The sequence below is a fragment of the Juglans microcarpa x Juglans regia genome, chromosome 6D (assembly GCF_004785595.1).
Source record: "Juglans microcarpa x Juglans regia isolate MS1-56 chromosome 6D, Jm3101_v1.0, whole genome shotgun sequence".
Classification (NCBI taxonomy): domain Eukaryota; kingdom Viridiplantae; phylum Streptophyta; class Magnoliopsida; order Fagales; family Juglandaceae; genus Juglans; species Juglans microcarpa x Juglans regia.
In genome coordinates this window covers 8,005,870-8,148,064 of record NC_054604.1, presented here as the reverse complement: position 1 = coordinate 8,148,064, position 142,195 = coordinate 8,005,870, and the positions used below count along the sequence as shown (strand labels likewise).

The 142,195-nt window shown below is 34.7% G+C and overlaps 9 protein-coding genes and 2 long non-coding RNA genes across 18 annotated transcripts in view; 6 read left to right on the top strand and 5 right to left on the bottom strand.

Annotated features, from left to right (window-relative positions):
- The first annotated feature begins 7,069 nt into the window (after positions 1-7,069).
- Positions 7,070-8,445, top strand: LOC121234256. The gene is made up of 2 exons (XR_005934348.1): positions 7,070-7,200; positions 8,260-8,445. It is a non-coding gene; the product is annotated as an uncharacterized LOC121234256 (long non-coding RNA).
- Positions 8,446-13,899: 5,454 nt separating this feature from the next.
- Positions 13,900-14,516, bottom strand: LOC121235355 (SNAP25 homologous protein SNAP33-like). The gene has a single exon (XM_041131704.1). The coding sequence runs from the start codon at positions 14,434-14,436 to the stop codon at positions 13,900-13,902; it is 537 nt and encodes a 178-aa protein (XP_040987638.1). The 5' UTR covers positions 14,437-14,516.
- Positions 14,517-37,698: 23,182 nt separating this feature from the next.
- Positions 37,699-50,495, bottom strand: LOC121234259. Its single transcript, XR_005934350.1, has 3 exons — positions 50,485-50,495; positions 46,869-46,871; positions 37,699-37,827 (listed from the first exon to the last, which is right to left on the bottom strand). It is a non-coding gene; the product is annotated as an uncharacterized LOC121234259 (long non-coding RNA).
- Positions 38,629-43,077, bottom strand: LOC121234232 (centrosomal protein of 63 kDa-like). The gene is given in 8 exon segments (XM_041130100.1): positions 38,629-38,743; positions 38,834-39,001; positions 39,147-39,282; positions 39,830-40,224; positions 40,226-40,431; positions 41,126-41,228; positions 42,033-42,092; positions 42,940-43,077. Coding segments are annotated over 8 exon segments (1,206 nt in total). The 5' UTR covers positions 43,021-43,077; the 3' UTR covers positions 38,629-38,686.
- LOC121234251 (LYR motif-containing protein 4) lies at positions 45,098-45,746 on the top strand. The gene has a single exon (XM_041130128.1). It carries the CDS (start codon positions 45,252-45,254, stop codon positions 45,537-45,539), a length of 288 nt encoding a protein of 95 aa, XP_040986062.1. The 5' UTR covers positions 45,098-45,251; the 3' UTR covers positions 45,540-45,746.
- Positions 50,496-51,172: 677 nt separating the features above from the next.
- On the bottom strand, positions 51,173-56,480 carry LOC121234225 (heparanase-like protein 1). 7 transcript variants are annotated; one of them, XM_041130089.1, is made up of 11 exons: positions 56,442-56,460; positions 56,055-56,167; positions 55,041-55,292; positions 54,872-54,908; positions 54,533-54,716; positions 54,257-54,405; positions 53,941-54,174; positions 52,950-53,139; positions 52,680-52,805; positions 52,459-52,558; positions 51,173-51,744 (listed from the first exon to the last, which is right to left on the bottom strand). In XM_041130089.1, exons 3-11 carry the CDS (start codon positions 55,248-55,250, stop codon positions 51,352-51,354), a joined length of 1,623 nt encoding a protein of 540 aa, XP_040986023.1. In that variant the 5' UTR covers positions 55,251-55,292; positions 56,055-56,167; positions 56,442-56,460; the 3' UTR covers positions 51,173-51,351. The 7 variants fall into 7 exon arrangements, with proteins under 7 accessions (XP_040986023.1, XP_040986024.1, XP_040986019.1 ...); XM_041130090.1 differs by having other exon boundaries at positions 56,036-56,167; positions 56,442-56,459; XM_041130085.1 differs by having other exon boundaries at positions 56,055-56,480.
- Positions 56,481-62,255: 5,775 nt separating this feature from the next.
- Positions 62,256-69,048, top strand: LOC121234212 (S phase cyclin A-associated protein in the endoplasmic reticulum-like). 2 transcript variants are annotated; one of them, XM_041130065.1, is made up of 5 exons: positions 62,256-62,830; positions 63,742-64,171; positions 64,301-65,046; positions 65,675-67,477; positions 68,673-69,048. In XM_041130065.1, exons 1-5 carry the CDS (start codon positions 62,771-62,773, stop codon positions 68,910-68,912), a joined length of 3,279 nt encoding a protein of 1,092 aa, XP_040985999.1. In that variant the 5' UTR covers positions 62,256-62,770; the 3' UTR covers positions 68,913-69,048. The 2 variants fall into 2 exon arrangements, with proteins under 2 accessions (XP_040985999.1, XP_040985998.1); XM_041130064.1 differs by having other exon boundaries at positions 63,742-65,046.
- A 4,029-nt stretch (positions 69,049-73,077) lies between these two features.
- Positions 73,078-104,351, bottom strand: LOC121234211 (DNA annealing helicase and endonuclease ZRANB3). Its single transcript, XM_041130063.1, is given in 25 exon segments — positions 73,078-73,263; positions 73,594-73,769; positions 75,283-75,362; positions 75,618-75,763; positions 75,933-76,035; positions 76,102-76,289; positions 76,380-76,694; positions 77,571-77,672; positions 77,753-77,905; positions 78,031-78,279; positions 79,572-79,670; positions 79,749-79,814; positions 81,880-81,990; positions 85,467-85,568; positions 87,708-87,904; positions 91,589-91,772; positions 92,988-93,047; positions 93,396-93,486; positions 93,586-93,621; positions 93,768-93,841; positions 97,865-98,040; positions 102,515-102,647; positions 102,936-103,255; positions 103,258-103,294; positions 103,958-104,351. Coding segments are annotated over 25 exon segments (3,669 nt in total). The 5' UTR covers positions 104,300-104,351; the 3' UTR covers positions 73,078-73,134.
- A 1,224-nt stretch (positions 104,352-105,575) lies between these two features.
- LOC121234237 lies at positions 105,576-108,172 on the top strand. The gene is made up of 6 exons (XM_041130111.1): positions 105,576-105,937; positions 106,196-106,269; positions 106,598-106,846; positions 106,917-107,124; positions 107,581-107,662; positions 107,756-108,172. The coding sequence occupies exons 1-6, from the start codon at positions 105,768-105,770 to the stop codon at positions 107,954-107,956; spliced, it is 984 nt and encodes a 327-aa protein (XP_040986045.1). The 5' UTR covers positions 105,576-105,767; the 3' UTR covers positions 107,957-108,172.
- Positions 108,173-113,140: 4,968 nt separating this feature from the next.
- On the top strand, positions 113,141-118,486 carry LOC121234231 (transcription factor PIF7). Its single transcript, XM_041130099.1, is given in 8 exon segments — positions 113,141-113,421; positions 115,433-115,916; positions 116,306-116,404; positions 116,635-116,700; positions 116,824-117,007; positions 117,010-117,257; positions 117,859-117,964; positions 118,248-118,486. Coding segments are annotated over 8 exon segments (1,203 nt in total). The 5' UTR covers positions 113,141-113,419; the 3' UTR covers positions 118,262-118,486.
- Positions 118,487-140,887: 22,401 nt separating this feature from the next.
- LOC121234228 (flavin-containing monooxygenase FMO GS-OX-like 9) overlaps positions 140,888-142,195 on the top strand; it is an 8,324-nt gene continuing 7,016 nt past the window's right edge. Inside the window, exons 1-3 of the mRNA XM_041130096.1 lie at positions 140,888-141,552; positions 141,830-141,900; positions 142,016-142,174. Coding sequence (XP_040986030.1) covers positions 140,994-141,552; positions 141,830-141,900; positions 142,016-142,174 — 789 coding nt within the window. The 5' untranslated portion in view covers positions 140,888-140,993. The remainder of the gene's footprint in view (positions 141,553-141,829; positions 141,901-142,015; positions 142,175-142,195) is intronic.

Genomic DNA, 142,195 nt, shown 5'->3' with positions numbered 1-142,195 from the left:
AATAAATAGAAGGCCTTGTTTGGATTCAGAAAACAATTCAACTCATCTCATCTCATTTCATCTAATTATTACAAATTTTCTGAATTTTCAAACAAAATATAATAAATAATTCAAATTTTTTAAATCTCAAAATAAAAATAATATTAAAAACTAATATTCTAATAATATTTTATTCAATTTTTAACTTTTATCTCGTTTCATCTTATATAACTCACTATCTAAATCTCAGGAAAAAAAATTCCATCCAAAAACTGAACTATCCTTTGTACTAACAAATAATAAAAATGCACATAAATAATAAAACTCTCCAACTTTTATTCTCTATCAGCCATAAAACATAAACAAAAAAACATTGTTGTTTTTTTTTTTTTTTTCATCCATTCCTCACCAACTAAACAAAGGGTCACCAAAAGACAGAAAAACAAAAAAAAAAAAAAAAGTTGCGACCTATGTAAAACATAACAAAAAGTCTATAAATCTTAGAACTGAAATAAATAAATAAATAAATAAAATCAAGGACAAACCCAGAAAAGCATAACCAGGAAAAAGGGAACATGCATGGTTTTTTATTTTATAACCTGAGAGACTTGCAATAGGCGAGCAAATGGAAGTTGGTATTGAGCGTATGATAAAGAAAACAAGAAACGCCAAGACAGAAATGGAAATTATAGAAAAACCCATCAAAACCCAGAAATGAAATCCATCATTTTAACAGCAAATGAATCATTAAAATTAGTAGTAGGCAACACAATCTCAATCTGGGTACCTCAGAGGTTCCACCAAATGAAGGATGCAAGAATGGAGAGTTGCACAAAACAGAGCAACATCTATTCTATATATAAAAGAGGCACTTGATTGACTTCCAACTATTTCCATTTGTATAATTAATTATGTTTCTTTCTTTTAATTAATTCATCATTAAAAATATAATTAAATTTCTGTTATTCTAATATTAATTAGAATAAAATATTAATAAGAATAAAATATTAATATCATACAAATAATCTCAATTGAAGATTTTGATTTATTAGATTTTTATGAAATAAATTAACAACTTAAGAGTATTTTTATATGAGAATTCAAAACTCACCTCAACTCATCTCATTTTATCTCATTTCATTATTACAATTTTATCAAATTCTTACACAAAATATAATAAACAATTCAACTTTTTCAAATCTCAAAACAACTTTTTTAAATTTTCATACAAAATATAATAAACAATTTAACTTTTATTCTACTATTTATAAATTTTTGTTTATTTTTTATTTTTTTTCTTAAAAGACCAGTTCATTATGGTTGATATGTTTTATTTTATTTTTAAAATTTTTAAAGACCAGTTCATAGTCTCGACCGCACCCACCTACTCTTCTCAATAATTTTATTTTTAAAATTTATTCACAATTTATTGTTTTATTCGAAGTTTTTGGGGAAGAATAGAATGAAGGAATATCCATAAAGTCTCTTCCAAGCAAGGAAAACCAACACTTACGCGCTTGGAAATGTAACTAACAACATACTACTTACTGAACTCAGACTTAATACAAAACAGACTCAATACGTAATCAACCCAAAACAAGCAAATGGCCCAAATCCAACAACTGCCCTAGGCCCATCTTGAGTCACTTCTCTCTTAGTTGCATCCTTATCCTCTTCCTTCTCTCATTCTTAACTTCACTAACCCTAACCCTCCCACTGTCATGACCCCTTGGTAGTCTCGACCGACGAGTAGCTCAGGTATACAACAATACCCCGATCTATTAAAGCATCTTGTCCACAATGTTTAAGAAACAAGCTTTTAGCTTGTGGTAGTTTTAGATTGTGACCCCGCCATGAACTGCTATGTAGGGATTGTAACAATTTAGCTTTGATGGTATTTTGATCTGATATTCAGCTTAGAAAATAGTCTTGAACATTCATTCAGTCGTTCCTCCAACACTGGAATGGGGAACTTATCCTTCACAATAACCTTGTTAAGAGCCCTGTAATTAACACACATCCTTCATGTTCCGTTTGTCTTCCTGACTAACAACACTGGAGAGAAATAGGGGTTTTGTTTGGGCTAAATTACCCCCAAGCTCAAGAGTTCTTGGACAATCCTCTCTATCTCATCCTTTTGAAACAAGAAAGGTATACTTATAAGGCCTAATAGAAACTAGTTTAGCCCCTAGTTGTAGATTAATCAAGTGATCATGAGTCCTAAAAGGAGGGAGACCTTCTAGCTCCTTGAAAACTTCAGTGCACAGTTGCAACATTATCTTTATAGGGCTCAAAGTGGTTCTGCCCCAAGGCTAGTTCATCTTCTTTTATCTACTGTAATATTACCCCTTTACTCTCTAACTTGTTGCAAGAACTTTCTTCCAACAACTGCGTAAACTTCATTCCCTGGAAGGTTATGGACTGGTCCTCTATAGAAAACTACAAGGTAAGCTGTTTAAAGTTCCATGATATTGTGCCCAAGGTTTGTAGCCACTGCACACCCAAGATGTGAGATCCCTATATTTCATGTGTTTTAATTCCTTATATTTTATTTAAATGTGTTATTTTATTTCATTTTAGTGTGTTTTTGGTTTGGGTTTTATTTTGATTAGTAGTATTTTATTTTTTGGGTTGTGTTTGTGTGTTGTTTGGGCCGCGTGTGTGTTTTTAAATTTGATCCAGCCCGTGCGTAGTTTTATGGCCCAACCCGTGTGCAAAGGGCTCAGCCCGCGCGTTTTAAATGAACCCAGCCCCCTATTTGTCAAAATAGCGTCTTTTTGGAGTGACCACTTAGGGTTCCAACACATTTCTCCTTTGCGTCGTGCAGCTTCTTCTTCTTTTCTTCTTCTTTCTACTACCTTCTTCCAACCTCTTCTTGTTCCAGCAATTCCCGTGAGTCACCACCTCCTTCCTCCATCTCATGGCAGCTCCGTGTCATTTGGCAGTGGCTCCGAAGACTTGTTGTCAAGCTGTCGCTCCAGACGGCCACCACTACCTTCCACCTTGAGCTTCCATGGCTGCCCCATGTCTATCAGTTGTGCTTCCTTCATCTGTTGTCAACCCACCACTTCACCACACAACCCACACTGCCACGCGTTCCCTCCATGGCTTGCACTTCGGTTTCCTCTTCTGCATGTTGTCCCCGTGAGCCTCAAACCGCCATACTTGGCCTATAAATAGGCCAAGGGGTCCCTCATTAAAACCTCTCCTTGATTTTTCCTCCCTCTCTTGTTAAAGCTTTTCCATCTCGCTTGTGTTTAATTTTTGTTCTATAAATTTTTGGTTGTGAATCCGAGAATTTTAGAGTAGTTTTGCCGTGCACCATCGTGAGTTTCACCCTGCGCCGCCGTGTACACCATCATGACCCACCACAATAGAACCCTTTCTTCCATTTAGCTAACCCTAGACTGAATTTTCCTTGTGAAAAATTCCCCAAAAACTATCATTGTTTTACACTTGAACCACTGTGCATCACCACTGTTCCGCTACCTTTGGTAGACCCCCTCTCGCGCGATCTTCCAAAAATTTCTCATTTTCGTGTATGTAATTCTCCAATGAAACCCATGAGTTTTAAATGGTGTTATTATAATTTTCATTTATTTGTAAACTGTTGGTTTGTTGGAATTGGGCCTTGGGCCGTTGAAGTGTTGGGATTAAATTGTAGTAGTTGTTGGACTTGGGCCTTGGGCCGGATTGGAGGACAGGATTACGCATGTAGTTGTTTGTGAAACTGTATATTGGTAATTATTGAGATTTTATGTAAATGAGCTATTTACCATGTCATCCAATATATGTTGTCATACATATTTATCGTCTTTAATAAATTATGTTATGAAGTCACGTTGTCTGGTTAAAAATTGAGACTGAAGGTAATTATAGGTGCGTGTGTATCACGACCCCAAGCTGAGATGGGGCATTATCTTAGTGGAGCTCCTCTGGTCACTCGGGAGCGTAACAAACTGACGTGACGTTCCCTAAGTTGTCGCAGGGCGACGACGGGAAAGGACGAGACGGTAACGCTCTCGTACCGATTCCGTGACCTTTTGCTGGCGAAATTAGAGGATGTTTAGCCATGTACGCACCAGAAGCGGAATTGGACATCGCTCGTTACGAAGTCTCATGCATGGATATTACCCGTGGTGTGACGATGAGAGCCAAGGTATGCAGATGGTCCATAGGGGAGACCATGGTACATGCATAATAAAATAACGGATATGATTGGGCCAAATGGGATTTTTGGCGTGAGTAATTAAAAGTGTATTTTTGGGAAAAAATAAATGTGGTTTTGTTTCCTTCATATTTGACAGTATGTGGACATGTGTTTTAAATCTCTTGGATGTTTTGCTATGGTTAATTACTTGCTGAGATGTCATAATCTTATTGTGGTGTTTTATCCTACGTTTCCGTCTTATGGTACGGTAGAATCTGACGCAGAGCACGAGTATGAACCCGAGGGACCGGCTCCGCCAGAGGCATGACTTGTTGATATGTCGATCAACGTTATGGGATTTGTTTCCCTTATGTTATTTCTTTTCTTTAAATTATCTGTCAGATGACTGTATAATTCTTGTAAAAATAGTTTAATGTTTTTGAACATTCTAGTACATAATAAAGAATGACTTTTTTATTTCTCCGCTGTGAATATTATATTGTATACTTATTGCATGATGTACACACTCTGAGCACTGGTCGTTGGGGTGCGTGATCCATGTGATCATCATCTCGATGTCACGAACTCTACAAAAATAACACATGGGGGTCAAGGGCTCCACACAAGACCAAATCACAATTAACCAGTTCTAACACAAATAAGTCCAAGGTGAATGGGACCCCCTGAATCACCACCTTAACTCCTGACCCCCTTCCCTACACTAAGCAATTAATCTCCACTAGCTACTCTTACTTTCACTTTCTCTTACAAACAGGTTACTAATTTGGACCTCTTAGCCATAGTGGGTCTATGAAGTTGTGGGTGCAATCTGAGTTTGTAAAAATTACTACCCAGTGCCCTGCAACCTTCCCCTTAACTCTCATAGTCCAAGGGTTAGATGATCCTACCAAAGCATGAATGGAGATCTCGGGTTTATTGGTTACCTCTGGTAGATCCACAGTCTCATTACCCAAATTAACTTGTGAAAGCTAAGTAGGTAATTTTCATTCTCCATCCCCATCATCCTCTACTTCCTCAATCAAGAAAAACTTTAGATTTTTACATTTGTGCCCTGGATTTCAATTGAAATCACAATAATAACATAGACCCCTCTCCCTTCTTTCCTTCATCTGGTTGGAATTAATTTTCTGCACAGGCACTATGGCCTTGCTGGCTGTTCTACTAGGGTTAGGTGCTTGGGAGTTAAATCTCTTCACATTCCCAGCCTCCAAATGATTAGGGTTATTACTCATAAGTCCCCTTTTACTAATCCTCACATGTTCTTCTTGGATCTTAACTAAACTAAAGGTTGTTAGAAAGTCTAGAGGGTTGAGCATTCAGACAGGCAATCAAATTTCATTTTTCAACCCACTAAAAAAAAACTCAATTTGTGTAAGTCAGACAACCTTCTCAACCTATTAGATATAGCCTCAAACTCCACCTTGTACTCCTCCACAGACCATAGTTTGCCTCAATCTATTAAAGGTCTCTATAAGGTCATTGTAAGAACTGGGGTCAAACCTAATTATAAAAGCCCCCATGCTGATTGCCTGAGTTCTTTTTATGTAGCTCAAGAGTTAATGTTGCCAGCTGCTTAACCACTTAGTCAAATTGCCTCTTCAGTGCCATCACCTCTGCCTCCAATGTCTACATATGACATTTTGTTGCTCCTTTAAATCCATTGAACTCATCTTACAGTTGGTAAATGTGTGTACCTTCTTCCATTGCAGTAGGATCAGCTGTTGAGGATAACTTGGCTCTCATACCAACTTATTATACTTAAGATATGTAACCACCGATAAACTCACTTCGAGGGTGAGCTTTTTTTTTTTAAGTAAAAAAATGTTCAGAAAAAGTTAAATAGTTGTATTATTCAAAATTATAAATATTGTGGGCTTTTTTTTTATACTAATGGGTTGAAAATACACATTACAGACTTTTTTGTATACTTCAAGAATGATGGGATTTTTTGTATGATTGGGCCCCCATTTGAAATTGGCCTAGACCGATATGGGCTGACCAGACCGATAGCTAACGGTCTGGTCCGGTCCATAAGGGGTGATTGATCCGATCCGATCTGGAAAAATGATTGATCGAAAGTTTCGGTCCATCATCCCACCCAGGCCGAAAGTTTGCCAATTTTAATGTATTTTAAACTTGCATATTTCTTTATGTATTACATTGGAGCATTTTCGATATAAATTGTTAAGGAAGAATTTTGCACATTTCTTCTACTCCGCTTAACCTGAAACCAAAGAGAGAATTGGCTTAGGTTTAGGCATGTGATCTCTGATGCCTAAGTCAATAGAGTTTTATTGTGCTCCAATGGTGTATTAGCTCTCGTATTTTTTGTGCATACCTTGATCAGTATTTATACAGGATTTGTTGTCTTAACTTGGTAATTCTTTCTTTTAGGTTTGATTCTCCCCTCATTTCCTGATGTGTGGGCTATCAACATTTAAGCTTCCCTTGAATTAACATTGTTCATCCGGGCAGGGTTTTTTCCCGGCCCCGTCCAAAACTCGAAAAATCGGATTCCGATTCTGGGTTCCAGTCCGGATCAAAACGTTGTTCCGGTACTCTCTCTCTCTCTTTCTCTCTCACTCAATCCGAAGAAATCCTAGCCTCCCTCCCTCTGTGTCGACGAAGAAACACTAGCCTCCCTCCCTCAATGCCGATGAAGAAACCCTAGCCTACCTCCCTCAATGCCGACGAAGAAACCCTATCCTTCTCCCTCATTGTCAATTGAAGAAACCCCGTCATCCTCGTGACCCCATCATCTTCGTTGCCGACTTGCCTCATCCTCATGACCCAAGGTTTGTTCTCTGCAATTTGGGTTTTTTGTTATTTTGTTAAACATAGGTATAAAGAATATGCTATTAGTTTAATAGATCTAGGTTTTTTTTTGTTATTTTGCTAGTAAAAATAGCCTAGAGATTAGAACATATTTCCGTTTGGTGGAAGTGTTGCTCTATCTCATATGCTCTATCTCTCTCTCTGCTATCTGCGATGCCAAACGGTGGAAGTGCTTGAGCTTGAGATCCAAGAGATTAGAACGTATTTCCGTTTGGGTATGTTTTCTTTCTTCCCTCTGTTTTGTTCCCTCTTTGTTGATTTTGAGTTTTTTTTTTTTATGAGAATGTTTGAATATTTGAGTAGTATTTTTATGGGTTAGATCTGTTTGAATGTTTAAGGAGTATCTGTTTAGATCTATCTAGCTGCAAAATGCTTGAGCCGTGGATTTTGTATCTTGGATTTTTCAAGATTTTTTTTTAAAAATTAGTTGTGTTTCTAGGTGGAGTTTGGAAAAAAAAATTGGGGCCTTTGGATTCCAAATTATTTTTAGGAAAAGCAAAGACTTTAGAGAGTTAAGCCAAGTTCAATCTAGTTTCAGACTTTAGAAGTTGTAGCCTTCTGCTTGTGGTCCATTCCCATTGCATGTTTTGGTTCATTGACTTGGTAGTTCTGTTTAGGTGGGAAGATCTACATTGACTTACATTTTTTAAAGCTTCATGTTTCTATCAAGCTGATTCATTATCTTTGGTGAAGCAACTAGTCCTCTAATCACGTTTCTATATTTAATTGTGAATATTTATTACAAGTTTCAACCTCATGCATTTATTTTTCTTGTTAAATATCCACTTTGAGGCCAACTTTGGGGATCAGCAACAATTTCTTCAGAGTCATGGTACTGCACCAACTATTTGAACTATAGTTTGTATAAAAATACTTGAAAAAAAAAAAAGGTTTGAAATTGCATGCTTCAATGAAACAAAGAGGGTGTGCATTAGTCAGGTTTTGTTACATGCTTCAATGAAACAAAGTTGAGTACGTACTAGCACAAGTACTACTGTATTAAGCATTTTGATATTCATATTGTTAAGCGAGTGAGGACAAAGAGATTGTGTAGCTTTTTTATACTTGAGTACTACTATGTTTTATGTACTTGTTTATTAATTTTCCTAAGAGAAGTGGATGTGGATATGTATTTGAATGAAAACTCTACAAAATATTTGTTAGTGTGGGTGTATTTGGAAAAAAAAATCCATTCTCATCTTAATCTTTAATTTTTTAAGTGGAATTTGTCTTAATCCTTGTATATAATCAATGTTCAAAACTGTGTTATGCAGGATCCTCAGTCAAATTACTTGAAGTTGCTATTTGGTGTGGAGATTAAATCATTGATGGACATGTTACTGATTTTGCAATTCATATATTGTAATTTTGTATATTGTAATGTAATGTATAAATATCAAATAATGTAATATGTAATGGATTGTATCGTGATGCATGCATGGATGAATTTATGCATTTAGTATTTAGAACACATTATGCGTTCCAACTTGACTTCTTTAAAAAAAATAAAGGCTTTTGAATAAAAAATAATTATGGTTTGAAATTTTGTGTTTTGCTAATTGAGCTTTTAGAACACAAATATTTTTAATAAAATAAAGGTTTTTACATAAAAATAATATTAATAAATCCAGGTACAACCCGGAACCCAGATTTCCAGGCTTCAAAAAATCCGAATCCACCCAGGTTTCAACCCGGGTCTGACCCGGACCAATCCGGTCCGGGTATACCCTGGTTCCCGAGTCGGAACTCAAATGAACACCCCTACCTTGAATGGTTCCCTACAAGGTGAATACCTCTTGACATACATTACCATCCCGCAATATCTATTTTATTGTCAAGGCGATATTGGTTTGGAAAGGTTTTAGTAATGTCTATATGTGTCATGCCCTAGGTCTCCTCAAATGGCGAGTCCCTTTTATCTTCAGCTCCTATTATTCGAATTGGCCCATGGGCTTAGCCGAAGCCACTTCTTACTATGTAGGACTCATTTGCAAGGTTAGAAAGGGAAAGGGCTCAATATAAATCGTGTCAATTTTAAAATATTCTAAGTTTCTAGATTAGACATCTTGTTTTGATATTTTCTTCACTTATTTATATTTTATTAAACAAAATAAATATTCATATGAAATAAGCTACCCCATTCAAACCAAGACAAAGACCAAATGGCCCAAAAACTCATAAACAACATTTTTGTTATATCTTTCACAATATCATGAAGTAAGTAGATGTCATCATGTTTTTTATGTGCATTCCCTGAACAAAAGACTTGTTAAACAACTATATCACTTAATAACTCTCGAGTGCTTGAAAAAGAGAATGAGCTTCGGTTTCCACCCCTCCCCTCATCTTGTCCTTCTCCCCCATTCTTCTTTCTTCTCTTTTCTTATGACATTACACCTAGAACTATTACTTTTATCCTCTGCTACCACATATGTCAAACTCATATAGACTCAAAGGGGTTCAACAATACAATCAATTTGATCCAATCCATTCTTGGGATCTAATAGAGATAATGATACATAAGTGACTTAGCACGACAAAACATTCTCCAAGGACTTGAAATGTCTAATTTTTCATCTTATTAAAAGCCCTTTTGAGCTCCACATTCCCCTCACCCAATATTTAGCACCGTTTTTTCACGTATGCATATAGTAATGCTAGGTACAAATCTTAGTTGTATAAACTTTATAGAGACTCTTTGTAAAAAAGTGAGACCCATTAAAAAAGTAATTTTTATATTTTTTTCATGGTGGGGTCCACTATTTTATAAAGGGACTGCACGAAATTTATATATTTGAGACTTGCACGAATCATTACTCTATGCATATTGCTCATGTGTCACCACAAATAATTAAGTTTGGGTCTCAAATCTACCTATGTACTTGAGCTTTCCCCCATTGTTTTACCAAGGGGGCTCCATGCTCCTTTAACTAACTAGACGAGAGCGTACACTTTCAAGTTTTAACTTTCAATCAAGTTAGCGCACCATTTGTTGCAATCTCCAAGCTCCATTATGGCTATAAAACTCAATAATCCAATTTTTGAATTGTGGTAGAAATTGCCTTTACAACAATAAACATTTGTTTAAGAAATCATGAGATTAAATAAGCTTGTGCGTTTTCCTTAAATCTTTTTTAGTAGTATAGAGATGCATGAGATTTAAAAAAACAAAGAGCGGTGCTATTCTGCCACTTCAAGTAGCGCACTGCAAGTTACCACTAGGCCAAATTCACATTTTCATTTTTTTTCAATTTTTTTTATTATTTTAAAATATTTTTGAAATATATATAAAAAAATATATCAATACACTAATAATTATTTATATCTTATTATTTTGCGGATGTGATTGCCCAAGCTTACCTTGTTCACACCCTCTTTCTCCCATTGTATCATCGTCGCCTCATGTGACCATTTTCAGCATCAATCACCATGGCTATTATAACTTATATCACTACCACAAAACAATTAAATTAATGTGACAATCCATGCAGTTTACTCAAATGCCACGGTAGCATTAAATATATATTAGTAAGAATATATCTAAAAGTTATTAAAAAAAAATGCTAGAAACTATATCACTATCTCCTTGTTACTCCCATTCTATTAAGGTGGTAGTGCTTACCCTTAGAGCAATCATTGCCATAAAAGATTAGAACTTAAGAGTTATTAAACGCTATCATGCTTGTAGAGTCGGAGTAATGGTAGTAGAATAATGGTCTACTTTTTAATAGTACTCATTTAAAAAATTAATATGATAAATCTAAATAATTAGAAAAAACCTTAGCAAAGCAGATAATTAGGGGATAATGGTTTTGTTTTTAGCATCACTCATTTAAAATCCTGCATAACTAAATCCATCCTTGGTGTGGCCAACACTCACCTACTAGTCATCATCAGTCAATTGCCTAATTAATATTTTTAAAAAAATTATTTAAAATCCCCTAAATTCACTTTTAATTATTTTTTTACTTTTCATTCTTATTTGACATAGAGAGACATGGATTTTCATGTCACTATAGTGACTAACGTTATAATTTTATGAGTCACAATTTGCTTGCTTGCAAGGCCTTCTGTGGTAACAGTGTCTGTACCCTAAATATATTTTTTCTTACAAGTTTTATTTTCTTAAAAGAAAAAGAAAGTAATTGCAATGAGTTATAGAGCATAATATTCTATCCTATTTTCATTCTACTATATTGATATCAATGCAATACAATCTATTTTTACTTTTACTTTTACTTTTTTAAGAAAAAATAAAATTTGGACTTTGGACCTTGTTAGAAATACTAGATCAGAATGCACAGCGGAAACGATATTACCTCACAGGAAATATCTCGGATCTAGTGCGGTTGTTCCATGTTTTCTCTAGTATCGTTGTTCATCCACGATCTTCACATCGATGGTGGAGTGTGCTACGTGGAAATACTAGAGCAACGCTCACACGTTCCACAGCTTAGATGCCGTTACAAGAGAGAACCATTTGAGAGAGAAATCGTTCTTAATACAAGTATTTCTTTCAAAGAGGGGAGAGACTATGTGAATTGTGGCGCCCTCAATCCCCTTATATAAAGACACGGGGATCGAGACGCCAGGATGGTGACAACAAGGTCACACATCCCAACGAAGTGCCAGTGTGTGTACATGCAACAGTGTACAAATAAAATAACGCAGCGGATAGTCAACTAAGTACCAGAAGTTATTTACAATCAAACATCAGTAAAAATTTAAATAGCAGTTATACAGTCATCCATGAAAATATAATACAATAGTTTTCAAATAAACAAACGAGTGATCCCAGATCACTCCTCAGGCGGAGCTGTCTCCTCAGGCTCGCCCTCATCCTCCTCATCTGCATCAAAATCTGCGTTACCACAAAATGGTATCGCAGGTAAGTATAACCCAAATAATCCTCAAGAATAAAATGCATTTAATGCAACTAACATGTATGCATATGATGAAATATGTATTTTTCCTCAAAACATCATTTTTCCCGAAAATGATAATTTTCCAACACATGCCAAAATCCCATTTGACCCGAAAATAATCCGTAAAACATTTTCCCAGAAAATGATTTACACAAAATCCAACGCACACTATTTTCCCAGAAAATAGCCAATTAATCCGTTATTACCCTATGCACCATGGCCTCCCCTATGGACCATCCGCACGTCCTGGCTTCGAAGCGGTGCTCAGTTCCGCGTCCGGCGCGTACATGGCCAAGCACCCACACTACGCAATGAGCGATGCCCAGTTCCGCGCCCAGCGCGTACGTGGCCAGACATCCTCTAGTCCCCGCCAGCAGAAGGACCACGGAGTCGGCACGAATCTCTCGTCCGATCCCATTGTCGCCCGGCGACAATCCAGGGGACATTACTCAGTATATTCCGCTCCCGAGTAACCAGAGAAGCTCCACCGAGATAATGCCCCATCTCGGCTTGGGGTCGTGATACACATGCACCCAAATTCCATACTCACTTGAAAACCCAGTTTTCATAAACACATGAACATGAATGCAATACACGAAAACTCAGTTTTCCTTTACAAACATGATCATGCGTGCCAAATGCAATGTACATGAACCAACACAATATCCAAACCAATAATTACCAATCCAATCAAATCCAACCAAACAACTCCAATCATCAATCCATCCGACCCCCGTACTCCTCGGACTCAGTCCTGCAAAACCAATCAACAGTTCAAATACAGTGAAATGTGTTAGTGCAAAAATACATTAAATTCACAAGAATTCTTTGAAGAAATACTTACAGCGCTATATAGCAATTTCCGATGGATCACGAAGCTGCAAGAAATGACGTCTGAGCAACGTAACAGTGCAAAATACACTGTGGTCGTGGGTCACAAATACCCACTTTCAAACGGGGACAAACGAAGACCCAAAAATGATAGGGTAGGGCCTAAGGAGGTCGATGAAACTAGTGGTAGTGAAGGTTGGCCGTGGGTGGCGGCGCAATGGGCAGTAGAAGACCAAAATACCCAAATCGGAAATGTAGATGGTGGAGCTTCACCGGTGGCGGATCGGAGCTGGGGTTGGGGCCAATGGGTTGCCAAGAGGTCGAGGATGATGTGGTGAGAAGATGGTGGCCAATGGTGGTGCGACGGCGGCGCAGCGGCGGAAAGAGTGCCGCGGCTTCAATGGGCTCGTGGTGGCTAACGGCGACGCGAATGGAGATGAGGTTGGTGGGGTAAGGTCGCCGGCGGCTGAGGAACCAAATGGTGGGGTGGGCGGTGACAGTCACGGCGGCGCGACGGCAGTGGGCTGGGCGGACGAAAAAAATGCACGGGGGAGAGGGGGCTGGGTCGCGCGGGAGGGGAAGGAAGAAGAAGAAAGAAAAAGGAAAGAAGAAGAAAAAAAAAAGAAAAGGAAAAGAAAAATGCAGAGAAAGAAATGAGGTCTAATCCTCATAACTTGGGTCACAAAAATGATCCAACGGAAAAGATTTTAAAACAACAAGTTAAATAAAATAATTTAAACATAATGGTAAAGTCAAATTGAAATAATTAAATCTCACAGTAATTAATTTAATATGAAAAGCAATTTAAATGTACAGCAATAAATAAATAATAAGAAAGCACATAAAAATTAATTTTCACCAAATTAAAATCATAAAAAATAAACTCACTAAAAATCCAACCAATTTTAAAATACGAGAATAAATTTTTAAATAAATAAAAATAATCTTTTAGTAAAAATACACTAAAATGCGAAGTATTACATAAATAGCCTCTCTAGTGTAACCTCCTGGCTGGCCATTAAGGGCCAGCCATCAAGCCTCATGAAATGGCTTAAAAGCCACTTCATAACCCCTAAGAGGAGGTGAAGGGGTGCCCACTATGGGTGCCCCTTTCTTACAGACCTAAACCCATTTATATCAAACTCAAATTTGTTAATTTCATCTCATATTCGTGTTAGATTCACTGATTATATCACATATTACTCCCAAATTCTGATCAATGTCAGTAGCAACCATGGGGGTCCGGGTAATTTGCTCACCCTGGTGGTGCAAGGTGACCAAAGTTTTGGTAGCATCCTCGGTTTTTTCCTCAGCTATCTTCAGGCTCCTATTGACACTCTCTGTATTCCCCTCAGTCATGTAAGCAGCATAGTTCATGTACTTGCCTTCCGCTAGACTCAATAATGCAGTAAGTCTAGATGCATTGATTACATCAATTGATGAAGATGAACAAAGTCTAGAAAAAGCTCCCAATGAGGAGGTTGTTTTCCATGAATCATCATCAGAAGGGTTGGCACCAAAATTTGGTGTCATTAGGGAAGGGTCAGAAGAAGACCTCCTTGAAGAATTTTGTTTTTGCTTATCTTCCAACTCATCAACATGGTCAATAGGGTTTGAGCTCGAATGAACAACATAATTAGGATCAACTGAGTTATGTTCCGCAATCTTCACGGGAGATTTATTTGAACCAGACATTTTGCAGTGATAAATATGCAGACTTCAATCAGAAAAATTTTTTGGCGTACACGATCTTGCAAATGAAACCAGTATGATACTACTGATATGGACAAAGATCAACAATGATTCTGCAGAAGAAAAAAAAAAGAAACAATGTCAAATATGAGTGATTGCAACGAGCAACAACTGAAAGCCAACAAGTTGAATAGAAAGAGCATTTAGTATCAAAATAGGCAGCACTCGAGAATGAAAAATAGCTAATGATACGAGTCTAGGGGTGACAATTCATGTTTTCGGATTGTATTCGTGTCGTGTCAAGTCATGAATATTCGATTATATAGGTCAATACGAACCTGACCCATTAAGCTAAACGTATCAAATTTTCAAATCATAACCCGACCCATTTAAATAACTGGTCGTGTTGTGTCGTGTCACCCGTTTCAACTTATTTAATAATTAATTAGAAAAAAGTCAATACGATACAACTCATTTAAAGTCATTTTATATAAATCGGTTGAACTGATCTAATTAACATAATTTCACATAAAAAAATAAAATTTATATTTATTAATAGCCACAATATCCTAAAAAAATAAGACTATCTACTAATAAAAAAAATCAATATTTTCTAAATTTTAATATATAATAAAACTAATATTACCAACCCTAGAATAACAAATGAGGATAGGTCTAGAATTACAATCACAACAATAAAAATATAAGAATACTGAGAGATACCAATATTACAATTCAACAATAATAACATTGTGATTTTAAAATAAAATCTAAATAAGTCAAAACGGATTGATTTGGGTTAAGCGGGTTGACTCGTTATTGATCTATATATAAATTATGTCTTAACAGATCAACTCGTTTTAACCCGAATGCATTAATATCAAATCTGCTAATTTCGTGTTATATTCGTGTTGGATTCACGGATCGTGTCACATATTGCAACTCCTAAAAATTATAATGATTAGATAAGATGATGTGAGATGAGTTGAGAAGTTTTGTGAAAACAAAAACATTGTATTCTTTTTTATTTTCATCCATTCCTCACCAGCTAAACAAAGGATCGTCAAAAGACAAAAAACAAAAAAAAAAAGTGCGACCTATGTAAAACATAACAAAAAGTCTATAAATCTTAGAAATGAAATGGAAAAAAAAAAAAAAAATCAAGGACAAACACAGAAAAGCATTACGAGAAAAGGGAACATGGTTTTTTATTTTATAACCTGAGAGACTTGCAATAGACGAGCAAATGGAAGTTAGTATTGAGCGTATGATAAGGAAAACAAGAAACGCCAAGACAAAAATGGAAATTATAGAAAAACCCATCAAAACCCAGAAATGAAATCCATCATTTTAACAACAAATGAATCATTAAAATTAGTAGTAGGCAACACAATCTCAATCTGGGTACCTCAGAGGTTCCACCAAATGAAGGATGCAAGAATGGAGAGTTGCACAAAACAGAGCAACATCTATTCTATATATAAAAGAGGCATTTGATTGACTTCCAACTATGTCCAGTCGTATAATTAATTATGTTTCTTTCTTTTAATTAATTCATCTTTAAAAATATAATTAAATTTCTATTATTCTAATATTAATTAGAATAAAATAATAATAAGAATGAAATATCAATATCATACAAATAATCTCAATTGAAGATTTTGATTTATTAAATTTTTATGAAATAAATTAACAACTTAAAGAGTATTTTTATATGAGAGAGAGGACGGCTTCAAAGGAAGACTTCACAAAGGATGGGGGCAGAAACACGTAAATGGCATTAAAAAGAAAAAGTCTTGGGGGTAGGAAACTGGCACTTTCAAATGGAGTAAGGCCTTATTTGAATTCAAAACTCATATCAACTCATCTCATTTTATCTCATTTCATTATTACAATTTTATCAAATTCTCATATAAAATATAATAAACAATTCAACTTTTTCAAATCTCAAAACAATTTTTTCAAATTTCTATACAAAATATAATAAACAATTTAACTTTTATTCTACTATTTATAAATCTTTGTTTATTTTTTATTTTTTTTCTTAAAGACCAGTTCATTATGGTTGATATGTTTTATTTTATTTTATTTTATTTTTAAAATTTTTAAAGACCAGTTCATAGTCTCGACCGCACCCACCTACTCTTCTCAATAATTTTATTTTTAAAATTTATTCACAATTTATTGTTTTATTCGAAGTTTTTGGGGAAGAATAGAATGAAGGAATATCCATAATGTCTCTTCCAAGCAAGGAAAACCAACACTTACGCGCTTGGAAATGTAACTAACAACATACTACTTACTGAACTCAGACTTAATACAAAACAGACTCAATACGTAATCAACCCAAAACAAGCAAATGGCCCAAATCCAACAACGGCCCTAGGCCCATCGTGAGTCACTTCTCTCTTGGTTGCATCCTTATCCTCTTCTTTTATCAACTGTAATATTACCCCCTCACTCTCTAACTTGTTGCAACAACTTTCTTCCAACCACCGTGTAAATGTCATTCCCTGGAAGGTTATGGACTGGTCCTCTATAGAAAACTACATGGTAAACTGTTTAAAGTTCCATGATATTGTGCCCAAGGTTTGTAGCTACTGCACATCCAAGATGTGAGATCCCTATATTTCATGTGTTTTAATTCCTTATATTTTATTTAAATGTGTTATTTTATTTCATTTTGGTGTGTTTTTGGTTTGGGTTTTTTTTTTAGTTAGTAGTGTTTTATTTTTTGGGTTGTGTGTTGTTTGGGCCTTGTGTGTGTTTTTAAATTTGATCCAACCCGTGTGTAGTTCTATGGCCCAACCCGTGTGCAAAGGGCGCAGCCCATGCATTTTAAATGAACCTAGCCCCTTGTTTGTCAAAACGGTGCCGTTTTGGAGTGACCCCTTAGGGTTCCATCACATTTCTCCTTTGCGTCGTGCAGCTTCTTCTTCTTCCTTCTTCTTTCTTCTACCTTCTTCCAGCCTCTTCTTGTTCCAGCAACTGCCGTGAGTCACCACCTCCTTGCTCCACCTCATGGCAGCTTCATGTCATTCGGCAGTGGCTACGAAGACTTGCTGTCAAGCTGCCGCTCCAGACGGACACCACCACTTCCTCAATCAAGAAAAACTTTAGATTTTTACATTTGTGCCCTATATTTCATTTGGAATCACAATAATAACATAGACCCATCTCCCTTATTTCCTTCATCTGGCTGGAATTAATTTTTTGCACAAGCACTATGGCCTTGCTGGCTGTTCTACTAGGGTTAGGTGCTTAGGAATTAAATCCATTCACATTCCCAGCCTCCAAATGATTAGGGTTATTACTCTTAAGTCCCCTTTTACTAATCCTTACATGTTCTTCTTGGATCTTAACTAAACTAAAGGTTGTTAGAAAGTCTAGAGGGTTGAGCATTCAGACAGGCAATCTACTTTCATTTTTCAACCCACTCAAAAACAACTCAATTTGTGTAAGTCAAACAACATTCTCAACCTATTAGAGATAGCCTCAAACTCCACCTTATACTGCTCCATAGACCAAAGTTTGCCTCAATCTATTAAAGGTCTCTATAAGGTCATTGTAAGAAATGGGGTCAAAGCTAATTATAAAAGCCCCCATGCTGATTGCCTGAGTTCTTTTTATGTAGCTCAAGAGTTAATGTCGCCAGCTGCTTAACCACCGAGTCAAATTGCCTCTTCAATGCCATCACCTCTGCCTCCAATGTCTACATATGAGATTCTATTGCTCCTTTAAATCCATTGAACTCATCTTACAGTTAGTTAATGCGTGTACCATCTTCCATTGTAGTAGGAGCAGCTGTTGAGGATAACTTGGCCCTCATACCAACCTATTAGACTCTAGATCTGTAACCACCGATAAGCTCACTTCGAGGGTGAGCTTTTTTTTAAGTAAAAAAATGTTCAAAAAAAGTTAAATAGTTGTATTATTCAAAATTATAAACATTGTGGGCTTTTTTTATATTAATGGCCTGAAAATACACATTGCAGACTTTTTTGTATACTTCAAGAATGATGGACTTTTTTGTATGATTGGGCCCTCATTTGTAATTGGCCTAGACTGATATGGGCTGACCAGACCTATAGCTAACGGTCTGGTCCGATCCATAAGGGGTGATTGATCCGGTCTGATCTGGAAAAATGATTGATCGAAAGTTTCGGTCCATCATCCCACCCAAGTCGAAAGTTTGCCAATTTTAATATATTTTAAATTTGCATATTTCATTATGTATAACATTTGAGCATTTTCGTTATAAATTGTTGAGGACGAATTTTGCACATTTCTTCTACTCCGCTTAACCTGAAACCAGAGAGAAAATTGGCTTAGGTTTAGGCATGTGATGTCTATTATGCCTAAGTCAATAGAGTTTTATTGTGCTCCAATGGTGTATTAGCTCTCGTATTTTTTGTGTGTACCTTGATCATTATTTATACAAGATTTGTTGTCTTAACTTGGTAGTTCTTTCTTTTAGGTTCGATTCTTCCCTCATTTCCTTATGTGTGGGCTATCAACATTTAAGCTTCCCTTGAATGGTTCCCTATGAGGTGAATAGCTCTTGACATACATTACCATCCCGCAATATCTGTTTTATTGTTAAGGCGGTATCGGTTTGGAAAGGCCTTAGTAATGTCTATATGTGTCATGCCCTAGGTCTCCTCAATTGGTGAGTCTCTTTTATCTTCAGCTCCCGTTATTCGACTGGGCCCATGGGCTTAGCCGAAGCCACTTCTTACTATGTAGGACTCATTTGCAAGGTTAGAAAGGGAAAGGGCCCAACATAAATCGTGTCAATTTTAAAATATTCTAAGTTTCTAGATTAAACATCTTGTTTTGATATTTTCTTCACTTATTTATATCTTATTAAAAAAATAAATATTCATATGAAATAAGTTACCCCATTCAAACCAAGCCGAAGACCAAAAGGCCCAAAAACTCATAAACAACATTTTTGTTAAATCTTTCACAATATCATGAAGTAAGTAGATGTCATCATGTTTTTTTATGTGCATTCCCTGAACAAAAGACTTGTTAAAAAATTGTGTCACTTAATAACTCTCTTGAGTGCTTGAAAAAAAGGAGCTTCGGTTTCCACCCCCTCCCCTCATCTTGTCATTCTCCCCCATTCTTCTTTCTTCTCTTTTCTTATGACATTACACCTAGAACTATTACTTTTATCCTCTGCTGCCACATATGTCAAACTCATATAGACTCAAAGGGGTTCAACAATACAATCAATTTGATCCAATCCATTCTTGGGATTTAATAGAGATAATGATACATCAGTGACTTAGCACGACAAAACATTCTCCAAGGGATTGAAATGTCTAATTTTTCATCTTATTAAAAGCCCTTTTGAGCTCCACATTCCCCTCACCCAATATTTAGCACCGTTTTTCCACGTATACATATAAATAATGCTAGGTACAAATCTTAGTTGTATAAACTTTATAGAAACTCTTTGTAAAAAAGTGAGACCATTAAAAAAGTAATTTTTATATTTTTTTTTATGGTGGGGTCCACTATTTTACAAAGGGACTGCACGAAATTTATATATTTGGAACTTGCACAAATCATTACTCTATGCATATTGCTCATGTGTCACCACAAATAACTAAGTTTGGGTCTCAAATCTACCTATGTACTTGAGCTTTCCCCCATTGTTTTACCAAGGGGGCTCCATGCTCCTTTAACTAAGTAGACAAGAGCGTACACTTTCAAGTTTTAACTTTCAATTTAGTTAGCGCACCACTTGTTGCAATCTCCACGCTCCATTATGGCTATAAAACTCAATAATCCAATTTTTGAATTGTGGTAGAAATTATCTTTACAACAATAAACATTTGTTTAAGAAATCATGAGATTAAATAAGCTTGCGCTTTTTCCTTAAATCTTTTTTAGCAGTATAAAGATGCATGAGATTTAAAAAAACAAAGAGTGGTGCTACTCTGCCACTCAGAGTAGCCCGCTGCAAATTACCACTAGGCCAAATTCACCTTTTCATTTTTTTCAATTTTTTTATCATTTTAAAATATTTTTAAAAAATATATAAAAAAAATATCTATATACTAATAATCACTTCTTTAACTATTAAATAAAGAAAAAAATTAAAATATATGAGGTGTCAAAATGAGTGGATAAAGTAACATTTTTCAAAAACAAAACAAAAGCAAAAAGAAACAAAGGTGGGGGACTAAAGTTATCATATAGAGGTATTTCTTCACCGTCCTCTTTTTGAGGTCTTTGCTCCCTACTATTGTCATGGATGAACCACCACCCTATCCTTTCCCCCTCTTTTCCCCTTCTCCCCATTTTCTCTCATTCTTCTACTCCTCTTGTAATGAGTTTTGGTTTTTAATGCATGTATCTTTAGCTTAGGTACATACATTCATGCACACTCTCGGCTTTATTTTGCGGATGTGATTGCCCACGCTTACCTTGTTCACACCCTCTTTCTCCCATAGTATCATCGTCTCCTCATGTGACCATTTTCAGCATCAATCACCATGGCTATTATAACTTATATCACTACCACATAACAATTAAATTAATGTGGCAATCCTTGTTACTCAAATGCCACGGTAGCATTAAATATATATTAGTAAGAATATATCTAAAATTTATTAAAAAAAATGATAGAAACTATATCACTATCTCCTTGTTACTCCCATTCTATTGAGGTGGTAGTGCTTACCCTTAGAGCAATCATTGCCATAAAAGATTAGAACTTAAAGAGTTATTAAACGCTATCATGCTTGTAGAGCGGGAGTAATGGTAGTAGATGATGGTCTACGTTTGGCTGCATTTGGATGTTGAACTGAATTGAGTTAAGATGATAAAATATTATTAAAATATTATTTTTAATATTATTATTATTTTGAGATTTGAAAAAGTTGAATTATTTATTATAGTTTGTGTTGAAATTTGAAAAGGTTGTAATGATGAGTTGAAATGAGTTTATCATCCAAACGTACCAATTACTCATTTAAAAAGTAATATGATAAATCTAAATAATTAGAAAAAAAAAACGTTAGCAAAGAAGATAATTAGGGGATAATGGTTTTGTTTTTAGCATCATTCATTAAAAATCCTGCACAACTCAAACACAACTCACCTAATAGTCGTCATCATTCAATTTTCTAATTAATATTTAAAAATATATATATTTAAAATCTCCTAAATTCATTTTTAATTATTTTATTATTTTTCATTCTGATTTGACATAGAGAGACATGGATTTTCATATCACATTAGTGACTAACGTTATAATAATTTGATGAGTCACAATTTGCTTGCTTCAAGGCCCTTTGTAGTAATAGTGTGTGTACCCTAAATATATCTTTTATTGCAAATTTTATTTTCTTAAAAGAAAGAAAAGGAAAAGAAAGTAATTGCAATACAATCTATTTTTATTTTTACTTTTACTTTTACTTTTTTAAGAAAAAAAAAACCATAATAGCTTATAGACTTTGGAGATTTTGATCAACTCACTTCTATTATTTAAAAAACAAACATAGAAAAGGGTTAAAAAAAATGACATTTTGAACTGTGAGAATTCATGAACTATGTGCCATTGATACAGTTTTAGTTAAGAAATAGGTATTAAAAACCAAACACCTACTATTCTGGAGCCCATGAACTTTATGAGCACTTAAGATATATGTGGGGGATTACATCTCACGCACAACATGCAAACAAGGGATCGAAATGGATCCTTTTGCGTGAATCATTATATGCAAAAATTGATACATAACTAATAATCTGATATAGAAACAAAGACTACAGGGCTTTTTGATACTTTTGGCCATCAAGTCAACGTGCTTAGGAACATAAATATTTATATCTCTTCCTGAATCTTATGACAGAAAAATGTGAAAAAAAAGGAGCACGTGCAGTGTCTGCAGCTTGCTCCATTGGCATGCTGTGGAGATACTGTAATGTTCAGTAAACTTTGTGTTGAGTTTAGCTTGATTTCCTGTTGAAAATGTCATTTTTTAGGCTTGGCTTGACTGTTGCTTGATCCTAGCTCGACTGTGGCTTGACCCTGGCTCAAGCAACGTTGGCTCGACACTTCGCTTGATAGTCTGCTCGAGCGAAGTTTCAGACAGAGAGTTCGTTCGACACCCTCTCAACAGTCAACTCAAGCGGAAGGCCAACTCGTGAGTTCACTCGACACTCCGCTCGAGCGGGGTGGCAACCCTAACGTTCACTCAAGCGAATGTTCTGAAATTAGGGTCCGCACCATTTGCTATAAATACATGTTGTTTTCTATGTATTTTTGAGTTTTTGGATTTGTTTAAGTGGCCAACACTCAGAGCATTGGCATTGACTTCATCAAAAGTTTAACCAATGCAAAATATGATGAATTTTATCAAAATAGAGCTGCATTGGATTAGTCAGAGAGATAAATGTGAAGCTTTGATTTACAATAAATGGATGGGTTTCTTCCAATTTAAAAGATTACTATTCACTCATCAAATCTATTTTTTATTCGCTTTTAATCTCCAAAGTTATTTTTTATTTACGTTTAATCTCCAACCGTCTTGTAATAATAATGTAAGAATCAAATTAAATTATTAATTAACATATGATTAGTGTAATTGTAAAATATGAAAAAATAAATAAAAATATTTTTATTAAAAAAATAATATTATATTATTATTTTGATGAATTCAATGGCTAATTCAATGTGGGGTTATAGCTAAAGAGGTTTTAGATTTATAGAAATAATGTACTTTTTATCAAATTTTAAATATAACTTTGATGAAACCAATAGCAATGCTCTCATAGAGGACGCCAACTAGAGAGAGACCTCCTTGTGAGTTCTATTTGTGAGCTTGAGAGCTCATTTGGGTGTATTGGAACTTTGGGATTAATGAGTGTTTTGTTATACCTCTCTTGTACTCTATCTTTATTAGTGAATTCCTTTGAAAATTGACTTCACTAGTGAACGTAGGCTATGTTCTAAGCCGAATCACTAAATTTTGGTATTCTTTGTGTGATTTTCGTTATTCCTTTTGATAACGGGTCAATTCCCAACACTTTGCACCCCATGCATGTAGGAGACTATTGGACTTCAAACTGCCCAAACATTGATGCTCCGGTAACGACGCATGGATACAAATTGCACTTACAGCACAACAGGTCGCATAACCTCTTATTCGATTCCCTTGTAGATGGGGCAGCTTTATAGCAAGCATCATCATCCGTAGTAAAATTGACAAGTTTTACTTCTAAAGGTTCTTGCATAGAGCAATCTATAAAAAGACTCTTGAGTTTGGTACCCTTGATAGCTTCACAGTGACTGTCCGAAGTATCAGCCCAGCATAGAAAGATTAAGCATGCATCTAAGAAAAGCAAGAACAATATTCACGTTCCCATTGAAGTCAGAGAGTGCTAGGATATGAATTAGAGCTCCTAACATAAATGCAAAGGATAGATCCATGGGCAAGGGACCTGTGCAAATACAATGTCGGTTATGCTTAGAGGTGTAAATTTACACTAGAAAATCGGTCCGAACAAGACCAGTTTTTTTGGTTTTGAACAAGTCTGGTCCGGGACCGGTTCGTGTATTAGGGAAACTGACCAGAACCGGTTCCGTTCCGGTTTTACGATTTCCCAGACCGGACTGGTTGGGAAAAAATATATATAAGTTAATATTTTATATATAAATTTTATGCAAAATTAATATTATACAAAATATTTTTTATATATAAGTTTTATATAGAATATATAATTATATATGAAAGTTGTATATATAATATATATAATTATATATCATATATGAAATAATTTTATATTATAATTTATAAATTATAAGTTATAACACAAAATGTTAATCTTAAATATGAACAATTGTAATTTGTTTGATCATATGTTATTAATATAATTATATATAAGATAATGTTATATAATTTATAAAATAAAAGTTTGATCTTAAAGATGAAAATTTAATTGATTAAATGCTTTAAACATAAAAATATATATTAAATTATATTATATATAGTCTAACATATTATATAGTTATACTAATATATAAGTTTATAACTAATACTAATATATAATATAGACTATAGTTATACTTATACTAATATAGTTATACTAAATTACTATAAGATTATAACAAATACTAATATATAACTATACTAATAGTATAATATTAATACTATTATATAGTCTAATATATTATATAGCTATACTAAATCACTATAAGTTTATAACTAATACTAATATATAATATAGACTATAGTTATACTTATAGTAATATAGTTATATTAAATCACTATAAGTTTATAATTAATACTAATATATAACTATACTAATAGTCTAATATTAATACTATTATATAGTCTAATTTATCATATAACTATACTAAATCACTATAAGTTTATAACTAATACTAGAGTCTAATACTGTATTACTATAGTAATATACTCTAAGTCTATGTATAAATTAGTATATAAATCACTATACTAAATAATCACATATCAAATAATGATATAGTAATACTAATACTATCACTATAATAAATTACTATACTAATACTATCATTATAATACTATCAATAACATAGTTATAATAAATTAAACTCAATATAACAATTAATAAATACTAATATATAGTTATTATAATCACTATAACTAATAGTCTAATACTAATATTTATAATAATATTAGAGTCTAATACTATATTACTATTAGTAATATACTTTAAGTCTATGTATAAATTAGTATATAAATCACTATACTAAATAATAAATTACTATACTAATACTATCACTATAATACTATCAATAATATAGTTATAATAAATTAAATTCACTATAACAATTAACAAATACTAATATATAGTCTAAATCACTATAATTAATACTAATATATAGGTAATTAGCGATGCTAAATTGCTAATTCCTAATATTAATACTATTATATAGTCTAATATATTATTTATTTATAACTAATACTAATACTCTAATATTTACGCTTTTTGTATCAGAGTCATTGGTGATTATATTGTTACATTATTATATTTTATTGTTATCTTGTATGTTTTCATCATATTTATATGCAGTTAATATTTGTGTCCTTTGTTCATGTGAAAGATAGTGATCCCATCAGCTTTTCAATTGGCTAGTAAACCCTGTAACAATAATATGTGCTACTTGATGATCAGTTTTTTTATTACTTTTATAGACGTTAGCAATCATAATCATTTCTTGGAAATGGTTTAATATTTCATACTCAGATAATTCATCTATATTTCATTCATATAATACATCTAGTGCGAAAGCAGATCTTACTGTATTTTCTCTTTTTTCAAATTGCATATACGGTGGAGTAGGTCTCAGATACCAATTATGAGTAATAAAAACATGATGTTTAGAATCTCTAGCTGAAAAATAGAAGAAGAAGAAGAAATATATCAATTAAAGGAATCAAGTTTTTCAGAACAATCTTCTGTTAGTGAATCTGAAGAAGATGAAGTACAGATTTACAATTGTCTAAATAAGGATAATTGTATTTATAACAAAACCATTAATGTACTTTCCAAACAAGAAGATATTATATTAGAATTAATTGACAAAATTAGTGACCCTCAAGAAAGAAAAAATTACTTAGAAAAATTGAAAGATACTTTAGTCAAAACACTTCAATAACATCTTCAGCACCTTACAATTTTTCAAAAATAGTAGGAAGATGTAAAATAAAAAAAAAAAAAAAGCAAAAAATTACAGTATAAGATCTACAGCAAGAAATTAATGAGATAAAACAAGAAATTTGAAATTTGAAAACATCTAATCTTAAACTAGAAGTTTCAAATGAAGAATTATTACAAGAAATTATACAATTAAAAATAGATAAAAACGTAAATAAAAAACATAATAAAGAACAAGGAGATTGTTCAACAATAGTTATAAAAGACGAAACAGATAATTTCATTAATATCCTTGATAAGATAAATTTCTAAAAATGGTATACTGAAGTTACAGTCTCAATTAGTCAAGAATTTTCTTTCATCACAATTGCCCTATTAGATACAGGAGCAGATTTAAATTGTATACAAGAATGATTAATATATTTTAAATATTTTGAAAAAAAAAAACATTATCCTAAGCTAATGGAACAAAATTAAACATAAATTATAAATTATCTAATGCACATGTTTGTAATAATGGAATTTTTTTTAAAACAACATTTATTTTAGTAAAAAATATTAATACTAAAGTAATATTAGGAAATCATTTCTTTTCCTTACTCTACCTTTTCTATGTAATAGAAGAATGAATCTCTATTAAAATCTTTGGACAATAAATTTAATTTAAATTCTTATTTCCCCCAGTATCAAAAGCAATTAACTCTTTAAATGAAGTCTCATTAACAAGAGAAATTAATTTTTAACAAAAAATGGAATTAGAAGAAAAGAAAACCAGATAAGTTTCTTAAAACAAGAATTAAAATATAAAAGATTTCAAGAACAATTAAAAGATCCGTTATTAGCCCAAAAAATTAATAATTTTAAAACTATAATTGAAAATGAAGTATGCTCTAACCTACGTAATGCTTTTTGAAACAGAAAACATATAGTTGAATTACCCTATGAAAAATAATTTTCTGAGAAAAATATTCCAACTAAGACTAGACCTATTCAAATGAATAATGAATTATTAGAATTTTGTAAAAAAAAAAAATTAATTATTTACTAACAAAAGGATTAATAAGGAAAAGTAAATCACCATAGAGTTGTGTTATCTTTTATGTTTCAAAAAATGTAGAATTAGAAAGATGAATTCCTCGTTTAGTCATCAATTATAACTCTTTCAATAAGGTATTACAATAGATTAGATACTCAATTCCTAATAAAAATATTTATTATCCCGACTATATAATTCTACAATATTTTCAAAATTTGACATGAAAAGCAGATTTTGGCAAATCCAAATTGCTGGAAAAGACCGTTATAAAATAGCATTCACAGTTCCTTTTGAACATTATGAATGGAACGTTATGCCCTTTGAATTAAAAAATGCTCTTAGTGAATTTCAAAATATTATGAATAAGATATTTATCCATTTCACTCATTTTTCGATAGTTTACATAGATGATGTATTAATATTTTCTTCATCTATTGAACAATATTGGAAATATTTAAATACTTTTGTTCAAATTATCAAAAAAAATAGATTAGTTATTTCATCACCAAAAATAAAATTATTTCAAGACAAAATTAGATTTCTTGGATATGAAATTTATCAAGGAACTATTACACCAATTATCAGAGCAATAGAATTTGCTAATAAATTTTCAAATGAAATAAAATATAAGCAACAACTACAAAGATTTTTAGGAAGCCTCAATTATGTTGCAGATTTTTCTCAATCTCTCAGGCCATTATGTAAACCATTATTTAAAAGATTAAAAAAGAATCCACCCCATGGACAGAAAAATATATAAATATTATAAAACAAATTAAGACTCATGTTAAGAAATTATCATACTTAGGACTCATTTCTTCATAGGTTAAAAATTGTTAAAACAGATGCCTCTGATCTTGGTTATGGAGGAATTATGAAACAAAAATTATCAACTGATTCGGAACATATTGTTCGATTCCATTCAGGATGTTGGAATCCTGTCCAAAAGAATTATAGTACTATTAAAAAAGAAATTTTAACTATTGTATTATGTATTTCTAAATTTCAAGATGATTTGTTGAACCAAAAGTTTTTATTTAAAATAGATTGTAAATCAGCTAAGGAAGTTTTGATTAAAGATGTAAAAAACCTGATTGCCAAACAAATATTTGTTAGATGACAAACTATATTAAGTATTTTTTATTTTGATATTGAACATATTAAAGGAGAATCTAATTCTCTTCCTGATTTTCTAGCTCGAAAATTCTTACAAGAAAAATCATGTCAACCTCAAAGTCAAAAGTAAAGTCCAAATCTTCATACGCATAGCCACCATCTCCTCATTATCCTTCACCTTGTCCTTCTGCAACTCAAAAACCATATACGGTATTGGGATCATTACCACAAAACATTAGACCGTCTTACAATTCATTTTCACCATTAGCCTCTCCAAAATTACCAACCTACTCTAAAACGGTTTCCCCTTCTTTCTCCTCTCCTTCCCAAATTATTAATTCTCCATTACTATCTCTGTCTTTTTCATCTCCTATTATCATCAAATCTCATTGGCACCCAGTCTTCCCCATCGAATCTAAAATTCAACACCTGTCTGACCCTCAAAAATTACTTGATGCATTTATTTTACCAGACTGGCATTATGTTCTACAAAATATTAAGAAAATTCAGCATTTTTATGGATTCATATTAGTAGACATCGACTCAATTATTCTCTCTAAAATTCCTTGTTCTCTTCAAATTCAACATTCTCCACCTACATCTCCAATTATTACTTTTTATAAAGTTGTCATTAAACAGGTTCTCACTTTGGAACAATGGAAAAAAATCTCTATTTAACAAGAAAATTTTTTCATCCTTATGATCCGTTGTATTATGATTATTATGATTACCAACAGGCATGGATAAAAATGTTCTTAAAACAAAATAAAAATTTGCATCATTCTTGGTTTCTTCATTTTGACAAATTACAAGAGATCAACACACTCTCAAAATGATTTTTACTATGGTGGGAATATTATAGACCCCAACCTCTTCTCCTTCCTCTCCTCCTCCAGGAAAGCCTTCGAATTTTTATTTCGCAAGACGACAGCCCACCAGTATTAAGTCGTTCTTCACAACTTCTTTTCTTTCTCAAAACAAAATTAAATTGGATTATGAAATAGGAATACGTTATCAAACTTCATCATTCTCTCAAAGATTTCATATATACAAAGAGAAATAAATAAATTAAGAACTTATGGGAATACCACCGGGACCACTCTTAAAGCCTTCCAGTATGAATAGGCTGACCATCGATTTTTCATGGCTTACCAACACACCAATATACTTCATTCTCTTTTGTTATAGGTTATCTTTGTAAAAATCTGTATTAGTGATTTCTTACTCTCTTTTTTTTTTTTAACAAAGCAAGGATCCTTAAATAATTTATTACGCTTTTAATTTCGTTTCTTAAGAAATCGCAATCAGCTTCATATAATTCTATTATTGCTTGTCTACTCTGATATACATGATATTTAAACATCATTAATATATAATCTTGTCTCATTAATTGTTGTTTTCTCTTAAGATCCTTTATGTTATCATCAAGTTTTCTAATTCAATCCTTAGATTATAATCTAGACATTTTAACTCATATATATCACAAAAACCAACACTATGAGCATAATAATAATCCATCATAAAATATGTCATTCAAAGTTGAGCAATAAAATAAAATAGCAAGATAACAATAAAATATAATAATATATAGTAATACTAATACTATCACTATAATACTATCAATAATATAGTTATAATAAATTAAACTCACTATAACAATTAATAAATACTAATATATAGTTATTCTAATCACTATAACTAATAGTCTAATACTAATATTTATAATAATATTAAGAGTCAAATACTATATTACTATTAGTAGTATACTTTAAGTCTATGTGTAAATTAGTATATAAATCACAATACTAAATAATAAATTACTATACTAATGCTATCACTATAATACTATCAATAATATAGTTATAATAAATTAAATTCACCATAACAATTAACAAATACTAATATATAGTCTAAATCATTATAACTAATACTAATATATAGGAAATTAGCTATGCTAAATTGCTAATACCTAATATTAATACTATTATATAGTCTAATATATTATATAGCTATAACTAATACTAATATATATATATATATATACTAATACTAATAGTCTAATATAGCCTATAGTTATACTAATATAATTATACTATATTGCTATAACTAATACTAATATATATCTATACTAAAAGTCTAATATTAATACTATTATATAGTCTAATATATTATATAGCTATAACTAATATATAATTAATACTAATATATATACTAATACGATTAGTCTAATATTAATACTATTATATAGTCTAATATATTATATAGCTACACTAATATATAACTAATATTAATATATAGCTATACTAATAGTCTGATATTAATACTATTATATAGTCTAATATATTATATAGCTATAACTAATACTAATAGTTTAATATATATACTAAATTACTAATACTAATAATCTAATATAGACTATAGTTATACAGTATACTTATACTAATCTATATTAAATCACTATAACTATTAACTAATACTATACTAATATAGTTATATTAAATCACTATAAGTCTATAACAATTTCTTTAATAGGTTAAATCACTATAACAAAATATATATATATATATAACTATATATGTAGTTATATTAATCTCGTAACTTCCTATACACTTTATAACTTCACTACAGTTATATATTATAACAAAAATATAATCTCGTAACTTCCTATACATTAATAAGATTAGCCTATAGCTCTCGCTCTCTCTCCTAGAGTTCTTTCTGCCTCTCTCAGTAATGTTTCTTGCCAATCCACTACACACTCTTGCAGTCTCAGTTGTATTTTCCTTATGGATATGGAGCAGTTGATTCATCAAACAGAAACCCTTTCTTGGGAAGATTTAAATCTATCTCTAGAAAATGAGTCTGCTAATGGTGATCCCGAATTAGCCCTCATCGGTAGAATAGTTACGACTAGACCACTGAAAAGAATCTCCCTACATGCTTCCTTCAAAGCTACTTGGAGCTTCTTTAGCAAGTTCCACATTGAAAATCTTGATGTAAACACTTTCCTCTTTACTTTCCAAAATGCCGATGACAAAAAGCGAATTCTAAGCCAAATTTCTTGGAACTTCAAAGGGCATCTCCTCATCCTCAAAAACTGTCCTGCAGAAACCACATGGAAAGAGATTCGTCTCAACACATCACCATTCCACATACAAATCCATGGACTAACCAGAAACCACATGACAGAAAAAAATGCTTACAAGATAGGAAATGCGCTTGGAACTTTCCTAGGAGTGGATGTTGATCCTCTCTTTGGATTAGCTTGTAAGAAATTCATCAGAATAAAGGTGGATTTAGACATCACTAAACTTCTGAAGCAAGGACTATGGGAACCAAGAGAAAACAATTTTAACCCATGGGTTTCATTCAAATACGAATGTCTTTCTGATTTTTGTTATGTTTGTGGAAAGATTGGGCACTCTCAAATTTTCTGCAATTCTCTAAAGTCTAACACAGAACAAATGCCATTTGGGCCTTGGCTACGTGCAGAATCTCCTAGTTTCATGACAGTCAATCCTATTCACCGAGGTCAAGAAAATATTCCTAGAATCTCCATGGATTTCTCTCCAGATGAAGAAAGGATTCAAGAAAGAAGGAACTTCCAAGACATTGAAATGCTGGAAAACAGGGGCTTTGATTCGTCGGCCCTTATCCTACCAATTTTCCCTCCAAACAAACAACCAACAGACGATTCAAAGGGAAAAGGGAAAGCTGTTATCAATGAAGAAGACCTCTCTGTAAGAGGAAATTTGTTTGTTAGAGGGAAACTGGGAAATAATTTGGATCTCCATCAAACTAATAATCGGACATTCCTCAAAGACTACTCATCCAAACCTCCGATTAGAGTTAGTTCTCCCTATGAGCTTATTTCCAGCACAAATCCAATCGAGTATCAAGCAGATGCAAGCGGCAAACACAGTGGAATCTCCAAATGCATTTTAGCGGAAAACCTAATGAAAATACAACTCACCTCCCAGATGTTGCCAAGGAATAGGGAATCTGGGCCAAAACTATCAACCCCAGCCCCTTGCAGCGGCGTATTCAGCGGAGTTCAAAGCAGCATCTTTCACGACACTCACAGTGGCATCCTTAGCAACGCCCTCAACAAAGCCCACAGCAAAGCTCACAGTAGAGCCCTCAGCGAAGCCCACAGCGGAGCACTCAGCGACGCTCATTGCAGCGGCCTCAGTGAAGCTTTTAGGGGCGCCGCAGCAGGTGAAGTCCCCCTGGATTGGATGGTGAGGATGGCCCTGTCGACTGTAGCCTACAGTGACCCTCAATCTGCAATAAATAGCTCTCCAACAATTGGAAATCTCTCATTCACTACGGGTGTTAATTCCCCTCCACCACAGGGCCCACGCAAGAAAACAGAGAGTTTGAAAAGCCCACTTGAAGGTATGGGCCATAATAAAAAATGGAAGTCTGGTCCCCCTTTTAATGCTTCAAGCCCGTTGGATCCAAAACCAAAGCAACTAGATTTTGTTCCTTCTATTACTTATCATCCAGTTGTCCTTAGTCCTCACTCGGCAGACTCGAGGCCCAATATACGTCTGGTAGAGTCTTCGCTACAGGTCCATTCTCAAGCAGGTGCTCAGGATAATTCAACTTCACTAATCCCCAACAAAAGGGCGGCACCTTTAACAGACAAAGGCTCTAATCCTCCAAGAACAAAATTGCAAAAAATACTTGAGGTAGATAACTCACAGACAAATGCTGGAGATGAGGAAAAAGAAGCGGCTGGGTTGTTACTTTCTATCAAGTCAAAAGGACCATCATCTGGTAAGGTTAAAAAAACAAAGAAAGTTGCAAGATCAAAGCCATATACCAGAGCTTCATCCAAGCCATCACTATCAGGAAAATCCAAGAAAGCTAACGAGGCGGGCTCTACCATGCCTCCAACTCTTCCATGAAGTCCCTGATTTGGAATCCCGCCCTAAGGCAATTAGAAGTTTAAGGGTTTTTATAAATAATTTTAATCCGGATATTATCTTTTTGTCGAAAACCATGGTGTCTACTGATAACACCTCTACTATTGTAAATAGTCTGGGTTTCCACCTTTTTGTACACATCCCCGTCTTAGGAAAAAAAAGAGACATTTTGTTATTATGGCGACCGGATGTGGATATTGAACCGGTTCATATTAATGCTAATACTATCTCTATTTTGGTTTATTCTAATCCTCTCAATAATCCTTGGTTAGCAACTTTTGTTTATGCCCCAGCACAATGGCAACAAAAAGCAAAATTCTGGACTCATTTGGATTCAACTCATGGCTCCTTTAAGGGACCATGGCTCTGTATTGGTGATTTCAACGATTTATTAAGCCAACAAGATAAATATGGTGGCAGACTAGTTATGTCCACATACATAGGCGCCTACAAAGTTTAATGGATTCTCATGACCTCACTGATATTGGTTTATTGAGACCTACCTTCACATGGACTAATAATTGCATGGGAAAGGCAATGATTAGAGAACGTTTGGACCGTGGTATAGCCAATGTGAATTGGCGCCAACTTTTTCCAGATGCCATTGTTCAACATATTGTCTCTTCAACTTATGATCACAACCCCCTCCTGCTTAACACTATGAAGATAAGGAAGAATCTATCTCCATTTACATTTGAGGAATTCTTGACTCGAGAGCCATTCAGCAATGTTATAATTCAAGAGGAATGGAACCATCATTTCTATGGGAACTCTGCTTTTATCATGTGCAATAAAATCAAGGAAACAAAAAAGACACTCAAGCATTGGAATAAAATCCATTTCGGGAAGATTCAGATCAACATCCAGCAACTCGAGTCAAAGAGAAGCAATCTCCAAAGTAATCCGCCGAATCAGTGGAGCTTACAAAGGGAAAAGTTTCACCACTACAAGCTTCAAGAACAACTCAAAAATGAAGAAACTCTTTGGCGACAAAAATCAAGAATCAATTAGCTCACAACAACTAACCTAAATACAAAGTTTTATCATCTGTCAACGACTATTCGCCAAAGAAGAAAGGAGATCGACTCAATCAATCTAAGACCAGGTAATTGAACAATGGATCAAGATATCATTAAACCTACTTTCATAGATTATTTTAAATGTATTTATACCTCTACAAATCCTATATTCCCGGAGCATCTGGAAAACTTTTTTGAAAGACAGATTTCAGAGGATGAAAATAAACTCTTAATAGAGATGCCTTCAGAAGGGGAAATTCTTGGTGCACTCAAACAAATTCCAAATCATAAAGTACCAGGACCTAATGGGATGACAGCTCTTTTCTATAAACATTACTGGCATATTATCAAAAAAGATGTGGTCGCGGCGGTTCAAAATTTCTTCAGAAGCGGGAAACTTCTTAAACAAATAAACCACACCCACATAGCCCTCAACCCAAAAATAGTAAACCCAGTTTCCCCTCAGCATTTTCAGCCAATAAGTCTGACAAATGTCATTTATAAAATCATCACAAAAATTTTAGCAAACAGACTGAAAAAATCCCTTCCATCCATAATTTCACATTTCCAAATTACCTTTGTCCCTGGTCGCAATATCAAGGAAAATTCTATAATAGCCCATGAGATGTTCCATCACCTAAAGCATCACAAGGGGAAGAAAGGTCAAACAGCTTTAAAGCTAGATATGGAAAAGGCTTTCGACTTTATTGAATGGGATTTTCTTTATGCTGTTATTAGAGTTCTGGGTTTCAACTCTACTTGGATAAATCTTATTAAAGAATGCATTTCTACAGCTTCATTTTTTATCCTCATTAATAGATCTCCAAAAGGTTTCTTCAAGGCACAAAGGGGTCTTCAGCAAGTGACCCTGTCTCGCCCTTTCTGTTCATCATTTGCACGGAGGTACTTTCAAGGCTATTGGCAAGATCAAAAGAATTGAAAAATTTAGAAGATATTAAAATCAACAAAGATAGTCCCACAATATCTCATTTTCTTTTCGCAGATGATTTAATTATCTTTGCAAAATCAAAAAGAAGATCGATTCAGATGATCAACAATACTCTGGATAAATATCAAGCTTGGTCTGGCCAACGCATCAATCAAAGCAAATCCTCTATCTACATTACTCAAAATACTAGTCAAGCAACAAGAAGAGTAATATCAGAGAATATGCCATACAAAGAGTCTTCCTCAAAAATAAAATATTTGGGTATGCTGACAACTTTTGGCTGATCCAGGAAAAAGGACTACAAAGACTTGATGGGGAAATTAATAAAAGGCTGGATGGTTGGAAATAAAAAATGCTCTCTCAAGCTGGTAGAACGATGCTTATCAGATCAGTAGCAAGCGACATCCCAACATATCAAATGTCAACACATATGCTACCAAAATCAATTTGTAAAAAACTTAACTCTAGTTTCAAAAAATTTTGGTGGGGAAAATCAAATGACCAAAAGCAACAGCTATACCTAAAGTCATGAAAATCTATTTGCCAACCAAAAAATGATGGTGGGCTGGGATTAAGACTGATGGAAAATATGAATGTGACCTTGATGGCGAAGATAGGATGGGAAATGAGCCAACCAAGCAACAATATCTAGCACAAGCTTCTATCCAAGAAATATTTGAAATCAAGCATCTTCGAATTAGCAACCAAAAAGATAACTAATTCGAGTCTTTAGAAATGATTTTTAAAGACAAGACCGTTACTGGAAAAAGGTACATGTTTCAAAATTGCAAATGGTTTGTCTGTGAGAGCTTGACTAGATCCCTAGATCCCAACTATGGAAAACTTTAAACATTTTCCTCTCACCCACCCAGCTGATCTCTCGACTACCCTCAAGGTCTCAAATCTGATTATTCAGAATGACAAATCTTAGAATCTCTCATTGCTAAACTCTCTATTCCAACAAGAAAGCATAAAGGAAATCCTTAAAATTCATTTACCCATCTCCAATCTAGCTGAGGAATGTACTATTTGGACTAAGACTCAAAATGAGATTTTCTCAATTAAAAATGCCCACCATCTTGCATCAAATATCGCAAACTACTTCAGAGAAGCGATTCCAGATATCTCATGGGGGAAATTTTGGAAATTCAGGATCCATGACATGCACAAACTCCTTTTATGGAAAATACTTTGAGATATTTTGCAAACAAGAAAGCGCCTCAAAAGGTTCATTCCGGACATTCCTTCCATAAATTGTCCACTCTGTGATGAAAAAAAAGAGACTCTCCTGCACCTATTCATTGAATGCCTCATAACCAGAATTCTCTGGAGTTGTAGTAGATGGCCCTTTCTATCTTCCCTGGTGGTAAATTCAATGAAGGATTGGTTCCAGATCATACTATATCCCCAGAAAAAACTCGGTCTTTCATCCCAGGAAGATCACCCGTTCAAAGTTTTTGCTGGTCTGACTCTAGATTTCATCTGGAGGCTCTGAAATGACTAAGTCCATAATTGCAAGGAACTCTCACCTCACAATCTTTCACAACAGCTGAATCTCTCTTATCAAAAAAATCTTCATGCATGGAAAGAAAAACTTGAATCCAAAATAGAGAAGGAATGGCAAAAACCTCACACGAATCAGATATGTATTTCTTTTGATGTAGCTATCAGGAATTCTTTCTATTTGGCTTTAGCTGTAAGTAGAAACTCAACAGGAGAAGTCATCAAAATGTAGACTGAGACAAATTTTTCCACAACCCCGGTAATGGCAGAGGCACTTGCGGCAAAGTTAGCTCTCAAAATGGCAAAACACCTCAACCATCCTTTTACCTCTCTAGTAGGAGACTCTCAGTTGGTGATTTCTTATATTTATAAAGAAGAATAGATCTGGCAAATAGCACCTATCTCAGAGGATATCGCAAACTTTTTAAAATCCCACTCAGACTATAACTTTCACAAGATTGATCGATCTCAAAATCGACTTGCGCAATCGGTTGCGCAATAGGCAGCTATAAACTCTTTGTTTGGTAGCATTCCATTAGATATTATTCCTTCTACTATTTTGTATATTAATAGCGAGAAAGACCCTCCTTAATAGTTGCGCAATAGTTTTTACCTATTTATAATATGCAAGCTTGCTTAGAAAGGGAGAAAAAAAAATTATAAATATTATTATATGGCATTAAATCACTCTAAGAAACGGTGCCGTCCCCCCCCTCCCCCAAAACCAAATCCCTCAGATTTCGTTCCCCCCAAACCCACCCCGCTCCCCCCCCTTCCGGGGCGAAAGCTTTGTTTTACTTGCAGTTTCAGTTTCCCACCCCCCCCCCCAAAAAAAAAAACCAAATCCCTCAGATTTCGTTCCCCCCAAAACCACCCCGCTCCCCCCCCCCCCCCCCGGGGTGAAAGCTTTGTTTTACTTTCAGTTTCAGTTTCCCACCCCACCCCCCCCCCCCCCCGGGTAGAAACCCTAGATCCGCCCCTCCCTCTCCAGGAACTGCGCCACACGTAACAGGCTAACAACCTTCGTCGCATCCTCCAATCCCTCCATCGGCACCCCTCTTTTCCTCACTCTCCGCCTCTCTGCGACTCACGGCCTCCATCTCTACCCTCTCACAGCCTCTCTGCATCCAACGTTCCCGGCCTCACCTCTCTTCCTCACTCTCTCAGCGTCTCGCACAGCCCCTGAAGCACTGAAGCTCTATTTGTTTAATCTGCAATGATATGTTTCGGTTGCGGGCTTCCTAATTTTTTTTATTTTTCTAGGACCATGCTAGCCTAAAGCTCTGTTTGTTTTGTTTGATTAAGCATCTGAGATTCTGAGTTGAATGAAAGCTTTCAAGTGGCTTTTTCTCCATTGCATATCATCTGTTTTAAACTGATTTTATCATCTACATTTGCATATCATTATCATCGATTCATCTACTAAGTCAAAAATCCCATTATTCTCTTGTATGTTCCAAAATAATTTTATCATCAGCATAAGGAATAATAACATATAAGAAATTACTTTGAAATTAACACATGCATGTAGATAGGAGACTTTCGTATATGGATCGGGTGAAGAAATTAATTGGAGCTTATAATATTAATATAAATATATATATATTCTAACATATATAAACCCGTACTTTGACACTGAATGAAGCAAAATATAGTAGTTGGACAGGTTGCCTCCATTAAGCTCCCCACCTTTGATTTAGTTATTAATAATTATATAGTTATAGCTGCTTTTATTACTATGTTTCTTTTTGTTACTACATATATAAACCGGAAAACCGGACCGAAAACCAATAAAACCAAAAGTACTGATTTAGGAGGATAATCGGTGCGTAATCAATTTTGAAAGATACAAAACTGGTACATACTGGTTTAATCCTAAATTTTGTCCAAAATCGGACCGGACAGGACCGGTTACACCCCTAGTTACGCTACTTTGACATTGAGAAGAATAGAAAATTTAGTTGGGAACCTTAGAGTGAAAAAACACACCTGAATAACTTCTTCCACACACAGATCCTCAGTCCTTTTGATAACACAATCTCTATGCTTCATGGAGATGCCCGACAGCAGCAAATGATTTCCTCTTTTCTTCTTGGACCTTGATCACAAAACAAGATTGTATCTTTTAAGCCATAAGACTATTCCCTATGAGGCTGACAAGGAAGATTGCAAATATAAACATCAATACCTGTGCCTCTAACTCAAAAACTCTCTGTAAAGCTGCCTGTTCAATGTAAGCACGACGCTTGCACTCTTCTTCAAGCAAACCTGTAATTTGGTACCTTAGCTCGGCCATTTCTTGTGCTAGGTCCTTTGCTTCTTCTTTTGCTTTCAACTTTTCCTCTCTCAATTCTTCCTAGAAACCATTACCGGATACAATCAAGTCATGTAACCTTGAAGTCCAGAAAGGACAAAAGCCTAGTGCACTGATCCCACTTGAAACATACTGCAATTAGTCATTTAGATCATATCAAAGGCAATGCTTCCACATATGGTCATACCTTAAGTTGCTTCACAAGACATTCATATTCTTGAATCTGTCTTGACATATTCTCCATCTTCGTTCTTGAATCGGCATCAACTCTGCACTCCTTTGCCAACGGTGAAAGGAGTGGACCTAAGACTTCTCCACAAGTGCTTCAAGTATTATCCAATTATTAGTAAGGATGTCAAAACATGAATTTTGACAGAAAAAAAAGTGACAGATATAAATGTATGCAATAATTTAATAAGCTGTTAGGACTTTGAAAACAAAACTTACTGCATCAATTTCTTCTCAAGACAACCATAACAACAATCTCTTAAAAGAACTTTTTTCAGCAACCTTATAAGACACTTATCGTATCCAAAAAACTTCAAAAGAGGACCATGTTTAAGGCCTAAATAGTAGTGCAAGGTAGCCAGATGAATCAAAATTGATGATTTATAATCTATTGAAGAAGAAATTTCTTTCATCTTCTAAGATCATCCCTCTTAGATTGTGCCTTTTGCAAGTTAAAAACATATAATTTCAAACATCCATCCCCCACCCACCCAAAAAATCATAATATCATTTTTCGTTGTCATTTCAAATTTCCCCTAAAAAGTGGACTGGAAAAAAGAGGTTTCTTCCCTCTACCACATTACAATGTTTTTGGACATAAATCACACACAAATTAATGCATAATTATACAGTGTAATGTACCCGAATTCTTTTAATATACTAAGCTTATCCTCTGGCTTGCTCAAGCAGGTTTGAGACTTCTGGTGGGATCTGTCCTTGTTTTGCAGCCATTCTTCAATCCCTTGACAAAATAGTCTAGCATTCTTTTCAGACATATCAAGTTTCTCTTTCAGTTCCTTATTTTCCTCACCCAGAGATTCAATAATTTTCTGTGCATCCTGAAACTGAGCCTCAAGCTCTTGAATCATCCCATTCATCCTAGCTCTTTCTTCAGTAGATTCCTCCTGGATTTTATTAGCCTCAAAGCAACTCTGTTCCAAGGCCATGATATCAAGTTTCATGCTTTCTATTTCACATTGAGACTCTAATGCCATGGCTGCGATGGATTCCTCTAATTTCTCTATGCATGCATGAATCTGAATTTTGTAACTCTGCTTCTTTTCTATCTAGTTCCTGCAGCAAGAGCAAGCGCTCTGAATCAGACCTCTTTAGCTCCTCCCTTGACCTGTCAACTTTGTCATGTAAATCTTCAATGTCTGCTAATTTCAGCTCAAGGCTGTGTACATGCTCTATCAGCCAGTTCACCTCCGTGTTCCTCACATTTAGTTGATCCTGCAGGTAATCTGTGATGAAGCTGTGATTGAGTTAAAGAGCACCTTCCATCAATGTGCATATGTTGTTACATTTTCATTGACAAATACCATATGTCTTAAGTAACCCATTGGATGGATGAAAAATATTTAAGGAAAAGTTTTTAACTCTATGAATTATATATTATAAAAATATCCAATGGTTGAACACAACTGATCTTGTTGGTGAAACCAACATATACATGAACTGCTTTCCCCTAAACTATGCACAAATTCTACATGAACTATATAGAGAAGAGAGGGCATTAAGCCCTACCTCTAGATATGATTTTTCAGGATAACTAATCAGGGAATAAAACTCAAGAGTTGAACATAACACCCAAATATTTATCCTTGCATAGGGTTATCCTAAATCACCATGGCCATGTCAAAGTTTCCTCAGGGTTATGTAAGGAGAAAGAACTACAAAACACAAAGACACAATAGATATGTTGCCCAAACAACGATATAAAATTTGAGTTTCCACAACAACAGAACCATAGAGCAAGTGAACGTATTCCAAAACAAAAAAATTCTTTTACACATAAAAAGGTTAGCGCATCTTAATATTCTTTTGATCAGAATGGCATGAAACACATTCCTTAAATAATAAAATGAAAATTGTACAATCAGTTAAAATGATGGACAACCTAAGAAAACATGTATGTATAGATACAAGAATAACTACCTATTTCTTGAGAGCAGTTCAATAGCTCTTTTTCCAACTTTTGAATGTGTTTCTTGTCTTCTGAACGAGCCTCTGACAATGATTTCACATGTTGTTCTAGTCTCTGCATGAAACAAAAGTCTTCATTTGCTATGATGAAATTAAATGCTTGGTGTGTTTTGGGGCAGTGGACAAGATTTATTGCCATGAGCCCATTTTAAAAAAATAAAATAAAATAAAATAAACCTATAAAAAACCTATAAAAAAAAAGTCTTCATTGATATTCTGCCAGAATATATTCTTCTTGTTAAACATAAACTTCTTTATTGAGCGAAGAAGAGGAATGGAACAAATGGTTAAAACCATCTTTTGTTTCTTTTTTTATGTCCTTTTATTCGTTTTACCTTTTTTGCCCTCTTTTTGACCTTCTGCTTCAAATGAGGGGTTTTCATCATGTTATTTTGAAAAGTATCAGAAGACAATTTGTGCACAAATTGGAGTATAGGTATATCTGCCTTGGACACTCTTTGTCCAGCAGCTGACTTGCAAATACACAGTATCAAGTACAACAATATGGTTTATAATATTTACTGGGTAGATTCTTCAATCTACTTTTACATGTCACAACCCGAAAAATGCAATTAGAAGATTGGTATGCAAGAGGCTATGAGAGGTTCAACCATAACCACCCATGCAGTGTTTAATCTTGACTAGTTCCTCTATTACAGGACAATGTGAAAAACAATGAACTGAATATCAATAGAAAAATAAACACATCAAGAGGCCATGGAAATGGGAAAATAAGGATTTCCATGATTCATCCAAAGGAGAAAAATCAATGACTTCAGCTTATAATAAAATAAAATAAAAATTCCTGTTTCATAACCTAATGGAATTGAAAGAAAACCATATCGCATCCAAACATTACCCGAATCAGTTCAAAGCTTTCAGATTGAGAATCTTTCAGCATGTTCTTTTCTTTCTTTAACTGCATGCAAATAGAGAAGTATATAGATAGATCAATAAGAGGATGAACAAAAATCAATTAGAATGAAAATTGAAATTTATACATATTAAAAAATTCAATTACTAACAAATAGCCAACGGCTCGTAAATATTACTAAACCAAAGTCTTCTGAAAAAGGACAAGTGGCCACTTCTTTTTCTTCTCTTTCTTTTTTCAGCTCTCAATCATGAATACTAAACTCAGAAATGATTGTAGGAAAATGGAAATGAATGGCTCATTCGATAATGTTTACAACCTCAAAATGTTCCTTGCAAATTGTTCTTTGCTAGACTGGGGTTAACATGGACAATGCCGAGAAGGGTGGTCGAGTTTCTAGCAAATTGGAGAGGCCTACATGGTAACTCACAAATCCTAGTAATTTGAAAGATGGTTCAGATTTGTCTATGGTGGTGCCTTTAGAGAGAGAGGAATGAAAGAAGTTTTAGAGGTCGCAATCTGTCAAGGGATGAGCTTAGAATGTTTTTCTTTAATATTTTATTTCATTTGATCGATTGTGATAGATTTTAACAGCCTAAATATTCATGACTTTCTTGTATTTCTAGACAATCATGCATAGGTGTTACTCTTGTATATTTCCCATGTACTTAGACTATGCATATTTCTCTCATCAATAAAGTTCTTACTTACTGATAAGAAAAATAGTTGATGGTGATTTTGATATACAAGCAAATATAAATTAATGACAAGAACTCAACTTAAAAACTATATGCTTGCAATACTCTCAGACAATCTTAAAGCCACAAATTGCAACTCCTCTAACATCTTTAGAATTATATTTAAAAGTAGATACAATAGGCACAAAACATACCTCTCTACATCTAGTCTCAATCTGAAAGAGTTCCTCGATGTCAGAAAAGTTTTCAGTGTCCGTCTTTGTCTGATGTGACATATGTGCAAGAAAAATATAGACAGATGTGCAAACAAATAAATACCTGTATCATTTCTTAAAAGATTAAGTCCATCCCTAAAAATTAGAAGAGCAATACATGGCATCATCTGTAATAAACAAATGATGAACTTAGATGATGCAACATAAAGATAATATGCAGCGTAATTGTGTAACCTTTCAATGAAAGCCCAAAAAGTCCAAAGTTGCTTTCTTTCTTTGGAACGCCACCCTTGGAAAGATCTTGACCACGGATAATTTGAGGAAGAAAGGATGTGTTGTGATGGATTGATGCTACATATGCAAAAAGAATGGAGAATAGGTAGATCATCTCTTACTACATTGTGACGTAACAAGGGTGTTGTGGGATGAGATCTTTTGGAGGGTTGGTGTTGCTTAGGTAATGTCTATGAGGGTGGTGGATTTGATGGGCTGTTGGAGAAAATTGCAGGGCTGTCATCAAGTGGCAGCAGTATAGAAGATGATTCCATTGTGTATCATGTGGTGCATTTGGATAGAAAAGAATGCGCGCTATTTTGAAGACAATGAACGCACAGTGATGGAGCTAAAGAATTTCTTTCTAAATACCTTATTACTTTGGTTTCCTGCTATTGTTTTAATTGGGAATAATATTCATAACTTCTTGTCTTTAATTCATCGCTCTTAAAATGTATTTAGGTATTTTGTGGTATACTTCATGTGTGCATGATTTAGGTATATTTCATTCATATTAATAAAATTTAAAAAAAAAAAACCCAAAAAAAATCCAAAAAAAACCCAAAAAAAAACCCAAAAAAAAAAAAAACACAAAAAAAAAAGAAGCTAAAAGAGCAAAAATAAATGTGAGTAAGTTGATTATATTTGTCATCCTAAGTGCAATCACAGTCCATTCACCTTTTCACAAAATGGGGACAGCATTGATAATGAACATTCTTTTAAAAAAAAAAAATTAAGCGAAAGAAAAGAAAATTTACAAATTGAAAAAAAAAAAAAAATTCCCTTCCACGCAATGACATGAGATAAAATCCCCCCTCCCAAAAAAAAAAAAGTGTCGAAATATTTTCCCAATTTTATCTAAATAAGGGGAAAATTGTATGAATCGCAGCCACCTCCCTCAGGCATCACGAGTCGCAGCCTCGCCGTTCAGCCGCCTGCCGCTCAGCCTTCTCACGGCGTCCCACTCCCAGGCCATCTCTGAGTCTTCATCCTCAACCCTGTCGCACGAGTCACGGCCCACGGGTTCGTTCTTCTCTTCTCTTCGCACGAGTAACTGGTTCATTGAATCGTTCTTCTCTTCTTCACTTCTTCTCCTCAACCTGTCGCCGCTCTGCCGTCTCACTGCAGGTTCGTTATTCTCTTCTTAATTTTTCTTTGTAAGATTTTAGATTTATAATTTGTTTGGCACATGTAGACTATTTTTGAACGTGGTACCTGACAATTTACGAGGGACATATCATGAGGAAGAGGAGACATGTCGAACGAAACTATTACCTAATTCCACCTAAGTTTTTAGGACTCGATTGTTTTCAGAGATGAGATGAGATTAAAGTTAAAAAGTTGAATAAAATATTATTAAAATATATTTTTTAATATTATTTTTTTTTTGAATTTAAAAAAATTGAATTGTTTATTTTATTTTGTGTGAAGATTTAAAAAAATTGTAATGATGAAGTGAGATGAGATAAGATGTTTCTTGAAAACAAACGAGGCCTTAGTGATTAATCAAAATCTATTAACAAAACTTTAAGGGCTAGTTTGTTTTTAGAGATGAGATGAGATTAAAGTTAAAAAGTTGAATAAAATATTGTTAGAATATATTTTTTAATATTATTTTAGTTTTGAGATTTGAAAAAGTTGAATTATTTATTTTATTTTATGTAGGAATTTGAAAAAATTGTAATGATGAAATGAGATGAAATGAGATGAGATAAAATATTTCCTAAAAATAAACGAGGCCTAACTTTTGTGATAGTTAATCGAGGATGCTCTTAAAGGCAAAGAGAGTTTCTTAGAACCACGAAGTAAAAATACGGTTGGAAGATAACAAGGCTCACTGAAGAGTTGAAATTTTAAAAATTAGGTCAATTGTTTCTTTTACAATCTTATCTTCTAGGCCGTCCAAGTTTGGGTTGCTTCGGGGTTAGGCCCAGCCCAAAAAGAAGGAAAGCGAGCCTACATTAATCTCTATATGTATCTCTCTCTCTCTCTCTCTCTGTAAAATCAGTGGAGAATTAATGGCGGCGGCGGCAGCAGCAAGAGGGGTCCCGACAAGGTCGGAGGTGCTATGGCTGTTCCGGTCTCTTCTACGCACGGCCCGGCAGTTCAGTGATTACAACATCAGGGAGTACACTAAGCGCCGAACCATTGACGGGTTCCGCCTCAACCGGACCCTGTCCGACCCGGATTCGATCACCTCCGCCTTCTCCGACGGCAAGGCCCAGCTCGAGGTTGCGAAGAGACAGTCCATCATCTACTCCCTCTACGCCCCCAAGGTCAAGAGCATCATGGACCTCGAATCATGAAAACCCCCATAAGTTATGATTCTATCTTGTTGCAGCTCTCGAGGACAGTTGCCTTTTAATTTATTGTTGTATTTATGTATTAATTTATGGGTTCTGACTTGGGATTTATGGAGGTTTAGGAAATAACTGGATTTTGAGTTTCGGTTATTGCCATGCTTTTTTTAGTAAGTAATAATTTCTATGGTTTTTATGGCCTTGATAGCTTAATTCTGTGACCCATTTGAACGAGTTAATTATTGATACTTGGAAATTTGTCTACGATGATAGAATTTGCGGGGTTTTTTTGTGAGTGATAGTTAGATTGTTTATAGTGTTTTTTGGGGTTTAGGATGATGATACATATGTGTGTATGGTAATTGGAAACTCAAATTGTTGAATAAGATGGTTTGTGAGAATTTTAAGCAAAACAATCAAGTTTACATCTCGTTTGCTGATGAAATTATAGGAATGAGATATGTTCAAGTAAATATTACCAAGGCAAAATCATTATTTTTAAGCTATACAAGAAGTTTTAGGCCGACTGTTTACTGAAAAAGGAATACAGGGTTTTTCATTTTAAAGCTTTTTTTCTTTTTCCTTATAATATGGTACTTTTTTGTTTATAATTGTGGATGTTGAACTCTTAGGGTTAAGGATTAGACTCTAAAGCTGGTAGTTTCAATCCTAAGTAGAATGTCCCTAAACATTGGAGTTTCATAGAAGTTAGATGAAATATCCGTGTACTCAGCTTGGGCAAGTGAACTTGATTGTTTTGCTTAAAATTCTCACAAACCATCTTATTCAACAATTTGAGTTTCCAATTACCATGCACACATATGTTGCATGATTACAACTCGACATTATAAATCCTTAAACTATTACAGATAATGAAAATATTACAATAACTTTTGAGCATGTTCTTGAACCAAACATGTTTTTTGCAATGGAAATTCTAGAAACTTTCATACACCGTCGCTACTAATGATAAAATAGAGAATCCAACACAACCTTCTCTTCTATTGTTGGGAATAGAATTGTCATTGATGTTCAATTAAATCTACTTGTAATTGATGATGTGCTAAGCTGTCTTTAATTTTATGGTGGCGTTGAATGAAGTTGATAAACTTGTTTGTTGGATTCCACAACAATTCTGGAATATCATCATCAAGTTGATCATATTCCATGTTCAGACCCTGAATATCATCACGCTCGTCCTCAATGATCATGTTATGTAGAATAACACATATTTTCATTATATTTCTTAGGTCATTATATAGATGCTCCTTGTTGCTACTTGTTCTGATGATCTGATCAGTTTAGCTCCTAAACTATATTCAAATTGCTGTTAACTCCCTGAATGTCTAATTTTAGTACTGACTTGAATAGATCTCCATATATCATATTGAAAGAAATTATCAGAAACTCAGTAGGAAATAGACAGGTTTTTTCCGTGACTATTGAGACATGGGGAGGCCTATGCCTGGCCTTATGATTAGGAAAGTGTTTTAGACATTACAGGAGTGCGTTCTGAGTAGAGTTTTCACAATGTGTAGCTTGAATTTTTTTATCTTTTCTACATGAGATCTAATTGGTTTCCCACCTTCCAAAACCAAGACCATCCGCTGTTTTTCGGGTCAACTTGAACCATCCTGACAGCTGATTAAACCGCTCTTTAATTGGTTCTAGTTGGCTTGAGTTGGGCGGACTGGTCGGATTTTTGGATTTTATGCACAAGCCTATTAGATGCTTCATCTTGTCCTATACTCCCGTTAGGGCTCGTTTGTTTTTACAATTCATCTCAACTCATCTTATCTAATCATTATAATTTTTTCAAATTTCTACACAAAATATAATAAACAATTCAATTTTTTCAAATTTCAATTCAACTTGTTCAAATTTTAAAAAAAAATAATATTAAAAAAATATATTCTAATAATATTTTATTTCAAACTCATCTTATTTCTAAAAAGGGTAGGGGCGAAAACTGGAGGTTGCTTCCCTACCTTGCGTGACCATAGTAGTATCTTACTCGGGAACTAGATAGTAAGGGCGTAGACGGTAAGAAGTTGCAAGCGTTCCCTCAAGTTTGATTTGTCATAGTTTAGATGCCAATAACACTAGAGAATTTAATGAATTCTTAGGCGGCTGATATTGATAGTCTTAAGGTGAATTCATATTTAGATTTGAACCAAAGAGTTAGTACATGCCAAATCACTTGGGAGTAACCCAATGACCATTAAGCCACCATCCTTGGTAGTTATGCTCCAGTTAGATTGATTGCAAGTAGGACGGTAAATACATAAGACTACTTGACAAGTCACTCAAAATTGGTTTAATTAAACTTGAGTTTGGCTCGATTTGCTTATTAAATGTGTTGTTTGTGAACACAAAATTATGGTCAATTATTGAACGATGCAACTCATATCAAGTTCAACTCAACTCGTATAAATTTATATAAACTCAAATAAAGTCATATATATTATTTTTATAGTATTATCTCTATATTTATGATAATATTTTTAATATTTAAAAAGATTAGAGCATGTTCTTAATACTAAACATGTTACTTGAATCATTATAAATATAATCACTTATAAACGTATAAATAAATTTTATAAGGATATTAGTAAAAAGTCAAAATTTGTTTGTTAAAATTTATAGATAAAGTTATAAAATACAAAATAAATAATCTACTTTATCAAAATGAAATAGCACGTGAATAATTTGGAACTCGCTCAAATATCAAATTAGGTATTTATGAACATAGAATTTAACTCCATGAAAAGCTCAAGCGCAACTTGTTAACCACTGGTATTAGCCGGATAGAGGTTGCGTGAAATTAAATGTTGATGGAGGATCCAATGGAAATCCGGAAGAGTAGGGGGAGGTGGAATTATTCAAAATCATAAGGGTGAGGTTTTGGAGGGCTTTGTTCATTCATATGGGCATGCTACTAATACTATTGCTGAATGTCGTGCTCTTTTGGATGGTCTCCGAATGTGCAAGCAAATGGAATTTCGGGATTTAGTGGTGGACTCAGATTCTCAAGTGATAGTGGGGTGGTTGGCTTTGGGGGTGTGTAAGTATTGGTTTTTATGAAATTTTTGGGAGAAAATTACAGACCTTGTTTCTGAGCTTAATGTCAGGTTCCACCATATCTTTAGGGAAGCTAACATGGTCGCCAATTTCCTAGCTAAACAAGGGACTCGAGGACTTAACAAGGATTTTTGTGGCGAGAATTCGGTTCAAGGAAAATTCAGAGGGCCTATTCGTCTCGACAAACTGGGTATGCCATATTTTAGATGTTAATGTTTGTGGGGTCTTTTGGTGTTCGTTTGGTTGGGGTGGGGTTTTATTGGCATTTGAGTTTATTTTTTGATTGATTTTGTAATTACTCAGGTGCTCTTTGAATTTTTTTACACAGTATTCCTCCGCCATAAGTGAGGATTATTGAATAATATATGAGAATGAATCACTCTTAGACATGTGATCTCGGCTCTTTTAAAAAAAAAAAAAAAAGCTTCGTTAAAACATCTAGGAGGCTAAAATATAGCCAATAATTGTTAAAATGGGTGTGCATCGGTTCATCTAAAAGTTGAAATATTACATCTAGTTACAGTACTATGATAAATTTATTTGTTATTGTATTCCAGTTATTTAATAAATTATTAGGACTGTTTATCTAGGTCGGATTTTTTCAGGTCCGGTCCGTCCAGTTCCAAGTTTCAAGCCGGAACTCAATACATCCAGTCTAGATACCAAATTTTAAACCTAGAACCCCTTTTTTTTTTTTTTTTCAGTTTGAATGTTTTGATATTCAAATGCTTTTTAGTTTGAAGCGCTGTCTTTTTTTTGTTTTGATGAAACCAATGCCTATCAATTGCCTTCAAGCTCTCCTTTGTTCCAGCGTCTACACTCACGTATAACTGCACATGTCAAAAAGTTGAGCCAAATATGTTCGCAATTAGTTACAAAACTTGCGAAGGTCTTCGATGCTAGATTTTTTAAAATAACGAATTAAATTGGATGCATTCCTGGGTAACAGGCTTAAGTGCTTCAATCTTTTCAGGAAACTGTTCATTTGTAACTAGAAAAGCAGATATCCGCCGCCGGTGCAGCTTGAAGACAACGCCACCTTGGTTTCCAGATCAAAAAAGACAGGACTTCAAACCAAATCAAAACATTCAAACTAACGAGAGAGAGAGAGAAAAAAAAAAAAAAACGAAGTTCCGAATTGTAAACCCGGGTTCCGTATTTAAAATTCGGATTCATCTGGGTTCCAGTCTGGATTTGACCTGGACTAACCCGGTCTAGGTTTCAGCTCGGGTTTGAAACCTGGGTTCAGTCTAGATATACCTAGGTTCCTGAGCTAAAACCTAGATAAACAGTCCTAAAGATGATTGGTGAAGATCTCTTTAGGCAGACAGCTATACAACATGTATTCTTAAGGATAATGAATATTTTCAATATATAGCTTTAAATAGAGTCAACGTCAATACAATATACAAATCATTGAACTGATTGAAGGCTCCGAAAGAGCTAATATCATGTTACCAAAAGGAACAAAATTTTGAATTGTTGCTTTATATTCTTCAAAATCTAGAAGAAATTTACTCAGTTTGAAATATATTCATCGCATTGGTTATCATATTAAACCTTCAATAAAGACAGTAATGAATATTTACATTACAACAATAAATTTGGACAAGAAGCTCGTATTAAAAAGCTGTCAACTTTCTCTTTCATGTTATACTATACACCATTATAAATAATTAAATCACTTGTTATAATGCACGAGAAGTGTTCTGATCCAAAGATCTTCAATGATTGTTTTGGTCATCCGGGATCAATCATTATGTGTCAAATAATTGACAATTCATATGACATCCATTAAGGAACTAGAAAATTCTTTCACCAAGTAATTATCCATGTGTAGTATGTTCCAAAGGAATGCTAACTATCAGACCATCTCCTTCCAAAGTAATTATTGAATCTCCATCATTTTTACAAAGAATCCATGAAGATATATGTAGACTTATGCATCTATCAAGTGGGTCGGTAAGATATTTTCTAGTTTTAATAGATGCATCAACTGGATGATCATATGTTTATCTACTCTCTATTTGAAATATTGCATTTGCTAGATTTTTTGCACAAATTATTAGTTTACGGACTCAATTTCCTAATTATCCAATTCAAGCTATTTGATTGGATAATGCAATAGGATTTACATCTAAAACGTTTGATAATTATTTCCATAATGCTCTCAACCATGGGGGCGTAGAGGGAGTAGATGACAGACTGTCTCATCGCGACCTCAAGCTAGGCCTTGCCGACAGAGAAGGCGGAGGTGATCGAATCCAGGTCGGACAGGATCTGGTTGAGGCGGAACCCATCAATGGTTCGGCGCTTAGTGGATTTTTTCCACTAAAGTAAGAATACATCACTACTATTCATTATTATTTCATTATTACTTTTATATTCACTACTATTTAATATTTTATCATTACTTTTTTACTACTATTCATAGAATACTTGAGAATACCTCACTATCCAAATGCAAAAATGATCCAGGAACATATGAGAAATATGTTCATTTAAATCATTGTGAAAATTGACGACTTTCATTGAAAAGAGTAGCAATATCAAATAGCAAAAATTACAATGCATCTTCTATCATAAATTTCTTATTTTTATTCTCAGTACAAGATACTTCAACTTGCTGTAAATACATCACAACATACAAATTACAATTGCCATAATCACTATGCCATGCAGTTATACACAACCTAGTGAAGTCAAGCTCCAGAGAGAGAGAGAGTGCAGAGAAGAATTATACACAAGCAGGAGCATCAAAGTTGGGAAATACTATGAAAGCAAGAGACAATGGTGCGATATATAATGGAGAATTCACGCCATTATGAACAGGGTCCAACCTTGGGATTTCTCCTTCATCTGTAAGCTTTAATGGAATCCCATTTAGAAGGGAGATTTCACTGCGAATGTAGCCATCTTTTGGCGTCAAGTGGTACTCCTCTCTGTATAATGGTCCATCTGAAGCTTTCCGTCCAACCCAAGAAACTGTTCTCTTAAGATTATGCATCAGTGATCCTTCACCTTGAGTTGTTTTCTCATTTGCATGAAAATTTACGTTCATACGATTCTCAACCTCGATTATGAAATCAGTCTGATTGCTTAAATTAATCAGCAGTAAAGTAATACCCGCCTGTAAAAATGTGATGACAATAGGCAAAAGTTAGCAGAAAGAAATAGGGGAATTTCAAAAATTAAAATAAATACATAAATCAGGAAATACAAGATATTATAGAGTGACAAGAAGCCATATTGCAGAAACAGCAATCTTCACATGTATATGAAAGTTTTAGGGACTTATGGAAGAGAGACCCTCATTCTAAATAAAATCTTCGTGGAGGGAGAAGTAGGGGGCATAAGGCGAAATTAACTTCTGAACAGAGAGAAGTAGCCAGGTGGAGGGAGAAGTAGGGGGCATAAGGCTAAATTAACTTCTGAAATCAAAACTTTGATCCAAAAAGTTGTGCTGAAAATATACCAAGCCACATGCCTCAATCGAGCGCCACAACCTAGTTGTGACCGTAGACCATAAAGCTAAAGTATTCACAAATCAACTAAGTTGGTACAATAATAAGAAGTGCACTTGCAATAATTGAGACTCGATGCAATCTGGATCTGCCAAGGAGAATATTGATGCCAGAGATTCGGGTTCAGATGGTAACAGGAGTAAGCAGAAATGACTAATGATAGAAAATAATATTGAAAAGGATGGTTATGAAAACCTCACCACAAAAAGATATGACTTACACCTACTAATCCAAAAATTTCCTTGACACTCCTACAATGTTCCCACAATTATTTCCTTCTAAATTAGTCAGTACAAAATCAGCACAAAATTGCGCCTTACCCTTCCTTTTGAACAATGGGCATAAGAGCGTAAATATGATGAAGCATCAGTATCAACAGCAAGAACGCCTTTCCCCATAAGTCGATGCCATAGAAGTGCACTACTCAAATCACGATATCAAACAAAAGGCAACAATATATAATTAGATAAGCCTGGCAAAGAAAAATACTGACCAGCCCCCAAACAAAAACAAAAAACAAAACAATAACTTATGCTCTTGCCTGTAATAGTCAGGTCTGGGAACAAATGTGGATGTGTTGAGGAGACCATAGTTCCCACCAACTAAAGACTGCCTGCAGTATACTGTTGTATTGTATTTTGATGCCATTCCAAGCTGATCTAAGTACCTAGAATTTAAACAGGAAAAAGAGAAATCCTGAAAAATTGATGACGCAAATAATATAGAACAGTAGTAAATCATAAAATGCTTAAACTATATAAAAGTTATGGACAAAAAACAAGAAAATGGTGAAAGAGGCAACCAAAATTACCAGAAGCTGTTTACAAATGTGTCAGACACATGGCGACCACCACTGTTATATGCACCACCAGATTCTCCAACCCATGCAGAAGCCCAAGGACCATACTTTTGAAGAATTTGGTGAAGATTGCTGAATGTCTCTGATATCTTGCTCAAGTGAGAGGGGTCCAATATCTTACTTTCAAGACTGGGGTCAACACCTGAAATGGAGAGAGGAATTGTAAAAGCAGAAGCATGAGGGCACAGATAAAAATAAGTGCGCCTTTGGGTGTGTCAAGGCATGCCAGATCTTAGCCATCATTACGAAACCAGAGGTCTTGAAGTGCAGTCTTTAGGAGTTGAAAGTAATCTACGTATGAAAGAAAAATTTACACTCGCCTATCTGTTTTGTCGGGTCTTAACCTCCATGCCAGTTTTGAAAGTGTGCGTGTTTGTGCACTGTGTGTGCGAGAAAGGGAGATTCGACAGACTCACACAGAAGAGAAGAAGACAAAGAATTATGCCAATATTTTTGTTGTACAGCAGACAAAAATGTAAGTTTCTTTTTATTGGTATTGTGTGTGGAATCACAGGTGGAATAAACTGTTTAATATCTTCTGAGTTGGTTGGTATAACCTTTAGATATACTGGAAGTAAGCAGAAGCCATACTTTGTTTTTTTGTCAATGAGTAGTACCCCCGCAGCTGGGGGGGTGGGGGGGTTGGATGGGTGTAAGAGGAGTTTGAACAATTTCATAAGAAACAAAGAAGAAAGTGTTTTATGCATTTTACTTATCAAGAAAATTACACATTTAACTATTTTTCATGTCCTTGTAACCATTCATTGTGGCTGATACACGACAGAGTTCCACTCCGAGGGGGAAAATGAATGTGCAAAGTAGGCACTAGAATAATTTATCCTGAAATGCTCCCATGTATAAGAATTTCAAATTAAACCACTAGCAAATATTCAAGTCCTGGTTTCCAGGTAGAACAAGCATTTTGTATTGTCAAATAGCCCACCTGCACCTAAATTGTATATATGATGAGTCATGGCATTGATTACGCTTGGACCTGAAACCTTAAGAAGTTTAGTGTACCACTCCTGCTCAAAGAATCCTCCAGGTGCTACAAGTGAAGGTTTCAAGGTGGAATTTTTATACAACTCATTCATTACATCCTTAAGTTTGATCAAGTCCTTCCCGTACTGTTCAGCACCAACACTTGCACCAACGCCACTTCCACTCAACTCATTACCTACGATAGCAGAGGCAAAGATAATCATGAAGCAGAACAAGATAATGGCAAACAGTTAAGAGCTTTGTCTATCGGTCCATACCAAACTCCCATGAATCTATTTGGTATCCTTTAGAAATGGTATACGCAATCAAATCCTTCGTGTTACTAGGGTCCCAATCTCCTCCCCAAACACCCCTCTTGATCTTGTGCCTTCCATAAAGTGCATTTAAGCCAAATGTCACAATTGCCCTACAAATGAAAGATTCAGGTAAGAATACATGCAAAACCTCCGCCCCCCGCGGTGATGAAGTTTCGTTTCCTAAATACTGTAGACACAAATTGGAAGAATAAATTGCTCAAATGTCATAAAGCTTACCCCGTCTTGGTGAAAAAAAGGTTCAGCTCATCCCACCTTCTCATGTATAAACAACCCTTTGAAAATCCAAATAACCCATCTTTCATCTTTTGAAATGGATGGCAAGGAGACTTCAAATTTCCTATATTGTACAATACTTGATCTTGCAAAGATCCTCCAATTCTTATCCTCATATGCTTGAAAGCTATCAACCCACCAATATTGAAAGTGTAACACTATGTTGTTAGTCGAAATTTCCACTAGATACTAATAAAAAAACAATTTTATCACTCCGAAAAGTATTCGCATGTTATGAACATTTATAAAAAGGAGCAAGCTTATTGAAGCAGACAGAGAAACCTTGGATTGCTTTGGCAAGTATCGGATGAGACAAGTCCTGAAAAAAACAAACTACACTGAGCCATGTTCAAATTGCTTCACTGCGTTCCAGCAATTTAATGAAAAGTGTGTGCTATTGTTCCTTCAATGCTAATATACACTTATATGGTGGAAACTTCTAGATCCTCACCAATTTTGTAACAGATGCATTCCCCCATGGACAGTGGTTGTAGTCACACTTTGTTGGAGGCCACCAATCAAGAGTTGCACAGACGAAGTTATCGTCAGTTTCAGCTACTGTTGCAGTCCCATCTACAACAATTTTAGTAACTCTAATTTCTTGAGCCAAAATTGCAGGGATAGAAACCAGGGTGAGAAAAAGATTGAGGTAGAATCCCATGATGTAAATACTCTCAAGACCACCTCAGCCTATACAAGTTAACTGCAACAAGAAGAGTATTTCCTTAACGACAGGCAGATCTTATACAATGTGTAGAGATAGTACAGGTTTCTAGAAAAGAATTACATGACACTTGAGATTTTTCTACTTCATTGGGATGGGAGTTACAGAAGTTACAACTCTTATTTGCCCCAAACTACATTAATCATCTTTCATCTTTTCAGCCAACCAATAATTTGAAAGAATTAAAGCTAAAATTCATTTCAATCTATAAAATACAGAAGAAATGTATAGAAAGAAAAAAAAATCCTAAAAAAAAGTGGGAGGAGAGAGAGGAAGGGAGGGTGAGAGAGAGAGAGAGAGTACAAGGCAAAATTAACACCAAGGAAACAAATATGCTTGTAATCAAGAACACGTATTGTGTTAGAAATTCTTGTTAGATCCACGAACAGACGCAGAAAATGGCTGCTTTCATGCTTTTATTTTATTTTTGTTTTTAAATAAGACTTTTCACCCATACCATAATCGGTTGGTTCGGATATAAACACAAAGCTACCCAGAGAGGATGTAAGATGGTTATGGACAACCCAGATGAGAATTGCCTTCAATAAAATTAAACCAGATATAAAGACCGCCATGGATGGTAATAATGGCGACGCTCAGTTCTAAAAGTAGCTTTCCTCGGCGGCATGCATCAGAAATCAGTTTGTGGTGGATACATAAAGAACAAAACCGAAAGCAACCCAAATAGAATTCAATAAAAAAAGGCCAACCCAGATGAAAACCTCAAATGTCACAACTCACCACTAATGGCAACAGTGAAACTCAACTCGGAAGCAACTTCTTTCGAAGTACTTCAAATAAAGTTGCTCTTTTCCGGTGCGGAACGTGCTCTCTGCCTTCCTATCTTGGCGTTTCTGACACCACAGTAAGCAGATAATGTGAAATTGGTGGGAATCATAGTTGTCGGTTTGGCTAAAAGTTAACAGCTAAAATTTAGCTTAGGTTTTAGTGATAAGCATAATCTAGTCATGGGTTAGGTTAGGTATGTAGAAACAGTTGAGAATCGGAAGGGTTGAGATTATTAGATAGATAATTCAGAATTATTTAAACAAAAGGAGGGGGAGGGTGGGGGGGCATATTTTGGGTGTGTAATTGATATCTGGCAGAGATTCCATGCTCAGCCATTACCTTAGCTTTGACTGCAAGTTATGCCTGCACCAAATCTTTCTCATGTATTTTGTATGTGTCGTGTTTTGTGGCGTTGAAGAATGTTTTCTGGCTTTGGGATTTGATTATTTCTTAATTAAATGGGATTTAAACAGTACAATCTGACTATACAGGATCCACTGTAGCTGTTTTTTATACGTCCACGCATTTCCTTTTAATAATAAAATAATAATAAAAAATAAATAATAAATAATAATAAAATAATAAATAATAGTGAGATATTCTTATAATACTGTATCCAAACTAACACTCACATCAATAATTTTCTCATTAATTTTATTTTAATTATTTTAAAAAAATAGAAATACTTTAACTATAAAAATATTCTATAAAAATAACTTACGAACTGACGTAATTTGATTTGATACGTTAGATTGTAAAATTATTTTTATTATAAAATAGATATAATCTATAACAGTTTATATGTTGTAGATATAAGATATAATTTGGGCAAGATTTTTTTTTTATTTACTCGAAATAGATAATATTTATTTAATAAAATATCTTAGTCTTTTTACTTATGAATCTACTATTTAATAAAACAACCACAATACACATATTTTATATTAAATAATGGTACAACACAATTCTTACATCAATTTATGACCCTTGAATATTAATTAATTTTGGTATCAGTACTGTCGGCAGCTCCAAAATGCTTAATATCTATGAATAAATTCACAGGAGTCAGGAAGTTTCAACCCAACCTGGCCAAGTCCATGTATTTATTTTATTTTATTTTTTTACTGTAAGGATGTGCAAGTTTTGTCTTTTTTACCCAAAAGAAAAGAGTTATGATTTTGATGAGTTATGATTTTGACCAATCACTTGACCAAATGGATAAGAGTTTTTTCTCCATAATAAATTCGAAAAATTTAAAATATTGACACGTGTTTCTTGATATGACAGATATCTGTTTTTTTTAATGAATAGACATAAATATTTTAAGATTTTTTTTTAAATAATATCAAATATAATTATAAATTACGTAAACGTTAAACACTTCTTTTTAAAAATTAAGTTGGACTAATTATTAAAAAATTAATTTTTTTATATATTTTTTTTAAAAAAAATATAACATTTACATATTTTATTATTGTAAATATTATTTATTTTATTAAAAGTATGTTTTGACTCGTACTTAATAGACACTTATCATATTTATAAATAGGTTAGTGAAAGTTTCTCCAAATCCAGTTTCAAAGAAACTCATATTTAATATAAGTATAAAAATAATGTTATGTATAATTTTAAAATATGCAAAACTAATAATTTTTTGAAAAAAAAAAAAAAGCTCAAAATGTGTTCTCTAAATACTTGATTATGAACGAAAAAGGAGTGTATTGGTCGATTAACCAAATCTTTCTCAAATATTAAAATCAATCAAATAAAATAAAAAAAAAATCAAAGAAAGATATAATATATTATATAATCATTTTACTTACATCTCTATATATTAATATAGTATTCATGACCATCAATCATTCAATTTATTTTTATTTTTTAAATAAAATATTGTCTAAGCATTGGTAGACAAGGTCACATTAGCATAAAAGTGATGGAGATGTAATATATGCCTATTTTAATACTAAAATGTCTTGGAAAGCTTGTTAAAAAGATAAGTTTTCGTTCATCCTCTTTTTAACCATCATATTCTAATATGGTATCATTATCGTCATTTATTTAGCTTATAATCATTTGATATCATATGAATGAATAATGAGAAAATAATGATTGAAATGACAATAAATAGCATTTTTCCTATTAAAAAATTATATTTCTTTGTACATCTCACATGTGGGGGAGCATACCCACTAAATGAAGTATAAAGACATGACTATATAATTGGGTCACCAAAGCCTCATGCAATTCCTCTACCCATAAGTTTTGATCTCCAAAAACTTGTCAAGATGTTTGATAATGCCAAAGGCGCCGTTTCGATACAGAAACAGTTTCATCTCATATCATCTAATCATTACAATTTTTTCAAATTTTCACATAAAATATAATAAACAATTCAATTTTTTCAAATCTCAAAATAATATTCTAACAATATTTTATTCAACTTTCAACTTTAATCTAAAACCATCTCATTTCATCTCACTATCTAAACGGGGCCAAAATTTGAGAGTACACATATTTAAAATTGATTGATATAGATCAACCATATGAAATCACCACTTGTCCCAAAAGTTTAAACTGATGGGAAGAGGTAGATTTTATTATTTTATATCTTATCACTCTCCTTCACTTGTAGGCCAGACTTTCTTACAATAAGTAGCTCAACAAGTAAAATATTTAATTAAATGAGACAGAGTGTAGAGTCAGGGTTCGAACTCAGGACCTCTACTCTGATACCATATGAAATTACCACTTATCTCAAAAGTTTGAGTTGATGAAAAGATATAGATTTTATTATTTTATATCTTAACAAATCAATCTTTTAAGGCTGGGTGGGGTTTGTGGTACCTATATATATGTGATGTTAACCCAATTGATGACAAACCTAACCTCATTTCATAACGTCAAAGTACCAAACACATTGCAATTATTGTCCCTTCTCTTGGTCACCGACATCTTGTGAGCAAAATTCAAACTACTTATGTCGACGTGTGTGTGTTTTTTCTTTTTTACATCGAGGTTGTTCAACTATTCTTTTCACAAAAGAAACTAAAAATTGCAAATCTAATCAAGCACGTACTTTACACACATTTTAATGGCCTAAGTAAGGATTAACATCCTCATGAACTCAATTAAATTTTCTTAAGATTTCGTTTATTTTCATAGATAAGATGAGACGAGTTGATATAAAAGTTAAAAATTAAATAAAATATTGTTAAAATATATTTTTAATATATTATTATTGTTATTTTAAGATTTAAAAAAATTAAATTATTTATTTTATTTTATATGAGAATTTGATAAAATTGTTATAATTAAATGGGATGATATGAGATGAAATGTGTTGTGAAAAAAATTAGGCCTTTTTGTTTAGATCGAGTATTATCAGAGAAATATAATTTATTTTGATTTTTATCTTAAAATTTATCATTTATAATAATATTTTTATGCCGACATATTTAAATGATTATCATTCAAGTGGTTGATAAATAAAATTGCATAAAATATATGACATTAACCAGTATGATTGAAAATGATACATGTCGGATGTGGCTTATATGTTCTCTCTAAAAGCTTTCTTTTTCTACCCTTCTCACTATAAAAACCAAAAGAAACCCTTTTTTTTTTTTTTTTTTGTTCTCTCATCTACTAGAGGAGTTGTCCTTCTCTCTCTCTCTTTCCTTACCAACCACTTATCTTTAAAACCCATGTGGAAGTAGGTGAAAATGCTACTTTAGCAATTATAGTCTACATGAATTGGTACAACTGAATTCACTTAATTATAATTGAAATACAATCTTTAATTTAAGAAATATTTTAATCACAAAAAAATTATAAATTAACGTAATTTGATATAATTAATTAGATTATAAAATTATTTTTATTATAAAATATATATAATATATTATATAAAATCATATCAATATGTAAATTTATTTTTATAAAATCTCTTTAAAACTGTAACATTTATATTATAGTTTAGCAATCTTTTGCTTGGCTTAACTAGGAAACGAGGACCCGAATCTAAATTATTGCATATTTTGCCCATCTTTTTTATTTTATTGTTTCCACTGCATTCGTTGTAATGAGATTTATATTGAGATTTTCTACAATTCTCCTTGTAGTTTTAACCATAATTAAATACAATTATGGATTAAAAAGAGAGAAATATTCTAACTATAAATAAATTTTATAAAAATAAATTTATAAACTGTTGATTTTAAGTGATACGTTATATTTATTTTATAATAAAAATAATTTTATAATTTAACGTATTATATCAATTTATATCAATTTATGTATTTATTTTTATATAATTTATTTGTAATTAAAATATATTTTTGTAAAAAATACATATCACATCAATAGATAAAAAATATAAAACTTAGGATAAAAAAGTAATTGAAAAAACCATAATAATTTTTCCACGATTGATACAGATCAACCAATTGCTTTAAAGCTAAGTGTGTGGTTGCAGTACCTACAACCTATGTGGCGATAGGTTAATGTGGTCAAATCTGCAGCACTTTTCAGATTTTTTGAGCAATACTGTATACTACATCGCTAACCTCGTAACACGTTTTTTAAATTTTTTTAAATATTTTTTAATATTTTTTTGAATTTATTCCTTTTAAGTTAATTGTATAGATTTTTTTTTTCATATTATAAACCCTTTTAATATTTTCTTCATAAAAAAAAAAAAAAGTGTTTTCTGTCTCTCTTTGTACCCTCATGTCTCACCTCTACAGTCTACTTGTCTTGTCTGGGGGCCTCCCTCCTTTATCCATTACTCCCACTCTTAATTATTGTTTTTTTATTTAATAATTAAAAAAATAATTATTAGTAAATTAATATTTTTTATTATTTTAAAAATTTTTAAAGATGCATGAAAAATAGTTGAAAAAAGTAGATTTACACGTCATTATAATTTTCACAAATTTTTATATTAATTATAATAAATAATTCAACTTTTTATATTTGATTCAACTTTTAACTTTTATCTCAATTCATGTCATCTCAATTCATTATAAATACGATATCATTGTCCTTTCAATTTTACATAACTACCTTTCATCTTAAATAAAATTATAAAATAATTATAAATTAATTGTAAGTTAGGAATCATTCACCTCTACTTTAATATCATTTTAAATTACTATTTATTTTCAAAGTAATCATTAAAACCTAAGAAAAATTGAAAATATGATACCAATAAATTAGTTGGGTGACTCAGTTCCATGATTTCGTAGCAAAAAGATTAAAAGGATAATTATAATTATAATGTCGATTTTTGCGATAATCTAAAGCATTAGATTGTTGTGAATCTAATGTTCAGTTTAGAAAGATGGAGAATGATTGAAAGATGGAAGAGCACATTATCGCTTAAGAAGTTTCTTTCTTGAAAAATGATAAAGTAATATAACTAAGTGACAACTCTTATACAAATATTAAATAAATTAATAATAAATAAAAAATTATTTTTATTTTTTAAAAAATAATATTTTATTCAGAAGTTGTGCATGCGCTGTAATTGAGTTGAGTTGTTATTATGAACATTTTTATCCTTAAAGTCAGTATGTAGAGTATATTCAGTAAAATACTTACACGACGTAATTTGTTTTGAAATATCAATTTTAAAATTTGAATCTTTCAAATCAAATATTGCCATTCAAATGATGTGGATGTTATACTCTACATATCGACTTGAAAATAAAATAACTTATTTTTATATCTCTGCTCTTTTTTTGAGTGGTTGGCAACATGGGATTTTTTATTTTTAATTCTCTCAATTTTTTTTCACTCTCTATCCAAATATTTCATGCTTTTGTCAAAACATCATATTTTAAGAACTTTTTTTTATTTATCAAAAAAAATCTATCTCCATGAATTTTCTAAAAAAAATAGAAAAAAAAAATAATATTCATGAATTCTCAATGATCATCATCATTTTGTTTTGCTTGATCCGCTTTCTACTCATAATTCCCATTCTTCTTTGTTTGAAGATGGTAAAGATGTCATTTTGAAGTTAAAGTTACCACTTTTGGTACAAAATTTTATACCATTGAATGGAAAAAAAAAAAAAAAGCAACAACAACAAAGGACAGATCTGTAAAATCACTTTAGTACTCACTCTGTCACCAATTCACAAACTTCTTCATTCTTTTCGCATGTATAAATTCCCCTCCCTCTACACTTCACCTCCTTTCCCTCCCATTTCCCCCCAAATCAAAAACCCTAGAAAAACCTTCTCTAACTCAAGATCCTTTTACAGCTTAAATCCCGCTCTCCTACTTAGCATTTCCCGTATTTTGTTTCTGTTCCACTGGAATTCTATTATCTGGGACTTCCTTGTCTTACTCTAGCGGTCATTTCAAAGAAAATTTTCTGCAACCCTTTGTTTCCTCCCGATTCTTTAAATACAAATTCTAATATTGTTCCCCGATTCCCCCACGAGTCTACCACTAATTTTCCGAATACCCATTTCGATCTCACTAATTGTGATCGTCTATCTTTCAAATATTTGCATTTTCTATTTTGTATATTAAACAATTTTTTTTCTCTGTGGATTTTTTTCGAAATAACTGGTACTTTTTTGTAATTGAATTTTTTTGGGGTTGGTTGGGGGGGGGGGGGAGTGAGAAATTTTTTTCATATTTGATCAAGTTGGGATGGAGAACAGTGGGGAAGCAGTAGATGATCAGGGCTCGGGATGGTTCCAAGTGAAAAAGGTGTTCTTTTGTATTCAATTTATTCCATGAATGTCATCAGCATTATTCTGATTTGCTGTGCTTTTTTTTATTTTCTTCCCTTGTAAAAAAGATATATTTAGCTGTTGTTTGGTTTTCTTAGAAAGCTGGGGAAAAGGAAAAGGAAACAGAAAGCTGAGATTTCTTAAGGCGTGCATATGGTTGAATAAATTTATTTTTTAGCTAGTTTTTTTATTCGAAATTATAATTCTAATGTACTTTTTCTTTCAAGCATTGTCCCGGTAACTACCGCAGATTTCATTAACCAAATCAGTGTGAATGATTGCGCTTGATAGTTATGAAATTTAGGAAAACACCTCAAGCGAAATTAGTGAGTGGGACTTGGATACGAAAGTGGCGACTTCCACTCGTAACTACGAATTGCTTCATTGCATCTCATGTTTTTTATTTATCTGTTGGGCTTTTCGTTTTCATTTTTGGTGTAAAATTTTTTTGATAAGTATTTTTGCTGTGAAATTTTTAGTTATGCATTGATTTATTTTAGCTTGAAGTCCTTGACATTGTCTACGTCATAGAGGAACAAAAATGGCCCGGATGTTATTTCTTCCTCCTTTACAAAACAGAGGGTTTTGCAAATGTTACCCTAAATACTCGAAATAGATTGTTGCATGCACGGAACACAATCGAACAATCTTTTTAACCTTGCCGGCAATGCGTTTGACTTGACTTGTATTTCCAAGGTACACGATTGCACTATCATTACCTGCTTTTTGGATGAGAAGTGCCTTTTTTCTTTTTATCAGAAGTGTTTATTTTGTGTTCTATGCGTTTTCTATTACATTTTTCCTTGTTTACATTATTAAAGGTTTCACATTATATATGATTCTCATACTTTAGCTGCATATATATTATTCTAATTTCTTCTTGTACAGAAGCATAGAAGTAGTTCAAAGTTCTCTCTACAGAGTTGGGTTGGGGGATTCTCAGGAAAGAATCCTTCGAATTTTTTGCATTCTCAGCCCTCATTGAATGAAAATAATGGAAATTCAAGAGGTAAGCGCAGATCCCAGCTTCCCAAGGCAGGGGGAAATAATGCTGTAGGAAGCCAAAGTAGTGTTATAAATTCTATTCCTGTCCTGGATGAAGACAAAAAAGGCGTGCTCTTTCTTGACAAATGTGTAGTCCAACAAGATAAGGAGTCTACTAATTTGCTTCCATTGCCTGTTGCAAATTTGAATGGTGGAACTGGAGATATTGAGAAAACTACTCAAAAAGACAAGCCTGATGTTGTTCACAAAATCAAGTGGGGTGATCTAGAGGATGATGCTTTGCTCCTGCATCATGAAAACGCTGATGGAGCAGGTATAAAGTTTGGTGATATTGGAAGTCATAACCTGGATGCCTGTAGGAAGAATGTGAATAATCATTATTTGGTTTCCTCTGTTGCTTCTTGTGCTAACCCCCAACACAACAACTTGGTGGCAACTGCAGATGCAGATATATGTGGAAATGAGGTTTCTGAAAAGAACTGTATATCTGTAGAAGATGCAGAAGTACCGATTGCGAATGATCAAAAGCTTGATCCAGATGATGAAGTTTCGAACTGCAAGGATATACACACTGAACACGTGAAATCTGTAAATGGTGATCTTTCTAGTACTGGATTTTCATGTGCTGAAGTGGTAGGTATAGAGTTCAACCTTCAGGCACCTGACATTATACCTGACGCAGATGACACAGATAGTTCTGAAATACCGGTGACAAGCGGGGGTTCAAGCGCGGCAGCAATTGACCAAAATGCTGAGTTATTTCCACCCAAAAAGAGTGGATCTGAAATATCAGGAGACTCTACTGTCACAGACCCTATTGAAGATCAAGGGGCTCCATCGGAAGATACAATACAGGATGATAGTTCAAGCATGCAGATTGGGAATTCCCTTGGAGAATGTCAAACGGGTGAAAGCAAAGAAAGGTTTAGGCAGCGACTTTGGTGCTTTCTCTTTGAGAATCTTAATAGGGCTGTAGACGAACTTTATCTTCTGTGTGAACTAGAATGTGATGTAGAACAGATGAAAGAGGCCATTCTTGTTCTTGAAGAGGCTGCATCTGATTTTAAAGAACTAAATGCTAGAGTGGAGGAGTTTGAGAATGTGAAGAGGTCCTCTCCTCAGCTAATTGATGGGGCACCAATCACATTGAAGAGTGACCATCGCAGGCCACACGCCCTTTCATGGGAGGTAAGCATGCTCGTGTTTTCATTTCTATTGTTACATAACAGCATTGGATGCTCATGTCACTATGGATTCTGTTAATAAACAACATCGAGGTCTATTATTGGGCATGATATATGCTGATGCTCTCACTCAAGGATTTTAGTGAGAAAAAAACAACTTCTGGAATAGAAAAGAACAAGAGAAACTTATTAGAAGGTAAATCTAAAATTTTGATGCTATGATGGCGTTTACGTTTAACAAATCTCTTTGAGGTCTATTATGCCAAGTCCAAAATCCCAAGAACGATCAGAAGAAAAAATGATTTTTATAATTTTTTATACCAAGAAAATTTTTTTTCTGACCTTATATTCTTGTAATAATTCGGTGTCTAGTTATCTTTTTCCAATAAATTGAATCTATGAACGTGATGGAATGCTCTTTCAATTTCTGATTGAATTGTCTTTGCATTTGCACCTGCTTACTTACTTGAGCTGTAGTTTTGGACTAGAGCAAGTATTGGGTTCAAAGAACATACCATTATTTTGGCATTTTAATTGGAGTAAGGTCCCTAATGCTTCCTAGTAAGCATTAAAAGGTCTCTATCCACCTATTTCTTCAATACAATAAGGCTAGCCACTTGATGTTGAGGCAGGTACGAAGAATGACGACTTCAACACACAAAGCAGAGATACTGTCATCATCTCTTGAGGCTTTTAAGAAAATTCAAAAAGAAAGAGCTAGTATGTGCACATCTAATGATGCAAAAATCCTTGGGTCTGAGTGTTATTTTCAGTCTGGTGATAATCTGAATAAATCATCTGAGAAAACTGATGCAACACCCAATGCTAGAGACTCGCAAATAAAGTCAAGAAGACAGAGTGCAAGTACAGATTTCATTCAGGGAAATATTACTGGGGAAAAGCGGAATATTGAGTCAGGCAGGTCTTGCAAAGTAAACTTAGTACAAAATGGACGTGTCCCTCCCCATAACTCATCCTTTTCTGAATTTAGTTCCTCTAGGCCACCTCCTAGGGATATTTCTGCTGCTTTTACTGCTGGAAAGAGTAAGAGAGAACAACCTGGACCTGATGCAGATAGGTTTCTTTCTAAAAAAGAAAAGAATTTGGCAGAAAGTGTTGTTGAAAAAAATTCCAAATCTACAGATCATTTTAAGAGACAAATTCCTCTTTCAGAGAAAGAAAAGGAGAAGGAAAGGAGGAATGCAGCTCCTTGGAAATCCATGGATGCTTGGAAAGAGAAGAGGAATTGGGAGGAAATACTTTCATCTCCTTTCCGTGTCTCTACACGTGTATCACATTCTCCTGGTATGAGCAGGAAAAGTGCGGAGCGTGCACGCATATTGCGGGATAAACTAATGTCTCCTGAGAAGAAGAAGAAGAAAGCTGCTATTGATCTGAAAAAAGAAGCAGAAGAAAAGCATGCTCGGGCAATGAGAATTAGAAGTGAGCTGGAGAATGAGAGAGTTCAAAAGCTTCAGCGTAACTCAGAAAAATTAAATCGGGTAAATGAATGGCAAGCTGTCCGCAATATGAAGTTAAGAGAGGGAATGTTTGCTCGCCACCAACGTGGTGAATCTCGACATGAAGCTTTTCTAGCTCAAGTTGTGAAGAGAGCTGGTGATGAAAGCAGTAAAGTTAACGAGGTTCGTTTTATTACTTCCTTAAATGAAGAAAACAAAAAGCTTATATTGCGCCAGAAACTTCATGATTCAGAGTTGAGGAGAGCTGAAAAACTTCAAGTTATAAAAACTAAACAAAAAGAGGATATGGCTAGAGAAGAGGCTGTGTTAGAACGCAGGAAACTCATTGAAGCCGAGAAATTACAACGCCTTGCTGAAACACAGCGGAAGAAAGAAGAGGCTCAAATTAGAAGAGAAGAGGAGCGCAAAGCATCCAGTGCAGCACGTGAAGCAAGGGCCATGGAACAACTTCGGAGAAAGGAGGAAAGAGTGAAAGCCCAGCAAGAGGAAGCTGAACTTATGGCACAGAAACTAGCAGAGCGACTTAGTGAAAGTGAACAACGTCGCAAGTTTTACCTGGAGCAAATCCGAGAGAGAGCTTCTATGGATTTCAGGGATCAACCTTCACCTTTGTCGCGCCGATCTGTAATCAAGGATGGGCAGGGTAGAGTTAATGAAGACTATCAAGCAAACATCATTACCGGCTTAGGAGGTTCTGCTCTTGCAATGGGAAATGTTACAATGCAACATTCTTTGAAGCGAAGGATTAAAAGAATTAGACAAAGGCTTATGGCTCTTAAATATGAATTTCCTGAGCCTCCTGTTGGTGCTGAAAATGCTGGTATTGGATATAGAACGGCTGTGGGAACTGCAAGAATGAAAATTGGGAGGTGGCTTCAAGAACTTCAAAGACTTCGGCAAGCTAGAAAAGAAGGGGCTGCAAGTATAGGGTTAATAATTGCAGAAATGATCAAGGTACTAATTGAAATGATTTTGTTAATGTCTAAGAGTAGTGTTTCGCTCTATACAGCCATACACATGATTATTTTGATGTTTCCAAGCTGTGCATGTAAAATTGCTGAGATCAGAGTTTTTTTTAGAGGAAATTCTCTCATTTGCATTCATATAAAAAAATTGACTCTTAGCTGTCTAGTACGTCCTGAATAGCATTTGAAGACAAGGCTGTGTTTGGGAAGTGAGACTACTTCACTTGACAAACAGTTCACTATTTTTTTATTACTGTTCACTATTTTTTCACTACTATTCACAGATCGTCTGAGATCACCTCAGCATCCAAATATAGCTTTAATGGCTTTGTTACTAGGATTTTGGGCTGGAACCCTTATCTGCCATTCCCGACGTAATTGTTTTAATGAGTATTGCTAGGGGTACAACTTATACTTCATATTATTTACAAATTAACATCGTGTTGGCCCATGTGGGATATATGACATGGGGAGAGTCCACATGTCTTAGATGCCATGTGAGCTTTAAAAAAATATAAACAAATTATTTACAGAAATTTTAAAAAATTAAAGCAATAAAAAACCTAAAAGAAAAGGTAGGTGGCAGCCACACTCCTGTTTTAAGGATGGGATGGCAGCACAGCCATCCCCCTGTTTGGTGAGGGAGCAGCTGTGAGGCTTCTTTTTAGTTTGGGTAGGGGTGGCCACTTATACACCCCTCTGTTTTAAGTTTTTTTTTTTTTTTTTACTCGAGTATTTTGTAAATTATTGGTTTAGTGTTTTTAACTTTTAAGAGGTTACATGGTATCCAAGACAAGTGGACTCTCCATGTTAGATCAGTGGCTGACATGGTATTGCCACATGGGCTGCCACGCCAATTTGTAAAGGGATGTAGTAAAACTTCACCGAAACATTTCTCTTGTTATATATCTAATGTGAGGTTGATTGTGCCCTTGAGATACATATCTTCCAAAGGCTCATATATTTGGTCAATGTGAAATTCAAAATGTCCCAAGTTGCTTGTGGCAGCAGCTCCTTCTATTCCCTTCTGTGGTTATGGTTGACAATGCTGTCCTTCCATTGGACCTCGTTGAAAATTTGCAATCTGTTCAATGTATGCATTAATTCTGCGGAAGATAGTGGTGTAATAAATCTACATTACAGTTTTTTCCCTAACTTAACATGGTCACATTCTTTGTGATTAGTATTTGGAGGGAAAGGACCCTGAGCTGCAAGCTTCTCGACAAGCTGGTTTACTTGATTTTATTGCTTCTGCCTTGCCTGCTTCTCATACATCAAAACCTGAAGCTTGCCAGGTGACAATACACCTTTTGAAGCTTCTCAGGGTGGTTCTATCTGTGGCTGCAAACAGGAGCTATTTTCTTGCACAGAACCTTTTACCCCAATCATCCCAATGCTATCAGCTGCACTTGAGAACTATATAAAGATTGCAGCCTCTTTAAATGTGCCGGGTAATATTAACTTTCCATCGAGTAAAACATCAACTGAAAATTTTGAATCAATCTCCGAAGTACTAGATGGTTTTTTATGGACTGTTACGACAATAATTGGTCATATAAGCACTGATGAAAGACAACTCCAAATGCGGGATGGTTTGTTGGAGCTACTGGTTGCCTACCAAGTTATTCACCGGCTGCGGGATCTCTTTGCACTTTATGATCGGCCACAGGTGGAAGGCTCACCTTTTCCTTCTTCTATTCTCCTAAGCATCTATATGTTGGTGGTTTTAACATCCCGACCTCAGACTGATAGTTCCATTGACTGGGAATCTTGTCCTGGTGAAGTGGTTTTAGGAAATAAGAGTGAGGCTACACTTTTAGAGTCTGTTGATTCTGGATATTTTTCCGTAACAAACTTTTGTGGGGATTATAGACCGCCATTATCAGTGCTAAATGGTAGCACGGTTGTATATCTTCCAGATGTACCAGAGGATAGACCATTAGATGAATTGTCTGAGATAACTAAAAAAAATGTGTCATCCATGGGCAAGGACGCTGAGAAGGAGCAGAATGACAGTTCAGTTGGGGTGTGTAAGACCAACACTGACAAGACAGATGCTACAGATGAACCTCAAATTCACGAGATTGTGGAGCCTTTTGCAGGTCATAAGGATGAGAAACACTCGGTCACTGCAGAACAGAAGAGTGAAAACATTTTGAGATTGGATCAACCATTGTCTTTTCTTCTTTCTGCAATATCTGAAACGGGTCTTGTCAGTCTCCCTTCTTTGTTAACAGCTGTGCTACTGCAGGCCAACAATAGATTGTCCAACGAACAGGTAACTTTGCTGACTTTGAAAAGTTGCTAGACTGCACATATTTTGCAGAATTATTTTTGCTCCCCTTTTTGGTGTTAGGTTTGTTTAAAATTTTTGGCCAGTTGATATTTGGTAATTATTATCGACAACTCCAGTAGCTGTCGTTAGGATTAAGCTGTAATATACCATTCTGATATATTTTACCTCAATTTTGCGATAAATGGTGAGAAAATTCCCCAGCATTCATTTGCTGATTTAATGGGTATGACAAGGCTCTCTACAATTCCCAGAGTTTCGTTTTGTGGCCAATAGGGATTTTGAGAACGTTTTCAAGTTAAAATCTTATTGCACAATACAGATCCCCTGGGGGGTTGGGGTGGCAGCTTTGGATACCGTCCTACCCTCCAGCAGTTTTGCATGAAGTAGCTGTCCATTCACTTGCTGGGGACTTTTTCCATTGTACCTTACAATGGTCCCTAGAACTTCTTTCTGAAGTAATCTAAGAAAATTATGTAAAGGCAACTTCTATTCTGTTTCAGGCCTCATATGTCCTTCCGTCTAATTTTGAAGAAGTGGCAACTGGTGTGCTGAAGGTACTGAACAATTTGGCTATTTTGGACCTCAAATTTATGCAAAGAATGCTGGTAAGTTTGTTAATATTACTTAAGACTTATGGACTTGTTTTAACATTGTGGCATTTCAAAGTTACGTTCATTATGATTTGCTAAAAAAATGTGCAATATTCATCCCTAAGAACTCTTTGCACCGAGCTGACTCTTGTTTTCTTCCACTTTGCTCTCAGGCAAGGTCAGACCTGAAGATGGAATTCTTCCATTTGATGAGTTTCCTTCTCTCCTATTGCACCAGCAAGTGGAAAATAGCCAGTGATCAGGTAATTTGATGTTTGGTGCTATATTAAGGACACGGACGTTAATCATGCCCAAGACAGATGTGTCCAGACATTTTTTTTGTCGCACTCACTTTTCACTGGCCACTTAATTGATCCATGAACACGCGTGTCCTAGTTAAATGTTTGTGTGGGACCCCCATGGACGGGTTGGTTGAATCTTTATGCAATAAACTGATGGTACCAAACAAATTTCCGAGGAAATAAGTTCACAAAAAAAAAAAAAAAAATCAGATTTACCATCTGTTTGATGGTTATATTCATGACTGACAAATAGTCGGCCATCAATACATGTATAGAACATTTTAATTACAACTGCTGTGAAGAAGGCTCCATGTATTTTTTGTTTCAAATGGCCTGTATGGACATTTACAATTAATTTGTGGATTACCATGTTTTAGCAATGTATTATTCCATGCAACAACTTAAGAACATGTATTGAACTTGTTTATGGAATTTTGGCTGCATTAGGTATGCTAATTTAGGTTTTGAGCATTTAGGGCAGCCTTAAACTAATATACGTGCACATTTGATTTAATGTGTCTCAGGTTGGTTTGCTTCTACTTGAATCTCTATTGCTTCTTAGTCACTTTGCATTGTTCCACCTGGAGAATCAAGCTGTCTTGCGATGGGGAAAGAGTCCTACTGTCCTTCACAAGGTAAGTGAAACGTTTCTCAGAACTTTTCTAGCATCGTTATATTATATACCGATAAAACCTAATGGTTGAGATGTGGACAGGTGTGCGATCTTCCTTTTGTGTTCTTCAGCGACCCCGATTTAATGCCTGTCTTGGCTGGAACACTTGTTGCTGCCTGTTACGGGTCTGAGCAGAACAAGGGTGTGGTTCAGCAAGAAATCAGTATTGATATGCTACTTTCCTTGTTAAGATCTTGCAGAAATATTTTGCCTTCTGTTCAGTCCAATTCAACTTTAGACAATTCAATGGGGGACGATTCTAGTGAAATTAATCTGCTGGGTCCTGAATGTAAAAAGCCTCAAATGGAGAGTCCCCTAAGATTTAGCCGAAACAATGCCAGGAGTGCTAGACCTTACCTGGGAAAAGCTGGCAGTTTGGTAAACAGCATTAGAAATGGCAAGATGAGGAACCAAAGAGATGGGAAAACAACGAAGACGAGTGAAGAAATGGCTCTAAAGCAAAACCTACCGGCTTCAGAAACTAACACTGTTATGCTGTACAGTAGATTCCCTAGTAGCTTCATTGATAGAGCAGAGCGTTTCTTTTCAGTTGGCTGCCTCAATGTGGGTGATGAAGCATGAGTTCACCTGCAATCGAGCTCTATTTTTCTGCCATACATATTCTTCAGTGCGCACCCAAAGTTTTCTGAGGCGTGTTTAGATATTATTCTAATCTGAATTTCTCACACAGGAGCTTCCACTGAAGCTGGCTTGAGGCAGGTATACACTACCATATTGAGTAATGAGCATATCACTGACGGAGGACCATTTTTGGGACAACTCAATGACACAAGATAATATATATATATATTATATAAAGATGGACCATGATAGAGCTCTGAAATATAGTGAGAATTCAGTGATCTGTATTAAAGCTGGCATTGAATTCTAAAACTAATTTAACTTATTTGAAATACCACAAGGTCTCCAAAAGAACACTTGTTGGGTGGAATGGATGTTGCTCTCGTCTCTTGTTCACGTCTCAATTTTAACGCATGCTTGTATTGTATACGGTCATGAATTCGCGTAAGAGAACTCGAACAAAATTTGATCTTTCCCCAACTTGAGTGAGATGCTGACTTTACATAACCAGCCGCTAATACCATCTACACTGATTTGAATCTGTGGCCATGTCTTAGATGCTACAGAAAATGAAAGCACATTTCACGTTGAGATTTAAAATTTTCCCAACATCCCCGGGGGGGGGGTCATCATACCGAATAAACCATCGCTAGTTGGCATTTTCCTTCAAGTAGTCTTTTTTTTATCTAACTGAGTCATCTCCAGGTTTTCTAAATCTGATATTTACAGCCCTATCTTGAAACAAATAGGATGCAAGATGGCCGAATGTCAAGACAGGACAGGACAACCGGACAACCCTATCTCCTTGAGTAGCAAGGAATGCTCAGTTTACAGATAATTCTATCCAAAAATTAATTACAACTATTTGTACAGCTGAACAACAGGTGGGATTGGTTGGATGACAACTGAACTGGATTCTGCTTGCAGATGCTTCACACTACAGGAAATCTTCAAAGGATCCATCCTCTGGGGATTTATTTTCACTTCCAGTAATCATCCTCCAGAGAAGCCACAAAAGAACTGCTAAAAGATGATAGACTAAAATGGCAAAATTCCTCTAAAAAATTTAGTCAAAACTGTTCAAACATTATACAAAACTCATCTGGCATGAATGGAGCACATTCAAACTACTCATCAAAAAATGGAGCATATTCAAACTAGATGCTGCTAGCAGTTTGCTTGTACAACGTAGGAATCTTCTTACTAAGCTTCGGGCTCTTCTAATATTTCATTTCCAGTACCTGTGGCTGTTCCTACAGAGTAGGCACTACCGGGAACCGTCACTAAAAGCTCACCCTCCAATATGTTCTGTTTCTCTGAATGCCCTTGGTCCTGAAATTGAATAGGCTGATCAGGTTGTAAGTTCAAGCACATTCACTAATATATTTACATCTCAAACCATTTACCAAAAGGTGCGGTCAGAATATATGGTCTTGAATTCTATAATATATGATCATCAGTGATATAACATAAATCTAGCATTAGCCTGTCATCACTACCATTATTAATGGTAGGTTAGAACTTAGCAGCTACCAGATTTATGGTCAGATGTATATAAGACATCCTGGCATACCAAAATGCATTAAGTTGCAAAGAATTTAGCTATATTTTGCCTAAATGGTAAACGTCATGAAAACAGGAATCTGTAGTCTAAGAAAAGACCTCAACATTATTCTCGGTCTCTTTAGTGTTCTGTCCATGTTTAAGGCCATGCATAATGGCTTTGAGTTGTTTCTTAGCTTTGGCCCTTGTCGTGCGTCGTTCTGCACATTGCGCTGTTGTAACATCATAATGACATGCCACACAGAGAGTTCTCATGTTCTCTAGCCTGCATTCGCCTACAGAATTTGAAGAAAAGTTTTTATGAAAGCTTAAATGTAACCAGCCTATACGGTATAAGGGTAATCAAAACCAAAATCAAAAACAAAAAAACAGGCTGTGAAAGAATCGGATTGCTTAGCCAAAAAGAGGCTTTAGGAAAAGATACTAACCCTTTCCAAAATTATGGCAAGAGTAAAAAAGAAAAAAAAGTGATAGCAAGGCCACCACCAGAAACTGTTATTCTCTTCAGAATTCAGTTAAGAGACTTGATGATTATCACTGTCTACTGTATAGGCTGATATTATCCGAGACAAATCAGTATTATTTATGCTCCAATCAGATTGTAGTCCTGTAAACAAATGTAAGGGCTCCAGAACCATTATGAATGGCTTAGGAAAACTGATTTGCTCAGAAATGGACTAATGAGTACGTTGTTGGTTTTGCACGAGTGGCACGAGATTCTGATTGCTGTATATGGAGGTCAGTGCAACACTGTGTGGAGTGTGGCTATGCTACTTCTGGTGACCTCGAACTTGGACGTCCTCAGAAACCCGAAAGAAAGGGAAAAAATGATGAAGTGACCCAAAGGCAAGTATTAGAAGTAAAACCAATTCCACTACATTCAATTAATTAACGAGCAACTCTATACATGGTTTTTAGGGGAACACTTTTCACCTCCCAAACTATATCCTTTCTGCAATTAGACCTAAACTACAACTACTTTGACACATTGCACCTCAGACTACTAAAAATAAATGTGCACGCTTTGTAGAATCTCCTTTTTTATGCAACACCACCTATTTTTCATCCATTTAGTGGCCAGAATTGGATGATAGAGGGTGTTACTGGGGAAAAGTGGAAAGTTTGAAAATGCAATTTGTCAAAAGCGGAAGTTTGGGTACCACATTCAAGAGGAGGGGGGCAAATTTATGTGCAAAGGGAATTTCACCAAGATTTTAGCTTGTATAATTATTCATAACACAGCTTTGGATTAAAGGGGAAATATCACCTTTTATCAAACGTTTTCTCATAATGTTATAGATAGTTACTAAAAACTATCACAGAAGGGATTATAATCATTATGATTCACCTTTTATTTTCTATAATGGTAATATCCACTTCAAAATTAACAGAAAGGGACTTATATTTCCTATAATGTTAACATGCACATCGACATTGGCAGAAAAAAATGAACTTTTGACACTTATCCCCCTTTTTTGTTTGGACCACCTTAGGATGGCTCCATAAATCTTAAACACTGTTTTGCATATTGACAAGATCAACTGTTATAGAATTGTATCTTCATCACAAAGTGATTATGATAATAAGTTATGTTGGAGTCCATTGATACTATGAACAAGATGATATTATCTGTGTTGAGTGATTTACAAATCTACAAATTCAAGGAAGACAATGGTGAGGCAGGAATCCCAACTGCAAACATAAAATGGTACAACAGACATAAAGTAGATGGGCCACCCTTCAGAAGAGAGGAAACCCTAAACAATAATTTCTGGACAAAATATATACCTCCACCTCGGTAGACAGGAACAATGTGATCTGCATGCCATGCATTGCCCTCAGTGGGATCATTAACAAGCTTATCAAGGCTGCAGGATATCAAACAGATATTGTCAGGTTTTGGATGATCACTGCCATTTGGAATGAAGCAATATCAGTCTATCAAAACTTGTTCAATAATGGACAACATTATTTATTCTAAAGATGGGAGTACATAATTTGTCACAATAAAAGAACATAAACTTAGCAAGGATTTCTTGCCCTATCTAAATGCAGCCAAACAAACACAACACTCAACTTGTAATGATAAATAAAATTAACACACTTTCCATCTATCAACTTACAAGTTCCTTCGCCTAGCCACATTTGGTGCAGCTTTCTCAATGTACTCTTGTCGTCTTGATAATGATAAAGGTCTTATGTCCTTCACAAGCTTATGACAGTCTAATTGGCAGATAGTGCAGATACCATGTTCTATTTGAAAAAGTTCCTGAAGATTCAAGGTTACTAGAGATAAATATAATTAAGCAAAAACCGAGTGAGATATATTGAGAAATCACCCAATATATTTAATTGAAAATGCCCCATGTAGGTGAAGATAAGATATCTTAGACGAAATTAAGCTCATTTGAATTGAAATGTATAATTCATCTTCTAACCTGACGCAAGGACCTGTTACTAGTTCTTATACGAAATTCTTCATAGCAGCCTAGATTACAGAAAAGATCCTCAAAATATTCTGGTGTCTTGGCATTGTTGCCCCTGAAAGTAATAAATATCAATCAAGTAATCCATATAGTTATAGCAAGATAATTTATTTGGACTTACTTGCACGGTGCCTGACAGAGTTTACAGAGAGGTTCATCTGTCAGGGTCCAACCCTGCATGTATTCTTTCTCCTTTTTGCCATAGCCTTTGCATAAATTAACCTTTTTCCACTCAGCATTTGATGGTAAAGGCTGACTAATCTCATATAAAGGTGTACTGCGTCTCTTGCTTCCACCTTTCAGCAGTCCCTGGGAAAGAAAAGTATATAATTATTACCAAGTCATATAGATAATAATCTTCAACATAGAGTCAGCCTCCAAATTATCAATTAGACAGACCCCATTGTTGTGGTTACTGCTTTCGCTCAAGCAGCACAACTCAACAGTTAGAGGAAGTTGCAAAGGTTTCCCAAGTAACTTTCTTCGGTCAATGGGCCTTAATCTACTCCACTCATTCACAAACGCCACTAGAATGTGCCTATAAGTTGGGTTGTCCTTCAAAGATTTGACAATTGCCCCTTTGCCATCCTCTTCAACTGGAGAATTTAGTGACTCAAGTTCCTCTGGTCGGAAATTCTCAAAAAGTGGCCTTGGTCTCAAATCAGTCCCAGGAATGCAAGAATACAAGTGGATCCTCTCAGTATATTGGCTTACCTGAAGAGTAAGTAAAGCAGATCACATTTATTAAACATTCAAAATGGACGCTGTGCACTCAACCAACTTGTAGATTGTAACACAAATCAGATATAGCCCAGGGCCAAGATGGCACAGGTGATGTTCTGCTCTGGAGCAAACAACCATCTTAGTAATAAATTCAAATTCTAAGTATCAAGATACAATATAGGCCTGAATACATAGAGCACCAGAGATTGAGCTTAGTTTGAAGCCCAGCTGACAGACCTTTAAGTTTCTTAAGAAGAAAAAGGCTCTAGTTCCTAGGTGTAAACAAACATTTCCTCCAAAGTTCAAGGCCTTGTTTGTTTTCAAAAAACATCTCATCTCATCTAATCATTACAACTTTCCCAACTTCCAATACAAAATAAAATAAACAATTCAAATTTTTCAAATCCCAAAACAAAAATAATATTAAAAAATATATTCTAACAATATTTTATTCAACTTCTTAATTTTAATCTCAACTCATCTCTGAAAACAAAAGAGCCCTAAATCGAACATCAACCAAAGAATGGTGATTAAATCCCGTACAATCATACTGAGTTTACATTTTGATGCCTAATACTAACTATTTCAATTTTAGGACATTCTGAATCTGAGTACATAAATGAGAAACAAGTTACAATCAATCTCTGAATTTGCCTAATTTATCAGTTTATTATTCTACCACAAAGATTTTGTAGACAAAATTGCATTCAGGACAACAGACATCAATTTTTAGCAACTTTATTGTGCGTTCCTTTAGAAAAATGAATACAAACTACCACACCAAATTTGCGACACATAAAGACTACAACTTATCCTCATCATAATTGTTTAGGACAGGAAACAAATAGCTAGGTATCAATGCCTTGCCTCAAATCGCAAAGAATCTACTTGGTCAAAGTAACTTTCATCAGATTCAATTGGCTGAACAGGACCATTCGAATCTATCGTTGGTGGGTGTAAAGTCAGTTCCTGCATTTATAACAATATTCACAATATGAATTAATTGGTTTAGTGAATCAGTCTGCGCACAAGAATTACTCCAGTAGTACCTTTTGAAGTCTATGGTTATCTTCACTGCCCTCATTCAATTTACAGGGTGAAATTTTGCCGGCACTACCAATTTCAGCTTCAGAATCATTCCCTTCCAATATTTGGTTTGAAACAGAAGCCTTAGTGATAACTTCACAAGAAACTGCATGAGCCTATTCTTCCAATAAAAATTGTCTATCAGCAAACTAAAGAAGCAAATTTATAGCAGAAGGGAACAGGAAAAAGACGAGGAAAAAAATGGATTCTTTTAGTAATTTCTTCAATGTTGAAGTTTTACATTGGCATGAAGATCATCTATATGGGTCAGAATGCCACCACTAGAGCTACAAGGTCTTTCAAGTCCCCCATTTTTTTCAGTAGCTACTTCGGCAGATGCATCAAATGGATGCAAATTCTTAGCTAAGCCAGAATCTGGCAATTTATCTGTCCCTCTAGAAAATTTAGCAGATGCTGATTTTTCCATAATCTGATTTTTACAACTTCCATCAGTTTTATCAGATGTTTCCAAATAAGAGACACCATCAACCTGCCAACAAAAAGGAATATGTTGGTATATAGAAGTTAGAAAACATTAGCAACAGCAACATAAATAAAGATTAATGAACCAGCTAAAGAAGTCCAGACCTCTTTCAAAACAAAAACAATGGCTAATACGTTCGGAAAAGAATGAATAAGTCTAAAGAGCATGAGATTACTCATTTTCCATTGTACACTATGATTGTAAATCAAAGACAACTAGAGGACAACAGAGGCTCTCAAGACCCTGGAAATCAGACAGCAAGAGAGAGGGAGGGAGGGATGAATAGTCAATGATATCATTTTTAAAGGGCAAACACTTTGTATCTGGATGTCAGCCCATAATTGTTCTAGCCAATTTTATTCTTATTTAGATTTTTTGTTTGTCTATTTGCCTTATCTCCCTTGCTAGGTGCCCCTCCTGTATAGACCATGTCTACTTGGATAGCACCCCATTGTGTGTTTTAATAAAAATGAATTACTTGTACAAAAAGCAAAATGATAAACCTTCTCCATCCAGCCCCAGTCCAAGAAAAATAAAATGATAGAGTGCTTTGGGAAAGCCCTACAAAAAATAAGTTATATAAAGAAGGCGGCACATTGATTTAAAGTCCAATTTATACAACACATCACTTTCAGGCAAAGTCCAATTTCCAGAATTACACATCACCACGAGCATTTTATCCAACAAACAGACCACCACCATAATTATTAATGCAGGCAATGTTAGTCACTAAAGCTTCCAATTAGCCATATAAAAGCTTACAGTATCACAATATGTACAACAAGGACTGTAACCCAAGGATTCACACAAGTATCTCCTTTAACAATTGAATGCAGAACATTTAATTGAGAGAGGCAAAGACGGAGATCTGTAACCCAATGATCCACCACAAGTATCTCCTTTAATGATCAAATGCAGAACATTTAATTGAGAGAGAGAGAGAGAGAGAGAGAGAGAGACGGAGGTATGTTTCTTTTAATAGATAAAATAAAGCTTTATTGAATCAAGTAAATACGCAAACCCAGGTACAGGAAGTATACAAAGAGAACACCTAGTTACAAGTTAAAAGCTAGATATGGATACAAAGAAAATAATGAACACCTATTACTTCTAGTGAGTCTTGGAACCAGGCAACACATGTTATTTGCTGTCAAGTACATCAGAATAAATGAAATAAGCATATGCTGTACTTTTGAATAATTTCTACGGCGATTATCAAGACTGTAAGATCTGCAGATTCTTTGAAATGGTCATCTATGTAGCTTAAAAATAAAGGCAGGGAAGAGGGGTGGGCATACCTGTATCTCTTGTATGGCATCATATTTTCCATTTGTTGTAGATGAAACGTGGCGTAAACTCCTGTTTAAATAGCTCCAATGTGACTCATCCAAGGTGCCCTGCAAGGTGACCATAGCATCAATTTTTGTGTAAAGGAGAAATTTCAACAAAATCTTATGACCAAAGAAATAAAGAACCTTTGCACAGAAAATGTAAATATTGACTGCACTTGTTTGCCCTCGCCTGTGAGCTCTATCCTCAGCCTTCAAATTAGTTCAAAGGAAGTTTATCAATCAGTCACTGATATACAATTGTGGAAAACATCAAACGATGTCACATCTGAGAACTAAGGAGACGTAGACAGAAGATTAGGAATGAAAAAGAACAAGAACAAAATAGAATAAAGGCACAAACTTGCTTCTTTCCATAAAAAAATCCTGCATCGGTCCTTGAAGTTCGTCCAAATTACCAATTGGTCCTTGTGGTAAAAAATTTTAAAGATGCAGGGATAACCATCGGGTAACATATTGAATTTTGACGGAAAATTATGACTAGACACGTCACGTCAAAAATCCACAGCAAGTGCTTAAAAAATGCATCAGAACACGTCAAAACTATGCGGCAAGTACTTAAAAATGCCACATAATCACAAGAACAATTGAAAAGTAAAATAAAAAAAAATTCTGCCAAGGTTAAAAACTAACGCTAACTAAATTAATCAAAAAATGGGGCCCACAGGATCAAGGTTCCCTCCTGTGCATTGTACCTAAGGTTGAGGGGAAGACTCCCCATCCCAAAGTGGTTGCAGCCAACACACGAGTGGCACTCCCCACCCCATGAAAGAGAGGAGTTCCCGTCCTCCTCATAGGGTGGCTTACGGTCACCCGAAGAGGATATCTTCTTGCCTTAGGGTGGACACGATCAACCCTGCAGCAACCCATGGAGAGTATTACCCTACAACAAAAGTTTTTTATTTTTATTTTTATTTATTTTTATTTAGTGTAAGTTTTTAACCTATTTTGAATTCAATTTGTTTTTCTAGTTTTAGTTGATTCCTTATAATTTAGTTTTTTTCAGATTCTTTTTCATTTAATTTATTTTTGCGAGTTGATTTTTCTTTCAAAAAACACAGGTCCTAAATTTGTTGTTTTGCATCTAGTTTTTCAAACGTGTCTCTTCCTTAAACTATCCAAAATAAGAATCTTCCTTTAACGCCCTATGGGAGGCCAAAGCCACATCTGGGCCCTACTCTAAAAGGACTAGTCAATAGTACAATTGGAGCCCCATTGGAATCATTATAAAGAGCAAGAACTTCTCATTTTTAGTAATATGAGCTCCCATACACCACCTACGCTCATCACTCAATATGAGGTATAACAATCTTGGGCCATTCCAACATAAATGCGGATAGACTAATACCATTTGTAACTCCCTAAGGAAGGCCCAAGATACATTTGGGCCCTACCACAAAATGACCAGTTAGAAGCCCCATTGGAATCATTATCAAGGGCAAGAACTTCTCCTGCAATGTGGGATCCCAAACACCACCGACACTCATCAATCAGTATGGGGTATCACACTTCCCTAAAGCTGTAATCCAAGCAAGAAAGGCCACTCTTAGAGGAGCCTAAATCTGTCACATATTCTTACAAGGAGAATGAGTACTATCTTGGGGGAAATAAAGCGTTATAGAATGGCCTTGCTACAAACATGACTCTTCTGGATGTGGCCAAACATAGTTTGGCCTTTGCCATCCTGTCTCAGCCTGATTGGATACAGCCAATTAAAACATGAACAAATCATGTGCCGCACAGAAAAATTAATGCACTGTAATGAAAGTAATAAAAAACTGTGATTGGTCTGCCATGGACTCGTCCTTGGAATGTGCAACACTGAATATGGTGATGTTGAAATGCGTCTTCTGAATATTCAGCCCATGATGGCGGCATATCTATAGTCAAAAGTTACATTCTATAATGTTGGGCCGACTGAATATGCATTGGATATGTTATAAGGCATATCGGATACTAACATGGCTCCTCTTATGTCCACACTACCCTATATGAAAGCATGGCACTCTCCGAAGTTCCCTCATGCACACTAAACCAAAATATTCTGCATCAAAGCAATTACTTCTGAATATAAAATCAGAGGAATAAACTTTCTGCAAATAACAACTAGAGGAATAATCCAATAAATACTAACTTCTTTTATTGAATAATAAGATTTGAATTCAGATAAAACAGAGGAATAATCTAATAAATACTAACGTCTTCTATTGAATAATGAGTGTTTCAATTCGGAATAATTAATTCATTACTATCAGACCTGAAGCATCAAAGATGGGGACTTAGGCAACTCCAAGAACACAACATTCTGCGCTGATGAGAAATCAAGTCCAACACCTCCAGCAGTTATACCAATTATTGCAACCTTAACCTGATGAAGAAGGACAGGACATGCATGCATTAAGCCAAATATTATTTTCTTCTAAATGTGTACAGCCAAATAATTATACGAGGAAGTGGGCTCAAAATTGTCATGTTTGATACAATATATAGTTCTAAAATGCCCTAAACTCTAGATGAGAATGATGCTCAGATTGGGGTGTTAGCAATTATTACCTTGCGGAAAAGTTTATATGTGCTTAGATATATGTAGGAAAATCAGCAAGTAAAAATAAAGAAAGAATCAAATAATTTTAAGATTGTTCTCTAAAGGTATGAGCTGAAAAACAAGCTCTTGATTTAGTTCTAAATGAGAATGCCCTAAACACTAGATGAGAATGATGCTCAGATTGGGGTGTTAGCAATTATTACTTTGCGGAGAAGTTTATATGTGCTTAGATATATGTAGGAAAATCAGCAAGTAAAAATAAAGAAAGAATCAAATAATTTTAAGATTGTTCTCTAAAGGTATGAGCTGAAAAACAAGCTCTTATTTAAATTGTTGAAATTAAGAAAAACACTTCTGTACCAGCCAAATGCAATAGAGGACAAAAATAGACAAGAGTCACCATAGCAAGACAAGCTCACAGTAAGACAAATCCCAATACCAAGGCAACAGCACCAAGAATGCATGTTAGTCAAGTAGCCCAGAAATAAGGCAACAGCACCAATACTTGATTCACTGGTGATTGCTAATGAATGCTTAGATAGTCGGTTGAGGGAGGATGTCCCAGGAGTTCTTTGCAAGCTTGACATGGAAAAGGCATACGATCATGTGAGTTGGGATTTCCTTTTCTAGATGTGGTTTCAGAGAGAGGTGGTGTGGGTGGATTAGACATTGTGTATTGACTGCTTGGTTTTCAGTGTTAGTTAATAGAAATCCTTGTGGTTTTTTCAAAGCTTGAGGAGTTTGAGACATGAGGATCCGTTATCTCCTTTTCTCTTTGTTATCGTTATGAAGGCGTTGAGCTGCATGGTGGAGGCTGCTGGTGGGGGGGTGGTTCTTTCCCGTGGGAAATGCTAATAATGTAACTATCTCAATTTCTCATCTTCTTTTTGCATATGACACTCTTTATCTTTTGAGATGCTGATTGTGGGCAGATTCAAGCTTTAAGGGCTGTGTTATTATGTTTTGAAGCTGTCTCGGGCCTTAAGATGAATTTGGGAAATTCGGAGATGGTTCCGGTGGGGGATGTGCGGAATATCAACTGCTTAGCTCTTTTGGGCTGTAAAGTTGCTTCTCTTTGTATGAAATATCTTGGTCTTCCATTGGGGGCGTCTTTCAAGGCTAAGAATATTTGGGACGGGATAGTAGAAAAGATTGAGAAAAGATTGATGGGTTGGAATCACTTATCAAAAGGGGGTAGAATCACTCTTATCAAAAGTACCCTTTCCAACCTTCCGACTTATTTCCTTTCTTTATTCCCATTACCTGTAGGTGTGGCTAATCGGGTTGAGAAGTTATTTTGTGCATTTCTGTGGGACGGAGCGGGAGAGGATAACAAATTTCATGTTGTGAGCTGGAATAGAGTTTGCTGTCCTATTGTTAATGGAGGTTTGGGTGATGCCTAAGGAAGTTGTGGATCTTCTTGCATGTTGGCGTGGTTTTGAGGCAAGGAAATGTGTAGCTGCCAGATGGAGAATGATTCCTTTGTGTTTATTGTGGTGTCTATGGCTGGAAAGGAATGAGATGTTTTGAAGACAGAGCGTTCTTTTGAAGATCTTCTGAATTTTTTCTTTTCTACGTTGAGTTTGTGGGCTAAGATTTTTGTAAGGAATGATGATAATCTACTGAATCTGTTTCTGTTTTAGTTTTCCTGTTTTCTAGAGTGTAGTAGGTATTTCCTTTGTAAAGATCTTATGTACTTGGGCTGTGCCTATTCTTGGTAATAACATTTCTCATTAATTATCAAAAAAAAAAAAGTTCGATGTTGGAGAGGGTTCAAGGATTCTTTCTTTATTTGATGTTTGGTGTGGTGAACATGCTCTTTTTAGACTGTTTCCAGCTATTTTTCGTATGGTAGCTAATCAGCAGGTATCCGTTTCAGATTTGTTGATTTGCTCTAATGGAGCTGTGCAGTGGGATGTTTGTTTTATTAGAGCTGTTCAGGATTGGGAACTTGAGGACGTCGCCTATTTTTTCAGTTTTTTGTATTCTCTAGATATTAGAGGAAATGAGAGGGATAGCATGTTATGGAAGCATACAAGGAGTAAAAAGTTTTCGGTTCAGTCATATTATAAGGTGTTGACTGTTCAGCAATCACATTTCTTTTCAGTGGAAGAGCATTTGGAGGGCTCACGTGCTGTCCAAAGTTACATTTTTTATTTGGACAGCATCATTGGGAATATATTGACAATTGATAATTTGAGGAAGCGTGGCTTGATTGTTATGCAGTGGTGCTTCATGTGTAAGAAATATGGTGAATCAGTGGCTCATTTACTTCTACATTGTAAGGTGGCTAAGGCTTTAGGGGATGGTGTGCTTTGTAGAGCTGGGCTGGTTTGGGTAATGCCTAAAAGTGTAGTGGATTTACTTGAGTATTGGAATGGGCTTCATAATTGTCCTCAAGTGGCTGCTGCCTGGAAGATAATTCCTTTGTGTATTTGGTTTGAAAGGAATGAGCAGTGCTTTAACAATAAGGAGCTTACTGTAGAGAAAATCTGGAAATTTTTTGTGTTTTCCTTACTTCAATGGTTTTCTTCTTTTGTACTTAATGGAGTGTCTGTTCATGAGTTTTTGTTTTTGTTTTATGCTTCTAGAATGTAATTAGGTGTTTCTTTTGTATACTTCCTGTGTACATGGGCTTCACCTATTTCATTGAATAAGAAATATTTTTTTGATCAGTAAAAATCTTATTAATATCTACAGGCATAACCCAAGTACACTAGATTTTTTTTTTGATAGGTAATCAAAGATATTATATTTATAGAAATAGGCAAAGCCCAAGTACACAGGAAGTATACATGAAGAAATAACCCAAGTACACTAGATGTATGCATAAGAAGAAAATATTTAGTAGAAGAAAATTAGAAGCCTGGATCCAAAGAAAATGGAAGGTAAAAAAATCCACTAGAGCAATCTTTTTAGCGAGATAAATTTTATTACTGATAGAAAGGGATATTGCCTGGTACACAAGGAGTATACATGGATCCACTAAACAAACAAAAGGGAACTAGAGCAAAAATAAACTAATAAAAAACAAAATAGGATTGAAGAGCTCCAAGAGTTAACTATTTCCTTTTCATTCCTGATGTTCAAAAAAGCCCACACTATCAAATTTTTTATACACTTCAAATGATATAACTTGATGTGCTTAACAGGATCAAACCTTTCAAAGTGTTAGCACTTTATTTAAATATCAATCCTAGACAACATTAAATACCAACAAGCAACCAAAAGGGTGACAAAAGGACGGTAACATTATCAAGTAAGAAAAATGAAGCCGAGAAAGAGAAGAGGATAAGAACCTCAGTTGATGATTTGAAGGATAGTACAGCAGACTGCCTATCTCTGGCAAGTGTGTTTCCATCAATGCGTACAAAACTAATCCCTTTCTCACATACAAACTCCTGATAATTCAGAAATTACAAATTTCAAAATGTTCTAACATCCAAATCTTGATGGAAACTATGGAGTCAAAAGATGCCAAGACGAAGATAAAAATCAAACGATGTGAGCCAAGAGAAAGGAAAATATAATATTACAAAAATCATGCAGCGACCAATAGATGCTAAAGATCATAGTAGTAAAAGTTATTTTCCAAACACAATTCTTTTAATGAGATGTTTAACTTATTTTTTTCACCTATCAAAAGCATGATGCATCCTGTTTTCTTGCTTCTTTTTCAATTCCTTAATTGTTGCTTGTCTTTTGGAGAAATTTTAACAACATAAAAGAACAACATTGGAAAAAATGCTTTTGGGTACTTGGCTGTGGTTATCAAATTAGAGTTGTATTTATTCTATTCCTGCATTTTTTTTTTCTTGCAATGATCCAGAGCCCACTGTGAAATTGTCGCTTTCAATGCGGTTACATGACAATCATGTTGTGTATGTGTTTCATTGTTGTTTTTACATTTTATATTGCTAGTAGAGAAAATGCTCTTATGAATAAAACTTATTAATTACCTATAAAAAAAAAATATTTCTCATAGAGAAAATTGCTATTTTCTAAGGTTCTAATTAAATTTAAGTTTTACTCCCATTGTCTAGTAAGTCAAATGATCCTAAACACATATTTTAATTTTCACTAACTCTCTGCTTGAGAATGACTTATCTCAAAGTAAGAAGTAATCTGGAGATCTGAAAACACTTAACTTGAGAAGATATAGGCTATACATCTCCAAAATATGCACCTCCAGTTCAAATCTAGGAAATCCACTCCATCGCAGATTTGATAATAATAAGACTCAATGAGAGATTGAGTACCTAGCAATGTATCTTCACAGACCAAGAACTACGAGATCACCCCTTTCATTCTAGGGTGACGGAGGGATCGTACTATCCGAGCGCTTTTTTATATGCTTTTCCCGGAGGTTGAGTTTCATTTTTAAGACATCACCAGTCAAATATAGTCTGCCTTGGAGAGAAGATTTCTTTTTAGTTTTTTACCTATATAAAAAAAGATTTCTTTTTAGTTTTTGCATGCAGGTTTGGACCTACACTCTCACCCTCCATTCCCTGTCCTAAGTATGATACACAGCACCATCTTCACCGATGTGGATCCATTTGGAATAAGCATAGTTCAAGGATAGGGTTCCTTTTGTGATTTCTAATGAAGATTTCTTACTTACCAAAAGAAAAAAAAAAAAAGGATAGGGTATTAACAGTCCTCCTTAGTTCTTGTCTAATGTTAAATTAACTTTCCCATGTTAACAGTTGTAGTCAGAAGTCACATCCCAATAAGAAGTCATGTCTGAAGCTAAAATTAGAAAAAAATGTTAGCTAGATTTTTTTTTTTTTTTTTAATCAGTAATGAAGGTATTTTATTCATAAGCTAGATTTTATATTGGTTTGGATAGAGTTTACCTATTTGAGCCTATTTTCATTACTGATAGAGAAAATTTATATTCAGTTCCGAAGGAAATGACAGGAGACCGAACCTGAACTCACTCAATTTATTCTTTGGAAGAGGCGAGTCGACCACTAGAACTACTCTTCCCAAAATTTTTTTTTTTTTTTATCGGTACTCTTCCCAAAAATATAAATATAGGCAGTACATTAAATCCTCAACATGAGAAATAAACATACCGAAAAGGTTAATATGTAGGACATAAGGAACAAGTCAATCTAGATTCATGATGTTATATGTTCAATAAACAGTCTTTGAATTAAAATCAGCCGGAAATAACTAGGAAACTGTATCTGTCTCATCCATCTCTCACCATCCACTCTCTATATTTTATTAGAGTATTGTAATGAAGCCAAAACGAATCATTTATTAGAGTATCCTTCGTTGAATCTCAAACAAGACATTGCAGGACTATGAGCCTTTATTAGTTCTTTAATAAAGTTCCGAGTGAGCATACTCCTACTTTGGGAGTAAATGGTCGAAGAAGTGGTGATGGGGAGAGGATAAAAGCATATGAGATCTGGTAATCTCCAAGCTTAAGCAACATACTCAATTAACTTCCAAAGGGGCGGTTACCAAATGTGGATTCAGACAAATTTCAAAGTTAACAGAACACCCCGACTGAGAAAGAACCTCACCTGTATTCCATCAAGGACCTTATGATGATGTGCAAAAATTATCATCTTACGAGAACTGAAGTGCAAATCCAAAACTTCTGTACTATCTGACTCTGCAACAAGTGGATGAATGGAAAGCCATTCACGAAACCCAGAGAGCTTTGCAATTCCAAGTTCTTGGTAGGAGAGCTTCCCTGATCTGCAGAAATCCCCACAGTCTGAAAGCAGAGGCAAAAAGGAGACATAAATGTCCATGAAAGCACAGTATTTACATTCTAAACTCTCAAATAGCTTCTTCACCCAACAATCAAGAGTTACTTATAAAGCACTTTTACCGAGTAACAATCCATAATTTCTTGCAACATCAGCATCTTTTCACCTTTTTCTATACATGAGGGTAAAATCTATTATAAGGGCTCGTTTGGATACATAAACCATCTCAACTCATCTCATCTCATCTCATTATTACAACTTTCCCAAATTCCCACACAAAATATAATAAACAATCCAACTTTTTCAAATCTCAAAATAATATTCTAACAATATTTTATTCAACTCATCTAAAACTATCTCATCTCATCTTACTATCCAAACAAACCCTAAGTGTACAACTCAAGTTCATCGAGTTGTACAACAGGAATCCTAAAGAGCCAAAACCCAAAATGTTTTAAATCAAGGAAAGAAACAGCTCAAATCACGCATCCAGTGCGATGCATATTTAGAATTTTAGACTATCGATTCAAGTAATAAATCAGTGTTTACTTCTTAAATTGATAATTAGACAGTGGATCATGCTTTACCAAAGAAAAACTGGAGGCACCATGTGACTACAAGTTAAAGGACCTGACTAGAATTGTTAGATACTTTTTTTTTTTATAAATAAAAGTTTTATTCATCAAATGCAATAGGTGAAGCCCATGTACACAGGATGTATACAAAAGAAATGCCTAAAAACATTCTAATATTAGAAAAATGAGGATAAAAACTCATGGACAGCCCCTCCATTAAGTACAATAGCTGAAAACCAACTAAACAAGGAACACAAAAAATTTCTTTAGTACTTCTACATTGCGTTCCCTATTATTAAAACACCTCTCATTCGTTTCCAACCAAATGCACCACATAATGCAGAAAGGAATCATCTTCCACGCAACTGCCACTTGAGAGCAAGAATGAAGTCTAGTCCAACATGCGAGTAAATCTACCATGATTTTGGCATAACCCAGGTCAGTCTGGATCTTCTAAACACATCATCCCATAACACTTTAGCCACATCACAATGTAGAAGTAGATGATCCACTGACTCCGCAGCTTTCTTGCACATGAAGCGCCACTCCATAACAATCATTCCACGCTTTCTCAAATTGTCAATTGTCTGAATATTCCCAATTGCTGCTGTCCATACGAAATAAGCAACCTTTGACGGAACATGAGCCTTCCAAATACTCTTCCAAGGAAAAGAAATGTAATGCTGATTGGCCAACATCTTATAATATGATCTAACAGAAAACTTTTTAGACGCTGTATATCTCCAGTACATTTGATCCCTCTCATGTCGTCTAATATCCACTGAATACAACAATCTGAAAAAAACAGTAACCTCCTCAATTTCCCAATCCTGGACAGGTCTGAAAAATCTAACATCCCAATACACCTCTCCATTAGAGTAACTCATCAACTCTGAGATTGAGGCCTGCCAATTAACAGCCAACCTGAAAACAGCCGGAAAAGCTCTAAACAGTGCATTCTCACTAAACCAAACATCAAACCAGAATCGAACTCTTGAACCATCACCTACCAAAAATTTGACTTGTTTCACAAAATTATCCCATCCTTTTCTAATAAATTTCCATAAACTCACACCATAAGTCCCCCTACTCTCCTTAGTGCACCATCCCCCCAATCACTCCCGTACTTTATACAGCTTGCACACAATCTCAAAAAGTCCTCATCTACGAGAATTATTCCATTTGAGATTGCAACTGGACAATGACCCCCACCTGCCTGTCGGCTTGCAAAAAAAAAAAAAAAGCAAGAGTTATTGCAGGTTGCACAAGACAGCCTAGCAAAGGCCCAACAGAAGGGCCAGGAATATTCAGTAGGGAATACGGTTATGCTTAAACTTATTTCCCAAATATGGAAAATGTTCAGAAAGGGTATCACCTTGGTTTCATTCCAAGCTATGGTGGTCATTTTGAAGTTATGAAGAAAGTTGGGAAGGTAGCTTATAAGCCAAGGCTGCCCCAAAGAGTAAAGATTCACCCAATCCAATAAGTGGAATGATCTGAAACTCATAGTAAGAAGTGGAATAGTAAACTTGAAATTAATATGAAATACCCCAGCCCATTGGGAATATGGATAACCAACAAAGAGTGCATAGGTTATAAAGGTAATTACAAATGGTATCAAGCCACCTAGTAAGGTCAACCGTGTGATATTGGAGCACTACATAGCATAACCCTGATGAAAACGTCATTAATTTAAGAGGGGAAGTATGTACCATGTGTAAGGAAATCCTCTTAGATTCCAAATGTCCTCGTCAGATCCATGTCATTCATTGCTTCAATAGCACGTATCTGGTCTTAATAGGTGGCTTTGATACCATATGTAATGACCCAGGGAAAGCGCTAACCACATCTCTGCTATAACCCCAAAAGGACTAGTCAATTTGACACATCTTCAGAATCACTTATAAAACCTAGTTTCACTTGATATGTATCCAATGTGGGATTTAGCTGTTACAGAATATATAGTCAAATGATGGGATACAGTAAATGGATATGGTACTATCCATAGCCCAATTGTTGTGTCATGAAATAGGACTCCTCGACATATGATGATGTCAAAAAAAGAACCCAAAAATCAAGTTTTATTTGGGATACGGAGACATGATGTTCACAAGTTATCTGCTTCAAACTTCACCCAAAAAAACTTGAAGTGTGAGGTTCTAGAGGTTTGGGAAACTAATATAGGGTTTTTGGCATAGATATATTTGAAAAATACCCAGAGTTGATTTCAATGCCAACCTTAATCCTCCAAATAATGAGTTGAGTTTACGGAGAGATTGATGGCTTTTAAAGTGGTTGAAAGTATAAAGCAATGTGCAGGTCAGATTGCAAGATTTATTCACAGCATGTTTATCATAGGATTTAACATGAGCAGTGGTGGTGGAAAAGTACGGAAGATAATATGAATTTAAGATTTTAGTATGGTGAGAAAAGGAATTAGGTTTAGAGGGCAAATAAAGTGGAAAACTCAAAGTTTTGGCAACTATTTTGTGGTCATGAAAAGTAATCTAGTAATAGAAATTTTAGGATTTTGATGACTAGCTGAGGTTTGAGGTTCTTATGGCCAGGAATTTATGAGAAGTATGGGGGCAAAATCAGATCTAGTCTTGGTTGGGGTTTGGTTTGAATTAGATAGAAAATGATAAGAAAATAACAGGAAGACGATAAGCTTCTAGGCATCACAACAAAACTTCTTATGTACCACACATTGTTTCTTCGGCATCCAAAAAAGGATTGCATCACAAACTTTACAAAAAGCTTCATAGATTTCAAAACTCTATTCAAACATAGTCACCATTGAATAGAAACAATTATATCTGCATAGACACGCATCAAATACCTAAATTTTATAGGACTCAAACTATATGGACCTTAACTACTAAACTGAAACTGGATAACTGCTAGAAACACAGAAATGATCGAATAGCATAATGAAAACCATAATACAACCCAATGGACCAGAACTACATCCCATTCTATAAATCAGGAAGTTCCTGAAATAAAATTGACTTTTAAAATTAAATAAAATCAATAAAAAAAAAGCTCTTCCTAACTACAAGCCACATGAATTTTTACAGAGTATTATCTTAAAATTAAAAACAATGTACAAATTACCATCATATTCATCTAAATTTTGTGAATTCATGTCGTCAGCAACACTCTTTTCAGATGCATCACCATTGACCACCCTTATAGCAGCCTTGGCAGAAACTATATCTGACCTTTTCAATAACAATCTTATAATTTGCCGACGTTTTGGTGGTAACTGTTTTAGCACACGCTCCTTCAAACGTCTAATCTACAACAGTGAAACAAGCATCAAAGAACAATAAATGTCCCCAAAAGAAGGGTGAGATATCTCAATTTTTCACATTATATAATTATATTCAGTCTCAAACAGCGGTGGTGATCCAATAGCATAAAAGAGTATACAATAGATACACCTAAACATTAAAGGAAAATCATGATATAAAAGATTAGCATCACAATTATGAGTGACCACCAAAATGAAAAAAGAGTTTTGATGAAAAAAACTTTGAACCCGTCCACTGATTTCTCAGTCTTCAAAGCACTGATCCTATCATTCTCGCCATAGACAGCACATTAGGTAAGAAGGAATCAATTTCCATAAAATTTCACAATGATGGACCAGAGTGTCCTTTCTAATACGCAAGAAGATCCAACACACTTACTAGGTGTTACCCAAACCACTAGAAGTAGACTGAGTAATTCATTGAAGCATCTGCCACTTCAAAATGAAGCAATAAATGGTCAACAAATTCTCCACTTGTTCAGCGCATACAAACCAATCAACACCGGTACAAACAAGACCATAATGAATGCTTGGTCATAGCAACAGCATTGCCTTGAAACTATCCCTATGGATCACAGTGTCAACACACTTGTAACTCAGATCAATGTATATGAAGTAAAAAAATATTTAAAACCCATATATATGAAAATTTGCTCCTAATAACTTTGTTTTGACAAGTAAACTTGCTCTTAACTAATGGATTTGGAATAACCCATAAAATTAGAGAAAATTAAACTACATACAATGCTCTTTCATGCAGGTAACAAATTGTGGTCCTTCAACAGTCACTGACCTAGATCCATACTCGGACTTCTCGATTGTTACAATGGCCTTATACATGTGAATATCTTTCCAAAAACATATTATTTTGTGGTATTCACTAAAATGAAACATATTCTGCTCCATGATTACATTGATGAAAAAAAAAAATTATATTGAGCTAGTTAATAAGCCTTTACATTGCTGCGCTCAATTGTTGGCGAAAACCTAAAAGATGTCTAAAATGGGTCAGAGTTTATAAATAGTTATTTTCTCCACAAGAATCAGGGCCAAGTGCTACTTAAGTTTCCACTTAGCCATTGCCATTGAGACCCTGACAGTGGCTGGGCTTTTTGAGTAAAAATTATTTGAACAACCCATCATACAATGTATAGATATAACGAGCATCATACTGAGCATATTGAGAGAAAGAACACAGACCATAACAGTTTGCGTAAGTAACACGTTCAACTCTTCTAAGCGAATTCCCTTTGAGAAATCCTGCAGTAACATTATAAAGTGTTTGTAAAACCTTTTTTTATAAGATAAAGGGTTGTAAAACTTTCAATCGCCAGAGCAGAATATGTGAAAAAAGCTGATGTTCGTAACAGGGGTAGATCTTCATCCACAATTTTCTGGATAAGAAGTGTATTGAATCAATAGCCAACCACATGGGTTATCTACTAGAATTGATAAAACAACATTTTCAGAGAACGAATCCACGAAGTGGCTAACTCCATCACCAAGAAAGAGTTTAAGCCTCATGGTATTTTATCTCTTCACGACCCATCACCAAAAAGTAATTTCCGGAATCACATAGTGCCCTTCTAACTGTACTCTCAATAGTACCTGATAAAACTTCCCTTGAGACCTCTGGACAACTTTGACAGCACAATAAGTTTTAGCAAACTCATATTTGTTCTTTCCCAGTAGACCAGGCCTATCAACAGCAGAATATTCACAAGAAAAATAAAATAAATCAACAAGCCACGGGAAGAAAATCAATCATGTAACAAGTAAGGGTGTGCAGAAAACTTGCCATAGAATATGTATCTGATGAAAAATGTCGTATGGCCTATGATCACCTAGGAAATATACGACCAAGATGTTAGAATGCATTAGACACAAATTGAAAATAAACCAACGCAAAACATTAGAAAGTTAAGCAGGATCGAAGCTCAGCAGAAAATGAACGATAATATTTTTCAAATGTGCCACAACCTCGACAAAGATGGTGTCCCAGACAGCAGAACTATGCGCTTGACCTTCATAGCCACGGCAAGGACAGCTTTTATCTGTCACACATACCAAACAATAACGTGGTAATGGGTCACTATAAAGGGCCGCATAATCAACCAACGACAATAAGCACCAGTTTAACCAATGCATATATTATACAGCATCATAGGGTGCTAGTTCTTATTACTCTTTAGGATAAAATCAACCCTCATACTGGCGAATTCTAAAGAAGTCGTTAACAGGTTGCTTAGGAAAACCCAAAATCACTCCTATTAAGTAATTCTCATTCATTTTCTTTCTGCTTTTTTTTTTTTTGATAAGTTCCTTCGTTTTCAAAATTGACATAATTTGATTGAGCAAGAAACTTTTTATGGCAAACAGATCTGTCAAAAATTCCATTTATAAATGCAGACTCTCATGCTTCTGTCATCCTAGATACTTTCCTCTTTAGAAATTGAGGGCCCATAAAATCCCCATATGGCATTAAAGAACAATGGAGGTTGTATTCCTTTTCTGATTCAATAAGTATTGTCTTTGAAAACATTATACTCCTACATCCACTAAAATTATTTTCTCATTTAAATAAGAAGTTCATTTTTTGCCTTCTTACTTGACACAACTGGCTATCATGTATCAGGCAGTAAAGAGCATGGAGGCTGCTTTTGATGGCTACACTAATACTACTTTCCTTTCTACCACTGGTCAGTGATTGGTAAACATATTGGTCAGTCCTTTTTGTCATTGTTATGGATGCCCTCAGTCGTTTGTTGGGTACAGCTGTTAATGGAGGTTTTCTTTCTCGCTTTTCAGTGGGAGGTGTTAATATTTCTCACCTCTTTGCTGATGATACCTTACTTTTTTGTTAGCTGAATCGTGGTCATATTCAATATTTGAGGCTCTATTGCTATGTGTTGAAGCTGCTCAGGACTGAAGGTGAGCCTATCGAAGTTTGAAATGGTTCCTGTGGGTTCAGTGAATAACGTTCAATGCTTGGCAAATATTTTGGGCTGTAAGGTTTCTTCACTTCCCTTGAAATATCTTGGTTTTCCATTGGGGGCTGCTTTCAAGGCAAAATCTATTTGGGAGGATGTGTTAGAAGAAAAAAAAAATTGATAGAAGGTTGGTAGGTTGGAAAAGAATTTACTCGTCAAAGAGTGGAAGAATCACTCTAATCAAAAGTACTTTATCTAACCTCCCTACAGTCTTTCTTTATTTCCGTTACCTGCAAGTGTGGCCTCTTGTATTGAGAAAACCTTCTGCAATTTTCTTTGTGGAGGTATTGGTGTGAGGAAGCCAAGTTTCATCTTGTTGGTTGGGATAAAGTTTGTTCTCCAGTGTCTTGTGGTGGTTTGGGGGTGCATAACTTGAGGATCTTCAATAAAACACTCTTGGGAAAGTGGTTGTGGAGATATCACTGGGAAGGGAGGCTCTGTGAAGAGTAGTTTTAGATTCAAAATACGGGAGTATTTGTGGTGGGGGGGTGTTAGTGTTCTAATGAAGTCAGGGGGGCATATGATGTGGGGTTGTGGAAAAATATTCGTTCGATGGGAGAGATTCTCCAACTTTTTCAGATTTACAGTTAGGAGAGGTCATGGTATTTATTTTTGGCATAATGTTTGGTGTGGTGCAAGGGCTCTTAAGTATGTTTTTCCCACTCTTTACTGGATTTCTAGTGACAAAGAGGCCGTGTTGGCTGACTTGTTGGTGTGTTCCAATGGCTCTATCCATTGGGAGCTTGGAACACTTGTTGATTTCTTTGATTCATTGTTTTCTTTTTTTTTCCTTTTTTTTCTTAAGAAAGAGTTAGGGCCACATGTCCAAGAGTGACCCATTCCAAGATTTATTAAGAACAAATCCTCACTTATGGCGGAGGAATACCTTGGTTATAAATCAAGCATATAAAAAATACATAACAAGCAATATGCCACAAAAAAACCAAACCTCCCCAAGAAAAGACTAAAAACTAGAATAAAACAATAAGACCAACAACTCAAAGACCTCTCAGATAAGGCAATGACAATTTATCCGTGCGAAGCAATCCTTTCAGATGTTTTGGAACTCTCAATAAAGAGCGCCAAACATAGGTCGAACCTTGAGCTCCCATTTTAGCTAAATAATCAGCTGGCGCATTTCCTTCTCGATAAATATGATTTATACCAAAATCTCCACCTTCAAACAAACCCATAGCCTCCTCCCAAAAGTCTTCTAAATACCACACTCCACAACGCTTCTTCTGAACCCAGGATACACAAACCAAAGAATTAGATTCAATGTCCACATGAAGCAAGCCCAAAGAACGGCAATATTTCAGCCCAATTAATAATGCCTTCAACTCAGCAAGATTATGTGATGGAGGGAAGTATGACTAGGATATCTGGTGGGAGGAAATGTTTTCAATGCATTCCTATTATAAGGCCCTTTCGGGATTTTCTAATTATCATTGCTTTCCCTGGAAGAGTATATGGAATTGTAAGGTTCCTCCTAAGATTGCTTTCTTTATATGAACTGCATCCCTTGGGAGAATCCTCACCACTAACAATTTTAGGAAACGTGGTCTCATCGTTATGGATTGGTGCTTCTTGCGTAAGAAAAACGGGGAATCTGTGGATCATCTATTGTTACATTTTGAGGTAGCTCGGTTTTTGTGGCATGGGTTATGCCTAAAAGAGTTATGGATATTTTTTTAAGTGCTGGACAGGTATTAGGGGCAATGTTCGTATTGCCGCTGTGTGGAAAATGATCCCTCATTGTATTATGTCGTGTTTGTGGATGGAGAGAAAGAATATGTGTTTTGAAGACCGGGAGCATTCCCTGGATGAGCTGAAGAGACTCTTTTTTAACACACTATTTTCTTGGGCTTCGGTCATTATTTGTAATGAGGACAATTTCCATAATTTGCTTGTATCCAGCACAAGTGCTTAGAGGTAATTAAGCATATTCTAAGTTTACTCCCTATGTACTTGGGCTATGCCTTTTTCTATTAATAAAGTTTTACTTATAAAAAAACATATTGGTCAGTTAAAAATCATTATGGTGAAACTTAATGTATCAACAATTTTTTTTTTTTTTTAACGTCACTTATAAAATAAATAAATAATAATAATAAATCAATGCCGGCAACTAGAACAGAAAAATCAATTTTGAGAAGAAAAGTTGTACTACTTCAATTTGTCTTAGGGCTCGTTTGGACACTTAGAATAACTCAAAATATTTGTAAATAGTAGTGAAATGGTTTGAATTAAGATGTTTTATTGGATTTTGAGAAAAGAGAGAAAAAGTTGAATAAAAATATTATAAAATTAAAAATTGTTTGAATATAATTTTTGTTTTGAAATTTGAAAAGTAGTATTGTTTTTTGCGTTTTGTTGGGAGTTTGAAAAAGTTTGAAATTGAAAAGTGTTTTGTATTTGAGTGATATTTTGGAAGGAAATATCTAAGAATAGTTTAGAACACTTGTGTTCCCAAACTAGCCCTTACATTCAACTACAATACGAAATGTTCTCCATTTGTCCCAAAAATTATTTTGATCATCTTTGGCTATCATGTCAAGTATGAAAATTAATTGTTTTTAGGAAAAAGAGACTTTGCACCCTACTAAAACTAACACATTACACTCTCCTACTACCAGAACATTACATATTGCACCCTCATATGGTTTTAACTGTTAAGAATAAATATGTGATTTAGCACAATCTTGATAATTGATCTTAATGTGAGTGCAAGTGTCAATTTTTGGTATTTTGAAATTGCAATATGTTAGCTTTGATATTGTGGGATATAAAGGGCAAAATAGCTTGTAGTTTCAGGGTGCAAAGTGTATTTATCCTTTCTTTTTTAAGAAGTGATGTAATCTCATTAAAAAGTGTAGAGGGGCAAAACCCTAGTACACATGAAGAATACAAGAGAACCCCTAACAAAATTAAAGAAAAACAACAATTCAAAAATTTGCAGAGCTAGAAAAAAGACAATTTCATAACCTACTATCCATGTACAAAGGCTTTTATTAAACAGGGATGAAGAAGAGACAAAATCTACCCATAAACATTCCCATATGCCAAGAAATAGGAGACATTTTGTACCTCTTCTGGTTCTGATGCTTTCTTAGAACAACGTACATGGTGAGATTCATCAACTATCAAGAAAGCCCATTCTTGCTCAAGCATGCTCTTTCGCAAACGATGAAGCATTGTATAAGAAATAACCACAACTCTCGGGCATGTCTTTACATAGGCAGGATTATCTCGATGACCAAAAACTGGGGTCAGAAGGAACGTGTCAGCAACTAGGATAACACAATATTCCTGTTTGAAGATCTGACATCTTAGAGAAATGATACCATCTAAACTTTTTTTTCTTTTTTTTATATAGTTAATAAGAGATTTTATTCCAAGTAAATAGGCATAACCCAAATACACAAGATGTAGACAAGTGAGTACACATAAATACAAGCTAAAGCAAAAACAGTACTAAAATAAAACATGACAAATGTTCCCATCCCTTACAAGATTCTTCACCCAAAAACTTAGGTCCCGTTTGGATGTTGAGTTGAGTTGAGTTTTTTATGAATAATAGTGAGTTGAGATGGTGGAATGAGTTTTGTGGGGCCCACCTAAGATGAGTTTAGATGTATCTATGAGAAGTTGAAAAAGGTTGTGGGTCCCGCGTGTAAAGAGGTGTTGAGTTGAAAAAGGTTGTGGGTCCCATGTGTAAAGAGGTTTTGAGTTGAGTGATGTTTAGTGATTTGAGAGTTTAGTGTTTGGATGTTAGACTAAGCTTAAAATTAGACTAAACTGAATTGATCTCAGTACGTTCCAACATCCAAATGGGGCCTTATAGTGCTAAAGAAAAAATCTCTAAACTCCCCCATAGAATGTTCACAATCTTCCAAACACCTCCCATTTCTTTCAAGCCATAAGCACCCAAACAAACATAAGGGAATCATCCTCCACACTGCTGCACTGCCTCTACATCCCACTAAACCTTGCCAGCAAGCCAAAAAATCAACCACATGCATAGGCATCACCCAAGCAATGCCTACCCTTGCTAAAATCTCATTCCACAAAATTGTTGCCACCTCATAGTGAAGAAAAAGATGGTTAACAGATTCACCATCCTTCTTACACATAAAACACCAATCAACCGCAAAAAAACCTCAATTCCTCAAATTATCTGTGGTTAGTATTTTTCCAAGAGACACCAACTAACAAAAAAAGCAACCTTACTAGGCACCTTTGCCCTCCAAATACATTTCCAGGGATAGTCTTTAACTCCCTGACTAATTAATGCCTTACAAAAAAATTTTACAGTAAATCTGGAGTTATTTGTTGCAACCACAACAGGCTGTCCTCTCTATTCTGATCAATTTTCATATCATATAATCTTCCCAAAAAATAAGAAATCTCACCCACATTCCACTGAGGCATGTTATTAGAAATCTTATAAGACTCGGCCATTGCAGCCCCTTTATCTCTAGCAATCCTAAATAAATTAGGATAAATATACTTAAGAGCTGAATCCCTGCACCAAGTATCATGCCAAAAGTAAATATTTGCCCCATCCCCCACTTTAAAATTTAAGTTTTTAACAACATCCCCCCATACTAACCTGATGGACTTCCACAAGCCCACCCCATAAACCCCTTTAATTTCATTTGTGCACCAGTTCCCCCACATTCTTCCATATTTAAAATCCACAATTTGTCTCCATAATGCATTACTCTCAAAATGGTACCTCCAAAGCCATTTTCCCAGTAGAGCTTTATTGAAAAGCTTTAAATTTCTCACACCCAAACCTCCACATGAAACCGGTTGACAAACCTTATTCCAACTCACCAAATTAAATTTTCTTTCCTCCCAATAACCATCCCACAATAAATTCCAAAAAATCTTCTCTATTTTTTTTTTTTTTTTGCAACCCCCATGGATAAAGGAAAGAGAGAAAGGAAATATGTGGGGAGATTAGACAAAGTACTCTTAATCAAAGTAACTCTTCCCCCTTTTGACAAATAGAGTTTTTTCCAACCAGCTAGCCGCCTCCCAATCTTCTCAATAACCCCATCCCATATAGAAAGTGATTTGTGGGGAGCATCCAAAGGTAATCTAAGATATTTCAAAGGTAAAGAAGCTACCTTTCATCCCAAGATATTAGCCAAATCAAAAAATATTGCTGACCGTACCCACCGGAACAATTTCAGACTTAGATAAGTTAATTCTAAGTCCTGAAACAGCTTCAAAGCATAGCAATAAGGATCTCAAAGCACAGGGATGATCTTGACTTGAATCACTAAGTATTAAAGTATTGTCTGCAAAAAGTAAATGTGAAACAGTAATGCTGCCCTGTAAGTCATCTCCCACCATAAATCTGGACAAAAAATTCCTCTTCAAAGCCGCTTCAATCATACGACTCAAAGCATCCATAACTAACACAAAAGATAAAGAGATAAAGGGTTTCCTTGCCTTAGTCCACGGGAGCTATTAAAAAAAACCCACCAGAGTGCCATTCACCAAGAAAGAAAATCTGGCCGTCGAAATACAATGTTTTATCCACGAACACCACTTCTCTCCAAAACCAAATCTCCCAAGTAAATAAAGAAGAAAACCCCAATTGACACGGTCAAAAACCTTTTCCATGTCCAATTTAACTAAGATTCCAGACTTACCCATTCTAATTATGCTTTCCAAACATTCATTAGCAACTAAAACCGAATCTAGGATTTGTCTTCTCTTCACAAATGCATTCTGAGACTTCGAAACAATCTTGTCCATGACCACACTCATGCAACTAGCTACCACCTTAGAAATGATCTTATACATCTCATTCACTAAGCTAATAGGGCGAAAATCCCTCATATCTACAGCGCCTACCTTTTTAGGAATAAGAGCAATGAATGTAGTATTAAAACTCTTAAATTTTAAGAAAAAATAAAATTCCCCAAAAACTTTCATAATGTCTTCCTTCACAATATCCCAACATGCTTGAAAAAATGCCATAGAAAAGCCATCCTACACGGTGCCTTATCTTTAGACATACCTTTAACAACATCAAGAACTTCCTCTTCCTCAAAATTCCTCTCCAACCAATCTGCACTAAGCTGATCAATGGACTCAAAAGACAGCCCATCTAACTTAGGTCTCCAAGAATATTCTTTGAAAAAACTTCTCATAATAATTCACAAAAAGATCTCCAATCTCCCCATTATCGGTAATAACATTATCACTTACATGAAGAACCTCAATAGCATTATGTCTACAGTGTGAATTAGCCATTTTGTAAAAGAATTTCGTACATTTGTCACCTTCCTTCAGCCCAAGAATTCTTGATTTTGGCCTCCACGAAATTTCTTCCATAAGAGTGAGCTTCTCAATTTCTGCCATTACCCCGATCTTCTTCTCCTTTTCCTCATAGGATATTTTGCACTTCATCTCCTTTTCATCCAAAATCTGCAGCTGCTCCAAAAGCTGTTTTCTTTTATTATTATCGTTGCCAAGAACATCCACATTCCATCTTTTAAAATCTTGTTTTAACGCCTTAAGCTTACCAGCCAAAACAAAACTTGGAGTACAAGAAAACTGGGATGAAACCCACCATCTCCTTAACCTTTCAATAAAACCCTCATCCTCCAACCACATAGTTTCAAATTTAAAATATCTCTTTCCACTAACAATACCCCCACAATCCGACAAGATAGGATAATGGTCTGAAACAATTCGCTGCAGTCTTTTCTGTCTTAATTCCGGAAAGAGTGATTCCCAAGAAGCCAAAACCAAGAGTCTGTCCAGCCGGGACTGTGCTCTCCCATTTGACCACATATAGTCCCCTCCCACCATTGGTAAATCAACCAGCTGCAGCTCAGAAATGAAATCAGAAAACTTGGACATAGCTCTAGAAATCATGGAAACCCCTACTCGCTCACAAGGATAATGACTAATATTAAAGTCCCCTCCTATAAACCATGGAAGTTCCCACCAGCTGCAGATTCCTGCGATTTCATCCCACAAAATACTTCTACTAGCATCAGAATTAGGCCCATATACACCAGCAAAAGCCCATTCTACCTCATCATCCACATTCTTAAAGTGCCTTGCAACCAAAAATTCACCCACATAATAGTCTACTAATTCCACAGCCCTCCTATCCCACATTACAATAATACCTCCTGAAGCTCCATTTGAAACTAATTCAACTGATCCCACGCATTGGCAGCTCCATAAACTATTAATCAACGATTTATTACTATCTTCAATTTAGTTTCTTGAAAACAAATAACTTCAGCCTTCCATTGACAAACCGTATTTTCTTTTATAAGTGACATAAGTGATAATAAAGAAATAATCTTCATTTCTATTAAAAATATGTACTTAGTCGGTTTCATAGCTGTATATCTGCAAAATAGGGTGCAGCATAACAGATGCTGAAATAACAACCCCCTTTCATCTTTAGTTACAATTGCCATTACACTAACAGAACTACTGTGTGGGACTAGTTTGATTCAATATGGATTGGGAGTCAACACAGGAAGGAAATAAACAAAGATTTTTGCATTCTCTATTCTCAACGACGTGCCATAAATTTAAGCAATTATAAACCAGATTGACAGAAACACTAGAGTTTGTCACATGATCACAATATATTCTCTGAGCTCAAAATATAGCACTCCCCGACTTCCATGGACCCTGAACTTCAACTTCCTACCATCCACAAAAAAGAAATATATGGTGAGAAAGTATTACCAAGATGGATATCAGCAGGCAAACAAAAGGGTAGCCAACGTTCCAATTCCTCTGCCCATGAATAGCGCAAAACGGCTGGGCAAACAACAAGTATGGAACCTTCATTCATGAAACAGCCTGCAATAGCAATAGCCTGAAAAGAAATCATGCATATAAAGGAGTTAATCGTATCATGTCATTTTCAAAGAAATCTTCACGAAGTAGGCCTTTCAATCTGAATAAACTGTTAGAATAATAAGATTTCTCCGAATCACATGTCATTTCTAAATTATTTGAGCATTGGTTCATTTCTAAATTATTCGAACATTGATAAATCATGTTAAAAAGAAATGAGGTGATTCTATCTCCAAAATCCTTCATATTCATGAAAAGTGACATCATAATGACATATAAATAAAGGTAAATTGCCTATTTGATATACCTGCAGTGTCTTCCCAAGGCCCATTTCATCTGCAATAAGGCAACGACCACCCCTACGCAAACCAAATCTCACCCCTTCAAGTTGAAAGGGCAAGAGTGCGTCCACCATTGTCTTTGGTAGCTTCCCAACCAACTCATCAACCTCCTCATCAGACAAGTGTTCTGGCCTGCAAGGTATCCAACGCCCCGCAATAAATGAATGAGATAGCCTCTCAATAACATTAAGCGTCGCCCAAGGTATCTCTTCAACCTCATTGCTTTTCCAGGTCTTTAAACATCTCAAAACAGAATTATAATCCCTCAGCTTATAAACACATGCCTTCCTGCCCCATGATTTTGTGTGTAGTGTGATGGCATGACCTAAGAGATTCCAGAAAACAGAAACTTAAGAGCACATCACCCCCCACACAGTTAAGGTATGTAAGCTGAGATCACATTCTTAACCATGTCTTCAGCATTAAATGATTAATTTTGTTTATCAATAAACAAAATTTTATTGAGCATGAAATAGACAAAGGCCCGAGTATATGGGGCATATACAAGAGTGTCGCCTATGCATGCTAGATTAAAATTATATACGATGCAAATAAAATCATCTAACATCAGATAATGTGCTACTTTCGAGAATCCAAGAAGGCAAATTTAAACCATAAGGGTAGAGTGTTATTCATCATAAAAGCAAGAATAATTAGAAAATTGCATAGGTAGAAGTATAACTTAAATAAATGAGATTCAGTGCTGAGGACCAGTGTGAAACTTATCTCAACATTGGTTTAAATTACAGTTAATACTGGTTTTCTAAGAAAATTGGGAATTTTTTTTCACTGACCCAAAAAGGTAATTACAGTCCCGAAGCATTTGGTTGCGAAGGAAATGAACTGAAAGAAAACAGGAGTTGAATTCTGCATCATATATTCCGGTCAAACAGAAAAAATTGCAAACTATACAACTTACAACTCCATTTCCTTTCTTTCCCACCATTTTCCCACCATTCAAATGAGAAATGTTCACATCAACACTTACATCGGATAAACAATTGCTCAGCCCCCGCAAGCACTCTTCCTCTCCTGGGTATGCTAACCCCGGCACGGCCTCCGGCGCGACGGAGAAAGAGTCGGGCGAACATATCTCAAGCCTGACCCGGAAATTTTCCGGCGAAGGGATCTTGGAAACCGAGTCTGCGGAGACAATCGGAGGTTGTTCGGAAGAGAGCTTTCGGCACTTGTAGAGCTTCCAGGGGTCTTGTGGCAGCCTCTGTTGCTGCTGTTGTTGAAGGTCGGAGGATTCGAGAATAGCCTTGCGCTTTGCTAAGGCAGCGAGGCGATTCGCCTCCGCTCGCTTTCGTTGCTCTTCCGTGACATCCATTGCTTAGGGTTTCTTTCATACAGAGTGAGAGAGAGACAGAGAGACAGAGAGAGAGACAGATTTTGAACGAATGAAGAGGCTGGGCGGGATTTCTGCTCGTGGAGCTACGCGCCAATCATTTTGGTCTGGGCTATTGAAGCTTGGCAAAGTTTTGGTGGGTCAGGCCCAATATCGGGAGTTCATTTTGGGCCAGCCCCAATCCTGACGAATTTCCATATAGAGTAATGTTATACATCATAATTCAATTTCACTTTCATCTCATCCAGTAAGATTTGACACATTTATTATTATTGAATAATAAATAATCATTTGATAAATAATTATTTAATATTGATAAATGTATCATACCTTACGTAGTGAAATGAAAGTAAGATTATAATGTTGTGTATAGGATTTAATTTCCTCGAACTAGCTCTAATATATATGTGTACTTAAATCAAAAGTAATCTTACAAACTGATGTGGTTTCACGTGGCTCATCATCATCAATTTGTAGGATTATTTTTATATAATCTCTTTTAGCTATAAAGTATTTTGCAAAAAGTATATCAATAATGCTAGTTATCTAGTCTTTTTTATCCCTCAAAAAAACCCATTGAATAAAGGCGGAAATAAATAATTCTAGGTAGACCAACTATTCAAAGGTGCAGCCAAGTTATAAATAAAAAAGTTAAAAAGTAGCCCTATGTCCAAGCAACCCAGGATGCTTCAAATTAAACAATGAGCTCTCCAGTTTTCCCACCTTGATAAGCCAAAGGGACTAGGAGTGAGACTAGGGTTTTTTGGCCATCAGAATCCATCTTTTTGCAAGACAAGGTTTGCAAGATTATACCCAATTCCACTCAATTGGAATAACTGCATGAAATATCATAGAATCCTTTTCTAGGTTTCATTTACATTCGGTGTAAGCTTCAGCAATACTGAACATATAGAATATGGTATATCTAATAGATGCCTTAGGAATTCAAGCCTTTAGATCTCTAGTACTGATATGTGATTTTCTCAGCAAATCATTTAAAAGTAGCATTTATGTAGGTAATTTTAATGGTATGTCATCGTTTGATTGGATTAGAGTACTACGTCTCCATACTCTCAGAGTACCTAATAATTTTTTCTACTGATATGAAAGCCCGTCATATCAGCTAACATAAAAAAGTACAGAAATGCTACATCTACAAAGGATTTTTCGAAAATAAACTTACAAATTAACGTAGTTAGTGTAAAACATCAAATATACTTTACAATCTAAAGAAATTTTGTAAGTTTATTTTGTTAGACTTTCTTTGGACAACAAGCATCTCTCAAAAAAGTATTGTCTTTGTAAGAATAAGAACTCTTGTCCAAAGCCACTTTCAACAAAGAGGGAGCAAGAAAGAGTTTGAAAATGGAAACAACTTGCAATATGGACTAAACTGCATGCTGCATATGCATATGGAGAAAGAAAATTCTTTGCTTCCCTGTGTACTTGAATGCAAAGCATATTTTGCCTTGCTTTTCCCCCTTCTCCTGTTCAAGCATTGACACCAATCCATGTTTCTGGTCTTCTTCACAAACATATACTACTCTCTCCCCCATTGAATAATCGAGGAAATCAGCAACAGAGCTTTTGGACAATGGACATTTTGGTTAAGCAAAAGAGGTACCTCTAACCCAACTAAAAATCAGTAATTTCTTGGAAAGTCTTGATTCAAGTTTAGTTTTATACTTACAAAAATTTTTCAGAACCAACAAATCAATATATTTGTCTTGCAAACGAGTACAGAATCATACCAGAAAGAAGACATCAAAGTTAGAATTCATTGATAAATACTTGGGATAACTTGGAATCTGTTGCCTACTGATCTCCCATATTTCCAATCTTTGTTAAAGAATTACTGACCTCTTTAATTTTTGTTAGAGTGAGAATTTCAAGCCCAGAAACAGAAAAGCAGGAAGAGATCCATGGCACTAGAGAAAGATCCTTTGATGAAGGTACTAGTTTTGTTTTTTCTTTTCTTTTTTTCTCAGCATCAAAGATTCAAAATACACGTATATCCGCACATTTTGCATAACTTTCCTCCATAAATATGGAGCACAAGTTAGAGGATTATAAGAAGAAAAACTTCTGCTCTATCTGACACTCTTCTTACAATTTCTGGTCAAGATCCTTTTTTTTTTTCCTGTCAATTACTTTTGCTAAAGAAGATTGGGTTTTTCTTTTCTGGGGTCAATCAAAGAATCACAGGCAAAAGAAAATGCTAGATAAGTTAAAAAAAAAAAAAGAAAAAAGAAGAAGCTGATTGACTAGCCGCTTTTCCAGATAACAGGACGCAGGGCTGGTTCAAGAGCCATTTCTCAGGCCATGTGAATGAGGACTATGATTCAAGAGACATTGAGTTTGCAGCTGCTGTTGGAGCAGCTGCTGTTGCCATTCATTCACTTGAAGAAGCTGAATTGGCAGTTCAGATGAAGATGAGAGAGGACCTTGAACCCTCAAGAACTAAGCTCACAATTGGCCAGCCAAGTTCTGGTAGACCAACTAGGAGTTTCTCAAGCATGCAGAATGCAGGTAAATTTTACTGTTTTCAATCTTTTCCATGATAAATGTTGTCAAAGAATTAACTGGGTATACATAACAGAGAAACTTTTGATAAATAACTCAATGGAGCAGAAGGAGGCACTGGAGAGGGCTTTCCCAACTAGGCTTCCAAGTCATACATCCTCCTTGAGACCTACATCCTCAGCTGATGGATACCAGCTCCAGTCGGAAAGCTCATCACGACAGTATTTTGTGGGAACCAAAGCAGATACTTGGGAGAGAGCTAAGATGGAAAAGATTAGGAAGCGGTAAATGTTTTATTAGAGAATCTGATTCAAATGATTAACAGATTTTTCTATTATTCCAAAATTTTAGAACAAGTGGTGATTTAACATAGTACTTGAGCAGCAATTTTCCAACTTTACTTTACCTCCCAATTAAAATATCAAATTCCTTTCTTAATAGGTGGATCCGCATGCTTTCTGGTCTTGCATGTGAGGGCTAGTCTTCGATAGTATGATTCATATGACTAAATTCACCTTTCCTATCAGCTTAAGCTTTTGGGCTGATTTAACATGTTTAAATCACCATTTGCTCCAAAAGTTGCAAATCACCACAGGTGATGGTTTGGTTTCTTGAAATCCAAACAAGCTGAAAATCGCTATCATTTTCAAATCTTAAAACCATAGAGCCTTTGCATGCATAGTCCACAATGTGCTTAAACTTCTGCAGTGATAAATTATGGTTAGCGCAAATTATTTCAGGTATGAGAAAAAGAATTCCAGAATACTTGCTTGGGAGAATAAGAAGAAGATGCAGGCCCAACTTAAGATGGAAAAGAGAAGGGTTTTGCCTCAACTTATGATGTTGACTTGCTAAATTTTTGAATGGTGACCAAAACAAGATATTGGATTCACTCCCGGACTGTTGAAATTGCAGGGCGAATCGGAGCAGAAAAGGGCTTCAAACCTACATCACTACCAAAGCAAGATAGAAAGGATAAATCAGATAGCAGGAGTAGCAAGAGGAGAGGTGGAAGAGAAAAGAAGAAATGAAGAGAAAGGGGTGAGAGAAAAGGCAGAGAAGATCAGGTTAACAGGCAGGGTTCCTATCAGGTGTCTCTGCTTCTATTGTCACTAGAAAGGCAATGCAGTTGGACTCAAAGTGCTTTCACACTGGTGGCACCAAAGCATGCAGCTTATGAAATCTTGAAACTCCTAACTTGATACAGGAATTTTAACTGTAAACTGTCAGGCTAAATGGAATCATATATTACTGTTATCCATGTACGCTCCTGCTCGTGGCAGGCAGGAAACTGTATGACATGTTTATAAAATCACTCAAAGCCTTCATTGATATTATTGTATAGGCATACCACTATCAAAATTACACACTGGGGGTGATGCAATTTTTCTTACAGATACCTTCTTTTCTCTAAAGAGTATGGTATCCCGTAATTTTATTAGAAAATTCTCGCCTGCGGTGACGAAAAAATGTGGTTACAACTAACACCTTGGGGATAAAACCAAAAATCCAACCCAATGTGTGAAAGATCTACATGTAGGATTCTTGATGGCAATCATATTCCTTTTGTAAGCGGTATGAAATTTATACATCAAATATAACTTGGATTGTGAGTTTCACATTGGTTGGATGGTTTTTCAATTGCATGTGTAAAATCACCTATTGATGTATTATGAGAGAACCAAGCATGAGTAAGCTCAGAAAGCTCCAATGATAGTTTTCCATAGTCATTTGGGTATTTTTTTTTTTAAGTGATAAAACTTTATTGATAAGCGCAAAAGACAACTGAAGCACACAACGAATATACGAGAAAGACATCTATCTGGAAGATGAGAAAGATACCAAAAACTCATGCAAATTGAATCCATTAAAATTTATGGATACAGTGCAAAGTGAAAGAGTGTTAATAAAGAATTTCTTGAGATCTTCCATCGTTCATTCACGATCCAGGAAAATTCTATTATTTCTCTCATTTTGGTATATATATATATATGTATATATATATATATATAGCAGTAATATAATTGATATTTCTGTGGGAAAATTGTGAAGGCCTATGATTGCTAACATCCATCATGTAGAATGCTATTTAGGAGATAGAAACTGGGCTTCAAACTTTCAAAAAAAAAAAAAAAAAAAAAATCTTCCAGAGGACCATTACATCACAATCCCACCCTATCCTTGGAGCTATACTACTGAGCTAGTAGGGCTTGGAATTTTGTTCTTCATCTTAATTACTCTACAAAATAAAATGTTGATTGAAATGGACAACCGTGTGAACTAGAGGAAAAGTAAGCACTAAAGCAGGCTAGTGCAGATCTTTATCAGGATTAATTAACTGGGCCAGATTGCTGCAACCAGATACCCCCCAACAGTTTTGGCAACCCTTGCAAATGCCAACTTCTCCTGCCACTATCCAGTTTAGATATTACCCTATCCTATCCTCTCCTCTCCTCTAGCTGTGTTATAGATGTCTCCCTCATGCCTGTCCATATTCATCCATACAGCAAAATGGATAGATAAAGCAGCAACTTCTAATTAACTGTCGGGCCATGAGTTATTAATCTACTTAAAGTCAGTGGGTATCAGGAAGACATACCCAAGTGACTCGAATTTATGATCTCTGGCCTTAATACTACTTTTCTGATCATAAGCTGCAAATCTATCTAAAATCAATTGGTGTTTAGGGAAGACACACTCAACATATTTATGTCATTCAACATCGCACCCTTTAGACTTGGATTTAGATCGGTTGCATTGAGTGGTATTGTGGATACACCCCAACAATAACTAAAACAGTCGGCATGCTCCTTTTTTCAGTGAGAACAGAATTAATGATAGAAAGCATTATATCGAGCTTAGTCTCACAAAATAAGATTGAATTTTGTTCCATATTTGGAGACTAAACTAATAAAAATTCAAAGTAGCAAGGCAACTGTCCAAAGCTTCCAAGAATGGCCCTTCTGAAACAGACAGGAACAGGACCAGACATTAGTTTCCCAGCATCAAGGTAGAAACTAATTCTGTTTTTGAATTATCTAACTAAAATTAAAAACTGATTAAAATAAAGAACTTGTCAAAATAGCAACTCAATTAGATTTTCTGAAACCACCACATAATATATATATATATATATATATATGTATGTATGTATGAATGTAATATCATGAGTACCACAAAAGTCAATGTTAAGCCAATGTTGAAGGGAGCCCACATGAGCCAATAAGTAATTGAGGTGACCACCCAAACTCAGCATCATCAGACCAATTTCAAACCCCAGCTGCATGCCATATTATTGATATTACCAGAGCTGCATGCCATATTAGACACCTATATCTTGGTGTTGGAGCCATTACGATTTTTAAAAAAAAAATAAAAGAGTAATAGTCTTTTATGATAGTTGATGTGGAAGAGTTTTACATCGATACTGTGTTAGATATATTAATAAACAAACTTGTAAATAGATTTTTTTACGAAAGTGTGAGTCTGATTGCATTAAAACATGCAGTCAAATCCACGTAGACATTTTAGCAGATACCAATCATGCATGGAGTCTGGACAACAGAAAAAGATAAGAAAAGTGAAATTTTTATTTTTTGCTTTTCTCAATCCACACTTTAGAAAAAAACATAAACTTTGACTGACAAGTCCTGAACATGATCACCAGCCATTCCCAAGCAGGCCTCTTAAGTTGTCAGAGGGCATCAGCCATTCATTTATCCAACAAGTATTGTGGCATTGTGTCTTTAAAGGCCAGCATGAATGAAAGTTGAAAACCCAATTGTCCTTCGTTTCTGTTTACTTTCAACGACAGAATCTCTAGCAAGTGTACCATTGTATCCTGAAAATTTATCTTATATAAGCTTAGATTTCCATAATGGAGAGTTTGGATGTGCATGGATTTTTTTGGGGGAAATTGGCATTTGAGTCTTTAAAATCTAAATTCCTAATTTGGATCATATTTAAAACTTAGATTTTAATTTGAACTTAAATAAGCTTTTAAACTTTACAAAATCTTGGATTTGAAACCTAAATTCAAATGAATAATTCTATTTGAAAACTTTTACACCACATATCATCCACATGGTATAATTTAATTTGAAAGATAAATTTTAAAATTTGAATTTTATAAATCAAATCATACTATGTAAATAATTATATGCAGTATAATGACCTTTAAATAACATTACTCAATTCAAATTCTTCCATCCAAATGCAACCTTAACTCGTCTTTAGTATTTTCTAGCTTGAATGATCAAACAAAAATCTTGCAGCAAGACAACCCATGTGTGTGTATATGAGAAAAATTATTCTCATCAGTCACTATTTACCACTCCATACCTCATCCTTATGAAAAACACTCTCATATCCTATAAAAAAACTATAGGTATTGAGTGTGAAAGTGAATAATAACCGATACATAACATTCTTCTATATATATATATAACTGGAAATTAATTAAATTAATTCAATCTTTTATAAAAAGTAGGGTTGTAATAATAATCATTCACTTGGGGGCATAGCCAGGGGACCAGATTAGCAGGAAAGATAGAGAAAGGAGGAGTGCCATATAATATGCATGGTCTCTCAAAAAATCTAAAAAATAAAAAATAAAATTTCTGGATTTCTTCTCAAATATATGGTCCCAGATAAAGAAGGAAAAAAATCATAAACCTATTTAATAATTTTTTCTCAGCAATCATAATCTCTACAATAAAAATAATTTTTGTGAGTTTTATTTAATTTGAAAAATTATATGTATCAGTCACTATTCACTTTCACATCTTACATCTATAATTTTTTTTTTTATAAAGTGTGTGAATATTTTTCATAAAGTGTGAAATGTGAGATATTGAATAGTAGCCAATAAAAATATTTTTTCCTTATATATAGTATCTTCGTGAGATGAAAAATCCTAAATTCACACCATTATCAATCTATTTCTAACACCAAAGGCTTAACCCAAGTTGAAACCAAGCTGTGAGAGTTGCTACGTAAGAAGAGAAGGAAAAACAAAAAACAAAAAAAACCCCAAAACGACATAAAAATGGAAATGATTCTATCTGAAGGAATTAGGTGACAGGAATTGATTGGGAGGTGACACGTATGTACATCGGGACATAGAGGACCATGTACAGCTCTATGGCCACATGGCAAGAGCTGAGTGTAAATACGTGTGCACTGCTGATGCAGGAATTCCATTCTCTAATGTCTGGCTCACGTCTGATCGGGACGTAACATTTAAATGATTGGAGACTTTATATCTTCCAATTAGGATATTATAGTCATTTTCCTATTTCTTATCTGGACTATCTAGAACCATCTATATATATTATGATTTATCCGAGGAGTGATACAACTTGTCTATTCTTCGGAAAAAATATTTCAATTTTTTAAAGTTAAATTTATAAATTAATGTGACTTTATGTAATATAATATTATATTTATTTTATAATAAAAATAATTTTACAATTTAACATAATATGTCACATCAATTTACAAAATCATTTTTTGTAATTATATGCAACACTTCTCTTCTTCAAATATTAGTTTCACAAAAAGATTTTATAAAATAAAACGACTCACAAATTGACGTGAATTAATATTGTAAATTTAACCTTTACGCGAGTGAGATCTCTTCCTGAATCAAACATTTCTCTATACAAAAACTTAATTAGAAATTAAGGGTTCATTTATTTTCAGAGATGAGATGAGATAAGATGAGATGAGCTGAGATTAAAGTTAAAAAGTTGAATAAAATATTGTTAGAATATATTTTTTAATATTATTTTTGTTTTGAGATTTGAAAAAGTTAAATTATTTATTTTATTTTGTATTAGAAATTAGAAAAGTTGTAATGATTAGATGAGATGAGATGAAATATTTTCTGAAAATAAACTAGGTCTAAGAAGCCAATTGGTAGTAGCTCTCTTCCTGATCATACGTATAATATACCCATGAGGTATATATGGTAATTGTTATGCATGCATCAGAGCATTAATCAAAGACATAAATAACCCTGGCATAAGTGCATATATGGCCGGGGATGAAGATGATCGGAGGAGGCCAGCCAAGGGCAAACAAAGCATAGATATCGGCCGATTCCCTCATGATCATATATCTTTCTATATATATATATATATATATATATATATATATTAAGTAGACACCACATGATGTGTTGTGTCAGATCTCTATCAAACCAGCGTGACATTACAATCGAAACGAAAGGGACCCAACAAAGTCCTCGATCCTCTTCCTAATTAATTATAAGAGCTAGCGTATAGGCCAAAATCCGTCGATCCGAAGCTCCTGTTCATTCTGATAGAGATTCATCCTGGGTTATTATGATAAGTAGTACTCAGCTGTGTGGAGTACTATATATCTTTTATATATATATATATATATATGACTGGATGATCAATCTAAGGCACCAAAGACAAGAACAAGTCCAAGCTAGAGACGAGAGAAACACATCTTCGATCGATCTCACGTGCTGTACAACCGGCCATAATCGAAATACTAGTACTTCTACTACTGCTGCTGCTGCTGCTGCTTCTCGTCTGGTGCACAAAATATATGTATAATCTCTGCCTAGATCTATCTTAGCATGCATATATATATATATATATATATATATTTGCTTCTAATTCCCTTCATGAACTTGTAATTCTTTCTTTCTAATTGTGTTTGTTTTCATTATTCTTTCTGCTTATGGCATATTGAGAGAGGATTTCATCAACTGAGAATTAGGAACCTTATAAGGAGTGTTGCATGTCTTGTACTACTTTCAAAAGAAGAAAAAACAGTAGAAGAGTATAGAGGGCATCATGCAGCATATATAAGAGACCCACATTTTTTAAACTTGTCGATCTTCAGTTTCTTCTGGTTATTTGCATTCAAGATAGCTAATTCTTTGATTCTTTTCCAATGTAAAACAACATATCTAGCCTTAGTACTGTAGTATACATAGTCTCATGTCTTCTTTTTTGGTCGAGGAGGATCAGTATCAATATCATATTTTCCTTCTCATCATGTTTCTTTCTCGTATGTTTCATTCTTCATTTTGGAATCGGTTGTTCCATTACTCCGGCCTCTCTCTCTCTCTCTCTGGCTGCACAATTATTGGCTGTATCTTTACTACTTATTTTTTGATGAATAATGCTACTATGCCACCTTACTAATTTGTCCTTCATTTTGACCGCTCCTGTATTTATTTTTTTTTATTTTTTTTACTGATTAAGGAAGTGACTATTGGTGTATTAATGTATTTTTTTAATTTTTTAAAAATATTTAAATATGTTAAAAAAATGTAAAAAAGAAAAAAAAAAGTGGGATTTCGTGTACGGTGAGCATTTTTGATATTCAGTTCATCATTCCTCCATAAATTTTGTTTTGTTTTTGCTTTTTGGAAGTCACGTTGATTAATGCGTTTTGGACTTTGTAGTAACTCTATATACCATGTAGTTCTAGAGAAGCTCGATCGAGCTGATAGCTACCCTTAAGGGACTAAAATTAATTTTTATAGAATTTCCTTTAATAAAACCTCGAAAAAATAACTGCTCATGTTTTCTCTTTGTTTTTTTTTTACAAAAAAAAAAAAATCCGAAGGTCATATGTTGGTTTGACTACGGAACCATGCATGCTAGTCTGTTGGAGTGAATTAGAAATTGATCGGCCGATCGAGGGCTGCATGCACCCTCTTCGCCGGCCTGACTGATCTCCTTCCTCGATCTGATCTTTGAGTCATCAAAACCAGCTAATTTCTGACTCAACCTGACCCGATTGCCCAATACCAGCACTGATCTTCAACAAAAACTATGATTTTAAATTGTTCTACCACAAAAGATTTTGCCATAAAAGAAGTAAACAACTACATATAATATATATATATATATATATATATATATATACACCTTACCAATAATTTGTGACAGCAGCATATAGAAAAGATTTGTTATTTGTAACGAGTTTTCACTCACGAGATTGCAAATAAATCTCGAGCAAAGAATGTTTTTGCGAGGGTTAAATCTTGTGGGAAACGGTGATAATTATTTACAACAAATTATAATCGCTGCAAATAATCATATATATAGTTGTACATGAGTTTGCCCTCAATTTGATTGCTTATATAGTTTATTTTATTTATTTTATATTTTTTTAGTTAATGGTTAGGAAAGTGACTATTAGTACTATAACAGTATTTTTGTAAAACATGTAATTTAAAAAATATTTGAAATAAAAAGTAAAAAAGAGAGAATGTAATTTGCAGTAGGGGCACACCAAGTGAGCAAACTTGGGTGCCATATAGCACTATCCTATAGATCTGGCCACCGTCGATCGATCGATGGTGTAAAGGCAATCTTCTTGCCTTAATAAAAGATTTTGTTAATTATAAAGGGGCATATAAGGCAGTTAAAAAAGTTTGAGAGTTGATCTTTCTTTGATCTTGTCCTTGACAAGGTATTCTGAGAAATCAAAATATTTTGTGATTTGTTTTAATTTCATCTTAGAATTTCTCTAATTCATGGCTTTATATATATATATATATATATATATATATATATTTATATATATATATTTCAAATGCAGGGCTAATAATTATCAAGTTGCAGAGCTAACATGGGAAAATGGCCAACTAGCCATGCATGCGCTTGGTGGGCTCCTCTCCAGTACCTCTCCTTCAAAACACAGGTGGGGTAAAGCCGACGGCGATACACTAGAATCAATAGTCCAGCAAGCCACATGCAACAAACAAGACTATAGTACTCCTGATCCACCCAAGACATCTTCCATTAATGGTGTTGCTTCCTCCGGCAAGAAATCGGTGGCCTTGACGAGGAAAAGAACACAATCCGATTCAGAACAATGGGATGGCAGTACTCATGTATATGAAGATCACATTGTGGATCGTAGTGCATGTGGTAGTGGTAGTGCTGGTGCTAGTGATGTCAGTGCCACCTTTTGCAGGAACTCTGATGCAACTATGATGACGTGGGCTTCCCTTGAATCTACTCGGAGCTTGAAGACCAAAACTACTACTGATGAAGACTATTCGTCTTCTCACGGTGGCTCGGTATAAATTCGATCCTCATGCATGCATATATACAATAGTGTTTTGGTTTATTTATAGCTAATTAAGGAACCTTTGATTGGTAGATGGTAGAAGTATTAATGTCTTTTTTTCTAGTAGTATGTCTATAAAAAGAATATAAACTGACGTGTTTTGATTATATATGTAATAACCAGAACGTCGTAGTCTAATATATATGTACGCAAATAGACGTTATCGTCACAAATAATTCATTATAAATACTTATTTTTCTTGTAGTGACGCCATGTCATTGAACTCTAGTTTATAAAGTAATTTATATATATAATAATTTTAGCTCGAACACTAGCAATTAATTTCTTCATGTACTGATCATATGGGATGGATTAAAGTTTAGGTTTACTTTTGTATAGGGAAACCGAGATGAAGAGCGTGAGACGAATAACAAAGCAGAACGCTCCCACTCAACAAGGAGAAGTAGAGCTGCTGTCGTGCACAATCAGTCTGAAAGGGTGACATGATTTTAAACTCTTCCTCCTAGATCTAGTGATACTGTAATTAATTATCATGATCATCATGATTAATTGCTTTCAAGAACATGTAAAAGCTAGCTAGCTAGGCAATAATTAATCTTATAATTAACAGGGTTAGCAAAAACACATGCATATATGAAATGATATTCATTTGTATTGCAAGCAAATTATAGCTAATGACTGAAATATGATTGATATTATTGCTGTAGAGACGAAGAGATAGGATTAATGAGAAAATGAAAGCCCTACAGAGGTTGGTGCCAAATGCCAGTAAGGTTAGAGTAACATAAATCTTGAAGCTGCTACATTATACATGCATGCATTTTTCTGCATAAATGGTACGTACTGATCTGATAAGGTATAGGTTTGAATTAATTTGGGCATCGAAATTAATGCAGACCGATAAGGCTTCAATGCTTGATGAGGTGATTGAGTACATGAAACAACTTCAAGCACAAATTCAAATGATGAGTACTGTAAGAAATAATATGCCTCAAATGATGATGCCAGCTTTGGGCATGCAGCAACACCTGCAAATGTCTCTCCTAGCACGTATGGGCATGGGCGTTGGGCTAGGGATGGGTATGGGATGCTTGACTTGAGTATTGTGGCACGAAATTCACGGCCTCAAACTGGTCAGCTTCCACCATCGCTCATCCATCCAGCTGCTTCAGTTGCAGCCACAGCTCCAACATTTGTTTCCCCTCCATTTGTGGTGCCATCTTTGATTCCAACAAATGCTCTAGCTCAGGCGGCAAAGCCCAACCCACCTGGCAACATGAATACTACTCCTGTATCTTTCCCACATCCATATTGCACATTTTATGCACAAGTACGTTGAATATATAGTTTATAACTGATCAATTTGCTTGACTGAATTGCATGGAGGTGGTTCAATATAGCTAGAGAGATGCATGGGCATATATATAAGTATTAATTCGATGCTCATGTAGGGTCCATTATATGCAGTATATATATGAATCTGGTGATCAGACATTAATTGGCGAGGATCTAATTTATTCATAACTGATCACACATTACTTTAAAATTGTGATAAAATCTTGGCTCGGAGATCAGGGCATCATGCATGATCCCGATGATCACAAGAACATTCCATGCACCACTCTTTTCGCATAAAAAGATTAAGGAGAAGTATTTTGTACACAGAATTGCAGCTACACATACATTTTAGAACGCATTCAACTTAATTCGTAACTAAGCATGCAGTATATCATAAGTGATTCTTGTCAGATATACATAGATTTATTATGATTAAACCTCTTTGCAATGCCGTTATCTCTACTAATTATCCTACTTATTGAGATTCTGAAGTCCCATGCACTTATGTTTGTTGTTTAATTTCCACACATGATCATGAGTACGCGCGTATATGCATGCATGATTGTATTAATCAGGAAAATATTTTGATGCAGCCAGTGAATATGGACCTTTACAACAAGATGTCAGCCCTCTACCACCAACCAGTCAGTCATACCACACAGGCAATGAGCAACCCATTACAATCACACCAAGTTCAAGGTGATCATTGACATGAGGAGAACAATCGCACGTATATATTTTAGCAGTGCAAATTAAGGAAAAGAAAAATGTTTGGTCTAGACAGAGATTTAGAAAAGCAAATTTATAAACTGATATAACTTGATGTATCATATAATATGCTAGATAAAAGTAAATCGAACGTATCATATCAAATTACATTATTGTGTAAAATTTGTTTTTGTAAGATCTGGATCTGCATGTGCAGGTTTACTAGCACTTCTCTTTTTAAAAACTTTTTGTGACTCTAGTCTTTTATGTACAGCTTTTTGTGTGTAGAAAAACAGCAATAGTATTTACGGTGAAAGCACAAACATGCATATTGCCTAATATAGTGGCTGGCAGTATCGATCGACGCTGGTTATAAAACCATGCCATTGGAAGGGTTAAACTCAGGCTATCCGTACGATGATAAAGAATCTATATTAATTACTAGTATTGGATTATGTATACTATTGGATTCTTGCACACTAAAACAGCAACAAATCAGTGTTTGGATGAATTTTTGGTCACACCCGTACAATAACTATACCTCTTGTATATTAATAGAGTAAGTACTTGTACAAGAAAGGAGAGTCATTTATATAGAAAATAAATATACAGCAAGAATCAATGAATAAATTCCTTGGCAATATATGGTTCCATGCAACTTTAGAGTTCTTTACTTTGGTGGAACCACATGACTTGTGATGTTGGTTTGTGCAGCAACAGATTCATCAGTGACATCCATAATATTCGTAATAGCCCTAGTCAAGCCAATGAGCGGTGCAAGAACATTGAGCTTGGACCTCAAAAAGGAAAAATGCATGGAAACTAGCAGCTTCGTAAGCAGATAAGCAATTTGGTATTTAGCATGGATAAGAAATGTACATCAAGAGCACGTTGGCAAACCTTCTCATGAACGAAATGATAGTCGATCTCAACGTGCTTGGTGCCAGCACGGAAGACCGGATTGCAAGTTAAATAGGTGGCACCAATATTATCACAGTATAAAATTGGACTGTGAGCAAGAAAAATCCCAAATTCTCGAAATAAAGATTGCAATCATATGACCTCGACAGTGGTGTGTGTGACGACACGATATTCATCTTTAGTGCTTGAATGGGCAACCGTAGGTTGCTTCTTAGAACTCCAAGAAATAAGATTCGGACCAAGATAAACACAATAACCCCTAGTGAACTTTTGATCTTTGGGACAACCGGTCTAATCAGCATCTGAATATACAGAAAGTTGAAAGGAGGAACTGTGTCGAAGAGGAGACCAAAATTCATGGTCTGTTTGAGGTAGCGTAAAATACGCTTAACTATCGTCCAATGGACCTCAGTGGGATTATGCATAAACTGACATACCTTATTCACCTGAAATATCCGGGCATGTAAAGACAAGTATTGGAGAGCGCCGACCGTGCTTCTATATAGAGAGGGGTCCAAACATGCAGAACCAGTAAAGAGAGATAATGGAGCAGAGGCTGACATTGATGAAATAACAGGTTTGGCTTCTAACATATGCGTGCGAAAGAGAAGCTTCAAAATGTAACCTCTCTGGGACAAGAAGAGCCCATCTGGAATGGGTGTGGTCTTAGCACCTAAAAAATAATGCAAATTGCCCTTTTTTTTTTTTTTTTTTTCTTTTTTACGGCGAACTCACGACTAAGAGATTCAATAACCCAAGAAACGGTTTGAGCCGTAGAGCCAGTGATGAGAATATCATCCATATACAAAAGGATAAAGAGAGTGACATATGAAGCATGATGAATAAAAAGAGAGTTATGGAAGCCAAGTGCAAGAAGTTTGTCACTTAGGCGAGAATACCATGCCTGAGGAGCTTGCTTAAGGCCATATAATGCCTTATTTAATTTACAAACATTAGTCGACAGTTGAGGATGAACATAACCTAGGGGTTGAAACATGCAGACCTTCTCTATGATGTACCCGTGCAAAAATGCATTTTGCACATCAATTGGATGAATAGACTAGCCCTTTGAAATGACATAACTAAGAATCAAACGAATAGTCGTCGGTTTGATAACCGGACTAAATGTTTCGTCATAATCAAGGCCTTCCTGTTGATGATAGCCTTTGGCAACAAAACGAGCTTTAAGACGTTCCGGAGTGCCGTCAGATTTCTTCTTAACTCCGCACACCCATTTCTTACCTAGAATATTCAAGCTAGAGTCATAGGGAACAAGAGTCCATGTGCCATTTTTTATCAGAGCATTAAATTCCAAGTCCATAGCGTCTCTCCAACCGGCGTGCTTAACAGCTTCTGAAAAACAAGTAGGTTCCACAATAGAGGCATGAGTAGTAAAAAATGTTTTAGGAATTGGATATCTCACCATACCATCCAAGATTTTCTTTGGTTGAACAATGTTGTGTTGTGATCGTGTGACCATCTGGTGAGTACGAACGGGAGGAAGGTGTTGAGTTGGAACATGAGGTAAATGAGCAGAAGAAGAGGCATGGTCGGATATGATAGGAAAGTGGGAACTAGTTGGAGATGAGAGAGATGCTTCAGGTGCAGTAGAAGATAAGGAATGAGCCAAATCCGAAACATAATCAGATGAACGTGATGTGTAACATGACATAAACTGACATGACTTGAATCTTGACCTGAATAACATGAACGTGAACTGAAGCATGACTAAACATGAACTTGAACATAGTATGAAGGTGAGCTTGAAACATAGCATGAATGTAAACTTGAAACATAGCATGAACGTGAACTTGAACATAGCATGAATATGAACTTGAAACATATCATGAAATTGAACTTGAAACTTAGCATGAACGCGAACTTGGAACATATCATGAATGTGAACTTGAACATAATATAAATGTGAACTTGAAACATGATTGAACATGAACTTGAACATATCATTAACGTGAACTTGAAACATATCATGAACATGAACTTAAACATAGCATAAACGTGAATTTGAAACATATCATAAAACTAAACTTGAAACATAGCATGGACGTGAACTTGAAACATATCATGAACGTGAACTTGAACATAACATGAACATGAACTTGAAACATGATTGAACACGAATTTGAACATAGCATTCTTGTCTCATGGAGTTACCACGATGCTCTTGTCTTATGAGATTACCATAATGATATTCTTGTCTCATGGGGTTGCCATAATGATATTCTTGTCTCATAGAGTTATCATGATGTTCTTGTCTCATAGGGTTACCATCACCATAATGATATTATTGTCTTATGGGGTTACTATAATGATATTCTTGTCTCATGGAGTTATCATAATGACATTCTTGTCTTATGAGGTTACCATAATGACATTCTTGTCTCATGGGGTTATAATTATATTCTTGTCTCATGGGATTACTATAATGAGTAATCTTATCTATCAAACGTGATAATTAAAAGTGATCATGTGGATACTATATGGGTCTCTTTGAGTCTTGTGTCTCTGTCGATTACCACATCATAACACAGGTATCTGCACCAGTTGTAAGTGCGTTAACATATGTGTCACACTTGCTGTGGACACACGTGTTGTACATGCCACACTTGCTCTGGTCACACATATTGTATGTGCCACACTTATAGTAGACATACGTATTGTATGTATCCTGTAATAGGTATTTGCACCTGCACGAGTTCACATAACGTGAAATAAAATATGGCTCCATCGGTGTTAGTGCCTGTGTGCTCCGGTGACCAGGTACTTAGGCCCCATTCACAACCTGTTGACTGTACTTTATCAACCTAGAAAATTTCTTACTAATTTAAACACTCCAAAATGAACAAATGAGTTCTACTAGGATATTTTTTTATCTTAGCATTTAGGTTCATGATAGACGTAAATAGACTTGACATAACTTGAAAGGTTGTTTCCAAGATACACAAATTGTACTCGAAACAAAACATGACATGAAATGAAAGGACAGAAGCCCTGACGTAACGTAACATGACATAAATGTGAGGTGAAAAAAATGACGGACAATGAGCCAGAAAACATTTCGTAGCATGTAACATACAATATTTCATAGTATGTCATAACATTTAACAGACAACATTTCGTACAAGGCATAACATGTAACATACAACATTTTATAACATGACATAACATGTAAAATACAAAATTTTGTAACATGACATAACATACAACGTACAATATTTCATAACATGACATATGTGTAACATACAGTATTACATAACATGATATACTTGTAACATATATAAATATATAACAAAATAAATTGTGTAACAAATAATCATGAAGTGACATGACATAGTATGACATATATGATAACATACATACATAAACTGTAGTTTCATTATCCATCACACATACGCAGTAATTTGATAGTAAGTTAAGAGTTAACTTACAGTGATAGTCGCGTTTTACGAGGTAAAACATGAAATATGAGAAGCTGTAAGTAGGAGTTCTAAATGTTAGAAGCTTAATTACTAACAAATAGAAACATGAAGAAATGTTAACTTAGAGTAAAATTACCATTTTATCCTCTGCATGTGAAAAAATGACTATTTTATGCTTGACTTAAGGATTTCACATTCTTACTCCAAAAATACCAAAATTTACATTCCTTGTTTAAATTTTGTCCTAAACTCAAATCTAAATTTAGAAAAATTTAAAACCAAACACAACTATGAGAAACATGCTAGAGCCAAAACTTTCAAAGGTCATTTCTCTTTGATTTTTGTTATAATTTTATCCAACTCCAAAACTCATGATCAAACTGAAATATTGCAACAAAGATCCTCATATCTTAAGTTTAAAAACATGCTTAAAACATATAACAAAATTATACTTCACATAATTACAAAACTCTTTAGTAAAAAGACCCAAACGTTTTAACTAAAACACAACTCTTGAATCTCAAGGTCTGATCTATTTCAAAACATTTCCAAAAACTTCAAAAATACAAAAATTTCTTCTAACATGTTCATAACACATTTTCAAGAATTAACATGCTTTGAATCAATATATAAAAGTCATCAAAAATCACAAAACATCATTTGAAGCACTCAACTTTATATTTAGCCAAAAACATAATTTATTTCCCAACTAGCTTTGAATAAACACTTGATCTAAGTCATTCTATGGTGAGATCTTCAAACCAAAACATCACATGGTTTGAAAAATATATCATAAAGTAGATCCAAGCATTAAACTTAAAATCACATGGTTAAAATAACTCAAAACATGAACTAAAGACATCAAACTTTTTGACCCAACTTTATGATCTCTTACATAAAAATTCACATCTTTGAAAGTAATGTAAAAAAGTTTCAAACTAACATCCTAACATGTATATAAAATGTTTAGGATTATCAAATAAAAATATCAAAACTTGTGGAGTAAGATTAGACCATAAAAGACTCAAACTTTCTTAAAATAGAAACTATTTTTCCTTTTCCAGTTTCTAAGTTTCTAGATTTGAGAAAATCTTTCATCAAAACCTTTAATCATGTAACTAATATCCAACAAACATTCATATATATATGTTAACAACACTCCATAAAAATTTTGGACCAAGACTTGTCCATTACCTTGGTCAAAAACTCCAAAACAAAACACACTATCCAGATTGTCACCCAGATTGACCTTTACATGGTTAAAATAATTTTTAACTGATCAAACAACCATAAAATCAAACAAACAAGATACTTAAGGAAATTATACTCAAATCAGAATAACTTCCATGAATGAATCATTATAATAAGAAACTTACAAGGGTTCTAAAAATGACACGCAAAAAGTCACAGAAATATGCCCGAGAGAGCTCCTAAGGGTTTCTTTGCAAGAATGTGAGTGGAAAGTGATGAAGTGAATGCGGAAATGACCTGCACGCCTCTTACACATTATGAATAGTGAATATATGGCCTTGTATGACACCTTTTGGTAGGGTGGTTATATCACAAAAAAGCAAGAATAGTGAGTGGTTTTTAATCATAGAAATATCTAAGAGTGGGTTGGTGGTGAGGCGGCTTTTAGTTTTACATCAAGCTTGACTTTGGGGCATGCTTTGAGCAGCGGGTGGTCTGCCATGGGAGAGGGAAAACTTGCTCAAAAAACTTTGCCAAGTTGCCAAAATTCGTGGGAGGCTACGTTTGGATAGTGAGAAGTATTGAAAAGTGTTTGATAAATGTTGTGAGTAGAGATTGGAGTGGGTTTGTGAGTCCCATTGAAAGTATTTTGAGTTGTTTGGATGTATGAAGTATGTTGAGTTATTGACTTCTGAATAGGTGGTTGAAAAAGGTGTGTGTCCCATTAATTATTGATTTTATTAGCAATGATGATGAAATGATAATTTTATTTATATATTATAATGATAAATATAATGGGCATAATAAATAATCCCCAAGACCTTTAAAAATATCATTTGATTTAAAAAATGCAAACATTTCCGATAACGTATTGAAATAAAAAATTTGTATATTATTATAAATTATAAATTTATGATTTCTAGTAACGTGTTATTACAAATTACAAATGCATGCTTTCTGGTAACCTATTGAAATACAAATTTTGAATTTTATTACAAATTAAAAATTCATAACGTATTGAAATACAAATTTTATATATAACGTATTAAATAAAAATTATTTGAATGGACGACGGGTATAACGTATTAAAAATTATTATAAATTTCATATATTGTTTTGTATTAGGAAAATTATTTATATAAAAATTTGTAAAAATCAATCTTTCGCTATATATTATGATCTGTTTCCAGTGCGCTATTTCGGAATTTTTTTTCACTCTGAAATTTTTTTAATTAAACCCATTTGAAATTGCAGGGACGTCCTCATGCTCCCCTCATTATAAATTTTTTCTTGTATATGTGCTCTTAAAAACGATAAAAGCTAATATAAGATCTTCTACATTTATTCCTTCCCAACTTCAACATCAGTTGCATTTATAACAATCAATCTTTGGCTATATATTATGATGACAACTTGTAAGTGCGCTATTTCACATTTTTATTCACTCGGAAACTTAATTAATTAAACCTTTTTTGAAATTGTAATAAAAATTAGAATTAATTCTTAGAGACGAAAATCCAAAACATACAAAACATAAGAAATTCCAAAACATGTTCCACACGTATAAAAAAAAGAACATACAATACAATAAAATGTAAGCAAGTATCAATGGGCCTCCCTATGTGCCCACATATTTATTGCGATAGAGTCCTTGGTTCCAGCCTTGGCTTGTGCTGAGGCAGATGACATGTCAGGCATATGCGACAGATGTTCCGGGTTATCCTCAATTGTCTGTCCTTCATAAAGATTCGAATTGGTAAATTTACGCCATATTTTATCATTCGGTGTAATAGATCGAATAATATTAGGCATGACACAACATGTAATGACAATATATCGCAATCGTGTCACCCTGTATGGGTTCATTGATTTCAAAATTCGAAACTATTATTTTCGCACACTGAATGTACGCTAAATCACATTCCAGAGGGAAGAATGTCGATAATTAAAATAATCTTGATATCCAAAGAATGAACTATTGTTATGGCAGTCAGACCTATGACACTGTACCCTAGGATATGGGGGTATAAATCCAAGCGTGCACGAAAAGGCAGAATCAATCAAGTAATAATAACCTAAAAATCAAGTAACATTAAAATAATGTGGGATTCAAATATTACGTTAGGACAAAATATCTTTCTTCCATAAATTCATGAAAAACAATACTTACCCACATGAGCCAATGGGAAATTGATCCTAGACGACTCAACACATCCATAAATAGGTGACATCATGGACAGTGTCTTCCCAGCCAGCATATATGAACGTAAATTTCATGTCAAAATCACAGGCTGCCAACACATTTTGGCTAACTCGTTGAGGCCAAGATAAATACGCGTTAGTTGCCTCTGCGGGCACACATGCGTCAATAAAAGTCCCATCAATTGCACCATAATATTTATGCAATCATATATTGTAAAATTGTGAGTTCTCCCATTTTTAATAAAATGGAACCTACCACACACTGTTATTTTCATCCACATTTCATTTTGTTTAAACTAGAGTAAGAAATTGTTACTTCGAGCCATGGATAATGTTTTGGATTGTCTTGAATATAAGGTGCCGCTCCAGTAGTATGTGTAGGTGCAATCACATCAGGAGCAAGATTACATAGGGCACGCATCACTGCGTAGGCATGCCAATTAACGGTTTTAGTAAAGTGTTGAAACCAGTCACATGTGATTCATTGAACTTGGGCATGTCTGACTGTGTATGCAAACATTGTCAAAGCTTCCTCCATAGAAACCTCTCTTGTCGATTCGAGATATTCATTCACCCGCAATGTATTGCATAACGCTTCAAATGCATATATTTCCATTCGAAACAAGTTCCAACAGTTTCTCGGATGTTCGTTGAGAATTACAACTATATAGTCTCGTTCGCGTAGCCGATATTATGTTCCGGCATTCGCTCAAACACTGGCACTACGCTTTCCTCTGCTGCTGCTATTGTAAGCATGGTCATGTTATCCCACATCGATACATCACACATCCTCTAAAGTAGGTATTTGTCTCACGTTGGAGGATGGTTACTACTAGATATATCACGCCTCCTCCAAGTTTCGTAATCGTCCCACCTTGGAGGCTGGTTACCACTCGATCCAACTTCGATAGTGTTGTTTGCCTTCACTTGCAGCTCATCATTTGATCCACTTCCAAAATCTATTATGCGGTGTCAAAAATAATTATGGTCAATAACACTTTGAGCAATAACAATTTGCACATAATAAGCTTGTCTATGAATTTTCACGCAACATGTCAAAAAGTATAGAAAACATTTCGTATATGACATGTCTCCAATATGCCACTAAATAATCGTCTCATTTATTAATTCTAATAACTAGTAATTTTTTAATAGAATAACAATAAAACACTTGCCAAATAATGCAAATTAATAAAAATCCCAAATGTTATAAACTATCAATAACATGTTCATCTGATAGATACTTATAAAATCAAACACACAACAATTGCAATAAACACTAACATCCTAAACATCTCATAAACAATAGTGTCAATGAAAACAACATCCGCAATAATGAATGTAAGATTAGTTAGGTAACCGATCAAGTGTACGTCACTCCAACCCCCAGATCCAATCAATTTTGTGGTTTGGGGGCGTCATTAAGAACATATCAACCGCCTTATCATGCATAAACTGAGCTATTGCTTTGTTATATTGATGTGTAGGGAGTCGCGGGTTAATCTCATCCAAAAACTTCATACAGGCACCCATCTTGTTAATTGAGGCATTCGAACCAAACGACTCATCGCCTTTGCTTTGCTTTTTACTGTATTTCCTGAAGAACTACTTATCCAACTCAGTTCTTGCGGCGGTGCTGGTGGCCATAACTTCCAAGGTTTTGCTAAATTCTGGGGATATGCTACCCCAGGCCAGCTCCCTTGTTCGATGACGAGATTGTCTCTGTCTCCCAGCTGGCTCATTTATGTCTGGTCCATCTATGTCTATTGGCGCGTCCGTGGCAATTCCCAGTACAAGGCCTCTTGCTCTCACCTCCTCCTCAATGTCGTCCTCCCACTTACTCGTTGGGGGTTGTTGTGTGGGTGCAAAATGAAAGACCTCCGTGGCCACAGACTAGCCGAAAATGGTGCATAGGAGATCGTAGTCTCGACAATCATGAGTTTTGAATTTCCTCCATTGGCTATGCACCTAGCCCAATGAAAAATCTTATATTAGACTTGTCATATATACTAGAGAATGAGAAGAAATCCTCAATAACATATAATTCGAAAATGTATTACAAATTATACTATAGAAAACATTTTTTTTATGTTTATTGCGTTAGCCCAATGTTCCTTCCTGGCAATTACAGTTTTTGTCCATGGGTTCCAACCCGTTCCTGTTTGGCCATTAAATCAGTGAATAGTCGTAACCTCTGCCTTAGGCGAGTGATTTTCCCCCTAATTTGTGATGCATCAATTGCCTTCGTCCCAACTTGAGTCAAGTTTTCTGCAAGTATTAGATGATTTTAGTTGGTGATCTTCAACCCAACCAATTTTCCTTCAATAGGCTCTTGGTAGAGGATGTCTACCAACATCTCCTCCAATCCATCGATCCATAACTCGTGATCACGCTCGACCTCAGGCTCATCCATTGAGTGCTGGTCATTGCAAACATAAGTATACGAGCAATCCAAAAATCTTTTTTCTTGGGGTAGTAGTTTATTAGTTATAAGAATGTTCATAATATTTCCTCGTGTAATAATCATAAATATGGTTTCACTAATATATTCACATACAACTTAACGCATATTCATGAATATGGTAAACTAACATGGTACCAATATAAATTAATAGCTCAATGAGTGTGGTAAAAATCATTGGTACAATTAATATCCAAAAATAAAAAATAAAAAATATGAGATAGTGTTGTGTAAAAATCATAGAAGTTTAACTAATAGTCCAATGAGCATGGTAAAAATCAAGAATATTCATACCTTCCTTGAAGCGCGCGTGGAAGATCTCAGGTAGTATCGCTGAATAGATCAATCACAAAAAAAAAAAAGTAAAGATCAAAAGAAGCAATTTGAGTCAATTGAAATCAATGATGATGGTTTAGATTTGAAACAATAATTTAATAAAGATGCCCTGAAGCTAATGACATCCAACAACCATATGAAAAACAATATAAAACCGCAACAGTGAGAGATGAATATATATATATATATATTTATGATGATTTCAACACTACCACTAGTAACACAAATAATCCAAGTAGTGTTTATGTTAGGATCTACATTTTATTTTTCTAGGTACATGGCATACAACAAAAGAGTTTTCCATTTGTATTGGTCATAAATAAAAAAAAAGAAAAAGTATAGGACACAGTTTGTGATGGTAACTGGTTGTATCTAGTAGTAGACCAAAGCTTGTAAGAAGTTAAAAGGCAATTAAAGAAGTTAAATGGGGAGGCTGTAGACCTTATTATGCAACTTGTAAATTAGATATTTACGATATTCTTTCAATTTCAGATAAATGCAGTTTTATATCACGATGTCATCACCTAAAAATAGACAAAAGCATCAACAAATGATCAACATTTTGGCCTGATCGAGTGTACGTACGCAAAACTTATAAAAGAACTGCACCCACAATAGATTTACCTAATGTTGGTCAATATTTCTTGGAGATTCAAGAAATGGGATATTATTGTAGCATGATCTAGGCCTGAAGCCTTTAGTGGGGTGCAAATGTAGGTGACAAGCAACGTTAGCATATATATATAATCCTAATTTTAGGTAATTTGAATATTTTAGGTCAAGAGAGTTGTTCAAATTCTTCTATATATCCTAAGTAATAGGTAAGGGAAAGGGAAAATTGAGCAGATATGCAACATCAAACAATATGGATAAGTCAGCCATTGTTAATATTTTTTCACCTATCTTAGCCAAGCATCTGTTAAGATAAACATCAATTGCTGCAACCAACACGAGGGTTTGAATTTTAAAAATACTAAGCTTGAATTTTGAAATAAGGTAGAAACGTTTTTATGTTATCTTATCATCTTTTAAATGTATTTACAACAATTATAAATATTTTTATAAACAACAAGTATCAATCTCACATAGATTTGTGACCTAAAAACATTTACAGAGCATAGTAGATGTTTCATTTGGGTGTTGGTGGCTTCTAATATATTTATGCTATTATAAGAGATGTGGTTTCTAATCTATATATTTTTAGTTGTACATAGCCAAAGAGAAAAAAATATTTCAAAGGTTGACTTAGAAATAATATCCTCTAATGCCGAGGGACTCAGTTTGGAATTGGTACATCATTTTGAGAACATAGGGAAACATACTTCTAGAATATTAATGCTATTGGCAAGGTTTGAGTTACGGTTCCTCAGAGAAAATTTGTCAACATATAATTATTCTATCTTGGGCTTTGGCTAGTAACAAGGAAGCGAATCAACAAGGAAATATGCATCTTGTGACCAATTACTTCCTAATTCCACTAGCCAGATCAAAAAGGAATTATACAACTAATTCCACAACCTAGAAAAAAAAAACAAATTACAAATCCAAGGCAAGAAACAAAACAATGCCACAACACAATTTTGAAAGCCCACTAAACTATATAAATCAGATAAGTATAAAAAGGATCAACCACTCATTAAAAAAGCCTATATGATTTCCCTCAAAGCTACCAAATTAATAGAAGAGATACCCACGGAAGAACATTTAGTAAAATAGAGATGAGATTGGATTTCTGCTTATCTTAAAGGACCGCGTTTGCGGCCCCGTGATGAACAATGTGGTGGTTGCAAATTTTGAGTGTTGTTGCTTTCGAACCCTAGACTTTAATTGGCTGGTGCTTAATGTGGCTTTGGCCATGATTGGTTTATAATGCAGGGAAAAATGATTTCTAGGGCATAGGTTGAGAGAGATTGTTTAACGTAGGGGAGATTTTTGAATCTACCTCAGACAATACCCTGCCAAAACCTAATGGTAGAGGAATTTGTTCAGTGGAGATGGGATGGAGCATGGAGCACGGGTTTGGTGAGGAAGCAGCAAATCATAATGGAGAGATTCACCTCGATTGGAGTCTCATATTAGTTTTGGCTATTGCGTTGCAGACACAAATTCGAAAGGGAAAGACAGGAAATAGCGTTGCAAAGAGAGAGGAAGAGAGAGAGGTCGGGGTACGGTGATGTTGTGGTTCACTGTGGGGGGATTCTCTCCATGACTGATGTGAGTGATTTGGGAAGAAGAATAGCTGTGCGAAGGACAATGGGATGCAGAGTCTTTTCTGCGTTGAGTCCTTCATTCGAAACAGTAGTCACATAGGTCTGGACGTGTTATACAAATATTGCTTTCTTATTTGGATGGAAGAGTATTTCAATCCGTACAAGAATTATGAGGTGTACCTCAAAGTAGTTGGATACCCAAACCAGGCTTTAATGGGCATTAAACGAATGAGTTTCATTTGGGGTTTAAAGAGGATTTGGTTAGGGTTTGAGATGCTATCAAGTCCAAATCTAATTTTTCTTAACCCAATCAAATTTACAAGGTTTAAAGGGGTGGATAATGATGTCATAACATGAGTTTTAGGGTTTGGCTTAGGTGGCTTAATCTCACAGCTTGATTCCTTCACAGTCCATCTCATGGTTCCTATTGGTTACAAGTGTCTAATACTATTCACCAAGTATGGCTAAGATCTTGTTAAGTGTCCAAATAAAACTTCTCTAACCTAATTTGGACATTCCACACTGTGATTTTGAAAACACTGTGATAGGTGCTACTATTGAGATTACTATTCACTCCGGGAAAGTGTAAAATAGATTTGCATTAAAAAATCCCAAATATACATACTAAACTAACTATGAAATTCATTTATCAAAATTCACTCCGAAGTGCCTCGAAATAATCAAAATACCTTTTCAAACAAGCGCTTTATCTGAAAATTGAAAATGAGATTATTGCACCATAAAAACTTAAATAACCAACTGAGTCTAATGGGGCAGATCATATCGCATTCTGATACTTCTAATTATCTCAAATAAATAAAATCTCACTTCTGACACCATAGTGAGTTGCGACATTGACTATGTAGACAGATTAAAACCTATACAATTGGTTAATTACTGAAAGCTTTTGGGGTTTTCACGAGGTTCCTAAAGATTAAAGAACTTTCACTGTTGAATTTCTAGCGAGCTATTATAGTAGGAGCATTATTTTCAGACACAAGAAGACCAAATTTTGAAACAATGTGACGGACAGTGCGATATGAGGGATGACCAAGCCTTGAATGCCAAATTGGCAGAGGAGCCCGTTGACAAGTCAAGGATCGTGAGTAGGTGCCTGAGGAATGTGAAGATGGAAATTAGTAGAGCCCATTTTTAGTTTTGCCTTGCTGAAGTTCCTTCCCTGTGCACTCGTCCTTCACAGAAAAATAATCACGATGAAACTCCACAAAAGCATTGTTATCACAAGTAAATTTTTGAATAGAAACATGTAAGAAATTATTTAAAAGAAAAATAGAATTTGTGGATTTTAGATGAAATTTCCTAATGTGAGCAGTTTCCAAATCTATGCCATTGCCTACTTGGATTTGATCCGTGCCTGTGTAGGGCTCAACTTGAATATTTAGTTTTTGAAAATCATGGGTAATGTGATTTGTGGATCTGAAATCCGGGTACCAATTTTGGTTTGGATAAGCTAGTGGAGTGGTGAGAAAAGCTTGCATTTGACCAGATTGATTTGACCTTGATATGTACAATGAAAATGATGATAGCAAGAGATAGCAGCATGACCAGTTTTGCCGCACACTTGACATGTTGGTCTTGATTGGCCATAGTTGTTGTAGCCTTTTCCATGGCCATGACTCTTGTTTTCTTGACAATTTTGAGAGTCAGAACTTCTACCACGTCCATAATTGTTATTGTTGTGAATGGCCATGTTGACTGAGCCAATAGAGAGTTCAACTGAAGAGTGCTGTTCAAGTCGGAGTTCATAGGCCAGTAAACGTCCAAAGACTTCTTCAAGAGACATGGAATCCACTTTAGTGGATACGGAAGTGACAATTGAATCATAGGAAGAATCCAAGCCAGCCAGCAAATACGAAACAATTTCTGTTTCTTTGAGAGTCTGTCCAACAGTAGCTAGAATATCTACAAACGATTTGACCTTTTGAAAATAATCAGAAATGGAGAGATAACCTTTCTTCATGGTGGAAAGTTTGAGTCTTGTTTGCACAACTTGAACTTGATAGTTTGTCGCAAACATGCGTTCGAGGGTTGTCCATACGTCATGAGAATTTGTTAGACCAACTAGATTGGTTATGATGCTTTCTGAAAGTGAAGACATCAAAAGACCAAGAAGAGCCTGGTCACGTTGGAACCATTGCACAAATGCCGGATTTGGGATGAGATTTAGAGAAGTATTACTTGAAGATGTCCCTTGGATCAACGCCAAAGAATAGGGGATATTTCCATCAACATAGCCGTAAAGTTGCTGATCGTGCAGGTAAGGTACAACCTACGCCTTCCAAAACAAATAACTATCCTTGGTGAGTTTGATCGTCACCAGGTTTTGAATATTCATAAGGATAGGGTTGACATTATTGACAACAAAGGTGGTGTTTATGAAGATGGAAGAAATGGATGAGTTGGAGATCGAAGAGGTTGAGCATGCCATGAAAAAAAAAATTGACGTAAGTCTAATGCGTTGGTACCACAAAACAACAACAGAGTGCTTGGATGAATTTTCGGTCACACACAATATATGTATCTCTTGTATATTAATAGAGTAAGTGTTTGTACAAGAAAGGAAAGTTATTTATATAGAAAATAAATGTACAACAAGAATATACAACAACAATTAAGGAATAAATTGCTTAGCAATATATGGTTTCAACTTTAGAGTCCTTGACTTTGGTGGAATCGCATGACTTGTGATGTTGGTCTGTGCAGCATCAGATTCATCAGTGACCTCCATAATATTCGTAATTCACACTATGATGATCTATCTGCATGGCAGAGAATATTGTATACATTATTGTGTAGTTATGTGATCAATAGCTAATCCCCTCTTAATCATGTACCAACTACGTACAAAACTAATAATAAATTAAGGACGTTAAGACTCCATCTACTTTGGTAGAAAGTCTTAGAAATTTCTTTTCATAAGCTAGCTAGCTTAAATTTTTAGAATTAATAATGATTTAACATGATATTAGAGTATGTAGAAGTCTCGAGTTTGAACCTTATAATAAACTATTCCATACTATGTGTCAGGCTTATTTAATTAGTGAGAGTCTGAGCCACAAAACTAGTCCATACTATAGTTTAAATAATTAAATATATCTCTTCTACAAGTGACGATTTAATATAAAGATTACTATTAGTCCTTTGACCATCTTTTGAGTAACTAGAACATAGAACTTAAAAAAGACAATGTACTGCATGCATGGAAACTTTTATTTTAATTTGACAGCAAAGTACTCAAGACATCTTTCCATGGGAATTCGAGTACTTTATATAATGATCAACTGTCTTCTCTTGCTGATAAAGCCGATCAATTATAACCTTTCTCTGGACCCCATGCATTCACACCACATAATATATATATATATATAAATATATATATATATATATATGGACAATGCTATTCTGCCGTTCAGCATTTACTGCTGGCATGCCATCCAATCTTCTTTCTTTCTTTCTTCTCTTTTTTTTTTTTTTTTAATTTCATATTTTTTTAATACATTTAAATATTTTTAAAAAATAAAAAAAATATACCAATACACTTAAAAATACTTTCTTAATCACTAAGTAAAAAAAAAAAAAATTTTTTTACCAAGCGAACAAATTGAGGCGGCATACTAATGTTTTCCTATATATATATATTTATACACACCTATCTTTACCAAATAAAATGGAATATAGCTAGGCAGAGGAATTATAAATAATAACCTCTCCAGCTGGCCAAAGTGATCAGCACTGTTCACCATTGGCACTTGCATTAAGCAAGTAGGCCCCTTTTCTTTGGACTGCCACTAATTATAGAAGAAAATTAAATGAGCCTAAATAATTCCAGAGTGCATTGTAAGCGATGACTGAAATTTAACTTTTTCCCCCTCTTGGATCATGATCACATAAAGCTCATCTCTTCCCATAGATAGATGCAACATTAATATATATCTCATTTTTCTAGGGTTTTTTTTTTCACAACTAAAATATTTTATTAATAATAAAAAGAATAATAAAAAGGCACCATCCAAGTAGATCTTATATAGAGAGAAAATATATAATTAGATACACCTAAGTAGAGAACGTAGAGAAGATAAGAAATTTCTGAAAATTAAAGCAAAAGCAACAAAAGTGGGAACCCATCGGCCAATTCATGGAGAGTCATGTATTAAACAATAAAACTTTTAGTTCATTCATTCATTTACTACAAGAAAATTACTTAATTGTGACCAGTTATTTCCAGTAAAAATAATTATTTCATGTTAAAATGAGTCTATTTTATCGCAAATACTTGTTATTGTCACAAATAATCTGTCACAAATGCTTATTTTTCTTGTAGTGATTGTCTTTCTATTGTCTTTGAGGCTTTGATAGACGGTTCTCCTTCGCAATATTCACCACATTAAGCAAACATTCATAATCATTCTCTACAAAAAAACTTGTTGCTAGCTAGCTATCACTCTCAAATCTTCATTCCTAACATTCCTAAATGGACGAAAGCACTAGTTTGTGGTGAAATTGTCTACTTTTTGCGGCGATATATATGGAATGTTGCAAATAGTTGTATTTCTTGTAGTGTAATTTTGGCACCTGCCCAAACATAATCTAGTCTAGCCGAAAGAGTTAAAAAATAGCAAGCAATATACCATGCGATCATGCCATCCTCGAGCAAGAAAATTGAACCTAATTTTCTTATCTAATAAGAAACCAAGTTAATGATCATCAGGAAAGTACCGATCGAAACCAAATCATGTATTGAAATATTCAGTACTTTCCAAAATGATCAGTACTTTTGCCTTAGTGACTGGACCATAAACAAAAACTAGGGTTTGCATTTTCATCTCGTGACCAATTCACTTAAGTTCCATATAGTGATCCACTAGCCTAGCTCCTAAGGTCAATCCTAGGTTTCTAAGTTACTTACCATCCATAGAATATGAAGATCTCTTATCATCTTGGTGCATGATGTTTAATGATGAATACCTTATTAGTGTTTCAAGAAGTGAGTTGTGATGCCATCTTGGCTTGGGGTTTTAGTTGAACCACTATGATAATTATAAGTTACTTGATTTCATCATGATCGATCTTCATCTAATTTCATACATGACGACATGATAAGAATGTCATATGAGATAATTATGTTCTTCAAAGTGCGATGATCAGCTAAATTCTATAAGATGATCGATTCATGAGAAGATATATACTATATATGGAGTCAAGGAGACTCTCATACAGTTGCCAATACATCAAATCTAAATGGGATTATTAAACTCTTCTCGTGTCCAAAAAGTCTCGAATCTAAATAGATTGTGATAGTTCATGTGAATCTTCAATGGATTGAGTTGAAGGAGGGGGATAAGTGGAAAGAGGATTAAACGACAATTGGAGATAAATGGAACATTTGATTTTATATATAGCGAGGGCAATGACGTTGTTCTTGTCAATATTGCAGCTGGCGAAAAACTGGAAATGAAGGTGTTGGTTTCATATTCCTTGTTGACCATCTGCATGTTTGTTGAAAGGTCTGTGAGGGATGAACTATGCCCATTGCCCAGTGACCAGCTTAATTAGTTCGGTATTAAAGAGTACATATGTAGTACTGTACGTAAAATCACAAACGTCGTTCGTACTTAACATGCAATGTATTTTACAATATCCAAATCATGATTGAAGATTATATATTCGTGACCAGGTGATCTATTTGATCGATCGATCGATATTTTACGGTTAAAAATTACGGCTTTTGTACTACATCAACATGATATATATTAAATCTCAAGCATCATATACATATATATATATATATATATATATAAATGTATCGGGAATTAATTAGGCTGGCCTATATATCTAGCTAGCTCTCGATCGGTCTACCAAATTAATCGACCTTGTCTTTTGGTGAGGGAAAAGTAACGTAGTTACTCTTTATAAATATGATGGGGAAAAAAACTAAATGATTATGGCCAGCGGTCAGCCAGCTAGCTAGCCATGTACACAACTTTCTATATACATATCATGACTTTCTTAATCTCACGATCACTACCAATATTCCTAGCGCAAACTTAAAAAAAAAATTATTTATCTGTGACAAGTTATTTTTAAATAAAAATAATTATTTTTTTGAAAATAAGTCTATTTTTATCGTAAATATTCGTTATAGTTGTAAATAATCCGTCACAAATACTTATTTTTCTTGTAGTTAGCTTTTATATTTTCCATTCATAATATCACCTGGCCATTAAGATCCTTTTCACGTAAGTAGCTAATTCTGGCTGATTATTATTATTTCTTTACTCCAAATAAGCTCTTTATTTTTCTAAAATAAAAAACATCATGAATGCATGCCCAAGCAGCCAGCAGCATATACGTATATATAATATATTTGTGATGCATGAATCATGAATCGAAACTGAAAAAGGTACTGGTGTAGCTGCTTCCTTAATTTTATTAATTGGTATGTCTATAATTAATATATATATATATATATATATATATATATATATATATAGTAGTACTAAGCGTAAAGTAAAAAAGTAATATTGCATGATTTGCTTGGAAGAATACTTTACTCAAATTAGAAGCAGTGCTTTATATATTATATATATATATATATACCTACGAACCTACATATATATATATATATATATATATATATATATATTTATATATACCCATTAAATGAGCTTGTAAGCTTCATCAGTACATGATGATCTTAATTATGATTTACGATACATCTATCAAATAATAAGAGAATAAATAAAAGCTATATATTATAATTAATTATAATAATGCAGGTAATTCGTGGACTTTGATCGACTAAAATTAATTTATTGGAAATATATCCAGATCTTATTGATTAATACCCTCCATTTATTATTAGTTTAAGTTAGGAGGGATCGAGTACTTTTGGATAAAGGAAGGAAGCTAGGCAGGCAGGCATGCATGGCGGTAATGTTTGACCTAAATGACCAAAATGTCATGATCCGCATGCAAACGTCGAATGCGGTTTAAAATTAGATCAAATGAGACACAGAGATCAGTAGTATTATTTCATTAATGACTAAACAAATTTTAGGGTACATGATGAGATGGACTATATTATATGAGACTATATATATATATATATATATATATATATATATATATATATATAGTATGTTTGGTAAACAAACATGCATGATTGGGTATGCAACGCCTAGCTAGCTAATTCCATGAGGATCCACATCATCATGATCAATGTCGACGTAGCTAGCCCGCCCTCTCTCTCATGCCAGCTGCTTATAAATTCGATCATATAAGCTCATGCATATTGCTTGATTCATACTTAATGCGTTTTTTTATTATATATAATATATTAATTAGCAGCTAGCTAGGCCGATCGAACTTAATTAATCACAGATTAATGTTTGATCTTTTAATATATCATAATGAAGATGAAATCTTGGCTTGATATTATATCATATGATGCTCATGATCTTGATCTTCATGCTGATATCAATTACTACGATCGACCATGCTCTAGATTGATTCTGCATGTACGTACGTCCATTGGGCCTGATTTTGAGCTGAAACATATATTATAGTATAATCAATGAAGATATAAATAGGACTATACGTACCCAACATTAATATATATGCATGCTAGGCCCACTATAAGGTTAAAAATTTCCCACAAATTCATTCTCATGGCCATGCAAATTGATGATTTTAGTGGTCAGAAATCTTGCACACGTACGTACGGATTCCCGAAGCTGGCCTTAATAATCTCTTCATCTGCCATCTTCTGCTAGCTAGCTGGTAGTTAATTAATTAAGCAGGAAATATATACATAATATATTAATTGTTTGAAGCCTGGACGTTGTGTGTGTGTGTGTGTGTGTGATATATATATATATATATATATATATATATCTATATATATATATTATAATAAATGACTATCTAACTGTGAATAATAACTTTTGTTATTTTTCTATTAACTTTATTATTTTTCTGTTAAGTCCGTTAAGTCATATTTTACCAAAAGGCTTTTAAAATCTTTGACCATTTGACATGTATCTCTTTTATAAAATTTAATGAAAGATATTGTTTTACCAAAAATCTTTAAGATCTTTGACCATTTGACGTGTAGTTCTATTATAAAATTTAATGAATAATCATGTTTTACTAAAAGACCCTTAATAGCCATGCGGCGCACATAAATTGACGTTTATTTTTCATGTCATTTTTGTTTTGACAGTGTACTCATTTTTTTTTCAATTTTTTTAAATAAAAAATTAATAATATTTTATTATTATAGAGATAGTAAATAGATAATCCAATATATATGCATACTAATGCTCATACTTTATTGAAGTTTAGATTTTTTTTTAATCTTTATTTTTTATTTTTTTGTAGTCTTGATTAATTAATGCATAAAGCATGCCTGCCCGACGGATTAGATGAATTTTAAAGCCGCACCTAAAAAAGGATACTGTAATTAATTAAGTATCCATCATTAATTATTATAAATTGGGTTCTGAAATTTATACCAACTCCCAACCATATTCTAATTATATGAATGACCAACAAATCATTACTGCGAATACTAATTTATTAATTGAAAGTTGTTGGATCTATATATATATATAATATATTCCATGAATATATTCAGAGAGACTTCTTCAAAATATAATATAGTATTGATGGCCATCATGTACGATCTTCATCAATTTCATTTGTCGTGCATGTTTAGTACCATCCTATAATTAACAAATGCATTTAATTAATTAATTAATTGGCTATTGATCATCACAGATCATCCTCTCTCTCTCTCTCTCTCTCTCTATATATATATATATATATATATTTTATTTACTACATATATATAAAATGGGTTTTTTTTGGGGTGCTTTTGAATCATATTATATATATACCAACAACAAAAAAAACATGATTTTCTCAAAACAATAAATTATAAGTAAGATATATATTAATTCCTTTTCGATCCCTTTGATTCTTTTTCACCCTTTTTTGTTGTTCTCATGTGTTGTAATCAAGAAGCAACGTTGTGTCGGAAGAGAAAGGAAAAGGAGGCTAGGCATACTATTTGACAGGAAAATGTCGAGATGATAACAGGAAAATGTATATAGTGTTGAATGAATATGCAAACTGTTCCATGATTGCTCATGTTCCCTTGACTTGAAGAAGTGGCATTCTCCCACTGTTGGGATCCAAAAAGCTAGCTAGCTATGGGTATTATTATATATTCTCGATGATCCCATCCCTTTTGGCATGCATATATGTATATATATATATATATATATATATATATATATATATAGGACATGATACAAAGTGCAACGATCTAATTATTATAGATTTGGTGTTGGTTTTCTTAAGACTTAATTAATTGTCTCTATTGAGCTTAAAGACCCATATATATTTCGACCTAAAATTAACTCTTATTGCAAAAGACATATTCAAGTGATCTATTGTGACAGCTGATATCATCATATCATGCAAGCCTATTGATCAAATTATAGTGATGGTAGAAAGAAATATCGTAAAACAGGACAATATTAATAAAAACACAATCCAAGAAAATTGATTTTTTTTGTTAGATTCAAGACTTCTACTCTGATATCATATTAAATAATCGATTGTTTAAACTAAGGTAATGAGGTAATTTACTTAAGTTGATCTATATATTCTTGACATTTGCTGCTTAAAAATACTGTCCACTTTTATTCCATGCATAGACTTTTGCAAAAGAAAAAATAAATAATTTCTCAGTTTCAATATCAATGTTATTGTCCAGGGACTAGGAGTACCTATCAGGCAGGGCCACGTGATCTTTAGAATACTTCCACAACAACCTAACATCATGAAGGTGGTTCCCCAGCCCATGCATGCAGATGATCAAAACTCATAAGATTTGGAATTAATCTTAAATCAAATTCAGCATTAATTCCAAATTAATGTTTCTTATAGTTCAACCTCGACAAATCCAACAAAAAAAAAAAAAAAAAAAAAAAAAAACCATGATTTTAATCTGTCACGTGTGTCTCCAAGCCAGCAAACCATCTCTATTTCCAAAATTATTATTAATTTTGTTCTTTGCCTTAGTTTGCGTGAACAAAATCCTTCTATAAAATACCCCCATCACTCCCCATACATTTCCCACACCTCCAAAAAACATCTTCAACCAAAGCTCGATCGAGCTTTAACCCTCGCCAAACTACTCAAAATATTCCAACAACCTTCTCGATCGGACCGCCATGGTGTCTGAGAGGAACCAATCCAAAAAAGTGTGCGTGATCGGAGCCGGACCGTCGGGGCTGGTCGCGGCCAGGGAGCTGAGAAAAGAAGGGCATGTTGTGGTGGTTTTGGAACAAAACCATGATGTTGGAGGGCAATGGCTGTATGAACCAAACGTGGAGGGCGAGGATCCTCTAGGAAGGAACACTTTTCTAAAGGTGCACAGCAGTATCTATGGATCTTTGAGGCTCGTATCTCCAAGGGAAATCATGGGGTTTACTGATTTTCCATTTTTGGTCAAGAAAGGTAGGGACATGAGAAGGTTCCCTGGCCATGGGGAACTTTATCTGTACCTAAAAGATTTCTGTGACTGGTTTGGGTTAAGGGAGATGATAAGGTTTAACACAAGGGTGGAGTATGTGGGGATGTTGGATTATTCTGGTGTTATTGGCAAAGATCTGAAATGGGTTGTAAAGAGTAAAGAGATCAAGAAGACAGAGAAGGTGGTGGAAGAGGTTTTTGATGCAGTGGTTGTGGCCACTGGCCATTACTCTAAGCCTAGGTTGCCTACCATAAAAGGTGTGTGCTTGCATGTGAGAAATCATTGAGTTTTCTCGTTCTGTCTCTTCTGCACAAAAAAGCACATTTACACATGCACAAACCAAAAGGATCAAAATGGTCAAAGCTGGGTCAGTTTTCATGGAAAGAAAATCTATTCATGGATTTGTTTCACGCTCATATGATATTTCATGTCAATATACAGTAAAAGAAATTCCAGAGACATATTAATATTACAGCTTCTTCTTATGTTCTTTTGTTTCTTTGTCTTTTTACGTGCCTTTATCGACATTAACAGGAATGGATGCGTGGAAAAGGAAGCAGATGCATAGTCACATCTACAGGACTCCCGAGCCATATCGCAATGAGGTAATGCAGCTTTTTCATCATATCATTGCTCGATCATTTAAAAGGCTTAAGAGTAGGAGATTTTAATTCATGTAGCTCACTTAAATGACCACAAAAAGCATATTATTTTCTACAGGTTGTGGTGGTGGTTGGAAATTCCTTAAGTGGACAAGATATATCAATGGAGCTTTTAGAAGTGGCAAAGGAAGTCCACCTCAGCTCCAGATCTCTTAAAATTTCAGAAGGTTTATCAAAAGTCATCTCCAAAAATGGCAATTTGTATCTTCATCCACAGGTATCCTTGCAGCTTGCCTTC

Excerpts from the sequence above, each read along its gene's own strand:
- LOC121235355 (XM_041131704.1), bottom strand. The coding sequence starts at position 14,436 with ATGTCTGGTTCAAATAAATCTCCCGTGAAGATTGCGGAACATAACTCA.
- LOC121234251 (XM_041130128.1), top strand. The coding sequence starts at position 45,252 with ATGGCGGCGGCGGCAGCAGCAAGAGGGGTCCCGACAAGGTCGGAGGTG.
- LOC121234225 (XM_041130085.1), bottom strand. The coding sequence starts at position 55,250 with ATGGGATTCTACCTCAATCTTTTTCTCACCCTGGTTTCTATCCCTGCA. Across the intron at positions 54,175-54,256 it reads AATAGATTCATGGGAGTTTG|GTAATGAGTTGAGTGGAAGT; the intron begins GTATGGACCGAT and ends CTGCTATCGTAG. Across the intron at positions 51,745-52,458 it reads CCCATTGTTCAAAAGGAAGG|GCGGGTATTACTTTACTGCT; the intron begins GTAAGGCGCAAT and ends ACATTTTTACAG.
- LOC121234212 (XM_041130064.1), top strand. The coding sequence starts at position 62,771 with ATGGAGAACAGTGGGGAAGCAGTAGATGATCAGGGCTCGGGATGGTTC. Across the intron at positions 62,831-63,741 it reads GATGGTTCCAAGTGAAAAAG|AAGCATAGAAGTAGTTCAAA; the intron begins GTGTTCTTTTGT and ends CTTCTTGTACAG. Across the intron at positions 67,478-68,672 it reads TAATTGCAGAAATGATCAAG|TATTTGGAGGGAAAGGACCC; the intron begins GTACTAATTGAA and ends CTTTGTGATTAG.
- LOC121234237 (XM_041130111.1), top strand. The coding sequence starts at position 105,768 with ATGCAAAGCATATTTTGCCTTGCTTTTCCCCCTTCTCCTGTTCAAGCA. Across the intron at positions 106,847-106,916 it reads CTCAAGCATGCAGAATGCAG|AGAAACTTTTGATAAATAAC; the intron begins GTAAATTTTACT and ends TATACATAACAG. Across the intron at positions 107,125-107,580 it reads ATGGAAAAGATTAGGAAGCG|GTATGAGAAAAAGAATTCCA; the intron begins GTAAATGTTTTA and ends AAATTATTTCAG.